The 144,179-nt window shown below is 46.4% G+C and overlaps 1 protein-coding gene across 1 annotated transcript; it reads right to left on the reverse strand.

Moving 5' to 3' along the window:
* Window positions 1-4,136: 4,136 nt before the first annotated feature.
* Window positions 4,137-101,272, reverse strand: LOC311236624 (long-chain fatty acid transport protein 6). Its single transcript, XM_084324330.1, has 10 exons — window positions 100,654-101,272; window positions 97,254-97,457; window positions 75,874-76,032; window positions 65,230-65,354; window positions 44,710-44,904; window positions 43,940-44,030; window positions 38,629-38,827; window positions 17,869-17,966; window positions 11,846-11,976; window positions 4,137-4,792 (listed from the first exon to the last, which is right to left on the reverse strand). Exons 1-10 carry the CDS (start codon window positions 101,138-101,140, stop codon window positions 4,616-4,618), a joined length of 1,866 nt encoding a protein of 621 aa, XP_084180456.1. The 5' UTR covers window positions 101,141-101,272; the 3' UTR covers window positions 4,137-4,615.
* Window positions 101,273-144,179: the final 42,907 nt, after the last annotated feature.

The following is a 144,179-nucleotide window of genomic DNA, read 5'->3' on the forward strand; positions in this document are numbered from 1 at the left end:
GTACTCGGTGGAGAGCAGAGCTCCTAGAAGGTACTCAGTGGAGAGCAGAGCTCCTAGAAGGTACTCAGTGGAGAGCAGAGCTCCTAGAAGGTACTCAGTGGAGCGCAGAGCTCCTAGAAGGTACTCAGTGGAGAGCAGAGCTCCTAGAAGAAGGTCCTCTGGAGCACAGAGCTCCCCACCTTGCTGTTAACCTTCACATGCAACATACTGGATAGATGTCGGTCTCAACAGACCGCCTGCACGGTGGCTCTAGAGGAAAGGTCACAGGGTCATCACCTCTACGGCTCATGAATGTTCACAGCATATTTTGTGACTGTACAACATGTCAGGCACACAGGTGTTGCCCGATGGAGGTTTGTTCGTCTAGGGGTCATGAACGTTCACAGCAAATGGACCAGGATATGATCTAAATTGAATATTTTGCCCTGATGGGCACTAAAGGCTGTGGGGTCAAACTTATGTCTGTAGAAGCTGACTGAGGACATCTCAGAGATAGTGCAGAGAGCAGACAGAGTAGATATCTCAGAGATAGTGCAGAGAGCAGACAGAGTAGATATCTCAGAGATACTGCAGAGAGCAGACAGAGTAGATAACTCAGAGATAGTGCAGAGAGCAGACAGAGTAGATATCTCAGAGATACTGCAGAGAGCAGACAGAGTAGATAACTCAGAGATACTGCAGAGAGCAGACAGAGTAGATATCTCAGAGATACTGCAGAGAGCAGACAGAGTAGATAACTCAGAGAGTGCAGAGAGCAGACAGAGTAGATATCTCAGAGATAGTGCAGAGAGCAGACAGAGTAGATATCTCAGAGATACTGCAGAGAGCAGACAGAGTAGAGATATCTCAGAGATACTGCAGAGAGCAGACAGAGTAGATATCTCAGAGATACTGCAGAGAGCAGACAGAGTAGATATCTCAGAGATACTGCAGAGAGCAGACAGAGTAGATAACTCAGAGATAGTGCAGAGAGCAGACAGAGTAGATATCTCAGAGATACTGCAGAGAGCAGACAGAGTAGATATCTCAGAGATACTGCAGAGAGCAGACAGAGTAGATATCTCAGAGATACTGCAGAGAGCAGACAGAGTAGATAACTCAGAGATAGTGCAGAGAGCAGACAGAGTAGATATCTCAGAGATACTGCAGAGAGCAGACAGAGTAGATAACTCAGAGATACTGCAGAGAGCAGACAGAGTAGATATCTCAGAGATAGTGCACAGAGCAGACAGAGTAGAGATATCTCAGAGATACTGCAGAGAGCAGACAGAGTAGATATCTCAGAGATACTGCAGAGAGCAGACAGAGTAGATAACTCAGAGATAGTGCAGAGAGCAGACAGAGTAGATAACTCAGAGATACTGCAGAGAGCAGACAGAGTAGATATCTCAGAGATACTGCAGAGAGCAGACAGAGTAGATATCTCAGAGATAGTGCAGAGAGCAGACAGAGTAGATATCTCAGAGATACTGCAGAGAGCAGACAGAGTAGAGATATCTCAGAGATACTGCAGAGAGCAGACAGAGTAGATATCTCAGAGATACTGCAGAGAGCAGACAGAGTAGATAACTCAGAGATAGTGCAGAGAGCAGACAGAGTAGATATCTCAGAGATACTGCAGAGAGCAGACAGAGTAGATATATCAGAGATACTGCAGAGAGCAGACAGAGTAGATATCTCAGAGATAGTGCAGAGAGCAGACAGAGTAGAGATATCTCAGAGATACTGCAGAGAGCAGACAGAGTAGATATATCAGAGATACTGCAGAGAGCAGACAGAGTAGATAACTCAGAGATAGTGCAGAGAGCAGACAGAGTAGATATCTCAGAGATAGTGCAGAGAGCAGACAGAGTAGAGATATCTCAGAGATACTGCAGAGAGCAGACAGAGTAGATAACTCAGAGATACTGCAGAGAGCAGACAGAGTAGATATCTCAGAGATACTGCAGAGAGCAGACAGAGTAGATATCTCAGAGATACTGCAGAGAGCAGACAGAGTAGAGATATCTCAGAGATACTGCAGAGAGCAGACAGAGTAGAGATATCTCAGAGATAGTGCAGAGAGCAGACAGAGTAGAGATATCTCAGAGATACTGCAGAGAGCAGACAGAGTAGATATATCAGAGATACTGCAGAGAGCAGACAGAGTAGATATCTCAGAGATACTGCAGAGAGCAGACAGAGTAGATATCTCAGAGATACTGCAAAGAGCAGACAGAGTAGATAACTCAGAGATACTGCAGAGAGCAGACAGAGTAGATAACTCAGAGATACTGCAGAGAGCAGACAGAGTAGATATCTCAGAGATAGTGCAGAGAGCAGACAGAGTAGATAACTCAGAGATACTGCAGAGAGCAGACAGAGTAGATATCTCAGAGATAGTGCACAGAGCAGACAGAGTAGATAACTCAGAGATACTGCAGAGAGCAGACAGAGTAGATACTGCAGAGAGCAGACAGAGTAGATAACTCAGAGATACTGCAGAGAGCAGACAGAGTAGATATCTCAGAGATACTGCAGAGAGCAGACAGAGTAGAGATATCTCAGAGATACTGCAGAGAGCAGACAGAGTAGAGATATCTCAGAGATACTGCAGAGAGCAGACAGAGTAGATATCTCAGAGATACTGCAGAGAGCAGACAGAGTAGAGAGCAGACAGAGTAGATATCTCAGAGATACTGCAGAGAGCAGACAGAGTAGATAACTCAGAGATACTGCAGATAGCAGACAGAGTAGATATCTCAGAGATACTGCAGAGAGCAGACAGAGTAGATATATCAGAGATACTGCAGAGAGCAGACAGAGTAGATATATCAGAGATAGTGCACAGAGCAGACAGAGTAGATATCTCAGAGATACTGCAGAGCAGACAGAGTAGATATCTCAGAGATACTGCAGAGAGCAGACAGAGTAGATAACTCAGAGATACTGCACAGTATCTAAAACAGTGTTCATTACTGTTCCATTAAGTATTTTCATTAGGAAATGAAACAGTCCATTCTGCCCCAAGGTCCATTTGCAGCCAAACCAACACACGGTTACATAGAATTCAATAAAACTATTATCAAGACTATTTTAAATGATAAAATGCATTTGTTGATAACAACTGTACATGTTCTAAACAAAAAACATAATCAAAATCTCATCCCAGGGGACTTTACTTTAAAATGTACTAAAAGAGCAAAGATATACACACTGATAATACATTGTGTATATAAATAGGAATTAATGCGGCACTGTATCTTGTACATACTTTAGTATGAATGTCAACAAATCACATATCATTAAATAATACACAACAAAGTAATTTATGTAAGCTGTTAATAGTAAACATAGTCTTCTTTATCATCAAAACAAATCTGCCTATAAACTAAATATACAAAATATTTATAATCATAAACAGAGACTATATTGTTGTCGCCAGGGCCCTGAACTGGGAGAATCGTTAACCCTATCAGGATCGACAGGCGCTACATTCTGCCGTTGTATGGATAGGATTTATCATTCTGACTATTGAAAATGCAGAAAATGTGTCACTACTTCCTATTCACAATAGCTTGGATTCATATGCTGACCATGAAAAGCCCAAATATGAGAAATCAGCCGGGATACTGAGCCATGTAATCACCCGATACAGCTCACTGTGGAGTTCTGTAATCAATGCCGATTTAAATTTGATGGCATTCATGGGACATGAAGACGCATACACACAACAGAGACGATCCCTCGACGAGGGCATTTAAAAGAGGTTTCCACCAAACCAGTTCTGACTGGTAATGGTGACCGTTGGGGTCTCGCATAGACATAAGACGACTTTTAAAGGTCACACTCCATGAAACGAAAATATTTTTTTTGCTAAATTTCTGCTAGTCCCACCTCCTTAGTTAGAGTTGCTATGTATTAACACTACTACCCATAACAAATTACCAGAAAATAACACAGACACTCAAAACTGTGCGTCAGTATTCCCCAACAACAATTCTTAACCCTTTCACTGCCACACGACAGCCGGTTAACTTTCACTGTGACAATACAGAAGGTTAGCCCTTTACTATCACACAACCGACGGCGATGCTCCATCATTAGCATCAAATGCGGAGCTAATGATGCTAATGATGGAGCATCGCCGTCGGTTGTGTGATAGTAAAGGGCTAACCTTCTGTCGTGTGGCAGTGAAAGGGTTAACAGTGTTTTTCTTAATTTACTTCCCGTTTCAAGTACTAATGTGTTAACAAAACCCTGCTCTCCATTCGAGAGGAACATCGTGTTCTGTGGCGTCAGAACACCGGTGTCGGAGGAAGCAGCGACAGAATACGGCTGGATTGGTGGATCACCATGTCAATCATTCTTTTGCAAACCGTCAATTTGACCCCCCCCGTGCCCGCTAAAAGGGATACACCAGTCATACCCTCCATCTGAAATGCATATCTCTTGCATCTCTCATCACCCTTACCAAACGTCTGACCAGATTTATAGTTGAGGGTTTGGGGCAGGGCCACAGACCATCCCCACCTCTTCCGTAGGGCCATTGAGAGTATACCCACCTACGGGTCCAGTTACTAATGAAATACAGAGGAAGGCGGGGGCACAGAATACCACTACACCACCATATCGTCTACAGACGGATCTTTCCAGAAACAATGTTGTCGTAGAGTGATGAGGTGAGGGGGACGTAGGCGCGTTGAGAGACGTCCAGGAAGTAGAGGGGATCGCGGACGGTGTCGGGTCCGAACCCCTCTTGGACCAGCTTGCTCTTCTGCTGCTTGAAGGTCTCCGTCATGTCCATGCTGGTCTGAGAGGGAGACAGGTCGCCGTCATGTCCTCACTTATCTTACTTACATTCAACTTCTCATATACAAAAGTATGCATTATATACTGGGTTATATACATTCTATACCACTGGCCATGCTAAGAGGTGGAGATTACATTTCTACATGGTAGAAATATAAAGTTATTAACACTTTAAGCTCGCCGGCGGGTCCAGTAGAATAGCTGACTTTTGTGGGCTCTAGTGCACTCTTTTTAAGCTAGTGTGAAGGTAGAGATATCATATGAAACTAGAGAACCTTAGGAACCCATAGCTAGTGTGAAGGTAGAGATATCATATGAAACTAGAGAACCTTAGGAACCCATAGCTAGTGTGAAGGTAGAGATATCATATGAAACTAGAGAACCTTAGGAACCCATAGCTAGTGTGAAGGTAGAGATATCATATGAAACTAGAGAACCTTAGGAACCCATAGCTAGTGTGAAGGTAGAGATATCATATGAAACTAGAGAACCTTAGGAACCCATAGCTAGCGTGAAGGTAGTGATATCATATGAAACTAGAGAACCTTAGGAACCCATAGCTAGCGTGAAGGTAGTGATATCATATGAAACTAGAGAACCTTAGGAACCCATAGCTAGTGTGAAGGTAGAGATATCATATGAAACTAGAGAACCTTAGGAACCCATAGCTAGTGTGAAGGTAGACATATATGAAACTAGAGAACCTTAGGAACCCATAGCTAGTGTGAAGGTAGAGATATCATATGAAACTAGAGAACCTTAGGAACCCATAGCTAGCGTGAAGGTAGACATATATGAAACTAGAGAACCTTAGGAACCCATAGCTAGCGTGAAGGTAGTGATATCATATGAAACTAGAGAACCTTAGGAACCCATAGCTAGAGTGAAGGTAGTGATATCATATGAAACTAGAGAACCTTAGGAACCCATAGCTAGCGTGAAGGTAGAGATATAATATGAAACTAGAGAACCTTAGGAACCCATAGCTAGCGTGAAGGTAGTGATATCATATGAAACTAGAGAACTTTAGGAACCCATAGCTAGCGTGAAGGTAGAGATATCATATGAAACTAGAGAACTTTAGGAACCCATAGCTAGCGTGAAGGTAGACATATGAAACTAGAGAACCTTAAGAACCCATAGCTAGCGTGAAGGTAGTGATATCATATGAAACTAGAGAACTTTAGGAACCCATAGCTAGCGTGAAGGTAGTGATATCATATGAAACTAGAGAACCTTAGGAACCCATAGCTAGCGTGAAGGTAGAGATATAATATGAAACTAGAGAACTTTAGGAACCCATAGCTAGCGTGAAGGTAGTGATATCATATGAAACTAGAGAACTTTAGGAACCCATAGCTAGCGTGAAGGTAGTGATATCATATGAAACTAGAGAACCTTAGGAACCCATAGCTAGCGTGAAGGTAGACATATGAAACTAGAGAACCTTAGGAACCCATAGCTAGGGTGAAGGTAGACATATATGAAACTAGAGAACCTTAGGAACCCATAGCTAGCGTGAAGGTAGTGATATCATATGAAACTAGAGAACCTTAGGAACCCATAGCTAGCGTGAAGGTAGAGATATAATATGAAACTAGAGAACCTTAGGAACCCATAGCTAGCGTGAAGGTAGTGATATCATATGAAACTAGAGAACCTTAGGAACACATAGCTAGCGTGAAGGTAGTGATATCATATGAAACTAGAGAACCTTAGGAACCCATAGCTAGAGTGAAGGTAGACATATATGAAACTAGAGAACCTTAGGAACCCATAGCTAGCGTGAAGGTAGAGATATCATATGAAACTAGAGAACCTTAGGAACCCATAGCTAGCGTGAAGGTAGTGATATCATATGAAACTAGAGAACCTTAGGAACCCATAGCTAGCGTGAAGGTAGACATATATAAAACTAGAGAACCTTAGGAACCCATAGCTAGTGTGAAGGTAGACATATATGAAACTAGAGAACCTTAGGAACCCATAGCTAGCGTGAAGGTAGAGATATCATATGAAACTAGAGAACCTTAGGAACCCATAGCTAGCGTGAAGGTAGTGATATCATATGAAACTAGAGAACCTTAGGAACCCATAGCTAGCGTGAAGGTAGAGATATCATATGAAACTAGAGAACCTTAGGAACCCATAGCTAGCGTGAAGGTAGAGATATCATATGAAACTAGAGAACCTTAGGAACCCATAGCTAGCATGAAGGTAGAGATATCATATGAAACTAGAGAACCTTAGGAACCCATAGCTAGCGTGAAGGTAGTGACAATCTAACAGTCTGATTCGGCACGGTGCATTTCTTACTACATCGGGACAACATATCTTTTATTTTTTTTATATATTCTTTTGTTCTCACTTTTTTCTGTATTTTTGCTCCCATCCCAATTTATTCACTATGCCAATTCCCTTCCTGGTCGTTGCGCGCATTGTCCCACTGTCGGCCTAGGGAGGGTGTAGAACTACCACATGCCTCCTCCGATACATGTGGAGTCAGCCAGCCGCTTATTTTCACCTGACAGTGAGGAGACTCACTGGGGGAATGTAACATGTGTGGAGGTTCACGCTATCTCCCCCCGATCCCCTCCCTGCTGAACAGGCGCCCGACGACCAGTAGGAGTCGCTGTTTACAACGACCAGGACACATACCCCACCGGCTTCCCACCCGCTAACACTGCCAATTGTGTTAGTAGGGACGACCGACCAAGCCGGAGGTACCGCTGACAGCTGGATTTGATCCCAGAGTCTCTGCGGTGGTAGGCGAGTGCATTCTCCACTGCGCTACCCAGCCGCCGGGGACAACATATCTTTGTGTTTGTGTCAGGTTTGTGTTTGTATAGACCACATTGCTTAACAGAGTTCAGTGATGTGAATGCAAATGAATGGAAACTGTCAAGTTGATCAACAGATTTTTACTGTAAGAGCATTAATGGGAGCAATATATATATATTTTTTAAAGTAACTAAAAAGTTACTTTCACAGTAACGCGTTACTTTTTGGTGTAAGTAACTGCATTACTAACGGAGTTACTTTTGAAATGAAGTAACTAGTAATGGTAACTAGTAGGGCTGGACGGTATGGTCTAAAATTTATATCACGGTATAATTTGAAGGATAGACGGTAACGGTATATATCACGGTATATTCATTTATCTTAAAATTTCTATATAAATTCTTCTGAAGGGGTAACACACTGGTATGGCAGCTATTACTGTACTGTTGTATTACTAGGACATATTTCACATAGTACAGAGGTATTTTAAGAACATTTATTGTGCAAAACTGCAATAGAAAAATGCAAAACCTTTTCTCAAGTGTCTGCTGGCAGGTAACGCATATCTTGGATCGTGTTTTGTCTTTAAAGCACTTTCTATCGACAGTTTGAAAAGGAACCATGTCCTTACACAAGTAAACAGTGACAGCGTTTGTTATGTCGGCCCACCGCTGGCTTTTTTTGTCGTTGAAACATGTAAAAACATATTTTTTTAATGATTCTGTTACAGTTGCTGACCTATATACTATAGTCCATCAATATATTCCTTTGGAATGAAATAGGTTCAAGAATCGAATCAGGATTGTTAGCAGAGAGAGAGAGATAGAGAGAGAGATAGAGAGGGAGGGGGAGAGAGAGGGGGCTGCTAGGAGTTTAGCCAACGTTAGCTTTCTGAGGCTACATCAACAGGCTGCTAGGAGTTTAGCCAACGTTAGCTTTCTGAGGCTACATCAACAGGCTGCTAGGAGTTTAGCCAACGTTAGCTTTCTGAGGCTACATCAACAGGCTGCTAGGAGTTTAGCCAACGTTAGCTTTCTGAGGCTACATCAACAGGCTGCTAGGAGTTTAGCCAACGTTAGTTTTCTGAGGCTACATCAACAGTTAACATTACATAAGGTTTTAGCGCGATGTGGGCGTTCCAGAATGGCGAGGATGCAAAGCATGTTAGACCATTGGATCCGTCGCAGAGTTTACATTACACATAGAAACTGCGTGACTCGCAAGAGAAGTTGCCACACAGCTGTGTGCAACGCAGAGCTGAAGAGCTAGTTCGATCTGGTCCGCTCTGTTCCGTGTCTATTATGAAATGACAATTGCGCATTGACACGCCCACTACGCGTGCTACTTTAGAGTTGCTCTACCGGTCACAAGGTATAGTCAAAATCCATACCGTAGCGCAAATTCATACCGTATATACCGTCCACCCCTAGTAACTAGTTACTATTTCAGTAACTAGCACAACACTGAATATAACCTATTGTGACCTCTAGGATAATTACACCCTAATGGAGCTCGAAAGCCACAACCTAGAGACCTGGGCCGTTCAGATGATGTATGGCTTGCCAAGGTACAATGACAATAGGTACAATGACATCAGACATCTGATACCAAATCACAGCATGCACTTTTCTATGGTGTTCCTCAAGGTCTTTGTGTCTTGATGTGGTATTTTGGGGGGACTTGAGAGGTGCAGAGTAGTGATGTTAAGATTCACAGATTCTGCGGTTGGGTGGCGTAACAGAGATTGCGCTCGTCACCAATGCAAGAGACTCCGGTATCGAATCCCAGTCTCAGCATTGCCTTCGGCTTGGGCCGGCCGTCGTACTGGCTCATTGGCAGAGTCAGCGGGTGGAAGTCGATGGGTGGGGATTGGACGTTGTGGACAGCGACCCCTACAGGTCGGTTGGGAGACGCCTGCACAGCAGAGACAGGAAGTGGCGAGGGTAGTGTGAGCCTCCCATGCGTTACACCTCGCCAATGAGAGTCCGCGCTGGCAGGCGAACAGATGCGACAGGCTGCCTCCTCGTGTGCCGGAGGAAACACGTGATGCAAGGCTTCTATCCTCTCTACAACCGACCAGTGGGGGGCATAGTTGAGCAACGTTCAGGACAGGGAGGGGAGAATTGGAGACACGAAAATTGGGATGGGAGAAAAATTGAAAATAAGGAGAAAAAGTGGATACAAAAAAAAAAAAAGTATTCACCGATTCGCATCGGTGCACCGGCATAAACGTTCAAAATGCAAGTGCACCGGTGGATAAAGTGCACATCGGCTACAATTCAGGTTGAACTCTATTGTAGAGTCTTTGCATCGGTAAAACCCGATTCATTCATATAATTTCCTCTCATCCACTTCTGTCAGCACTCAGCAGAGACTATCTTTGCTTCGCTACTACGGAAGGCGAGAGCCGCGTCACAGTTATCAACAAACAGGGAAGTCGTATCGAGATGCGCATCGCATCGGCCTCAGTGATGGAGATGCACATCCCTAGTGCAGAGAGGCTCTTTTCCTTCAAAAATCAGTGTGTATGTTTACCCATAATGCATTCTGAAAATAAAGAGAGATAGATATTGTGCTTTAAAGTAATTAACACTTTAATCGCCGATGACGTGTTTAGACGTAACTCGTCTTTGATATCAATATTTCAAAAATCTGTGATCGAAATCATATTTCTCCTCCGGGGACCTGGGATATACTGCAAAGCTCCACTCAACTCTCTAGCGGTTCAAGAGCGCCATCTGGTGGCCGATCGGCAGATCGCCAACAGGAAGCGACTCGTCAAACCGGACGTGCTCATCCATATGTCGTCTGGGCACTCGCTATCGTTAGAGAGACTCCGTCTTGACACAGTGAACATCGATCGGTGCAAATAACTCGAAAAAACTACATGATTTGGACGTATATACTATTATACAACCTGGAAATGGATCGGGCATTTCTCCATCCCATAATAGAAAAAATTCTGTTCCACGCTCATCATCTGCCAGTGGCGCGAGGAAGCCACGGTGAGTTGCAGCGTTATATTCTAACGTGTTCCATATAAACTGCTATGATGATCATATGACCCACACTGGATGAATCATCTAACGCTGCCCACGGAATTATAAACGACCCCCCGCCCATCCGGTCATCATCAGATGATACGTAGTAACTTCTAGAAGTACCTCCAGTTGAAATTTATTATCTGGCACAGATCGCTATCAAACTGTATTTCATCATGCATAAATTATAATGCATTTGGGGCTATAAATCACGTTCTGAAGAAAGCTGCAGAAAACGATAAAAACATACTTATACTTTAGACCGTATTTTAGTATGAATATGTGAATGAAAAAGTATAACGTTGCTACACACTGCACAATATATATAGGACCTTGAATGGGCCATGATAATGTCAATTTAGCAATACAATTTAAAAAGTTATAGCCCTGCAAAGAAGGGGAACGTCTCCATAGACAAATAGAGATGGCGAGCAGGCCATGTGAGCAGATCGGAGCGTGAGCGGCGCGGGGCGCGGAGCGGGCGGTTTTGACGTGAGCGAGGAGTGGGTTTTAAAATGGGTCGGCGCGACGTCCGGAGCGAGAGTTCTCCTCCGCTCCAATCCACTCCAGGTCGCTCACAGTGGTTTAACACTGTTGATGTAATATATACATGCAGTACAATGTCAAAGCAACAGATGGCGATGTACAAACATGAAGGCCATTTTCAACCAATGAGAAGGGTGAACCTGTGATATCCTCTTCAGGCTTTGTCACTGTAGAGACGCCCACACTCACTCCTGTTAGAAAAAGTATCGACGCCATTGTTGTTGACGTTAGCTTACATGCTAACGTTAATGGCAGCGACCATAGCATTGTGGCTCGGCTAGCCTATCATCGCTTAATAGAGCTAGTGAATGGATAAACAACGTTATTTAACATTGCAGAATGGGTACAATTACAATGCGGCTCAATACAAACAATTGTTAAGGGGCCCAGGGGGTGTAGACTGTTGTAGTTTGAGCTAATTTACACCATGCTCCAAAAATAAAAAATAAAAACTGCCGAGCGATCTGGTGCGGGGAGCGGGGAGCGCTTGATTCAAGGTGAGCGGGGAGCGAGCGGAGAGCGACTTGGGGGCAGGGTCAACATGATCGATTAGCGGAGCGGACCAAGCTTTAAAGAGCGAAGAGCGGATTTCTCGGCCGCGCCGATCCGCTCACGTGGCCTGATGGCGAGGGATGGTAAATTATGAATTTAACCATGGCGATCAAAGTGTTAAGTGTCAACATTACCTGCACTCTGAGGAAGCAGGGGCAGGAGTATGAAGGGAGTCTTTTGACCAAATGGTTGTAGAGTCTTGAACCATCTAATTCATGGTCTTTTTTTAGGATGATCGCTGCCATACCCACTCTGCCTTCATATCCTGTAAAGACAGTAAGAAAATTACTCAGATCTTTTATGACTGTTACACGCAACAACAACAACAACAACAACAACAACAGTGTACACAATACATGTTTTCAAACTCTCTTTGGGTGTTTGCAATTCATGGGGAGTGTGTATATGTCTCTGATATCTTGGTACAGTGGGCACACTGGGCAGGTTGTTAGAAAGTGTAGCTTATTTTCCACCTCTGCTCTTGAAACACTACTATCTTCAAAGAGTCCAAACTTCCACTCCTCTCGTAGCTTTATTTTGTTATCTGCTCGCACTGCCGCGGTGGGTTTTCTTTTTAGCGGTCGGCTTACTCCTTCCATAGTTTCACATATTTGTAACTTATTTAACGTCATTAAGCTAACGTTAGCTAATCGTCGGACATAACGTTAGCTCCCTAACGTTAGCAAGCGCAGTCAGGAGGACAGAAGAGAAGAGTATTGGATGTGACGTCGGTAAACAAGCCACAGGCTGTTATGTAAGACCAAACACACCGCGGCAGAGCGGGTCTTCTCCAAAGACTGAGTGTGGACCGAAAATAACTGCTAGAATACTCAATCAGCAGCAGAGAAGTTCATTGCTGCTAGATTGTTTGTTTGTTTAATCAGTTGTAAAATGAATAATTTCATTTATTTGTTATTTAAATATATAGATGTGTATTTGACAATTTTTTTTATCAGCAGAATAGTTAATTGCTGCTAGAGTGGTTTGTTTACCCTTGTTTTATACTTGTTATTTTGTAAAATACAATACCTTTATTTATTTTGTATTTAAATATATAGATGTGTACCTTTTTTACTTAATTTGTTAAATATTTTTAAATAAACATAACATTTATTTAAAGATATGTGTGGGACTGTGTATATATATATATATATGTTGTTCTAAATAAATAATAATAACTATTTGTATAGCACCTTTCATACAGGGGATTGCAGTTCAAAGTGCTTTACATCAGTAAGATGTAAATAATAATAATAAATTATTTATTTATTAAATATGAAGTTTTGATTTTTTTTAATACAACTGAGGTAGGTAGATTACATTTTTAGAGACTAAAGTACCGAAAAAAGTACCGTTGGGTACCGGTATCGATTCACAGGTGTAGTCGTGACAGACCTGGTTCAGTGACAGAGTGTAGTGACAGAGTGTAGTGACAGAGTGTAGTGACAGAGTGTAGTGACAGAGTGTCGTGACAGAGTGTAGTGACAGACCTGGGACAGTGACAGAGTGTAGTGACAGAGTGTCGTGACAGAGTGTAGTGACAGACCTGGGACAGTGACAGAGTGTCGTGACAGAGTGTAGTGACAGACCTGGGACAGTGACAGAGTGTAGTGACAGAGTGTCGTGACAGAGTGTCGTGACAGAGTGTAGTGACAGAGTGTCGTGACAGAGTGTAGTGACAGACCTGGTTCAGTGACAGAGTGTAGTGACAGAGTGTCGTGACAGACCTGGTTCAGTGACAGAGTGTAGTGACAGAGTGTCGTGACAGAGTGTAGTGACAGACCTGGTTCAGTGACAGAGTGTAGTGACAGACCTGGTTCAGTGACAGAGTGTAGTGACAGAGTGCAGTGACAGACCTGGGACAGTGACAGAGTGTAGTGACAGAGTGTCGTGACAGAGTGTAGTGACAGAGTGTCGTGACAGAGTGTAGTGACAGAGTGCAGTGACAGACCTGGGACAGTGACAGTGTCGTGACAGAGTGCAGTGACAGACCTGGGACAGTGACAGTGTCGTGACAGAGTGCAGTGACAGACCTGGGACAGTGACAGTGTCGTGACAGAGTGTAGTGACAGAGTGTAGTGACAGAGTGTAGTGACAGAGTGTAGTGACAGAGTGTAGTGACAGAGTGTAGTGACAGACCTGGGACAGTGACAGTGTGTAGTGACAGAGTGTAGTGACAGAGTGTAGTGACAGAGTGTCGTGACAGACCTGTGACAGAGTGTAGTGACAGAGTGTCGTGACAGACCTGGGACAGTGACAGTGTAGTGTGACAGAGTGTAGTGACAGAGTGTAGTGACAGAGTGTAGTGACAGACCTGTGACAGAGTGTAGTGACAGAGTGTAGTGACAGAGTGTAGTGACAGAGTGTAGTGACAGAGTGTAGTGACAGACCTGTGACAGAGTGTAGTGACAGAGTGTCGTGACAGAGTGTAGTGACAGAGTGTAGTGACAGAGTGTAGTGACAGAGTGTAGTGACAGTGTAGTGACAGACCTGGGACAGTGACAGAGTGTCGTGACAGAGTGTCGTGACAGAGTGTAGTGACAGAGTGTCGTGACAGAGTGTAGTGACAGAGTGTCGTGACAGAGTGTAGTGACAGAGTGTAGTGACAGACCTGATTTGATTTTTATTTAGTACATACAATTTATACAATAGTATAAAAACAAGGAGTACAAGGATAACATGTGAAAGTCTGTCGACTTGTTTCCAACATGGTCCCAAGAAAAATACAATAAATCACAAAGAAAGAGTTAAGATAAAATAGATACAACAAGTAGATAAAATAGACAACACAATTTTCTAAGAGCCTCATTACAGCATGTCATGTTCCTGTTCTTCAAGAGTGGTGGCCAAGCACCCTCTGCAACCTATTGTTGCAGATGTCGCTTCACACCCCTCTTGAAGACAGCAATAGTGGGGGAGTTTTGGATGGCCCTGGGCAGAGAGTTCCACAGCCGGCAGGCTGTAGACAGAAAGCCATTCTGTGAATAGGAACCCTTTCTAGGCTCATAAACTGAGAGCTGTCCAGACCGTAACTGTCGTCCGTGGACCTGGCCACGCAGGACAATACGAGAGCATAAATATCTGGGGGCAGATCCATTTAACATTTTATACATATGTCCCAGTTTCAGAAAGGAGACCCTCTGCTCCACAGGGAGCCATCCCACCTCATTGAAGTGACATGGCTCAATATGGGTTCGAGGTGGCAGATTTAGGACCAATCGTATGGTCTTATTTTGGCTGGTTTGTAGCCTGTGTTTACATTCCACTGTAACACCACTATACCAGTACGTACTTGCATAGTCATATTGGCTGAGGATCATGCAGTTGGCAAGCAGTTTCATAGTTTCCAGTGATAAGAACCTCTTTTTTCTGTGCAAAAATTTCACCCTTGTGTTAACTTTTTTGATCACCTTCAGGGCCATTGTTTTCCCTGAGAGTGTTTGGTCGAGGTCTGCACCTAGGTATTTAACACAGTCTCTAGACTCGACACTGAAGCCATTACAGCTTATCTCAAGTCGGGAACATTCCTTTAATTTATGTTTTGAGCTGAATAGAATTGACTCAGTTTTTCCAAGGTGAATAGATAATCTGTTGTCAACTAACCATTTGTGAAGGCTTTCCAGCTCCCTACTGAGACCGGCTTGTATTTCTGCCGTGTCGTCTCCAGACACCAGAAGTGCCGAGTCGTCAGCATACAGTAGGAGTCTGCAGGATACTGCAGACACCATGTCATTAACATATAGTGAAAATAGCACTGGAGCAAGGATGCTGCCTTGCGGCACCCCACATATTATTTCATTATATGAAGATGCGACACCATTTATGTTCACAACCTGGGTCCTCCCAGTCAAGTACGACCTGAACCATCTCACCGACCCATCGTCCATCCCACAGGCTTTGAGCTTCTCAAGCAGGATCTGATGGTCAACAGTATCAAACGCTTTCTGCAGGTCAATCAGAACCATGCCAGTTCGTTTGCCACAGTCCATCTGGGTTCGAATATGGTCAGTGAGATCAATCAGGCAAGCATCCGTAGAATACCCAGGGCGAAAGCCAGACTGGAATTGATAAAGGAGATCTGTCCGTTTAAGAAAATCTGATATTTGATTAAATATGACCTTCTCAAGAACTTTGGAGATGACGCTGAGGATAGAAACTGGACGATAGTTTCCCTCGTTTGTCCTATCTCCTTTTTTGTGTAGTGGAACCACTCTGGCACATTTTAAGTCATCGGGTACGATACCCTGTTTCAGTGATAGGTTGATGATATGTGTTAGAGGTTCACTAATCTGGTTTGCTCCGTCTTTGATAAACCTCACTGGTAAGCCATCTATTCCAGTAGCTTTATCCTTGCCTAGGGTATTGATCGTTTTTTCTACCAGGGCCATGTCCACTGGTTGTAATTTGAAGGAATCCTGTGCAACCTTATCTGAATAATAATTAAATACATGACTACTACCAAACTGTCCAGTGGGTTCGGGTAACTTCTTCACAAGTGTTGATGCCACTGTAGTGAAAAAATCATTGAATTTTTGGGCCACCCTTGCACTGTCAAAGCAAATTTCATTATCAATATCCAACCCAATCTTTGAAGAAGCTGAACAATTGTTTCTAATGGGAGCCCCCAGATTTTTTAGAGTTTGCCAAAGTTCTTTGGGGGAGTTTTTCACTTCTTGGAATTTTGTTTTGTAGTATTCTATTTTGGCCTTTTTTACCAGGCTGGTTACTCTATTTCGCATGTGTCGATACTCATCGAATAGAGCGCTATCGCCGCATTTTCTAAATGTTGCCAGCCTGGGACAGTGACAGAGTCGTGACAGAGTGTCGTGACAGACCTGGTTCAGTGACAGAGTGTCGTGACAGAGTGTAGTGACAGAGTGTAGTGACAGAGTGTAGTGACAGAGTGTAGTGACAGAGTGTCGTGACAGACCTGGTTCAGTGACAGGGTGTAGTGACAGACCTGGTTCAGTGACAGAGTGTAGTGACAGACCTGGTTCAGTGACAGAGTGTCGTGACAGAGTGTAGTGACAGAGTGTAGTGACAGACCTGGTTCAGTGACAGAGTGTCGTGACAGAGTGTAGTGACAGAGTGTAGTGACAGACCTGGTTCAGTGACAGAGTGTCGTGACAGAGTGTCGTGACAGAGTGTCGTGACAGACCTGGTTCAGTGACAGAGTGTCGTGACAGAGTGTCGTGACAGACCTGGTTCAGTGACAGAGTCGTGACAGAGTGTAGTGACAGACCTGGTTCAGTGACAGAGTGTCGTGACAGAGTGTCGTGACAGAGTGTCGTGACAGACCTGGGACAGTGACAGAGTGTAGTGACAGAGTGTAGTGACAGACCTGGGACAGTGACAGAGTGTCGTGACAGAGTGTCGTGACAGAGTGTAGTGACAGAGTGTAGTGACAGAGTGTAGTGACAGACCTGGGACAGTGACAGTGTCGTGACAGAGTGTAGTGACAGAGTGTAGTGACAGAGTGTAGTGACAGAGTGTAGTGACAGAGTGTAGTGACAGACCTGGGACAGTGACAGAGTGTAGTGACAGAGTGTAGTGACAGAGTGTAGTGACAGAGTGTCGTGACAGAGTGTCGTGACAGAGTGTAGTGACAGAGTGTCGTGACAGAGTGTCGTGACAGAGTGTCGTGACAGAGTGTCGTGACAGACCTGGGACAGTGACAGAGTGTAGTGACAGAGTGTAGTGACAGAGTGTAGTGACAGACCTGGTTCAGTGAGAGTGTAGTGACAGAGTGTAGTGACAGAGTGTCGTGACAGACCTGGTTCAGTGAGAGTGTAGTGACAGAGTGTAGTGACAGAGTGTGGTGACAGACCTGGTTCAGTGACAGAGTGTAGTGACAGAGTGTAGTGACAGAGTGTCGTGACAGAGTGTAGTGACAGACCTGGGACAGTGACAGTGTCGTGACAGAGTGTCGTGACAGACCTGGGACAGTGACAGAGTGTAGTGACAGAGTGTAGTGACAGAGTGTAGTGACAGACCTGGGACAGTGACAGTGTCGTGACAGAGTGTCGTGACAGACCTGGGACAGTGACAGAGTCGTGACAGAGTGCAGTGACAGACATGGGACAGTGTCGTGACAGTGACAGAGTGTAGTGACAGACATGGGACAGTGTCGTGACAGTGACAGAGTGTAGTGACATACCTGGGACAGTGACTCCGTAAACGTTGACCTCCTGCAGGAACTCCACACTGGAGAGAATCTCAGACACCTCTGTCGTGGCAACGTTCTCTCCTTTCCACCTGCAGGACAGAAGGAAGGACACAGGACATCAGGAAAATACTACTACCGTCTGTGATCCTACTCTACGAGTGGTAATCTGAAGCAGAACACTGTGTGGTTGCAGTATATACCACAGAAGAAGAACACTGTGTGGTTGCAGTATATACCACAGAGGAAGAAGACTGTGTGGTTGCAGTATATACCACAGACGAAGACTGTGTGGTTGCAGTATATACCACAGACGAAGACTGTGTGGTTGCAGTATATACCACAGACGAAGACTGTGTGGTTGCAGTATATACCACAGACGAAGACTGTGTGGTTGCAGTATATACCACAGAAGAAGACTGTGTGGTTGCAGTATATACCACAGAAGAAGGCTGTGTGGTTGCAGTATATACCACAGAAGAAGACTGTGTGGTTGCAGTATATACCACAGAAGAAGACTGTGTGGTTGCAGTATATACCACAGAAGAAGACTGTGTGGTTGCAGTATATACCACAGAAGAAGACTGTGTGGTTGCAGTATATACCACAGAAGAAGAAGACTGACATCTCATTCACAATAACAAATGGCTGTTGAGTTTGTTCGCAAATGTTTCATACAACACTGATGCAGACTTGAATTTTACTCTGTAAAGTATATTGTATATATATATGTCAATTCTCATATTAGCAAAGTAACGAAAACATCGTTCTTCCATCTCAGAAATATAGCAAAAGTACGAACATTTATTAATCAGAACGATGCTGAGAAGCTAATTCATGCATTCATATCTAGCCGGTTAGACTACTGTAATGCACTTTTCACAGGTCTCCCTAAGAAAACCACAGAGAGGCTTCAGCTAATCCAAAACTCCGCAGCCCGACTGCTAACTAGAACCAAAAGGAGAGAGCACATTAGTCCAGTCTTAGCTGCTTTACACTGGCTTCCTGTAACATTTAGAATTGACTTTAAGGTCCTTCTCCTTACATACAAAGCTCTAAATGGACAGGGACCTAGCTACATCACCAACACTCTAATAAATTACACGCCAGCAAGAACACTGCGATCATCAGCTGCTGGACTACTAGAGGCTCCCAGAAACAGTCAAAAGAGGATCGGTAATGCAGCCTTTATCAACTATGCCCCAAAACTGTGGAACAAACTACCCCAAAACATCAGGGAAGCCAACTCGCTAGACATCTTCAAAAGACAGCTTAAAACCTATCTCTTTGCTCTTTGACTTACCTGCACTCTTCTTACCCTGCCTACTTTTCTATGCTAATTTTATCTTATTTTACACTGCCTATCAAATTCATGTGTCGGTTATCACACTTTTTACTTCTTACTGATGACTATTTTAAACTGAATCATTTTAAACTATTTTTCACACTTTTTACTGTAACCTTGCTATTTACATTTTTTACTGTTGTATGTCCGTTCTATTTTATAATTTTTAGACTATTTTTAAACTTAATCATTTTAAACTACTTTATTGTACTGTATTAACTGTCTGCTGCCTTCCTTTTCCTCTTTCACATCGTGCCACAAGGTACACACACACACACACACACACACACACACACACACACACACTGTTTGTATAGTATTTTATGTTTCTCTTTTATTACTTTTTTATATTTATATTTGCTTCCACTACTACACCTTAAGTTTGAGTCCCAAATCTTGTTATATGCAAATATGATGACAATAAAGTACAATCTAATCTAATCTACCCCCCCTCCAGCCTGCACGCCCCTGCACCCCCCTCTCCAGCCTGCACGCCCCTGCACCCCCCCCCCTCCAGCCTGCACCCCCCTGGAGCCCCCCCCCCCCTCCAGTCTGCACCCCCCTGCACCCCCCCCCCCCTCCAGCCTGCACCCCCCTGCACCTCACCTCACCCCCCTGGACCTCACCTCACCCCCCTGGACCTCACCTCACCCCCCTGGACCTCACCTCACCCCCCTGGACCTCACCTCACCCCCCTGGACCTCACCTCACCCCCCTGGACCTCACCTCACCCCCCTGCACCTCACCTCACCCCCCTGGACCTCACCTCACCCCCCTGCACCTCACCTCACCCCCCTGCACCCCCCTGGACCTCACCTCACCCCCCTGCACCTCACCTCACCCCCCTGGACCTCACCTCACCCCCCTGGACCTCACCTCACCCCCCTGGACCTCACCCCCCTGCCCCCTGGACCTCACCTCACCCCCCTGGACCTCACCCCCCTGCCCCCTGGACCTCACCTCACCCCCCTGGACCTCACCTCACCCCCCTGGACCTCACCTCACCCCCCTGGACCTCACCTGCCCACACCAGCCTGTCTCTCCTACACTCCTTGTTCCCTGTCGCCAGCTCCTCTCCCCCCTCCTGCTTAATTAATCATTCTAAACCCTCCCCCCCCCTCCTGCTTAATTAATCATTCTAAACCCTCTCCCCCCTCCTGCTTAATTAATCATTCTAAACCCTCCCCCCCCCTCCTGCTTAATTAATCATTCTAAACCCTCCCCCCCCTCCTGCTTAATTAATCATTCTAAACCCTCTCCCCCCCCCTCCTGCTTAATTAATCATTCTAAACCCTCCCCCCCCCCTCCTGCTTAATTAATCATTCTAAACCCTCTCCCCCCTCCTGCTTAATTAATCATTCTAAACCCTCTCCCCCCCTCCTGCTTAATTAATCATTCTAAACCCTCTCCCCCCCCTCCTGCTTAATTAATCATTCTAAACCCTCCCCCCCCCTCCTGCTTAATTAATCATTCTAAACCCTCTCCCCCCCTCCTGCTTAATTAATCATTCTAAACCCTCCCCCCCCTCCTGCTTAATTAATCATTCTAAACCCTCCCCCCCCCTCCTGCTTAATTAATCATTCTAAACCCTCCCCCCCCCCTCCTGCTTAATGAATCATTCTAAACCCTCCCCCCCCCCTCCTGCTTAATTAATCATTCTAAACCCTCTCCCCCCCCCTCCTGCTTAATTAATCATTCTAAACCCTCCCCCCCCTCCTGCTTAATGAATCATTCTAAACCCTCTCCCCCCCCTCCTGCTTAATTAATCATTCTAAACCCTCCCCCCCTCCTGCTTAATTAATCATTCTAAACCCTCCCCCCCCCCTCCTGCTTAATTAATCATTCTAAACCCTCCCCCCCCTCCTGCTTAATTAATCATTCTAAACCCTCCCCCCTCCTGCTTAATTAATCATTCTAAACCCTCCCCCCCCTCCTGCTTAATTAATCATTCTAAACCCTCCCCCCCTCCTGCTTAATTAATCATTCTAACCCCCCCCCCTCCTGCTTAATTAATCATTCTAAACCCTCCCCCCCTCCTGCTTAATTAATCATTCTAAACCCTCTCCCCCCCCTCCTGCTTAATTAATCATTCTAAACCCTCCCCCCCCCCTCCTGCTTAATTAATCATTCTAACCCCCCCCCCCTCCTGCTTAATTAATCATTCTAAACCCTCCCCCCCCCTCCTGCTTAATTAATCATTCTAAACCCTCTCCCCCCCCTCCTGCTTAATTAATCATTCTAAACCCTCACCCCCTCCTCCTGCTTAATTAATCATTCTAAACCCTCTCCCCCCCCTCCTGCTTAATTAATCATTCTAAACCCTCACCCCCTCCTCCTGCTTAATTAATCATTCTAAACCCTCTCCCCCCCTCCTGCTTAATTAATCATTCTAAACCCTCACCCCCTCCTGCTTAATTAATCATTCTAAACCCTCCCCCCCTCCTGCTTAATTAATCATTCTAAACCCCCCCCCCCCCCCCCCCTGCTTAATTAATCATTTTACCCCCCCCCCCCCCCTCCTGCTTATTACTTATTACTTTCCTCCAGTGTATTTGTCCCCCGGCACCACCCAATGGCCCCATGCACACACACACACACACACCGAAGTAAAAATAAAAATAAAATAAAAAAAATTTGATTTTTCTTTTTTTTTGAAAAACATTTATTTATTTTATTTTGTATTTTTTTTAAACTTCGATTTTTTTTTAATGTTCGAAGCTTGTGCCATCGAACGAAGCTTCGAAGTATTTAAGACAGCCCTACTAGCGTTAGCTGACTAACGTTATCAAATGTCAATGCGGGGAGACGAGCTAGTTCAGCTAGCTTAGCTTGATAACGTTACCGTGGCTAAAGTTGGTGCTATTCATAATCCAGCAATAATGGCTGCAGACCTGCACGCAAAGTACAGCAAGTTCCAAGTGCCAAAGGATAAGAGTCTGAGGCGGAGTCTCAAAAGAGAATGTTGAATATTTATTTTGCATCGAAAATCACAACATGAACGTTACTACTAGCCAGAGCCTCTGCTACTGCTACTAGCTTACAGACTGGGTAGCGAGTGCAACACCGTCTAACGTCCGTGCGGATCATTGGAGTAGGGTATATCTGCAGTGCCGCAGCCCCATAATCCAACTCTTGCGCAACGACTCTGCAAACTACAGCCTGCTAGCTAACAGTGAAGTCTACCTGAACAACAAGCTACAGCCTGCTAGCTAACAGTGAAGTCTACCTGAACAACAAACTACAGCCTGCTAGCTAACAGTGAAGTCTACCTGAACAACAAGCTACAGCCTGCTAGCTAACAGTGAAGTCTACCTGAACAACAAGCTACAGCCTGCTAGCTAACAGTGAAGTCTACCTGAACAACAAGCTACAGCCTGCTAGCTAACAGTGAAGTCTACCTGAACAACAAGCTACAGCCTGCTAGCTAACAGTGAAGTCTACCTGAACAACAAGCTACAGCCTGCTAGCTAACAGTGAAGTCTACCTGAACAACAAGCTACAGCCTGCTAGCTAACAGTGAAGTCTACCTGAACAACAAGCTACAGCCTGCTAGCTAACAGTGAAGTCTACCTGAACAACAAGCTACAGCCTGCTAGCTAACAGTGAAGTCTACCTGAACAACAAACTACAGCCTGCTAGCTAACAGTGAAGTCTACCTGAACAACAAGCTACAGCCTGCTAGCTAACAGTGAAGTCTACCTGAACAACAAGCTACAGCCTGCTAGCTAACAGTGAAGTCTACCTGAACAACAAGCTACAGCCTGCTAGCTAACAGTGAAGTCTACCTGAACAACAAACTACAGCCTGCTAGCTAACAGTGAAGTCTACCTGAACAACAAACTACAGCCTGCTAGCTAACAGTGAAGTCTACCTGAACAACAAACTACAGCCTGCTAGCTAACAGTGAAGTCTACCTGAACAACAAGCTACAGCCTGCTAGCTAACAGTGAAGTCTACCTGAACAACAAGCTACAGCCTGCTAGCTAACAGTGAAGTCTACCTGAACAACAAACTACAGCCTGCTAGCTAACAGTGAAGTCTACCTGAACAACAAGCTACAGCCTGCTAGCTAACAGTGAAGTCTACCTGAACAACAAGCTACAGCCTGCTAGCTAACAGTGAAGTCTACCTGAACAACAAGCTACAGCCTGCTAGCTAACAGTGAAATCTACCTGAACAACAAGCTACAGCCTGCTAGCTAACAGTGAAGTCTACCTGAACAACAAGCTACAGCCTGCTAGCTAACAGTGAAGTCTACCTGAACAACAAGCTACAGCCTGCTAGCTAACAGTGAAGTCTACCTGAACAACAAACTACAGCCTGCTAGCTAACAGTGAAGTCTACCTGAACAACAAGCTACAGCCTGCTAGCTAACAGTGAAGTCTACCTGAACAACAAACTACAGCCTGCTAGCTAACAGTGAAGTCTACCTGAACAACAAACTACAGCCTGCTAGCTAACAGTGAAGTCTACCTAAACAACAAGCTACAGCCTGCTAGCTAACAGTGAAGTCTACCTGAACAACAAACTACAGCCTGCTAGCTAACAGTGAAGTCTACCTGAACAACAAGCTACAGCCTGCTAGCTAACAGTGAAGTCTACCTGAACAACAAGCTACAGCCTGCTAGCTAACAGTGAAGTCTACCTGAACAACAAACTACAGCCTGCTAGCTAACAGTGAAGTCTACCTGAACAACAAGCTACAGCCTGCTAGCTAACAGTGAAGTCTACCTGAACAACAAGCTACAGCCTGCTAGCTAACAGTGAAGTCTACCTGAACAACAAGCTACAGCCTGCTAGCTAACAGTGAAGTCTACCTGAACAACAAGCTACAGCCTGCTAGCTAACAGTGAAGTCTACCTGAACAACAAGCTACAGCCTGCTAGCTAACAGTGAAGTCTACCTGAACAACAAGCTACAGCCTGCTAGCTAACAGTGAAGTCTACCTGAACAACAAGCTACAGCCTGCTAGCTAACAGTGAAGTCTACCTGAACAACAAGCTACAGCCTGCTAGCTAACAGTGAAGTCTACCTGAACAACAAGCTACAGCCTGCTAGCTAACAGTGAAGTCTACCTGAACAACAAGCTACAGCCTGCTAGCTAACAGTGAAGTCTACCTGAACAACAAGCTACAGCCTGCTAGCTAACAGTGAAGTCTACCTGAACAACAAGCTACAGCCTGCTAGCTAACAGTGAAGTCTACCTGAACAACAAGCTACAGCCTGCTAGCTAACAGTGAAGTCTACCTGAACAACAAACTACAGCCTGCTAGCTAACAGTGAAGTCTACCTGAACAACAAGCTACAGCCTGCTAGCTAACAGTGAAGTCTACCTGAACAACAAGCTACAGCCTGCTAGCTAACAGTGAAGTCTACCTGAACAACAAACTACAGCCTGCTAGCTAACAGTGAAGTCTACCTGAACAACAAACTACAGCCTGCTAGCTAACAGTGAAGTCTACCTGAACAACAAGCTACAGCCTGCTAGCTAACAGTGAAGTCTACCTGAACAACAAGCTACAGCCTGCTAGCTAACAGTGAAGTCTACCTGAACAACAAGCTACAGCCTGCTAGCTAACAGTGAAGTCTACCTGAACAACAAACTACAGCCTGCTAGCTAACAGTGAAGTCTACCTGAACAACAAGCTACAGCCTGCTAGCTAACAGTGAAGTCTACCTGAACAACAAACTACAGCCTGCTAGCTAACAGTGAAGTCTACCTGAACAACAAACTACAGCCTGCTAGCTAACAGTGAAGTCTACCTGAACAACAAGCTACAGCCTGCTAGCTAACAGTGAAGTCTACCTGAACAACAAACTACAGCCTGCTAGCTAACAGTGAAGTCTACCTGAACAACAAGCTACAGCCTGCTAGCTAACAGTGAAGTCTACCTGAACAACAAGCTACAGCCTGCTAGCTAACAGTGAAGTCTACCTGAACAACAAACTACAGCCTGCTAGCTAACAGTGAAGTCTACCTGAACAACAAACTACAGCCTGCTAGCTAACAGTGAAGTCTACCTGAACAACAAACTACAGCCTGCTAGCTAACAGTGAAGTCTACCTGAACAACAAGCTACAGCCTGCTAGCTAACAGTGAAGTCTACCTGAACAACAAGCTACAGCCTGCTAGCTAACAGTGAAGTCTACCTGAACAACAAACTACAGCCTGCTAGCTAACAGTGAAGTCTACCTGAACAACAAGCTACAGCCTGCTAGCTAACAGTGAAGTCTACCTGAACAACAAGCTACAGCCTGCTAGCTAACAGTGAAGTCTACCTGAACAACAAGCTACAGCCTGCTAGCTAACAGTGAAGTCTACCTGAACAACAAGCTACAGCCTGCTAGCTAACAGTGAAGTCTACCTGAACAACAAGCTACAGCCTGCTAGCTAACAGTGAAGTCTACCTGAACAACAAACTACAGCCTGCTAGCTAACAGTGAAGTCTACCTGAACAACAAGCTACAGCCTGCTAGCTAACAGTGAAGTCTACCTGAACAACAAGCTACAGCCTGCTAGCTAACAGTGAAGTCTACCTGAACAACAAGCTACAGCCTGCTAGCTAACAGTGAAGTCTACCTGAACAACAAGCTACAGCCTGCTAGCTAACAGTGAAGTCTACCTGAACAACAAGCTACAGCCTGCTAGCTAACAGTGAAGTCTACCTGAACAACAAACTACAGCCTGCTAGCTAACAGTGAAGTCTACCTGAACAACAAGCTACAGCCTGCTAGCTAACAGTGAAGTCTACCTGAACAACAAACTACAGCCTGCTAGCTAACAGTGAAGTCTACCTGAACAACAAACTACAGCCTGCTAGCTAACAGTGAAGTCTACCTGAACAACAAGCTACAGCCTGCTAGCTAACAGTGAAGTCTACCTGAACAACAAGCTACAGCCTGCTAGCTAACAGTGAAGTCTACCTGAACAACAAACCACAGCCTGCTAGCTAACAGTGAAGTCTACCTGAACAACAAGCTACAGCCTGCTAGCTAACAGTGAAGTCTACCTGAACAACAAACTACAGCCTGCTAGCTAACAGTGAAGTCTACCTGAACAACAAGCTACAGCCTGCTAGCTAACAGTGAAGTCTACCTGAACAACAAGCTACAGCCTGCTAGCTAACAGTGAAGTCTACCTGAACAACAAGCTACAGCCTGCTAGCTAACAGTGAAGTCTACCTGAACAACAAGCTACAGCCTGCTAGCTAACAGTGAAGTCTACCTGAACAACAAGCTACAGCCTGCTAGCTAACAGTGAAGTCTACCTGAACAACAAGCTACAGCCTGCTAGCTAACAGTGAAGTCTACCTGAACAACAAACTACAGCCTGCTAGCTAACAGTGAAGTCTACCTGAACAACAAACTACAGCCTGCTAGCTAACAGTGAAGTCTACCTGAACAACAAGCTACAGCCTGCTAGCTAACAGTGAAGTCTACCTGAACAACAAGCTACAGCCTGCTAGCTAACAGTGAAGTCTACCTGAACAACAAGCTACAGCCTGCTAGCTAACAGTGAAGTCTACCTGAACAACAAACTACAGCCTGCTAGCTAACAGTGAAGTCTACCTAAACAACAAACTACAGCCTGCTAGCTAACAGTGAAGTCTACCTGAACAACAAGCTACAGCCTGCTAGCTAACAGTGAAGTCTACCTGAACAACAAGCTACAGCCTGCTAGCTAACAGTGAAGTCTACCTGAACAACAAACTACAGCCTGCTAGCTAACAGTGAAGTCTACCTGAACAACAAGCTACAGCCTGCTAGCTAACAGTGAAGTCTACCTGAACAACAAACTACAGCCTGCTAGCTAACAGTGAAGTCTACCTGAACAACAAGCTACAGCCTGCTAGCTAACAGTGAAGTCTACCTGAACAACAAACTACAGCCTGCTAGCTAACAGTGAAGTCTACCTGAACAACAAGCTACAGCCTGCTAGCTAACAGTGAAGTCTACCTGAACAACAAACTACAGCCTGCTAGCTAACAGTGAAGTCTACCTGAACAACAAGCTACAGCCTGCTAGCTAACAGTGAAGTCTACCTGAACAACAAGCTACAGCCTGCTAGCTAACAGTGAAGTCTACCTGAACAACAAGCTACAGCCTGCTAGCTAACAGTGAAGTCTACCTGAACAACAAACTACAGCCTGCTAGCTAACAGTGAAGTCTACCTGAACAACAAGCTACAGCCTGCTAGCTAACAGTGAAGTCTACCTGAACAACAAACTACAGCCTGCTAGCTAACAGTGAAGTCTACCTGAACAACAAACTACAGCCTGCTAGCTAACAGTGAAGTCTACCTGAACAACAAGCTACAGCCTGCTAGCTAACAGTGAAGTCTACCTGAACAACAAGCTACAGCCTGCTAGCTAACAGTGAAGTCTACCTGAACAACAAGCTACAGCCTGCTAGCTAACAGTGAAGTCTACCTGAACAACAAGCTACAGCCTGCTAGCTAACAGTGAAGTCTACCTGAACAACAAACTACAGCCTGCTAGCTAACAGTGAAGTCTACCTGAACAACAAACTACAGCCTGCTAGCTAACAGTGAAGTCTACCTGAACAACAAGCTACAGCCTGCTAGCTAACAGTGAAGTCTACCTGAACAACAAACTACAGCCTGCTAGCTAACAGTGAAGTCTACCTGAACAACAAACTACAGCCTGCTAGCTAACAGTGAAGTCTACCTGAACAACAAGCTACAGCCTGCTAGCTAACAGTGAAGTCTACCTGAACAACAAACTACAGCCTGCTAGCTAACAGTGAAGTCTACCTGAACAACAAGCTACAGCCTGCTAGCTAACAGTGAAGTCTACCTGAACAACAAGCTACAGCCTGCTAGCTAACAGTGAAGTCTACCTGAACAACAAGCTACAGCCTGCTAGCTAACAGTGAAGTCTACCTGAACAACAAACTACAGCCTGCTAGCTAACAGTGAAGTCTACCTGAACAACAAACTACAGCCTGCTAGCTAACAGTGAAGTCTACCTGAACAACAAGCTACAGCCTGCTAGCTAACAGTGAAGTCTACCTGAACAACAAGCTACAGCCTGCTAGCTAACAGTGAAGTCTACCTGAACAACAAGCTACAGCCTGCTAGCTAACAGTGAAGTCTACCTGAACAACAAACTACAGCCTGCTAGCTAACAGTGAAGTCTACCTGAACAACAAGCTACAGCCTGCTAGCTAACAGTGAAGTCTACCTGAACAACAAGCTACAGCCTGCTAGCTAACAGTGAAGTCTACCTGAACAACAAGCTACAGCCTGCTAGCTAACAGTGAAGTCTACCTGAACAACAAGCTACAGCCTGCTAGCTAACAGTGAAGTCTACCTGAACAACAAGCTACAGCCTGCTAGCTAACAGTGAAGTCTACCTGAACAACAAACTACAGCCTGCTAGCTAACAGTGAAGTCTACCTGAACAACAAGCTACAGCCTGCTAGCTAAGAGTGAAGTCTACCTGAACAACAAGCTACAGCCTGCTAGCTAACAGTGAAGTCTACCTGAACAACAAGCTACAGCCTGCTAGCTAACAGTGAAGTCTACCTGAACAACAAGCTACAGCCTGCTAGCTAACAGTGAAGTCTACCTGAACAACAAGCTACAGCCTGCTAGCTAACAGTGAAGTCTACCTGAACAACAAGCTACAGCCTGCTAGCTAACAGTGAAGTCTACCTGAACAACAAACTACAGCCTGCTAGCTAACAGTGAAGTCTACCTGAACAACAAACTACAGCCTGCTAGCTAACAGTGAAGTCTACCTGAACAACAAGCTACAGCCTGCTAGCTAACAGTGAAGTCTACCTGAACAACAAGCTACAGCCTGCTAGCTAACAGTGAAGTCTACCTGAACAACAAGCTACAGCCTGCTAGCTAACAGTGAAGTCTACCTGAACAACAAACTACAGCCTGCTAGCTAACAGTGAAGTCTACCTGAACAACAAGCTACAGCCTGCTAGCTAACAGTGAAGTCTACCTGAACAACAAGCTACAGCCTGCTAGCTAACAGTGAAGTCTACCTGAACAACAAGCTACAGCCTGCTAGCTAACAGTGAAGTCTACCTGAACAACAAGCTACAGCCTGCTAGCTAACAGTGAAGTCTACCTGAACAACAAGCTACAGCCTGCTAGCTAACAGTGAAGTCTACCTGAACAACAAACTACAGCCTGCTAGCTAACAGTGAAGTCTACCTGAACAACAAGCTACAGCCTGCTAGCTAACAGTGAAGTCTACCTGAACAACAAGCTACAGCCTGCTAGCTAACAGTGAAGTCTACCTGAACAACAAGCTACAGCCTGCTAGCTAACAGTGAAGTCTACCTGAACAACAAGCTACAGCCTGCTAGCTAACAGTGAAGTCTACCTGAACAACAAGCTACAGCCTGCTAGCTAACAGTGAAGTCTACCTGAACAACAAACTACAGCCTGCTAGCTAACAGTGAAGTCTACCTGAACAACAAGCTACAGCCTGCTAGCTAACAGTGAAGTCTACCTGAACAACAAGCTACAGCCTGCTAGCTAACAGTGAAGTCTACCTGAACAACAAGCTACAGCCTGCTAGCTAACAGTGAAGTCTACCTGAACAACAAGCTACAGCCTGCTAGCTAACAGTGAAGTCTACCTGAACAACAAACTACAGCCTGCTAGCTAACGTATAATAGAGGATAAGAAATACATTTAAAGCGCTTGTGTCCTCTGGGGCGAAGCCCGTTTTAACTTTCTACACTAACACCGGTTCTCACCATGCGGCCGTTCCCTGGACCTTCTGGTCTGTCTCTCACCAGGCGGCCGCTCCCTGGACCTTCTGGTCTGTCTGTCTCTCACCAGGTGGCCGCTCCCTGGACCTTCTGGTCTGTCTCACCAGGCGGCCGCTCCCTGGACCTTCTGGTCTGTCTGTCTCTCACCAGGCGGCCGCTCCCTGGACCTTCTGGTCTGTCTGTCTCTCACCAGGCGGCCGTTCCCTGGACCTTCTGGTCTGTCTGTCTCTCACCAGGCGGCCGCTCCCTGGACCTTCTGGTCTGTCTGTCTCTCACCAGGCGGCCGCTCCCTGGACCTTCTGGTCTGTCTCACCAGGCGGCCGCTCCCTGGACCTTCTGGTCTGTCTCACCAGGCCGCGGGACGGGGAGACAAACGCTGGCATTGTGACCCGGGACGCTCCCCCACCCCCCCCCCCCCCTCTGACCCCCAGGGGGAGCTCTTGACCCGCGGCCTGACGACCGAGCACCTTTTGGTGGCCAATCGGTCCTCGTCATGGTAACGACATTGCATTAAAAAAGCAGCCCTGGAAACGGGAGAGCCGTCAGAGAGAGCGTGTCATCAGGGGGCTGAGGTGGGGGGGAGGGGGGAGGGGATGGGGGGAGGGAGGGGCTCCCCTCACTCTCATTAGGAATGTGGAGGAGCACTAGAGGTGGACAGGCATTCCAGCAGCCAGAGAGACTTGCATCACTCCTTTTTATCAATGGAAGGGGGACGGGGTGAGGGGGGCCTGCCAAATTGGATCAGACTCAAACCGGACTTGGGCCAAAATGCCCAGAGAAAGAGAGAGAGCGATAGAAAGAGAGGGATGCAGAGAGAGAGAGGGAGCTGGTAACAAAGGGATGGTTCTTTGTGGAGACTCCAAGCTGAGTGAGCGCTGGGAAGGAGCAGCAGACAACAGGGTGATGGATGGGCCTGTAATCAGTCACTAGGAGCGCCGTCAGATAAGACACCCCCCCCCCCCCCCCCCCCCCGATTTGGCGACAAAGACAAATTGTAAACAGACTCCTTTTGAATTCCACCACTGATGCTCAGGAAGTGGCTGGCTGACTGACTGACTGACTGACTGGCTGACTGGCTGACTGGCTGACTGACTGACTGACTGACTGACTGACTGACTGACTGACTGACTGACTGACTGACTGACTGACTGACTGGCTGACTGGCTGACTGGCTGACTGGCTGACTGGCTGACTGGCTGACTGACTGACTGACTGACTGACTGACTGACTGACTGACTGACTGACTGACTGACTGACTGACTGACTGACTGACTGACTGACTGACTGACTGACTGACTGGCTGGCTGACTGGCTGGCTGGCTGGCTGGCTGGCTGGCTGGCTGACTGGCTGACTGGCTGGCTGGCTGGCTGGCTGGCTGGCTGACTGACTGACTGACTGACTGACTGACTGACTGACTGACTGACTGACTGACTGACTGACTGACTGACTGACTGACTGACTGACTGACTGGCTGACTGGCTGACTGGCTGACTGGCTGACTGGCTGACTTGTGTTCTGGTGCTGAGCTTGGGTGCAAAGCGGACGCCCTCTTTCCAGTGTGCTGGTTTTCCCAGAACCTGGACTGAATTGTTGATAAACACCGATACGATCTGGTTAATCGGGATAACGTGTAGCCGTGGCACCTGCTGGCCGCGAGCAGTACTGCCTCTGTTTTTTAGCTGAACGCTTTTATCCAGAGTGACTTACAGGCAGGGGTGCAGTCGTAATATCAGAACTGCCTGGACGCCATGTGCACGCGCATACATGTTCCCTCGCGTGTGCACAGACCAGCTCAAGCAGCGGTACCACCACTGCATCACTGCTTACAGGTTCTGTAGGACAAGTGAGCAGGAAGGAAGGATACGACTCTTTCGGCTGAGTAACAATGATCATTAACTTTTGCCAAGTTCATTTTCCGTTTCATTTTGATTGACCGCTGCATCCATTCCAACGTTAATTTCCTGATTCCCCACGTTACTCATGTTTATAATGTCAAGCAATAGGCGGAGGCTTTACTTAGAATTCTTATTGGGATTTGCCTATATCCCATTGCGTGAGGCCACTCCTTCCACAACTTTATTTCATTCATTCATGAATCCGTCTCACCGTAGCTTCTTTGATGTGTTGTTCCGCGTTGCGCTGCGTGCATGTTGATATCGTGGTTTGAATCGGCAGAAACGTCAATGAAAGGGGCGCTGTTCCTTGACTCCTTCCGTGTCTGTCGGTCTTCAAAACAATCTTGTTTGGAAGCTGAGTTTTTTTAACTTGTGTACTGGCAACCGAACAAGAAAAGATGCCAGTGAGGGAATATGGTGTGAAGCTCTTTCCAACGCGTGGTGCTTGTTGATAATAAATGATGTCTTCTCCTTGAGTACGTTTGAGAGTTTTTATTGTTACTTGCAGAGTGAACAAAATAAGCATAACGTAAACTCTGTGTTTAAACTGGAACTTAAACAAAGGATAAGTGCTACAAAGTAAACCTGAAAAGTGACTCAATATAACTGAAAACAAAACAAACGCGCACGGTTAAAAAACTATGTGGCTTCCCTGTGATAATTACCCAATTCCCTCCCGTTGCACACCTGTGAATGCTTACCTATATGCTGTGCCTGACAACACCAGAGCCCCGCCTCCTGTGCCCACTGCCAGCTAATTGGTCAACACCTTCATGATAACACAGTGCCTTCATTCAATGAAGTAACTGCAGAAAATCATTAAATTGGCTACAACATACAATATACTATGAAATATACTAATATACAATACTATATAGTGCAAAGCAGAAATGGGATGAGGTACAATTTAGGTACAATTTACAGTAAGGTGTACTGAGGTATGGGTTGTAGTGCAAATCCTTTACCAATAAATATAAAGTGTGTTTAGGTGTCTAAAGTGTGGAGAGTGGGTGCTGCTGTGTGTTGTTTGTTTAAAGTGAGTGTGTGCGTGTGGATGTGTGTGTTGTGAGTGCATTTGATGGTTGTTGCATAGTGTTTATTGTTCGTTGAGCAACCTGATGGCCTGGGGATAGAAGCTTCTTCTGAGTCTTTCTGTGCCTCTTAGCCTTACCCCTGCACCGCTTGTTGTAAATGTTCTGGAGAGTGGGAAGCCCCCCTCCAATTGTGCGTTCGGCTGAACGTGCCACTCTCTGTAGTCTGCTTCGGTCTTGTGTGTTGCTATTCCCAAACCAGGAGGTGATATTGCCAGTCAGGATGCATTCTATTGTACATGAGTAGAAGTTCTTAAGGATCTTCTGACTGACTTGGAAGTTCCTTAGGCGCCTGAGGAAGTAGAGGCGTTGTCGTGCCTTCTTCACAACACTGTCAATGTGTGTGGTCCATGTCAAGTCCTCGGATATGTGGGCTCCAAGGTACTTAAAACTGTTCACTCTCTCAACCGGTGCCCCGTCGATGCTGAGGGGGCTGTAGTCCCTGACCCCCGACCTCCTAAAGTCCACAATCATCTCCTTTGTTTTGCTGACGTTCAGTGAGAGGCTGTTCTCCTGGCACCATCCCGCCAGGACCTTGACCTCTTCCAGGTAGGCCCTCTCGTTGTTTGCGGAGATCAGGCCCACCACTACTGTGTCGTCAGCAAATTTTATGATTGTGTTGTTGTTCCGCTGAGCCACACAGTCATGTGTGTACAGGGAGTAGAGGAGGGGACTCAGAACACAGCCCTGGGGGGCCCCTATGTTGAGGGTGATGGATGAGGAGGTGCAGTTGCCTGCTCTCACCACCTGGGGTCTGCCCGTCAGGAAGTCTAAGACCCACTGGCAGAGGTCATAGTTCAAGCCCAGGTCCCTGAGCTTGGCTATGAGTTTGGAGGGGACTATGGTATTGAATGCTGAGCTGTAGTCGATGAATAGCATTCTCACATAGTTCCCCTCGCATAGTTCTTAAGTCTGCACGTTTACATTGCACTACTTTTATTGTATTTTATACCTATTCTTATGTCTGAAATGTATGCTGTCAATTTGTGTGCTGATTTTGTGCCTATGTTCATTTTATACTAATTGCTGTGGTGCACTAGTGAAGAGTACTATATGGATAGTTATTGACACAAAATACCCTGCATTCTGTTCACGAAGAAACAACAAGGTCTCTTTGGTTCTAGGCGTCCGTCTGGCACCACCATCTGGTCACACCAGCCCAGTACCAGCTGGTCACACCAGCCCAGTACCAGCTGGTCACACCAGCCCAGTACCATCTGGTCACACCAGACCAGTACCATCTGGTCACACCAGCCCAGTACCAGCTGGTCACACCAGCCCAGTACCAGCTGGTCACACCAGCCCAGTACCATCTGGTCACACCAGCCCAGTACCAGCTGGTCACACCAGCCCAGTACCAGCTGGTCACACCAGCCCAGTACCAGCTGGTCACACCAGCCCAGTACCAGCTGGTCACACCAGACCAGTACCAGCTGGTCACACCAGCCCAGTACCAGCTGGTCACACCAGACTAGTACCACCTGGTCACACCAGCCCAGTACCAGCTGGTCCTGTGTGTCTCCATCACATGTGTGTGTTCCTGTGTGTGTTCCTGTGTGTCTCCATCACATGCGTGTGTTCCTGTGTGTGTTCCTGTGTGTGTTCCTGTGTGTCTGCATCACATGTGTGTGTTCCTATGTGTCTCCATCACATGTGTGTGTTCCTGTGTGTGTTCCTGTGTGTCTCCATCACATGTGTGTGTTCCTGTGTGTGTTCCTGTGTGTCTGCATCACATGTGTGTGTTCCTGTGTGTCTGCATCACATGTGTGTGTTCCTGTGTGTCTCCATCACATGTGTGTGTTCCTATGTGTGTTCCTGTGTGTCTCCATCAAATGTGTGTGTTCCCAGGGCCGCCTCAAGGAGAAAAAAAAAAAAAAAAAAAAAAAAAAAAGTTTTTTTATTTTTTATTTTTTTTGTGCGAGGCTCCCCTTCCCGCGAGGCCCTGTGCGACCGCACTGCTCGCACAAGAAAAAATAAAAAATAAAAAAACGTTTTTTTATTTATTATTTTTTTAATTTTTTTTTAATTTCTTTTTAATTTTTTTGCGAGGCCCCCCTTCCCGCGAGGCCCTTTTTCATCACAGACCTAAAATCTAGTTTTGCTTATATATTTCACATTAGACACGCTCCTGTAAGAAGCATTTTGTACAAAAGTATTCTGTACTTCTGTATGACAACTATTAAAGAAACTTGAAACTTGAAACCTGGCTCTGAGGCTCTGCAGGCAGCAGAATTGGTTTCAATGAGGGGAGGGGTTACAGCCAGGAGCATCTGTTGAGTTCATTGTGTGCGTCTGTGTGCGTGCCGGGGGGGGGGGGGGGGGGGGGGCGTGAACCGACTCATTGCCAGACGTGAGCGATTCGACTCACGCTCACGGCAATGAATCGGCTCTTATGAACGAGTCGCTCATGACCGACCCATCACTAGCGTCTGACTATTTCGCGCGTGCAGCATTGGAGCTTATGCCAGCCAAGATGAAGAGGACATCGTTCGGCAGATGGACTGAAGATGAAAGTTGTTGCATGTTAGACAGTTCAGTCAGGCTAACCATCCCGGCTAAAGACAGGGACAGCTAGTTAGCTTTAGCTACGTTATAATATTAAGTGTGGTTCAGTCGGGATATAGCCATGATGATGTCGGCTAGTAGCTAGCTAGCGTTAGCTAACCTAGAGACAGCGCGTGCAGCCAAGATGAAGAGGATGGTCGTTCGGCAGATGAACTTCGTCAACTCCACGCGGTTGTCTCCATCCTCTTGGACGTTTGGTGAGTTTTTAATGCACTCTATTCTATTCCCGCCGTGGATCTCTCTCTCTCTCTCTCTCTCTCTGGAGCCAAACTGGCCGACTAGCTGTTGTAGTACTAGTAGCTAACGGTGTGTGGCCTGGTGTCAGCACCTGTATTGCTTTTCTCATGTTGTACAGTTTTTCAGTGGTAGCCGCATAGCTTGCTTCTGCGTTAGCTAATGGTTAGCGATAGCCGGGTTGAGCTAACTGTTAGCCAGTTAGCTGTTTAGCTACGACGTTAGCTGCCGGCTGCGCACGTTAGTTTGATGCTATCAGTTAGCCTAGAGTTAGCCGTTAGCTTGTGCTACGACCATTGACATTAGCCGTGAGAATAGCAGGGGGTTCTGGCACTCTGACTACGACATCATCTTTGACAGAAGATGTAGTCGGGCCTGCACCATGACAAGGCTCCGGCCATAGCTTCTTTTTGTCCCGCCAGCGAGAGGCCTTTCGTCAACGTGGAGACCTGTGTTGCGGCCTTTCGCCCTGCGTTCCTTGGTGCAGGTAAGATGAATGAAAATGTAATGACATTACCCCACTCTTCCTTCCTTCCCCTCCCGAATGTTTTGTTAATAACGATGTTTTTTTCCAGGCAAAACATATCGCTGCTGTCGGGACAAAACCTCATAACTCCAAAAACCCAACTTTTCAGCAGATGAAAAAAACGAACACAGATTTGAGGGTGAATAGAGTTAGGAGGTTTAGACAGATGATCGGTTTAATGCTTTCCCATTGTTTAAACTTTGTAAAACCCACACACACATATGGAGGATGATCTACGGAGTTGATTTATATAATAAAAAAAAAATTCAAAAAATGGAGTAATGAGGTTTTGTCCCGACAGCAGCGATATGATACTTCACAACATTTGGAGATACGACATGTGCTGTGTGTGAATTGTCTTGGTCGTTTGTGTAGCTTGGGTAGCGTTGGGCCGTTGGCCAAAGCTGTGTGTGGCCTGGTGTCAGTACCTGGCTAGCCTATTTAGCTGATGTCGGCCATTGGCTCCTTGCTGCTTTGTTTTCTCTGGTATAGACCCTCTTCTCTTTGGATTTAAGTGTTGATCTTTGTCCTTTTGGATCTATGTATATTCATGTTGCCTTTGTGAAGTTATCTTTTCCTTCTGTTTTGTTCTTCCATTAAAAGTTGAATATCTTTGCTTATCTCTCTCATACATGCTCTCTCTCTAACACACACACACACGACAAACACACATGCTCTCTCTCTCTCTTTCTAACACACACAGTCTGCCTATGGCGGCCTTTCTCGATGGCTAGGCTGTGCTCGCTGAGTCTGTACCTAGTCAAGGATCTTCAGTCACAGTGCTCAGGTATTCTGCCACCGTGTACTCTCTGTTTAGGGCCAAATAGCATTTCAATTTCTTTCCAATGTGTCTCTCTCTCTCTCTCTCTCTCTCTCTGTACACTGTATATTGACTGTAGAACGGGAGCTCTCTCTCGCTCTCTCTCTTGCTATATGTTGACTGTATCATGCCCAGCCTCGGGCAGCGCTATTATTTAAGAATATGTTGACTGTATGAAAAAAAAAAAAAAAAATTATATATATATATATATATATATTTTTTTTAACCTTTGGGGGGGGGGGGGGGGGGGGGCTCGCGTTTAAATCTCGCACAGGGCCTCGCATTTCTCCCAGGCGGCCCTGTGTGTTCCTGTGTGTCTCCATCACATGTGTGTGTTCCTATGTGTGTTCCTGTGTGTCTCCATCACATGTGTGTGTTCCTGTGTGTCTGCATCACATGTGTGTGTTCCTGTGTGTCTCCATCACATGTGTGTGTTTCTGTGTGTCTCCATCACATGTGTGTGTTTCTGTGTGTTCCTGAAGGACTACGTTGCAATGTGTGCTACGAATAAAGACTGATTCAAAAGTCCAGTTTAACCAATGGTTGCTTTTGTCAAAGTATATATATTTTTTATAAATAATTATATTTTCACGTTAGGTATGTCTAATCTTGTGGTGCCTTTTTATGCCCCCTCAGAGAACTCGTTTAAAAAACAACTAAAATCACATTTGTTTAGACAGGCCTTTGGTCATACATAGGCACATACATTGTCCTCACTGTTCATATAGTTTTGTTTTTTAATTAGTGACTGATGATTTTATTTAAATTCTTTTATTCTATTATTTTATTTGGTTTCACTGTTTTTAACTGCTGTCTGTTGTAATTTATTTCAGATTTTTGTTTTTGTTTTTATATACGAGCTGTAGTGTAAAGCACCCTGTGCATGCATGCTGTGAAGGGCTCTTAACGGCATGACCAGTGTGTGGAAATCCAACCTCCCCCGTCAAATCAAGCTCAACTTCTTTCATGCAACAGTTGAGTCTGTCCTTTTGTATGGCAGTGAATGCTGGATCTTGAAGCCCACCCTGCAGAAGTCCCTGGATGGGTGCTACACCAGAATGATGCGTGTGGTGCTCAACATCAACAGGGATGAGCATGTCACTAATGCAAACTTGTATGGGGGGGGGGGGGGGGGGTGCTAAGGGTGAGCGAGAAAGTGGCAGTCAGGAGAATGAGGCTGGCAGGTCACTGCCAGAGACACCATGAGCTGCCAACCAGCAAACTTGTGCTGTGGGAACCAACACACGGGCATCGATCACGAGGACGTCCCACATTAACCTACGTGGACGTACTCAGGAGAGATGCGGGAACAGAAAGCACCGGCGAGCTAGCCAGATGCATGGAGGATCGGGATGACTGGAAGCACCGATGGAGGGCCCGTCCGAGGACGACCTAGATAGATGGTCATGTATAGAGTACTGGAAGACCTACTGAAATACAGATAACTTTAGCCAGATAAACATAATCTGTGCAAACACAGCTCTACCTGAAGGTGTCTCCATGCAATACCCGGCTCTACCTGAAGGTGTCTCCAATGCGGTCTCGGAAGTAGAGGAAGTCTCTGTGGTCGTGCAGCATGAGGTCTCCGGTGTTGAAGTAGACGTCGCCCTCCTGGAACACGTTCCTGAGGAGCTTGTTCTCCGACTGCAGCTTGTTTCCAGCGTAGCCCAGGAACTGGTTCCTCACAGAGAGCGGGGCCACCAGGAGACCGGTCTCACCTGCACCACAACATTAAGTAAGGGATAATGTACAGCTACGAGGTCATTGTCGCAAAATAATTGACCGACGCGGAGTTTAGAACCGAGGTGTTCTAAACGTAGTGAAGGTCAATTATTTTGCGACAATGACCGAGTATAGGCTATACATTATCCCGCTTATTACAGGGCTAACTTACTAACAATATACCCAATTCATTTTACAACATCGACAAGACGAGATCAAATGCAGACGCAGTTGTTCTGTGGCTCAGTCAGCCCAAATAAAGTTATTATTATTATCGCCGGCAGCCGGCAGGTGTGTCTGATTGCACTGATGCAGTGTGTGTCAGTGGGCTTGATTGCTCCAGCTGCGAACAGCGGTCATTATTGCTCGGTTGCCCCTGGCAGCGGTCCATTATCGAGTAATAACGGACCGCTGCTATGGGCAACCGAGCGCTATTGACCAATCACAATCAAGCATTTCGGCGAATGTTAAATAAATTAAATAAAAATAAAATAATAAATAAAATGTTAATAAAACATAGTTTCTACACATTGGGCCTCGTGCAAGTATGTGAACTATGCTGATAGATGGCACAATATAGTGATTAATGGCCTTAGATTCATAATGCAAAGCAGGGGCGGGAATAGAGGGTGGCTACTTGGGCTCAAGCCCTGAATGTTTACTTGCTGGTTTGCTAACTTTAGCTGGCTATCAGTAACCTTATGTTTGGTAAGAATCCAAACAAGCCAGGATAGAACAAATAAAGTGAATTACAGGCTAATGGTCTTTGATATCTGTACTCTTGGCTTGAACAGTTCTGGCTCTGCTCGTTTCTTTTCTATCTTTTGGCGCTTTATTTTTGGTGGACTGGAGTCTAGTGACACACATAGCCTACTGTGTACAGACGGTTTCAAACTGTATTTTAAATTAGAAAGCAAACTAAATAAACGGACAAGAGAAAAATAAATCTCAATTTGGTCAGTATTGTCATTTGGACAAGCAAAGCCATTACTTTAAGTTGCAGGCAAGAAAGACAAGTCTGTCCACTGTTTCTGGTTTTAAAACTGCCCTGTTGCAGATCACACAATTTGTTTTTATTATTATTATTATTTTTTGTATTGCTATTTTTTTAATTATCGATTGATATCGATTATTAAAATATATCGCGATAATTATCGTTATGGTTTTATCGCCCAGCCCTACTCTGGCTGACTAACAAGTGAAACAGACTGATAGCTAGTAAACATGGAGTCTTAAGTGACCACACCAAGCCCTTATATGTTAGTATGCATGTATACAGAACATGACTCAAATCTATCCTAAGATAGGTTTCTCTAACTTTAATTAAGTATAGGCTACTGTAAGTTTGTTTAATGTCCCAGGGGGGATTTGTTTTCACAGTACTGTACACAGGCCAACAATACATTTAATATATCATCACATTTAGCAGGAGTCAGACAAGACTGTAAATACAATATAAAGTGTGAGCAGTCTGCCCTGATATACATAACGTTACTAGCCTCAGCCCATCAATGATGCAGTTCTATACAAATATATATGATGGTGACTGACGTGCGTTTACTGTAATACAGGCCAGCTGCTATCCTGAAGCACTTTGAGCTGCAATTCTTAGGCCTTGGTTACACTAAAGGAAAACAACAACGTTTCATTTTCGAATTATTTCGTTTGCATGTCCAAGTTAAAAGGCAACGCCGTTTTAGCTGGCTTTTTTTTTCTCCTAGCGGCAACGCTCAAAGGGGGTTTTCGTTGTCAAAACTCCCTTGGAACGGTGGCATGTAAACAAAGCAAGCTGGATACGGAGCCGTTCACGTCCAACGCCCATGCGCACCGACGCATGGTGATCGAGTGTTCGTTCGGACGTCTGAAGGCGCGCTGTCTGAAGGAGCGGGGCTCTGCTTTTACACACACTGCGACGCAAGGCGCACACACATCATGCACACGCGCGCGCTGGGTGCTCTCTCTCTCTCTCTCTCTCTCTCTGTCTGGCTTGTGCACAAAATACCTCCCGCACGTGCTCAGTGTTGAATTCAGTGACGCGATCCGTTGCAGTCTGATCACGCCTGCTTCTGACAACGAAAAGAGTACAGGAGACAAACGACATCTAACCTGACTGCTTAAACGCAACGTTCAGAAAAGTGACAATGAAACGTTGTTGTTTCCCTTTAACTCATTCAGTGCCGGAGCGATATGCCCGATATAGGTCTAGTATGCCACCGCTTTAATCGATGGGGGGGGGACTGCGAGATTTGAGAGTGCTTAAAATATATCTTAAATTAGAGCTATAATACACCCGTCGATCATCAGTGAGTTGCTTCCAGTCAACATGTACAAAACGGATTGTTTTTTCATCTGTACATTTCCGTTTTATACCGTTTTGAATATGAATATAGTTTGGGTGCTTCTGAGTAATTCCAGAGAAAGACACGATAATAGCGTTTTAGTGGAATACACTAAACACGTTGTAATTTTTCGCCTGATTATTGAATCTTCCTGAAATCAACGCTAGATCATCATTATTATCCTTCCTCGTGCAAGAATGAAAAGTGCCTCGTAGTGTGAGGCTCCCCAAGTCCCCTCCTGCACTCAACGGCACACAGCCACACACACAGAGACAGTAGTGTGAGGCTCCCCAGTCCCATCCTGCACTCAACGGCACACAGCCACACACACAGAGACAGTAGTGTGAGGCTCCCCAGTCCCATCCTGCACTCAACGGCACACAGCCACACACACAGAGACAGTAGTGTGAGGCTCCCCAGTCCCATCCTGCACTCAACGGCACACAGCCACACACACAGAGACAGTAGTGTGAGGCTCCCCAGTCCCATCCTGCACTCAACGGCACACAGCCACACACACAGAGACAGCGTCGATCGGGGTAGAAATAAATATCAGATCAACGATCAAATTTATATAGTGTTCTTACCTTGTATCTGATGTAATGCAAAAGAAATAATCCAATTATCTGATAGCCATTCCAAATACTGCTCGTGGAGGGCCGTACCACATTACCGACCGTTACACACTGACGGGCGGGCGGGGTTACTGTTCCATGCCATCGTTGTTGAGGCCTACCTCGCCTGAGTATTTAAACCCTGTCCGCACGGCTCGGATCTTCCCAGAAAAGAAACTACACCATTCCCAATGGAGTGCAATACCAGCTGGAAGGCGTAGGCGGCGGCATTTGCCCTTTTGCGAGCTCAGACCCATTCCCAACGATAACATCAGGCTGGATGGATGAAAATGAATGGATATCGCTAATAAAATAAATAACGATTAAAACCCGACTATACTCGTGATTGGCGCTCAAGCGATGGCGAGTTAACCCGACTATCATCGTGACTGGCGCTGAATGAGTTAATGTAACCGCAGCCTTAAATGAAAGGTGCTATACAAATACAGTGTATTATTATTATTATTATTATTATTATTATTATTATTATTATTAAGGCATTTGTTTGCTTCATTAAAGGGTGTGAATTTAAGTGTTCTCTAGTGCCTTTTTCCGCTTTAAGGTGGTGGTAAGTTAAAGGTTGAGGTGTCAAAGCAAAATGTTTCCCATCTGGGCTAAGCCCCGGATCTCCTACAATCCTAAACCCGCCCCTGATGGAAAGGCAGGGAGAACCCATGCATGTGTTGAATGTGTACTTTATTAGGTAGCCTATACCTTTGGGGACTTTAGAATAGATGACCATCAGAGGTGTGACCAGCTTCCATCACTGTCCAGTCCACTGTATTTATATTATATAGCCTGTTGCCAATTCTTAAACTCAGTTAAAGGGGCACTTCACCAAAAAACAAAGCCGATATATTTTGCACATGATCTCACACACATTCATTTAGTTTACAGTTATTTAGTTTAGTTATTTAGGGAACTGCTACCTTATAATTTCATTGAACTGTAATTAACACAACACAAGGATTCAATGTCCCCGATGACATCACTGGTGGCCCTATTCTATAACTAATTTACTCTCAATAACTGTCAAAGTAAATGCAAAACGCCCCTTTAAGATATAGCGACGGCAGTAAGTCCTGTGATGTGGCCGCTGAGGCTCTTGGTTTCTGCATTCCTTCACATCACTCCGTGCTGAGATGACGTGGGTTACTTACTGTATCAAGAGGAATTCCTCTTCTGTGGGCTTTTCATACAACATGACAGCTGGCCTTATATGGCATGTTTTGGGCGAGTCATGCTAATTGCAGAAACATGGCCACTCGTGTTGGTTTTTTAAGAGCGGGTGGCCGTTCGTGTGCCTGACAACAGTTCTGCATGAGCAGTTAAGAAACACTTGTGAATCTGATGTTAAATTCGCACACGCAATTCTCTAAGCTAATTTAAGAGAAATACGACAGCGTTCTTGCATGAGGCCCATTGTTTATTTAACAATAAGACGTTTTTTCCCCTGGCCTTAAAAGGGCAGTTCACCCAGAATTCAACAAATTTTCCGCCTTACCCAGTGTGCCATCCATCCATCCCCGGTGTGCCATCCATCCATCGAGATACTTCACTGTAGGGCTGCAACTAATGACTATTTTGGTAGTCGACTAATCTGTCGATTATTTTTTCGATTAGTCGACTAATAAAACATTTTTGCACTACCTATCTTTGTGAAAGTGGCTTCTCAGCTCTGGTCCAGCTGAAGACAGAGCAGAGGAACAGATTGGACATTGAGCATGACCTCAGAGTTGCTTTGAGACTCTTGTCAGGACCAAACAACATCCCCAGTTATCCCATTAGTTCCCCCAAACTTACTGTCGGTCTGTTATGTTAAGCTAAGAAGTTTTCAGCTGGCTGGACCAGAGCTGAGAAGCCACTTTCACAAAGATAGGTAGTGCAAAAGAAATATTATAATAATATTTTTTTTTTAATGACTAATCGACGCAACAATTCCTCGTCGACGATTTTTTATAATCGACGTCGTCGATTATGTCGACTAATCGTTGCAGCCCTACTTCACTGTAATAATTACCTACCTCAAACTATAGCCTACCCATATAACTCTGTATGATAGCCATGTACAATAATACTGTTTATATACCATATTTATATTTACTGTATGTTCACAAACATGAGGTGAATCTTGAGCATGTTGTGTTCATCTTACCGGTTTGTGCTTTTATACACCTTCCAGATTCTGTTCTGATTGGCTCGTATGTCTGGGAGTCACATCTCAAGAGGTCAAAGGGCATGTTTCGCTGAAGGACAAAACCAAAGAAATTGTTAAACTCACACTTAAATACACAAAGTTAAAGCGCTCCGTGTCTGACCGTGTAAGCGTTCCGTGTCTGACCGTGTAAACGCTCCGTGTCTGACCATGTAAACGCTCCGTGTCTGACCATGTAAACGCTCCGTGTCTGACCGTGTAAACGCTCCGTGTCTGACCGTGTAAACGCTCCGTGTCTGACCGTGTAAACGCTCCGTGTCTGACCGTGTAAACGCTCCGTGTCTGACCGTGTAAGCGCTCCGTGTCTGACCGTGTAAACGCTCCGTGTCTGACCGTGTAAACGCTCCGTGTCTGACCGTGTAAGCGATCCGTGTCTGACTGTGTAAACGCTCCGTGTCTGACCGTGTAAACGCTCCGTGTCTGACCGTGTAAGCGCTCCGTGTCTGACCGTGTAAACGCTCCGTGTCTGACCGTGTAAACGCTCCGTGTCTGACCGTGTAAACGCTCCGTGTCTGACCGTGTAAACGCTCCGTGTCTGACCGTGTAAACGCTCCGTGTCTGACCGTGTAAACGCTCCGTGTCTGACCGTGTAAACGCTCCGTGTCTGACCGTGTAAACGCTCCGTGTCTGACCGTGTAAACGCTCCGTGTCTGACCGTGTAAGCGCTCCGTGTTTGAAGCGTTCCGTGTTTGAAACGCTCCGTGTCTGACCTTGTACAGATAGCTGGCCCGCCCGACCGGTCCGATCTCATTGGTGTAGTTGAGGAGGCCCACGCTGGCCTCGGTCAGACCGTAACCCTCCCGGATGTTGATCTTCCCGAAGCGCCTGGCAAACTCCCTCCACACGTCCGTACGGAGCCCGCTGCCAGCCGCCAGCCGCACGCTGTGAGCCGTCTCCTCTGGAACCTGCGGCGCGAGAGAAAGAGAAGTCACATGAACCTACAGCCTACAGCCATCAGGTCTACATAAAGAGAGAGAGAAGTCACATGAACCTACAGCCATCAGGTCTACATAAAGAGAGAGAGAAGTCACATGAACCTACAGCCATCAGGTCTACATGAAGAGAGAGAGAAGTCACATGAACCTACAACCTACATCCATCAGGTCTACATGAAGAGAGAGAGAAGTCACATGAACCTACAGCCATCAGGTCTACATGAAGAGAGAGAGAAGTCACATGAACCTACAGCCATCAGGTCTACATGAAGAGAGAGAGAAGTCACATGAACCTACAGCCATCAGGTCTACATGAAGAGAGAGAGAAGTCACATGAACCTACAGCCATCAGGTCTACATAAAGAGAGAGAAGTCACATGAACCTACAGCCATCAGGTCTACATAAAGAGAGAGAGAAGTCACATGAACCTACAGCCATCAGGTCTACATAAAGAGAGAGAAGTCACATGAACCTACAGCCATCAGGTCTACATAAAGAGAGAGAAGTCACATGAACCTACAACCATCAGGTCTACATAAAGAGAGAGAGAAGTCACATGAACCTACAGCCATCAGGTCTACATGAAGAGAGAGAAGTCACATGAACCTACAACCATCAGGTCTACATGAAGAGAGAGAAGTCACATGAACCTACAGCCATCAAGTCTACATAAAGAGAGAGAAGTCACATGAACCTACAACCATCAGGTCTACATGAAGAGAGAGAAGTCACATGAACCTACAGCCATCAGGTCTACATAAAGAGAGAGAAGTCACATGAACCTACAACCATCAGGTCTACATAAAGAGAGAGAGAAGTCACATGAACCTACAACCATCAGGTCTACATAAAGAGAGAGAAGTCACATGAACCTACAGCCATCAGGTCTACATAAAGAGAGAGAGAAGTCACATGAACCTACAACCATCAGGTCTACATAAAGAGAGAGAGAAGTCACATGAACCTACAACCATCAGGTCTACATGAAGAGAGAGAGAAGTCACATGAACCTACAACCATCAGGTCTACATGAAGAGAGAGAGAAGTCACATGAACCTACAACCATCAGGTCTACATGAAGAGAGAGAGAAGTCACATGAACCTACAGCCATCAGGTCTACATGAAGAGAGAGAGAAGTCACATGAACCTACAACCTACAGCCATCAGGTCTACATGAAGAGAGAGAGAAGTCACATGAACCTACAACCATCAGGTCTACATAAAGAGAGAGAAGTCACATGAACCTACAGCCATCAGGTCTACATAAAGAGAGAGAAGTCACATGAACCTACAACCATCAGGTCTACATGAAGAGAGAGAAGTCACATGAACCTACAGCCATCAGGTATACATAAAGAGAGAGAGAAGTCACATGAACCTACAACCTACAGCCATCAGGTCTACATAAAGAGAGAGAGAAGTCACATGAACCTACAACCTACAACCATCAGGTCTACATAAAGAGAGAGAGAAGTCACATGAACCTACAGCCATCAGGTCTACATAAAGAGAGAGAAGTCACATGAACCTACAGCCATCAGGTCTACATAAAGAGAGAGAAGTCACATGAACCTACAACCATCAGGTCTACATAAAGAGAGAGAAGTCACATGAACCTACAGCCATCAGGTCTACATGAAGAGAGAGAGAAGTCACATGAACCTACAACCATCAGGTCTACATGAAGAGAGAGAGAAGTCACATGAACCTACAGCCATCAGGTCTACATAAAGAGAGAGAAGTCACATGAACCTACAACCATCAGGTCTACATAAAGAGAGAGAGAAGTCACATGAACCTACAGCCATCAGGTCTACATGAAGAGAGAGAGAAGTCACATGAACCTACAGCCATCAGGTCTACATAAAGAGAGAGAAGTCACATGAACCTACAGCCATCAGGTCTACATAAAGAGAGAGAGAAGTCACATGAACCTACAGCCATCAGGTCTACATAAAGAGAGAGAGAAGTCACATGAACCTACAGCCATCAGGTCTACATAAAGAGAGAGAGAAGTCACATGAACCTACAGCCATCAGGTCTACATAAAGAGAGAGAGAAGTCACATGAACCTACAGCCATCAGGTCTACATAAAGAGAGAGAAGTCACATGAACCTACAGCCATCAGGTCTACATAAAGAGAGAGAGAAGTCACATGAACCTACAGCCATCAGGTCTACATAAAGAGAGAGAGAAGTCACATGAACCTACAGCCATCAGGTCTACACACCCTCAAGACCCCTACGCTCTGCATCTTCTGGCCGCCTCAGACCTACTCCTATCCAAGCTCCGGGAGGGTCATCAAAGAGAAGTCGCCTATTCTCAGTCCTTGCCCCACAATGGTGGAATGAACTACCCACCCCAGTTAGGACAGCCGAATCACGTCCAATCTTTCGCCGTCGACTAAAGACGCACTTCTTCAACCATTATCTGAATTAAAAAAAAAGAAAAAAAAAAAAAGAAAAAAAAAAAAAAAAAATCTAACCCTAACTAACCGTACTGTCATGCACTTGTCCTAATAAACTAACCTACACTGTAGCACTCAACACTTTGATGAACATTGTTACTCAGCTGATAGAGTTGTGCCCTTCCTGATGGCTTGTCGTAGAGAACTTGTAAGTCGCTTTGGATAAAAGCGTCAGCTAAATGACTAAATGTAAATGTAAATGTACATGAAGAGAGAGAGAAGTCACATGAACCTACAGCCATCAGGTCTACATGAAGAGAGAGAGAAGTCACATGAACCTACAACCATCAGGTCTACATGAAGAGAGAGAGAAGTCACATGAACCTACAACCATCAGGTCTACATAAAGAGAGAGAGAAGTCACATGAACCTACAGCCATCAGGTCTACATGAAGAGAGAGAAGTCACATGAACCTACAACCATCAGGTCTACATAAAGAGAGAGAGAAGTCACATGAACCTACAACCATCAGGTCTACATGAAGAGAGAGAGAAGTCACATGAACCTACAACCATCAGGTCTACATGAAGAGAGAGAGAAGTCACATGAACCTACAGCCATCAGGTCTACATAAAGAGAGAGAGAAGTCACATGAACCTACAGCCATCAGGTCTACATGAAGAGAGAGAGAAGTCACATGAACCTACAGCCATCAGGTCTACATGAAGAGAGAGAAGTCACATGAACCTACAGCCATCAGGTCTACATGAAGAGAGAGAGAAGTCACATGAACCTACAGCCATCAGGTCTACATAAAGAGAGAGAAGTCACATGAACCTACAGCCATCAGGTCTACATAAAGAGAGAGAGAAGTCACATGAACCTACAGCCATCAGGTCTACATGAAGAGAGAGAGAAGTCACATGAACCTACAACCATCAGGTCTACATAAAGAGAGAGAGAAGTCACATGAACCTACAGCCATCAGGTCTACATAAAGAGAGAGAGAAGTCACATGAACCTACAACCATCAGGTCTACATGAAGAGAGAGAGAAGTCACATGAACCTACAGCCATCAGGTCTACATAAAGAGAGAGAGAAGTCACATGAACCTACAGCCATCAGGTCTACATAAAGAGAGAGAAGTCACATGAACCTACAGCCATCAGGTCTACATAAAGAGAGAGAGAAGTCACATGAACCTACAGCCATCAGGTCTACATAAAGAGAGAGAAGTCACATGAACCTACAGCCATCAGGTCTACATGAAGAGAGAGAAGTCACATGAACCTACAACCATCAGGTCTACATAAAGAGAGAGAAGTCACATGAACCTACAACCATCAGGTCTACATAAAGAGAGAGAAGTCACATGAACCTACAACCATCAGGTCTACATGAAGAGAGAGAGAAGTCACATGAACCTACAGCCATCAGGTCTACATAAAGAGAGAGAAGTCACATGAACCTACAACCATCAGGTCTACATAAAGAGAGAGAGAAGTCACATGAACCTACAACCATCAGGTCTACATAAAGAGAGAGAGAGAAGTCACATGAACCTACAGCCATCAGGTCTACATAAAGAGAGAGAAGTCACATGAACCTACAACCATCAGGTCTACATGAAGAGAGAGAAGTCACATGAACCTACAGCCATCAGGTCTACATAAAGAGAGAGAAGTCACATGAACCTACAACCATCAGGTCTACATGAAGAGAGAGAAGTCACATGAACCTACAGCCATCAGGTCTACATAAAGAGAGAGAGAAGTCACATGAACCTACAGCCATCAGGTCTACATAAAGAGAGAGAGAAGTCACATGAACCTACAGCCATCAGGTCTACATAAAGAGAGAGAGAAGTCACATGAACCTACAGCCATCAGGTCTACATGAAGAGAGAGAGAAGTCACATGAACTTACAGCCATCAGGTCTACATAAAGAGAGAGAAGTCACATGAACCTACAGCCATCAGGTCTACATAAAGAGAGAGAGAAGTCACATGAACCTACAGCCATCAGGTCTACATAAAGAGAGAGAAGTCACATGAACCTACAGCCATCAGGTCTACATAAAGAGAGAGAAGTCACATGAACCTACAACCATCAGGTCTACATAAAGAGAGAGAGAAGTCACATGAACCTACAGCCATCAGGTCTACATGAAGAGAGAGAAGTCACATGAACCTACAGCCATCAGGTCTACATAAAGAGAGAGAAGTCACATGAACCTACAACCATCAGGTCTACATAAAGAGAGAGAGAAGTCACATGAACCTACAACCATCAGGTCTACATAAAGAGAGAGAGAAGTCACATGAACCTACAGCCATCAGGTCTACATAAAGAGAGAGAGAAGTCACATGAACCTACAACCATCAGGTCTACATAAAGAGAGAGAGAAGTCACATGAACCTACAGCCATCAGGTCTACATAAAGAGAGAGAAGTCACATGAACCTACAACCATCAGGTCTACATAAAGAGAGAGAGAAGTCACATGAACCTACAACCATCAGGTCTACATGAAGAGAGAGAGAAGTCACATGAACCTACAGCCATCAGGTCTACATAAAGAGAGAGAAGTCACATGAACCTACAGCCATCAGGTCTACATAAAGAGAGAGAGAAGTCACATGAACCTACAGCCATCAGGTCTACATGAAGAGAGAGAGAAGTCACATGAACCTACAACCATCAGGTCTACATGAAGAGAGAGAGAAGTCACATGAACCTACAACCATCAGGTCTACATAAAGAGAGAGAGAAGTCACATGAACCTACAACCATCAGGTCTACATGAAGAGAGAGAGAAGTCACATGAACCTACAACCATCAGGTCTACATAAAGAGAGAGAAGTCACATGAACCTACAGCCATCAGGTCTACATAAAGAGAGAGAGAAGTCACATGAACCTACAACCATCAGGTCTACATGAAGAGAGAGAGAAGTCACATGAACCTACAACCATCAGGTCTACATGAAGAGAGAGAGAAGTCACATGAACCTACAACCATCAGGTCTACATGAAGAGAGAGAGAAGTCACATGAACCTACAACCATCAGGTCTACATGAAGAGAGAGAGAAGTCACATGAACCTACAGCCATCAGGTCTACATGAAGAGAGAGAGAAGTCACATGAACCTACAACCTACAGCCATCAGGTCTACATAAAGAGAGAGAGAAGTCACATGAACCTACAGCCATCAGGTCTACATAAAGAGAGAGAGAAGTCACATGAACCTACAACCATCAGGTCTACATAAAGAGAGAGAAGTCACATGAACCTACAGCCATCAGGTCTACATAAAGAGAGAGAAGTCACATGAACCTACAACCATCAGGTCTACATGAAGAGAGAGAAGTCACATGAACCTACAGCCATCAGGTCTACATAAAGAGAGAGAGAAGTCACATGAACCTACAACCTACAGCCATCAGGTCTACATAAAGAGAGAGAGAAGTCACATGAACCTACAACCTACAACCATCAGGTCTACATAAAGAGAGAGAGAAGTCACATGAACCTACAGCCATCAGGTCTACATAAAGAGAGAGAAGTCACATGAACCTACAGCCATCAGGTCTACATAAAGAGAGAGAAGTCACATGAACCTACAACCATCAGGTCTACATAAAGAGAGAGAAGTCACATGAACCTACAGCCATCAGGTCTACATGAAGAGAGAGAGAAGTCACATGAACCTACAACCATCAGGTCTACATGAAGAGAGAGAGAAGTCACATGAACCTACAGCCATCAGGTCTACATAAAGAGAGAGAAGTCACATGAACCTACAACCATCAGGTCTACATAAAGAGAGAGAGAAGTCACATGAACCTACAGCCATCAGGTCTACATAAAGAGAGAGAGAAGTCACATGAACCTACAGCCATCAGGTCTACATGAAGAGAGAGAGAAGTCACATGAACCTACAGCCATCAGGTCTACATAAAGAGAGAGAAGTCACATGAACCTACAGCCATCAGGTCTACATAAATAGAGAGAGAAGTCACATGAACCTACAGCCATCAGGTCTACATGAAGAGAGAGAGAAGTCACATGAACCTACAGCCATCAGGTCTACATGAAGAGAGAGAGAAGTCACATGAACCTACAACCATCAGGTCTACATGAAGAGAGAGAGAAGTCACATGAACCTACAACCATCAGGTCTACATAAAGAGAGAGAGAAGTCACATGAACCTACAGCCATCAGGTCTACATGAAGAGAGAGAAGTCACATGAACCTACAACCATCAGGTCTACATGAAGAGAGAGAGAAGTCACATGAACCTACAACCATCAGGTCTACATGAAGAGAGAGAGAAGTCACATGAACCTACAGCCATCAGGTCTACATAAAGAGAGAGAGAAGTCACATGAACCTACAGCCATCAGGTCTACATAAAGAGAGAGAGAAGTCACATGAACCTACAGCCATCAGGTCTACATAAAGAGAGAGAGAAGTCACATGAACCTACAACCATCAGGTCTACATGAAGAGAGAGAGAAGTCACATGAACCTACAGCCATCAGGTCTACATAAAGAGAGAGAGAAGTCACATGAACCTACAGCCATCAGGTCTACATAAAGAGAGAGAGAAGTCACATGAACCTACAGCCATCAGGTCTACATAAAGAGAGAGAGAAGTCACATGAACCTACAACCTACAGCCATCAGGTCTACATAAAGAGAGAGAGAAGTCACATGAACCTACAACCTACAACCATCAGGTCTACATGAAGAGAGAGAAGTCACATGAACCTACAGCCATCAGGTCTACATGAAGAGAGAGAAGTCACATGAACCTACAACCATCAGGTCTACATGAAGAGAGAGAGAAGTCACATGAACCTACAACCATCAGGTCTACATGAAGAGAGAGAGAAGTCACATGAACCTACAACCATCAGGTCTACATAAAGAGAGAGAGAAGTCACATGAACCTACAACCATCAGGTCTACATGAAGAGAGAGAGAAGTCACATGAACCTACAGCCATCAGGTCTACATAAAGAGAGAGAAGTCACATGAACCTACAGCCATCAGGTCTACATGAAGAGAGAGAGAAGTCACATGAACCTACAGCCATCAGGTCTACATAAAGAGAGAGAAGTCACATGAACCTACAGCCATCAGGTCTACATAAAGAGAGAGAGAAGTCACATGAACCTACAGCCATCAGGTCTACATAAAGAGAGAGAGAAGTCACATGAACCTACAGCCATCAGGTCTACATGAAGAGAGAGAAGTCACATGAACCTACAGCCATCAGGTCTACATAAAGAGAGAGAGAAGTCACATGAACCTACAACCATCAGGTCTACATAAAGAGAGAGAAGTCACATGAACCTACAGCCATCAGGTCTACATAAAGAGAGAGAAGTCACATGAACCTACAACCATCAGGTCTACATAAAGAGAGAGAGAAGTCACATGAACCTACAGCCATCAGGTCTACATAAAGAGAGAGAAGTCACATGAACCTACAACCATCAGGTCTACATAAAGAGAGAGAGAAGTCACATGAACCTACAGCCATCAGGTCTACATAAAGAGAGAGAGAAGTCACATGAACCTACAGCCATCAGGTCTACATAAAGAGAGAGAGAAGTCACATGAACCTACAGCCATCAGGTCTACATAAAGAGAGAGAGAAGTCACATGAACCTACAGCCATCAGGTCTACATGAAGAGAGAGAGAAGTCACATGAACCTACAGCCATCAGGTCTACATAAAGAGAGAGAAGTCACATGAACCTACAACCATCAGGTCTACATAAAGAGAGAGAGAAGTCACATGAACCTACAACCATCAGGTCTACATAAAGAGAGAGAGAAGTCACATGAACCTACAGCCATCAGGTCTACATGAAGAGAGAGAGAAGTCACATGAACCTACAACCATCAGGTCTACATAAAGAGAGAGAAGTCACATGAACCTACAACCATCAGGTCTACATAAAGAGAGAGAAGTCACATGAACCTACAGCCATCAGGTCTACATGAAGAGAGAGAAGTCACATGAACCTACAACCATCAGGTCTACATAAAGAGAGAGAGAAGTCACATGAACCTACAGCCATCAGGTCTACATAAAGAGAGAGAGAAGTCACATGAACCTACAGCCATCAGGTCTACATGAAGAGAGAGAAGTCACATGAACCTACAACCATCAGGTCTACATAAAGAGAGAGAAGTCACATGAACCTACATCCATCAGGTCTACATAAAGAGAGAGAAGTCACATGAACCTACAGCCATCAGGTCTACATGAAGAGAGAGAAGTCACATGAACCTACATCCATCAGGTCTACATGAAGAGAGAGAGAAGTCACATGAACCTACATCCATCAGGTCTACATGAAGAGAGAGAGAAGTCACATGAACCTACAGCCATCAGGTCTACATAAAGAGAGAGAGAAGTCACATGAACCTACAGCCATCAGGTCTACATAAAGAGAGAGAGAAGTCACATGAACCTACAGCCATCAGGTCTACATGAAGAGAGAGAGAAGTCACATGAACCTACAGCCATCAGGTCTACATGAAGAGAGAGAAGTCACATGAACCTACAACCATCAGGTCTACATAAAGAGAGAGAAGTCACATGAACCTACAACCATCAGGTCTACATGAAGAGAGAGAGAAGTCACATGAACCTACAGCCATCAGGTCTACATAAAGAGAGAGAAGTCACATGAACCTACAGCCATCAGGTCTACATAAAGAGAGAGAAGTCACATGAACCTACAACCATCAGGTCTACATAAAGAGAGAGAAGTCACATGAACCTACAGCCATCAGGTCTACATGAAGAGAGAGAGAAGTCACATGAACCTACAGCCATCAGGTCTACATGAAGAGAGAGAGAAGTCACATGAACTTACAGCCATCAGGTCTACATGAAGAGAGAGAGAAGTCACATGAACCTACAGCCATCAGGTCTACATGAAGAGAGAGAGAAGTCACATGAACCTACAGCCATCAGGTCTACATGAAGAGAGAGAGAAGTCACATGAACTTACAGCCATCAGGTCTACATGAAGAGAGAGAGAAGTCACATGAACCTACAGCCATCAGGTCTACATAAAGAGAGAGAGAAGTCACATGAACCTACAGCCATCAGGTCTACATAAAGAGAGAGAGAAGTCACATGAACCTACAACCATCAGGTCTACATAAAGAGAGAGAGAAGTCACATGAACCTACAGCCATCAGGTCTACATAAAGAGAGAGAAGTCACATGAACCTACAGCCATCAGGTCTACATAAAGAGAGAGAGAAGTCACATGAACCTACAACCATCAGGTCTACATAAAGAGAGAGAGAAGTCACATGAACCTACAACCATCAGGTCTACATGAAGAGAGAGAGAAGTCACATGAACCTACAGCCATCAGGTCTACATAAAGAGAGAGAGAAGTCACATGAACCTACAGCCATCAGGTCTACATGAAGAGAGAGAGAAGTCACATGAACCTACAGCCATCAGGTCTACATAAAGAGAGAGAAGTCACATGAACCTACAACCATCAGGTCTACATGAAGAGAGAGAGAAGTCACATGAACCTACAGCCATCAGGTCTACATAAAGAGAGAGAAGTCACATGAACCTACAGCCATCAGGTCTACATGAAGAGAGAGAAGTCACATGAACCTACAGCCATCAGGTCTACATGAAGAGAGAGAAGTCACATGAACCTACAACCATCAGGTCTACATAAAGAGAGAGAGAAGTCACATGAACCTACAGCCATCAGGTCTACATAAAGAGAGAGAGAAGTCACATGAACCTACAACCATCAGGTCTACATGAAGAGAGAGAGAAGTCACATGAACCTACAGCCATCAGGTCTACATAAAGAGAGAGAAGTCACATGAACCTACAGCCATCAGGTCTACATAAAGAGAGAGAAGTCACATGAACCTACAGCCATCAGGTCTACATGAAGAGAGAGAGAAGTCACATGAACCTACATCCATCAGGTCTACATAAAGAGAGAGAGAAGTCACATGAACCTACAGCCATCAGGTCTACATGAAGAGAGAGAGAAGTCACATGAACCTACAGCCATCAGGTCTACATAAAGAGAGAGAAGTCACATGAACCTACAGCCATCAGGTCTACATAAAGAGAGAGAGAAGTCACATGAACCTACAGCCATCAGGTCTACATGAAGAGAGAGAGAAGTCACATGAACCTACAGCCATCAGGTCTACATAAAGAGAGAGAGAAGTCACATGAACCTACAGCCATCAGGTCTACATGAAGAGAGAGAGAAGTCACATGAACCTACAGCCATCAGGTCTACATAAAGAGAGAGAAGTCACATGAACCTACAGCCATCAGGTCTACATAAAGAGAGAGAGAAGTCACATGAACCTACAACCATCAGGTCTACATGAAGAGAGAGAGAAGTCACATGAACCTACAGCCATCAGGTCTACATAAAGAGAGAGAGAAGTCACATGAACCTACAGCCATCAGGTCTACATAAAGAGAGAGAGAAGTCACATGAACCTACAGCCATCAGGTCTACATAAAGAGAGAGAGAAGTCACATGAACCTACAGCCATCAGGTCTACATGAAGAGAGAGAGAAGTCACATGAACTTACAGCCATCAGGTCTACATAAAGAGAGAGAAGTCACATGAACCTACAGCCATCAGGTCTACATAAAGAGAGAGAGAAGTCACATGAACCTACAGCCATCAGGTCTACATAAAGAGAGAGAAGTCACATGAACCTACAGCCATCAGGTCTACATAAAGAGAGAGAAGTCACATGAACCTACAACCATCAGGTCTACATAAAGAGAGAGAGAAGTCACATGAACCTACAGCCATCAGGTCTACATGAAGAGAGAGAAGTCACATGAACCTACAGCCATCAGGTCTACATAAAGAGAGAGAAGTCACATGAACCTACAACCATCAGGTCTACATAAAGAGAGAGAGAAGTCACATGAACCTACAACCATCAGGTCTACATAAAGAGAGAGAGAAGTCACATGAACCTACAGCCATCAGGTCTACATAAAGAGAGAGAGAAGTCACATGAACCTACAGCCATCAGGTCTACATGAAGAGAGAGAGAAGTCACATGAACCTACAACCATCAGGTCTACATAAAGAGAGAGAGAAGTCACATGAACCTACAACCATCAGGTCTACATAAAGAGAGAGAAGTCACATGAACCTACAACCATCAGGTCTACATAAAGAGAGAGAAGTCACATGAACCTACAGCCATCAGGTCTACAGAAAGAGAGAGAAGTCACATGAACCTACAGCCATCAGGTCTACATGAAGAGAGAGAAGTCACATGAACCTACAACCATCAGGTCTACATAAAGAGAGAGAGAAGTCACATGAACCTACAGCCATCAGGTCTACATAAAGAGAGAGAGAAGTCACATGAACCTACAGCCATCAGGTCTACATGAAGAGAGAGAAGTCACATGAACCTACAACCATCAGGTCTACATAAAGAGAGAGAAGTCACATGAACCTACATCCATCAGGTCTACATAAAGAGAGAGAAGTCACATGAACCTACAGCCATCAGGTCTACATGAAGAGAGAGAAGTCACATGAACCTACATCCATCAGGTCTACATGAAGAGAGAGAGAAGTCACATGAACCTACAGCCATCAGGTCTACATAAAGAGAGAGAGAAGTCACATGAACCTACAGCCATCAGGTCTACATAAAGAGAGAGAAGTCACATGAACCTACAACCATCAGGTCTACATGAAGAGAGAGAGAAGTCACATGAACCTACAGCCATCAGGTCTACATAAAGAGAGAGAAGTCACATGAACCTACAGCCATCAGGTCTACATAAAGAGAGAGAGAAGTCACATGAACCTACAACCATCAGGTCTACATGAAGAGAGAGAAGTCACATGAACCTACAACCTACAGCCATCAGGTCTACATAAAGAGAGAGAGAAGTCACATGAACCTACAACCATCAGGTCTACATAAAGAGAGAGAGAAGTCACATGAACCTACAGCCATCAGGTCTACATGAAGAGAGAGAGAAGTCACATGAACCTACAACCATCAGGTCTACATAAAGAGAGAGAGAAGTCACATGAACCTACAACCATCAGGTCTACATGAAGAGAGAGAAGTCACATGAACCTACAGCCATCAGGTCTACATAAAGAGAGAGAGAAGTCACATGAACCTACAACCATCAGGTCTACATAAAGAGAGAGAAGTCACATGAACCTACAACCATCAGGTCTACATAAAGAGAGAGAGAGAGAAGTCACATGAACCTACAGCCATCAGGTCTACATGAAGAGAGAGAGAAGTCACATGAACCTACAGCCATCAGGTCTACATAAAGAGAGAGAGAAGTCACATGAACCTACAACCATCAGGTCTACATGAAGAGAGAGAGAAGTCACATGAACTTACAGCCATCAGGTCTACATAAAGAGAGAGAGAAGTCACATGAACCTACAGCCATCAGGTCTACATGAAGAGAGAGAGAAGTCACATGAACCTACAGCCATCAGGTCTACATAAAGAGAGAGAGAAGTCACATGAACCTACAGCCATCAGGTCTACATGAAGAGAGAGAGAAGTCACATGAACCTACAGCCATCAGGTCTACATGAAGAGAGAGAAGTCACATGAACCTACAACCATCAGGTCTACATAAAGAGAGAGAAGTCACATGAACCTACAGCCATCAGGTCTACATAAAGAGAGAGAGAAGTCACATGAACCTACAGCCATCAGGTCTACATAAAGAGAGAGAGAAGTCACATGAACCTACAGCCATCAGGTCTACATGAAGAGAGAGAGAAGTCACATGAACCTACAGCCATCAGGTCTACATGAAGAGAGAGAGAAGTCACATGAACCTACAGCCATCAGGTCTACATAAAGAGAGAGAGAAGTCACATGAACCTACAGCCATCAGGTCTACATAAAGAGAGAGAGAAGTCACATGAACCTACAACCATCAGGTCTACATAAAGAGAGAGAGAAGTCACATGAACCTACAACCATCAGGTCTACATGAAGAGAGAGAGAAGTCACATGAACCTACAACCATCAGGTCTACATGAAGAGAGAGAGAAGTCACATGAACCTACAGCCATCAGGTCTACATAAAGAGAGAGAGAAGTCACATGAACCTACAGCCATCGGGTCTACATGAAGAGAGAGAGAAGTCACATGAACCTACAGCCATCAGGTCTACATGAAGAGAGAGAAGTCACATGAACCTACAACCATCAGGTCTACATAAAGAGAGAGAAGTCACATGAACCTACAACCATCAGGTCTACATGAAGAGAGAGAGAAGTCACATGAACCTACAGCCATCAGGTCTACATGAAGAGAGAGAGAAGTCACATGAACCTACAGCCATCAGGTCTACATGAAGAGAGAGAGAAGTCACATGAACCTACAGCCATCAGGTCTACATAAAGAGAGAGAAGTCACATGAACCTACAGCCATCAGGTCTACATGAAGAGAGAGAAGTCACATGAACCTACAGCCATCAGGTCTACATGAAGAGAGAGAAGTCACATGAACCTACAACCATCAGGTCTACATAAAGAGAGAGAGAAGTCACATGAACCTACAGCCATCAGGTCTACATGAAGAGAGAGAGAAGTCACATGAACCTACAACCTACATCCATCAGGTCTACATGAAGAGAGAGAGAAGTCACATGAACCTACAGCCATCAGGTCTACATAAAGAGAGAGAGAAGTCACATGAACCTACAGCCATCAGGTCTACATAAAGAGAGAGAAGTCACATGAACCTACAGCCATCAGGTCTACATGAAGAGAGAGAGAAGTCACATGAACCTACAGCCATCAGGTCTACATGAAGAGAGAGAAGTCACATGAACCTACAACCTACAGCCATCAGGTCTACATGAAGAGAGAGAGAAGTCACATGAACCTACAGCCATCAGGTCTACATAAAGAGAGAGAGAAGTCACATGAACCTACAGCCATCAGGTCTACATAAAGAGAGAGAGAAGTCACATGAACCTACAGCCATCAGGTCTACATGAAGAGAGAGAGAAGTCACATGAACCTACAGCCATCAGGTCTACATGAAGAGAGAGAGAAGTCACATGAACCTACAGCCATCAGGTCTACATAAAGAGAGAGAAGTCACATGAACCTACAACCATCAGGTCTACATAAAGAGAGAGAGAAGTCACATGAACCTACAACCATCAGGTCTACATGAAGAGAGAGAGAAGTCACATGAACCTACAGCCATCAGGTCTACATGAAGAGAGAGAAGTCACATGAACCTACAGCCATCAGGTCTACATGAAGAGAGAGAGAAGTCACATGAACCTACAGCCATCAGGTCTACATGAAGAGAGAGAGAAGTCACATGAACCTACAACCATCAGGTCTACATGAAGAGAGAGAGAAGTCACATGAACCTACAGCCATCAGGTCTACATAAAGAGAGAGAAGTCACATGAACCTACAACCATCAGGTCTACATGAAGAGAGAGAGAAGTCACATGAACCTACAGCCATCAGGTCTACATAAAGAGAGAGAGAAGTCACATGAACCTACAGCCATCAGGTCTACATAAAGAGAGAGAGAAGTCACATGAACCTACAGCCATCAGGTCTACATGAAGAGAGAGAGAAGTCACATGAACCTACAACCATCAGGTCTACATAAAGAGAGAGAGAAGTCACATGAACCTACAACCATCAGGTCTACATAAAGAGAGAGAGAAGTCACATGAACCTACAACCATCAGGTCTACATAAAGAGAGAGAGAAGTCACATGAACCTACAACCATCAGGTCTACATAAAGAGAGAGAGAAGTCACATGAACCTACAGCCATCAGGTCTACATAAAGAGAGAGAGAAGTCACATGAACCTACAACCATCAGGTCTACATAAAGAGAGAGAGAAGTCACATGAACCTACAACCATCAGGTCTACATGAAGAGAGAGAAGTCACATGAACCTACAGCCATCAGGTCTACATAAAGAGAGAGAGAAGTCACATGAACCTACAGCCATCAGGTCTACATAAAGAGAGAGAGAAGTCACATGAACCTACAGCCATCAGGTCTACATAAAGAGAGAGAGAAGTCACATGAACCTACAGCCATCAGGTCTACATAAAGAGAGAGAGAAGTCACATGAACCTACAGCCATCAGGTCTACATGAAGAGAGAGAAGTCACATGAACCTACAGCCATCAGGTCTACATAAAGAGAGAGAGAAGTCACATGAACCTACAACCATCAGGTCTACATGAAGAGAGAGAGAAGTCACATGAACCTACAGCCATCAGGTCTACATGAAGAGAGAGAGAAGTCACATGAACCTACAGCCATCAGGTCTACATAAAGAGAGAGAGAAGTCACATGAACCTACAGCCATCAGGTCTACATGAAGAGAGAGAGAAGTCACATGAACCTACAGCCATCAGGTCTACATGAAGAGAGAGAGAAGTCACATGAACCTACAGCCATCAGGTCTACATGAAGAGAGAGAGAAGTCACATGAACCTACAGCCATCAGGTCTACATAAAGAGAGAGAGAAGTCACATGAACCTACAGCCATCAGGTCTACATAAAGAGAGAGAAGTCACATGAACCTACAGCCATCAGGTCTACATAAAGAGAGAGAGAAGTCACATGAACCTACAGCCATCAGGTCTACATGAAGAGAGAGAGAAGTCACATGAACCTACAGCCATCAGGTCTACATGAAGAGAGAGAGAAGTCACATGAACCTACAACCATCAGGTCTACATAAAGAGAGAGAGAAGTCACATGAACCTACAGCCATCAGGTCTACATAAAGAGAGAGAGAAGTCACATGAACCTACAGCCATCAGGTCTACATGAAGAGAGAGAAGTCACATGAACCTACAACCATCAGGTCTACATAAAGAGAGAGAAGTCACATGAACCTACAGCCATCAGGTCTACATGAAGAGAGAGAGAAGTCACATGAACCTACAGCCATCAGGTCTACATGAAGAGAGAGAGAAGTCACATGAACCTACAACCATCAGGTCTACATGAAGAGAGAGAGAAGTCACATGAACCTACAGCCATCAGGTCTACATAAAGAGAGAGAGAAGTCACATGAACCTACAGCCATCAGGTCTACATGAAGAGAGAGAGAAGTCACATGAACCTACAGCCATCAGGTCTACATAAAGAGAGAGAGAAGTCACATGAACCTACAGCCATCAGGTCTACATAAAGAGAGAGAAGTCACATGAACCTACAGCCATCAGGTCTACATAAAGAGAGAGAAGTCACATGAACCTACAACCATCAGGTCTACATAAAGAGAGAGAAGTCACATGAACCTACAGCCATCAGGTCTACATGAAGAGAGAGAGAAGTCACATGAACCTACAGCCATCAGGTCTACATGAAGAGAGAGAGAAGTCACATGAACCTACAACCATCAGGTCTACATAAAGAGAGAGAAGTCACATGAACCTACAACCATCAGGTCTACATAAAGAGAGAGAGAAGTCACATGAACCTACAGCCATCAGGTCTACATAAAGAGAGAGAGAAGTCACATGAACCTACAGCCATCAGGTCTACATGAAGAGAGAGAAGTCACATGAACCTACAGCCATCAGGTCTACATGAAGAGAGAGAGAAGTCACATGAACCTACAACCATCAGGTCTACATAAAGAGAGAGAGAAGTCACATGAACCTACAGCCATCAGGTCTACATGAAGAGAGAGAGAAGTCACATGAACCTACAACCATCAGGTCTACATAAAGAGAGAGAGAAGTCACATGAACCTACAGCCATCAGGTCTACATAAAGAGAGAGAGAAGTCACATGAACCTACAGCCATCAGGTCTACATAAAGAGAGAGAGAAGTCACATGAACCTACAGCCATCAGGTCTACATGAAGAGAGAGAGAAGTCACATGAACCTACAGCCATCAGGTCTACATGAAGAGAGAGAGAAGTCACATGAACCTACAGCCATCAGGTCTACATAAAGAGAGAGAGAAGTCACATGAACCTACAGCCATCAGGTCTACATGAAGAGAGAGAGAAGTCACATGAACCTACAGCCATCAGGTCTACATGAAGAGAGAGAGAAGTCACATGAACCTACAGCCATCAGGTCTACATGAAGAGAGAGAGAAGTCACATGAACCTACAGCCATCAGGTCTACATAAAGAGAGAGAGAAGTCACATGAACCTACAGCCATCAGGTCTACATGAAGAGAGAGAAGTCACATGAACCTACAGCCATTAGGTCTACATAAAGAGAGAGAGAGAGAGAGAACTCCTTGTAGTGGAGCAGATTACACAAACTCCTTGTAGTCAAGCAGATTACACAAGCTCCTTGTAGTGGAGCAGATTACACAAACTCCTTATAGTGGAGCCGATTACACAAGATCCTTGTAGTGGAGCAGATTACACAAACTCCTTATAGTGGAGCAGATTACACAAGATCCTTGTAGTGGAGCAGATTACACAAACTCCTTATAGTGGAGCAGATTACACAAACTCCTTATAGTGGAGCAGATTACACAAACTCCTTGTACTGGAGCAGATTACACAAACTCCTTGTAGTGGAGCAGATTACACAAACTCCTAGTAGTCGAGCAGATTACACAAGTTCCTTGTAGTCGAGCAGATTACACAAACTCCTTGTAGTGGAGCAGATTACACAAACTCCTTGTAGTCGAGCAGATTACACAAACTCCTTATAGTGGAGCAGATTACACAAACTCCTTATAGTGGAGCAGATTACACAAACTCCTTATAGTCGAGCAGATTACACAAACTCCTTGTAGTGGAGCAGATTACACAAACTCCTTATAGTCGAGCAGATTACACAAACTCCTTGTAGTCGAGCAGATTACACAAGCTCCTTGTAGTGGAGCAGATTACACAAACTCCTTGTAGTGGAGCAGATTACACAAACTCCTTATAGTGGAGCAGATTACACAAGCTCCTTATAGTGGAGCAGATTACACAAGCTCCTTGTAGTCGAGCAGATTACACAAGCTCCTTGTAGTGGAGCAGATTACACAAACTCCTTGTAGTCGAGCAGATTACACAAACTCCTTGTAGTGGAGCAGATTACACAAGCTCCTTGTAGTGGAGCAGATTACACAAACTCCTTATAGTGGAGCAGATTACACAAGCTCCTTATAGTGGAGCAGATTACACAAGCTCCTTATAGTCGAGCAGATTACACAAGCTCCTTGTAGTGGAGCAGATTACACAAACTCCTTATAGTGGAGCAGATTACACAAACTCCTTATAGTGGAGCAGATTACACAAGCTCCTTATAGTGGAGCAGATTACACAAACTCCTTGTAGTGGAGCAGATTACACAAACTCCTTGTAGTCGAGCAGATTACACAAGCTCCTTGTAGTGGAGCAGATTACACAAACTCCTTGTAGTCGAGCAGATTACACAAGCTCCTTATAGTGGAGCAGATTACACAAACTCCTTGTAGTGGAGCAGATTACACAAACTCCTTGTAGTCGAGCAGATTACACAAACTCCTTATAGTGGAGCAGATTACACAAACTCCTTGTAGTGGAGCAGATTACACAAGCTCCTTATAGTGGAGCAGATTACACAAACTCCTTATAGTGGAGCAGATTACACAAGCTCCTTGTAGTCAAGCAGATTACACAAGCTCCTTGTAGTGGAGCAGATTACACAAACTCCTTGTAGTGGAGCAGATTACACAAACTCCTTGTAGTGGAGCAGATTACACAAACTCCTTGTAGTGGAGCAGATTACACAAACTCCCTGTAGTGGAGCAGATTACACAAGCTCCTTGTAGTCGAGCAGATTACACAAACTCCCTGTAGTGGAGCAGATTACACAAACTCCTTGTAGTGGAGCAGATTACACAAGCTCCTTGTAGTGGAGCAGATACGAGAGAAGTCTTCCACATGTGGCTCTGAGTACCGTGACGGTTCCAACGGGTTTACTTTGCTGAAAAACAACATTAGCCACATGAAGATCCAACATGGTGAACGATTCTGCCAAATCCTGTAGTTTAGCTTCTTAACTATTGGTGGAGGTAATGAAAGCCATATAAGGGGTGGGTGGGGGGCAGCCTTCAACCCTACACCAATGTCAATCATTCTGTATGTTTAGTTTAGTTTATTAGGATTAGAGAGCAAAGAGCGCCAACCGGTCTACCTGGGGTCCAACATACACAGTATAGGTTCAGAGCAAAACAACTAATTTAAACAAGCAGGAATTCCAATCAGACAAATAAAAACGAGCAAGAATTCTAAATCAGACAGAACAAGATAGATGTGAACATAAACACACAAATAATAAGTAATAAGTCGTTGCAAATTCCCACAAAGCAAAACTAAGCACCTCTGGACATTTAAGATGAAAAACTTATAATAAAAGATTATAAGATGCCTCCTGATTAGTACTGGATCAGGTCTTTTCAAGTTTTTATTTTTAAGTGTAGGAAGGCTAGGTTGAGAGTAGATGTGTGATGTTGTTCCAATATGAGGTGATTCTCTGTACATTACTTTAGAAGATTGGATCTTGGGAGTGGAAGGTCAACATGATGTCAGCTAGCTCTTAGGGTTATAGGGTTAGAAGGTCAACATGATGTCAGCTAGCTCTTCTGTTCTGGGTTAGGGTTATAGGGTTAGAAGGTCAACATGATGTCAGCTAGCTCTTCTGTTCTGGGTTAGGGTTATAGGGTTAGAAGGTCAACATGATGTCAGCTAGCTCTTCTGTTCTGGGTTAGGGTTATAGGGTTAGAAGGTCAACATGATGTCAGCTAGCTCTTCTGTTCTGGGTTAGGGTTATAGGGTTAGAAGCAGGAAGCGGTGCTGCTCTCACCACAGGCTGGTGGACCAGGTATCGACACAGCTCTCCGATGTACTGGAACACGGTGACGTTATATTTCACACAGTCCTTCCAGAACTGGCTGGCGGAGAACTTCTTCTTCAACACACAGGTCGCCCCTGAGATGAGAAACAATGTTAAGAAACTTGAGAGCAATTATGAAATGCAGTGTTAAATTTGAATTTTTGAAATTTATTGGAAGGATAAACCCCTTGAGATATGCTATCTCGTTTTCGAGGGGGTCCTTAACATAGGATACAAAACATACAATACAATACATAACAAAACAAAAAACAGGTCAACAAATGCACTTCTACACTGACACTGACGCTCTCCCAAGCTCACCCCCACAGTCCACACTGATTCCTCCCAAGAGGATCACCAATATATATATATATATATATGTTCCCTTATAAAAACACGTAAAAAATTACAATTTGATCTGTAAACGACATGTAAGCCCTAACACAGTAAATCAATAACAGGTGCAAGTAGTCTGTAGATGAGTGAACAAAGATATCTTGAATAACCGGTAAGAAGTAAGAGATCTGAGTGAACTAGGCAGTTTGTTCCAATCAGCTGGTGCTTTATATTTAAAGGCAAGTCGACCGATAGCTTTGATGGTTCGAGGTATACTAAAGAAAGGAAGATCCGTGTGTCTTAAATTATAAGTTGAACTATATGGTGTTAAGAACTGCTTTAGATAGGGGGGATAATTAAAGTAAATACATTTGTAAACAAAAAGCAACCAATGAAAATGTCTTCTGAATTTGGGAGAAAGCCAGTTTAACGACTCAAACATAAGACAGTGATGGGTTCTATAAGGACACCTCAATATAAATCTGCAAACACTATTATAAGTAACATTTAAAGGACAGAGATTTGTTAGTGTGGTGTTTTGATAGACTATGTCTGCGTAATCCATTATTGGAAGTACCAGCTGTATAATGATTATTTTCCTAACCTGAAGAGAAAAACAGTTAATAGAACGATACAATATTCCCAGGCTACAATTTGTGTTCTTCATCACAGCATCAATATGTGACTTGAAAGTGAGTTGAGAATCAAGCCAAAGACCCAGGTACTTATATTCATCGACATTATCAAGAGGAGCATCATCTAAAAACTTAAATCGACAACTGATTTGATATTTGCACCAGATTTGATCTAGTACCAAAAAGCATACTATAGGACTTCTTCTTATTTAATAAAAGTTTGTTAACACTTTCACTGCCACTCACGAGTATTCTCGTAATTATTAATATCTCGTTGAAAGCCACTCACGAGATTTCTCTGATTATTTTTTTTTTTTTAGCGATCTGAAATCATATTGCATCACGCGAGCCTACCCTAGTATACCGGAGTGCCGCCGGCGATCAGATGTGGAAAAAAGCGCCCCCCCTATCGTCTCCCAGATGACATAAGGGATTTTGGAATGGACTCAATGAAAATGGATGGGGAAATAAATCCTGTACTCCACATTTTCCAGTCCACCCATGCAGCCGGAGTACCAGGGTTCATTCAGGGGGCTCTCAGCCCCGCGGAATCATGTGTTCTACTGTACACACATTGGATCTATACACTTATCGATTTTTTCGAATGGTGATCAGGAATTGGAATATACCAGTTGGATACCATCTGATGTCAGGTAAGGAATCTATGTTATCAGTGTTAGGATAATCACTCATTTTGATGAAGATATAAGCTGTTTTGTGAAATGTCCTCTATCGGTTTTACTGAAAAAATCCAAGAGGAAATGAACACGGCTATTATCAGCGCGCGCCTCGAATGGGCGTGCGTGTACGTATAATATTGATCATCTAGCGTTTATTTGAAAACGATTCATAAATAGGCCGACAAATATCAACGTTCTGGAATATTCCAGTAAAGGACGATTATTACAGAATGCCCCAGAATGGACTGTTTTTTACCTCAAAACGGGTGCTTTTCAAAATGTTCTCAAACGGAAATGAAGCGATAAAAAACCAATCTGCCTTGACCGCACTGACTGGAAAAGGATTCTTTGATAAGCGACGGGCAGATTAGACACATAGCCATAATTTAAAACATAGATTAGGCGATATTAACGATAACATTAAAGTGGATGGTGGCATTGAAGCGCTAACTCTGGCGCCACCTCGTGGCATAGAAAGTGTTAATAGCTAACCATTTCTGGACAGCATCAAAATGAGTCTGTAGAGAGTACTGAATTTGTTGAATATCAGACTTAGAGGAATAAATCACTTTGTTGTCAGCGTACAATTGAGTAAGACAGTCAGATGGTATCAGGGTGAGATCATTAACAAATATAGAAAATAATAATGGTCCTAAAGATGAACCTTGAGGAACACCTTTATCCATAATCAAAAAATCAGACTGTTTACCCTGATATGATACACACTGGCGTCTATGGTGGAGATATGAATTGAACCAAAGTAAAGAATTATTAGAGACACCAATAGCACACAGTTTGTCAAGAAGAAGATAATGGTCAACCAAATCAAAAGCCTTTGTGAGATCTATAAATATTGCACCAGTAACCATGTTATTGTCCATTGCTGAGTGAACATCATTGGTCAACTTCAGAAGGGCTGTAGTTGTGGAGTAGTATGGCCTGAAACCAGATTGGCATGGTGATAAAATATGATTCATTAACATAATGGGATAATTGATTAAAAATTAGTTTTTCAAAGACTTTTGCTATACTATTAATAATTGAAATTGGTCTATAATTATTGAGATCAGAAGGATCACCACCTTTATGCAATGGAATTACTTTTGCACATTTCCAGCTTAAAGGAGTTTCATTAGTTGTTAAAGATAAATTAAATAAATCAGACAAAGGATATGATAATACATGAGATGCAAGTTTGATGAATTTGATCTCCATACCATCTGAACCACAGCTAGTACCCAATCTTAATTAATCAATGACCTTCTGAACATCAAGCGGACGGATACTTCTAAAGGAAAAATAGCTGTTGCATCTGGTGTCATTAAGAGGCACATCGGAATATGAGGGGTCATTAAATTTGAGTTTGCAGACAGAATTAAAGTGCTGATTAAAGGCAAGTGCAATTGAGTGCATTATTAATTCTAATATGAGTGGGATTTATAGATGACTTCTTAGTAAATAGTAATACTGTTGATTCTCTTCCAAAACTGTTTTGGATTGCTAAAATCATTGCTTAAACAATCTTTGAAATAGTTGGATTTAGCATTTCTTGTTTTAGTTGTACATACGTTCCGTATTTGTTTATATGCAATGAAGTCGGCAGAATCCTTTGTCAGACTATGCTTTTCCCAAGCCTTAGCTCTTTGTTTATACAGATTTATAAGTTCACTATTAATCCAGGGCAAGTGTCTACTAGGGGTGGAAGGTATGGTCTAAAATTTATATCACGGTATAATTTGAAGCATAGACGGTAACGGTATATATCACGGTATCAGTGTTTCTGTTAGAATATTTTTTTTTGCCTGATAGGCAGGCTATATAAAGAATGACATCCTCAAGGCATGTAGATTTATAATATTTTAACTTAAAACTAGGCTACTTTTGCGTATAAAGTCATTATATTCCAAATAAAATAAGTCCCGAGTCGAGACTCCTGCTCCCATTGCAAACAGCGGGGCTGGATGCTGGATTTTGCTAGAAGCATATGTAGCTGCAGAGCCGCAGAGCCAGGGGCTCTTTCAGGTCTGGTCACAGGCCCGCTCAACAGCGCCCCCCCACCCAACGGCTGAATTGCCAATGGCTGAATTGGAGTATTGCACAGTGCAATATTGCACAGTGCAATACTCCAATTCAGCCATTGGCAATTCAGCCATTGGGTGGGGGGGGCGCTGTTTGACGGGCCTGTGACCAGACCTGAAAGAGCCCCTGGCTCTGCGGCTCTGCAGCTGCATGCTATTCGCAAATCCACTGCTGCAGCCGTCCTCCCGGCTCCCGCTGCAGCCGTCGTTATCATAACACTACACACATATCGTAATGTTTACAGCAAACTGTAGTTGATCACCAGGTATGTTTTATTAACGTAGAATAATTCATATAAGAAAAACGATAGGGAAATCTCTTACCTTTCTCCACTGGTTAAAAATGCCAGGAACTGAAATTGAAACTTGCTGTGCGCCGCGGTGATATGTGTTTATTATGAAATGACAATTGCGTGTTGACACGCCCACTGCGCGAAGCCTCCTAAATAACTTTTTCCAGTTTGCACATATCTATTATCTATGACTAATTCTATCTATTTTTAGGGGCAAATGCGATTGAAATAGTCGCGCTGTGGTTACATGACGTCATTGCTATTTTAGAGCTGCTCTACCGGTTACACGGTATAGTCAAAATCCATACCGTAGAGCAAATTAATACCGTTTACACTGTATACCGTTTATACCGTCCACCCCTAGTGTCTACCCTTGACTTTGAGCGTCTTCCAGGGAGCATGATGGTCAATAACATTAGTAAGCTCAGTGTAGAAGAAATGCCATGCATCTTCAACAAATGGAATTAATTTAACCATGTCCCAATTTATAGATGTTATATCTTGAATAAAGTGCTCCATATTCAAATTCCTACATTGTCTTATCCTGATAGATTTTGGTGGTAGACGTGGTAACTTTATCTTCCAAATGCAGAAGATAATAGAATGGTCGCTGAAACTATCAGGTAACACACCAGAGTTTGAAATTCTGTCGGGGTGTGAGACGAGAATCCAATCTAGCAGGGACTTGGATCTAGTATCAACTCCAGTAGGCTCACTAATGAGTTGGGTTAAGTTGACACTGCCAAATAGGTTATGAGCATTACTAGATCGATCTAGCCAGTTGATGTTAAAGTCACCCAAGATAATAATTTCATTTGGACGATCTAAAGAGTTAATGGTGGATCATATCATTTGTAGATTCAGAGGGGGAATCAGGAGGTCTATAAATATTTCCTATGGTCAACTGTTTATTTTCATGAAAAGAAATTTTAATAAAAAGACACTCAAAATGTATAGGGTTTACCCTTGGCCTGAGGATCTCAGATGTCAGGTTTGATTTGACATATCCTCCACCTCTAGTACCCCCATCAGCTCTGTACAGAACATAGTTGTCAAGTTCAACCTCATTGTCAGAGATTGCACTATGCAACCACGTCTCAGACACAGTAATTACACTGGGATTATTGTAGACAAGCCAAGCTCTAAGTAGATCAATTTTGGGGTACAGACTCCTTATATTCAGGTGGATAACATTTAAACCTTTAGAAGTATTCATCATACCAGAGTTGTATTTAAAAAAAAAAAAAAAAAAAATATATATATATATATATATAATCTTGTGCAAGGAGGAACAATGGATAATGAGCAGGGAGCAGGAGAGCGACATACATTCAAGTACACACACACACAACATAACATAAATACATAACACAAAACGAAATCCCAGCATGTCCCAGCAGTACCTGGCATGTCTATGGGAATTCACTATAAACTCAAAGCTCTGTCTGTATTCTAGAGAAAGAAAAAGAAAAAGAAAAGTTTGTAACCTGAAATTTACAGGCGGCACCGAAGGCTTTAAATCTTTAATTCTGATAAATCTCTACTATGAATTAGTCACGGTATTAACATGACGTACGCACGTAGGCGCCACCGGAAGTGACGCATTTCTTCTGCGCCGTTCAGAATGTAAACACAACAGCATGGAACATTAATGAAGCCATGTAGTAGGCCGACGCCAACATTGAGCACATATTTCCAAATCATAAACATGGCACAAATAAAACAAAGCGCATAATGCAGAGGCATCACTTAATATGAAGGAACAAAGGAGAATTAAGACAAAGAGAGGGCACGGCCGATTAATTAAAGGCCCAATCCAAACTTTAAATAAATAGAGAACCACAAAAACAAAAGAAAAAACAACAACACGGAGACTTGTTTTTGCTCCCTTTAAAGACACGGCAGGTAAACACAAGGTTTTAAATTCTACCCGCTGTATTTTGTGGACGTGAGAGGTTTCTTTATATCGGTCATGTTTGCCAAACATTGGGGAGGAAAAACGGAGCTATATTCTAATTAGGTTAAGAAGCTTATTTTTCATCCACAAATCCCAACTCTTTTGAGGCTGTATGTGAAAGTAGCGCCCTGTTTATGTATGTGGTCAAAATACCTGTAATGGAGCTTAAATACAATATATTTACAGCTGGATCTGCGATTAGCTGCTTCAAGCTCTGCTTTAGGTTCCAGGCGGGCCGTGTTCACGGTGTTCAGTTGAGACAACAAGCAGGACAGAGAGGAGACCCAGGGGGGGGGGGGGGGGGGGGGGGGGCCGGGCAGAGAGGAGGGGGGGGCCTCCTAATGCACAGCACATGGGGACGGGGAACACTACCAGGGAGCACATGGGGACGGGGAACACTACCAGGGAGCACATGGGGACGGGGAACACTACCAGGAACTGTGTGGCATTTGTCGGCTTCCCTCTGTGGGAAAACCCTGCTGGCTGGAAGCCTCGTCACGCGAGAGGAGCCAGAGAGAGGGGCCTCATCACACCAGAGGAGCCAGAGAGAGGGGCCTCATCACACCAGAGGAGCCAGAGAGAGGGTCACACCAGAGGAGCCAGAGAGAGGGGCCTCATCACACCAGAGGAGCCAGAGAGAGGGGCCTCATCACACCAGAGGAGCCAGAGAGAGGGGCCTCATCACACCAGAGGAGCCAGAGAGAGGGGCCTCATCACACCAGAGGAGCCAGAGAGAGGGGCCTCATCACACCAGAGGAGCCAGAGAGAGGGGCCTCATCACACCAGAGGAGCCAGAGAGAGGGGCCTCATCACACCAGAGGAGCCAGAGAGAGGGGCCTCATCACACCAGAGGAGCCAGAGAGAGGGGCCTCATCACACCAGAGGAGCCAGAGAGAGGGGCCTCGTCACGCGAGAGGAGCCAGAGAGAGGGGCCTCATCACACCAGAGGAGCCAGAGAGAGGGTCACACCAGAGGAGCCAGAGAGAGGGGCCTCATCACACCAGAGGAGCCAGAGAGAGGGGCCTCATCACACCAGAGGAGCCAGAGAGAGGGTCACACCAGAGGAGCCAGAGAGAGGGGCCTCATCACACCAGAGGAGCCAGAGAGAGGGGCCTCATCACACCAGAGGAGCCAGAGAGAAGGGCCTCGTCACACCAGAGGAGCCAGAGAGAGGGGCCTCGTCACACCAGAGGAGCCAGAGAGAGGGGCCTCATCACACCAGAGGAGCCAGAGAGAAGGTCACACCAGAGGAGCCAGAGAGAGGGGCCTCATCACACCAGAGGAGCCAGAGAGAGGGGCCTCATCACACCAGAGGAGCCAGAGAGAGGGGCCTCATCACACCAGAGGAGCCAGAGAGAGGGGCCTCATCACACCAGAGGAGCCAGAGAGAAGGGCCTCATCACACCAGAGGAGCCAGAGAGAGGGGCCTCATCACACCAGAGGAGCCAGAGAGAAGGGCCTCATCACACCAGAGGAGCCAGAGAGAAGGGCCTCGTCACACCAGAGGAGCCAGAGAGAAGGGCCTCATCACACCAGAGGAGCCAGAGAGAGGGTCACACCAGAGGAGCCAGAGAGAGGGGCCTCATCACACCAGAGGAGCCAGAGAGAGGGGCCTCATCACACCAGAGGAGCCAGAGAGAAGGGCCTCATCACACCAGAGGAGCCAGAGAGAGGGGCCTCATCACACCAGAGGAGCCAGAGAGAGGGGCCTCGTCACACCAGAGGAGCCAGAGAGAGGGTCACACCAGAGGAGCCAGAGAGAGGGGCCTCATCACACCAGAGGAGCCAGAGAGAGGGGCCTCGTCACACCAGAGGAGCCAGAGAGAGGGGCCTCATCACACCAGAGGAGCCAGAGAGAGGGGCCTCATCACACCAGAGGAGCCAGAGAGAGGGGCCTCATCACACCAGAGGAGCCAGAGAGAAGGGCCTCATCACACCAGAGGAGCCAGAGAGAGGGGCCTCGTCACGCGAGAGGAGCCAGAGAGAGGGGCCTCATCACACCAGAGGAGCCAGAGAGAGGGGCCTCATCACACCAGAGGAGCCAGAGAGAGGGGCCTCATCACACCAGAGGAGCCAGAGAGAGGGGCCTCGTCACACCAGAGGAGCCAGAGAGAGGGGCCTCATCACACCAGAGGAGCCAGAGAGAGGGGCCTCGTCACACCAGAGGAGCCAGAGAGAGGGGCCTCGTCACACCAGAGGAGCCAGAGAGAGGGGCCTCATCACACCAGAGGAGCCAGAGAGAGGGGCCTCGTCACACCAGAGGAGCCAGAGAGAGGGGCCTCATCACACCAGAGGAGCCAGAGAGAGGGGCCTCATCACACCAGAGGAGCCAGAGAGAGGGGCCTCATCACACCAGAGGAGCCAGAGAGAGGGGCCTCATCACACCAGAGGAGCCAGAGAGAGGGGCCTCATCACACCAGAGGAGCCAGAGAGAGGGGCCTCATCACACCAGATGAGCCAGAGAGAGGGGCCTCATCACACCAGAGGAGCCAGAGAGAGGGGCCTCATCACACCAGAGGAGCCAGAGAGAGGGGCCTCATCACACCAGAGGAGCCAGAGAGAGGGGCCTCATCACACCAGATGAGCCAGAGAGAGGGGCCTCATCACACCAGAGGAGCCAGAGAGAAGGGCCTCGTCACACCAGAGGAGCCAAAGAGAAGGGCCTCATCACACCAGAGGAGCCAGAGAGAGGGGCCTCATCACACCAGAGGAGCCAGAGAGAGGGTCACACCAGAGGAGCCAGAGAGAGGGGCCTCATCACACCAGAGGAGCCAGAGAGAAGGGCCTCGTCACACCAGAGGAGCCAGAGAGAAGGGCCTCATCACACCAGAGGAGCCAGAGAGAAGGGCCTCGTCACACCAGAGGAGCCAGAGAGAGGGGCCTCATCACACCAGAGGAGCCAGAGAGAGGGGCCTCATCACACCAGAGGAGCCAGAGAGAGGGGCCTCGTCACACCAGAGGAGCCAGAGAGAGGGGCCTCGTCACACCAGAGGAGCCAGAGAGAGGGTCACACCAGAGGAGCCAGAGAGAGGGTCACACCAGAGGAGCCAGAGAGAGGGGCCTCATCACACCAGAGGAGCCAGAGAGAGGGGCCTCATCACACCAGAGGAGCCAGAGAGAGGGGCCTCATCACACCAGAGGAGCCAGAGAGAGGGGCCTCATCACACCAGAGGAGCCAGAGAGAGGGGCCTCATCACACCAGAGGAGCCAGAGAGAGGGTCACACCAGAGGAGCCAGAGAGAGGGGCCTCATCACACCAGAGGAGCCAGAGAGAGGGGCCTCATCACACCAGAGGAGCCAGAGAGAGGGGCCTCGTCACACCAGAGGAGCCAGAGAGAGGGGCCTCATCACACCAGAGGAGCCAGAGAGAGGGGCCTCGTCACACCAGAGGAGCCAGAGAGAGGGGCCTCATCACACCAGAGGAGCCAGAGAGAGGGGCCTCATCACACCAGAGGAGCCAGAGAGAGGGTCACACCAGAGGAGCCAGAGAGAAGGGCCTCGTCACACCAGAGGAGCCAGAGAGAGGGGCCTCATCACACCAGAGGAGCCAGAGAGAGGGGCCTCGTCACACCAGAGGAGCCAGAGAGAGGGGCCTCATCACACCAGAGGAGCCAGAGAGAGGGGCCTCATCACACCAGAGGAGCCAGAGAGAGGGGCCTCATCACACCAGAGGAGCCAGAGAGAAGGGCCTCGTCACACCAGAGGAGCCAGAGAGAGGGGCCTCATCACACCAGAGGAGCCAGAGAGAAGGGCCTCGTCACACCAGAGGAGCCAGAGAGAAGGGCCTCGTCACACCAGAGGAGCCAGAGAGAAGGGCCTCGTCACACTGCAGAGACGGTGGTTCTCTGAACTCACTATAAACACTCACCTTTAGACACTTTAAACACTACACCATATTTTATATATTTATTACTAAAGGATTTGCACTACATCCCTACCTAATTTTTGCATTTTGTACTTAGTAGTCTGTATATTGTATATTTTGTATAGTGTTTGGTCTTTATTCTCTTTACTGTATGAAGCACAATCTCAGGGGGCTCGTACAGAACCAAGCATTTCACTGTAATAATGTACATGTACCTCATATGTGACAAATAAAACTTGAACTTGAACCTTGAACCGTTGCCGTGACTCACTGTCCCCGGTCGCCGCCCCGCCAGGCGAAACAAAGAACAACGTTCCAGAGGAAGTATCAAAAGGGCGGCGCTGGAATGGACTGGGCCGGCAGCAGGAAGTGGGTGAGGAAGTATTTTGGAAGCGCTGCTCCATAATGGCACCGTGTGGACTACGGTGAGGGTGAGGTGTGGCCTCCTCTGCCCTCTGACCTCAGAGACCCAACCGCCTGCGATCCAGCCGTGGAGGTCAGAGGTCAGCTCAAATACAAGGTAGTGAAATTGTTGCGTTTCTTCTGCATCACGTATACACGAAACAGCGTCTGTTACTCTTGTGCAAAGAGCTCCACGATGGATTTTTAGAGATCATTCAAAAGTGGAATTCTATAGGTCAAGTATGGATTAAGTTTAGTCCAAGATTTAACATTTCTCTCAATCTGGATTCAATAAAGCACTGACAACAAGAACTTTAGTCCAAAGGCTACATAGTGGTAAGTTGTATATGCCCTGAAGGGGGTATTACCCAGGTGGATGCATCCTCCGACCCCCAGCAGGGAGGCAGACATGTGGTAGAGCGGCAGCGTGATGTAGAGCGTGTCCCCGGACGTGGCTCCACAGAGCTGCAGGAAGGCCATGCTCATGATGGCTTTGAGATGACCCACGCGGGCCGCCTTAGGAAGACCTGGAAAACATTAGGATTGGTTACTGAAAGGAGGCAGTTCTCCAGTGAAAGGTTGCCAACCTGCTCATCGGGAGCAATTAAGGGTTAAACCTAGGGCTGTCTTAAATACTTCGAAGCTTCGTTCGATGGGCATGGGCTTCAAATATGAAAAAAAAATTTGATTATGTAAAAAAAAAAAATATGATATCTTTTATTAAAAATGTTTGCCTCTCTTTGTTAACTACAACAAGCAATGCTGTTTGTTATTCAAGATGAGGTCGGACTCGGCACTGACAGATGTGTTCATTGTGCTGCTTTTATAAAGCCTCAAATGACGGCTTACAATATTTCATGGAAGCAAAGTGTTTAGTTTGTCTAAGATTTAAAAAGGTTTAAACTTTACAGCACTGACCAAATTAACAAAGTGCTGTACAAGTCCCACAAAGTTTTTTTTTATTTCAAAGCTTCGAATTAAAATCGAATCTCGGCCCCGAAGCTTCGAATTCCAAAAAAAATATCGAAGGTCAGCCCTAGTTAAACTTTATTTATTATAATTTTTTTTTCTGCTGTGAAGCACCTTGAGATCTCACTGAGTTTAAAGTGTGCTATATAAATGAAATCCATTATTATTATTATTATTATTATTATTATTATTATTATTATTATTATTATTATTATTATTATTATTATTATTATTATTATTATTATTATTAAGTGTCTTGCTCAAGGACACTTCGACACACAGCCCGGGAATCGAACCGGGAACCTTCCGATTACCAGACGAGCGCTCTACCTCCGGAGCCACTGTCGTCCCGCAGAGGGCTTCTGGTGAAGTTTATTTGTTTATTTGTTTATTAGCAAAGGATCCCCATTAGCTGACGCCAAGACGTCAACTAGTCTTCCTGGGGTCCGAGACAACATTAAAACATTACAACATATACAGTACAATTAAAACATAATACAATTAAAACATAATACAATTAAAACATAGCAAGACGTACCAACCGAGGAACCACAACAACATTAACACACAAACAAATTATATCTAAATATATACAAATCAAAGGTAACATATTGCATTACTCAACATTATCAATATTGGCTCACATGTAAGATTTTAATTTATTTTTTAAGCTTGCTACACCTCGTATGTCACGTATGTCACTTGGAAGATAATTCCATGCCCTGATAGCCCTATATAAAACTGTTCTTTGCATACTGTTAGTATTTGCATGGGGTAGAATAATCTGCCCTCTACTTGCCCCTCTGGTAAAATGCATGTGCAGATTTGAGCTGTAAATTATTTTATCCGTGATATATTTAGGACTGTGGGTTGTGATCACTTTATGAAAACAAATTAATAAATTGGCAGAAAGTCTTTTCTCAACACTCCGCCAACTAAGGGCCCGTCCACCTATCTCATATTTTTTCAATGTATCCCAATGGGGAGGGAGCGTGTGCGGCCGCATGCGCCGCCTATAGGAAATGCACTGCAGTCGGCTTCTTTTTTCAGCTATTTTGTGCGGCCGCACACAGCGTTTAAAGTTGAAACTTTCTGAACTTCAGAGCGATGCGCTGAGCTCATTTTCAGACAACCAATCATATCTACCACTCTGTTTGTAACCTGACACCGGAGCTGCCTGCCTGTCTTGGCTGTCTCCCACAAGAGACGGGCCATTGAGATTCGCGACAAAGCACAAATACACTAATAATAATAATAACTACACGAATACACTACTAAAAAGCTAATAAAAAGCAAAGAGCGAACTGTGGTGTCAGGCAATAACTATATAATTAATATACAATAAAGTGTATTAAAATATGCTATATGTGGAAAACCGCGGCAGGAAAAAACAATAAAAAGATGGCTGTAGATTTCTTTCTGTCATCTACAAGATGCGCTTCATGCCAGCACTACCGGCGCACTGCCAGCGTTTTTGTGAGATAGGTGGACGCATGCCCTTAGACGTTCATGCATTTGAACAACACTAGTCCTATATGAGCAACCAAGAACGAGTCTTGCTGCCTAGGTTTGGACCACTTGTAACCTATTTAGCAACTGTTTTGAAGCAGAAGCCCACACTACAGAACAGTAATCCAAGTGGCACAAAACCAAAGCACAAACAATCTGATTAAACAATGCAAATGGAAGGAATGGTACACATTTCCTGGCAGTAGCAACAGCTCTACCCATTTTAAAAACAGTTTTGTTTATGTGATCAGACCATGATAAAGTACTATCAAGCCAAAGGCCTAGAAGCTTAGTTTTTTCAACCTGCTGTATAGGTTGACCTGCAATTTGTAGAACCAATGTAGGTTTACGTGCCAATCTTCGATTGGTCCCAAAAAACTGTTTTTGATATGTTAAGCACCAGCTTATTTGTTTTTATCCAGTCATATAAAATGTCCAATTCACCAGCCAAAACCTGATTAAACTCAGAGTCTGTAGCTGCAGCATAATAAAGGGTTGAATCATCAGCATATAAAGTCAGACTAGCCTGATGAATAGAAAAAAGCATATCATTAGTAAAAATAGAGAATAAGAGGGGCCCCAGGCAACTCCCCTGTGGGACACCGCATTCTAACCCTCTACTGCCTGACAAAGCACCATTAAAATAGACCCTCTGAGACCTCGAGGACAAATAACGCCTGAAAAATAAAATTGCTGTTTTATTAAAACCATAGCAGATGAGTTTTTGTATTAAAAGATTGTGATCGATCACATCAAATGCGGCACTGACGTCTAACATAATAGCACCCACCAGCATTGAACTGTCGATAGCTGAAAGCCAACTATCAGACATTTGTGTCAAAGCAGTACTGGTCGAATGACCGGCCCTGTATGCATGTTGGTGTACAGTTGTTACGTCATTAGCTGAAAAGTAGGCCTAGACTTGCTCAGACAATCTTTTCCAGTAATTTACTGAGAACAGGTAAAATGCTAATATGCCTACTGTTGGGACCTCCAAAAGGTAATTTAGCATCTTTAGGAAGTGGAATGATCTTTCCCTCCTTCCATAACAAAGGACACATGCCACTGATTAAACACCTATTAAAAATGTGACAGATAGGCGGCCGGGTAGCGCAGCGGACTAAGCGTCTGTCTACCACGACAGAGACAGTGGGATCGAATCCAGCTGTGGTGCTTCCGGCTTGGCCGAACCGTCCATACTGACACAATTGGCAGCGTTAACGGGTGGGAAAGCCGGCGAGGGCGGGTCCTGGTCGTTGTAAACAGCGACTCCTACAGTTCGGTCGGGGCGCCTGCACAGCGAGGGAAGGATCTGGAGGGAGGTAGTGTGATCCTTCCACACGTTACACTCTCCCAGTGAGAGTCCGCGCTGCCAGGTGAAAAGAAGCGGTGGGCTGGCTACACATGTGTCGGAGGAAGCATGTGATAGTCTCCGCCCTCCCGGACCGACGGTAGGGGGAAGAGTGCGCAGCGACCAGGAAGGGGATTGGGAATTGGCATAACGACAAACATTGGGATGGGAGAAAAACGGAAAAAGAAGGGGGGAAACATAATAATTTTTTTTTCCTTTTTTTACAGATTGGTGCAGAGATATGAGACACAGCCATTCTCAACAATTTGCTATCCAGGTGGTCCATTGCCAAATGACCACAGCAAACGGCACTGTGTCACAGCAAACGGCATCAGCCTTGACAAACCGACTCCGATGAAAAACCCATTTCAAACTAGCCAAATACTTTACACAACAGAAAGGCAGGCAGACATTAATATAGTTACATTTGACTATCCTGTTTCAAAGTGAGTTCACATGAAAGGGGTGAGCAAAGTGGGGGAGAAAGAAAAAGGACAAAAACGAAAACAAAGAAATGATACCAGAGACGTTTCACACGCAAAGCGTAGATAATAGTATCACTCTGCTTTCAGCCCCAAAATGCTCCAAGCTGTGTTGCTTGTGTTGTGTGGTTATGTCATACAGTCAATGAAGAGAAATGGCTGAATTAGTTACAGGCAGAAAGAGACGTCGATATGAAGAAGACCAGGAGCGCTGCTCCACGAGGAGAACCAGAATAAAATAAATTAAAACTAGATAAAAATCAACAAAAGGCTCTATTTAACCCTTTCACTGTGACAATACAGAAGGTTAGCCCTTTACTATCACACAACCGATGGCGATGCTCCATCATTAGCATCATTAGCTCCGCAAATAATGATGCTAATGATGGAGCATCGCCGTCGGTTGTGTGATAGTAAAGGGCTAACCTTCTGTCGTGTGGCAGTGAAAGGGTTAAAAGATGAGATACAGTAACAGAGAAACACGTCCTGTAGGGGCTGGATGTAGAGAGAGATAGCAGAAGGGGCTGGATGTAGAGAGAGAGCAGGGAGACCCCTGACCTCTGACCTGAGAGGAGAGAAGCGAACTAAAACGAAAACACAAAAAAAAGGCAAAAAAATTAACGAACTAAAACGAAAACGCAAAAAAATTAATGAACTAAAACGCAAAAAACGAACGAACTAAAACGAAAACGCAAAAAAAAGGCAAAAAAATTAACAAACTAAAACGAAAACGCAAAAAAATGAACGAACTAAAACGAAAACGCAAAAAAACGAACGAACTAAAATGAAAACGCAAAAAAAAGAAACGCAAAAAAACGAACGAACTAAAACGCAAAAAAAACAACGAACTAAAACGAAAACGCAAAAAACAAACGAACTAAAACGAAAACGTTCAGAAGACCAGGAGCTGCTGCTCCACCAGGAGACAGGTGGCCCGTTCAGAAGGACACACACACAGCTGTCTCTAACACACACACACACACACACACACACACACACACACACAGCTGTCTCTAACACTAACACACACACAGCTGTCTCTAACACTAACACACACACACAGCTGTCTCTAACACTAACACACACACACAGCTGTCTCTAACACTAACACACACACAGCTGTCTCTAACACTAACACACACACAGCTGTCTCTAACACTAACACACACACACAGCTGTCTCTAACACTAACACACACACACAGCTGTCTCTAACACTAACACACACACACAGCTGTCTCTAACACTAACACACACACAGCTGTCTCTAACACTAACACACACACAGCTGTCTCTAACACTAACACACACACAGCTGTCTCTAACACTAACACACACACAGCTGTCTCTAACACTAACACACACACAGCTGTCTCTAACACTAACACACACACACAGCTGTCTCTAACACTAACACACACACAGCTGTCTCTAACACTAACACACACACACAGCTGTCTCTAACACTAACACACACACAGCTGTCTCTAACACTAACACACACACAGCTGTCTCTAACACTAACACACACACAGCTGTCTCTAACACTAACACACACACACAGCTGTCTCTAACACTAACACACACACAGCTGTCTCTAACACTAACACACACACACACAGCTGTCTCTAACACTAACACACACACAGCTGTCTCTAACACTAACACACACACACAGCTGTCTCTAACACTAACACACACACACAGCTGTCTCTAACACTAACACACACGGCTGTCTCTAACACTAACACACACACAGCTGTCTCTAACACTAACACACACACACAGCTGTCTCTAACACTAACACACACGGCTGTCTCTAACACTAACACACACACAGCTGTCTCTAACACTAACACACACACAGCTGTCTCTAACACTAACACACACACACAGCTGTCTCTAACACTAACACACACACAGCTGTCTCTAACACTAACACACACACACAGCTGTCTCTAACACTAACACACACACAGCTGTCTCTAACACTAACACTAACACACACACACAGCTGTCTCTAACACTAACACACACACAGCTGTCTCTAACACTAACACACACACACAGCTGTCTCTAACACTAACACACACACAGCTGTCTCTAACACTAACACTAACACACACACACAGCTGTCTCTAACACTAACACACACACAGCTGTCTCTAACACTAACACACACACAGCTGTCTCTAACACTAACACACACACAGCTGTCTCTAACACTAACACACACACACAGCTGTCTCTAACACTAACACACACACACAGCTGTCTCTAACACTAACACACACACACAGCTGTCTCTAACACTAACACACACACAGCTGTCTCTAACACTAACACACACACAGCTGTCTCTAACACTAACACACACACACAGCTGTCTCTAACACTAACACACACACAGCTGTCTCTAACACTAACACACACACACAGCTGTCTCTAACACTAACACACACACAGCTGTCTCTAACACTAACACACACACAGCTGTCTCTAACACTAACACACACACACAGCTGTCTCTAACACTAACACACACACACACACAGCTGTCTCTAACACTAACACACACACAGCTGTCTCTAACACTAACACACACACAGCTGTCTCTAACACTAACACACACACACAGCTGTCTCTAACACTAACACACACACACAGCTGTCTCTAACACTAACACACACACACAGCTGTCTCTAACACTAACACACACACAGCTGTCTCTAACACTAACACACACACAGCTGTCTCTAACACTAACACACACACAGCTGTCTCTAACACTAACACACACACAGCTGTCTCTAACACTAACACACACACACAGCTGTCTCTAACACTAACACACACACACAGCTGTCTCTAACACTAACACACACACAGCTGTCTCTAACACTAACACACACACACAGCTGTCTCTAACACTAACACACACACAGCTGTCTCTAACACTAACACACACACAGCTGTCTCTAACACTAACACACACACACAGCTGTCTCTAACACTAACACACACACAGCTGTCTCTAACACTAACACACACACACAGCTGTCTCTAACACTAACACACACACACAGCTGTCTCTAACACTAACACACACACACAGCTGTCTCTAACACTAACACACACACACAGCTGTCTCTAACACTAACACACACACAGCTGTCTCTAACACTAACACACACACACAGCTGTCTCTAACACTAACACACACACAGCTGTCTCTAACACTAACACACACACACAGCTGTCTCTAACACTAACACACACACACAGCTGTCTCTAACACTAACACACACACAGCTGTCTCTAACACTAACACACACACACAGCTGTCTCTAACACTAACACACACACACAGCTGTCTCTAACACTAACACACACACAGCTGTCTCTAACACTAACACACACACACAGCTGTCTCTAACACTAACACACACACACAGCTGTCTCTAACACTAACACACACAGCTGTCTCTAACACTAACACACACACAGCTGTCTCTAACACTAACACACACACACAGCTGTCTCTAACACTAACACACACACAGCTGTCTCTAACACTAACACACACACACAGCTGTCTCTAACACTAACACACACACAGCTGTCTCTAACACTAACACACACACAGCTGTCTCTAACACTAACACACACACAGCTGTCTCTAACACTAACACACACACAGCTGTCTCTAACACTAACACACACACACAGCTGTCTCTAACACTAACACACACACAGCTGTCTCTAACACTAACACACACACAGCTGTCTCTAACACACACACACACAGCTGTCTCTAACACTAACACACACACAGCTGTCTCTAACACTAACACACACACACAGCTGTCTCTAACACTAATAACACTAACACACACACACAGCTGTCTCTAACACTAACACACACACAGCTGTCTCTAACACTAACACACACACAGCTGTCTCTAACACTAACACACACACAGCTGTCTCTAACACTAACACACACACACAGCTGTCTCTAACACTAACACACACACACAGCTGTCTCTAACACTAACACACACACACAGCTGTCTCTAACACTAACACACACACACAGCTGTCTCTAACACTAACACACACACACAGCTGTCTCTAACACTAACACACACACAGCTGTCTCTAACACTAACACACACACAGCTGTCTCTAACACTAACACACACACACAGCTGTCTCTAACACTAACACACACACAGCTGTCTCTAACACTAACACACACACACAGCTGTCTCTAACACTAACACACACACACAGCTGTCTCTAACACTAACACACACACAGCTGTCTCTAACACTAACACACACACACAGCTGTCTCTAACACTAACACACACACAGCTGTCTCTAACACTAACACACACACACAGCTGTCTCTAACACTAACACACACACAGCTGTCTCTAACACTAACACACACACAGCTGTCTCTAACACTAACACACACACACAGCTGTCTCTAACACTAACACACACACACAGCTGTCTCTAACACTAACACACACACACAGCTGTCTCTAACACTAACACACACACACAGCTGTCTCTAACACAACACACACACAGCTGTCTCTAACACTAACACACACACAGCTGTCTCTAACACTAACACACACACAGCTGTCTCTAACACTAACACACACACAGCTGTCTCTAACACTAACACACACACAGCTGTCTCTAACACTAACACACACACAGCTGTCTCTAACACTAACACACACACACACAGCTGTCTCTAACACTAACACACACACAGCTGTCTCTAACACTAACACACACACAGCTGTCTCTAACACTAACACACACACAGCTGTCTCTAACACTAACACACACACAGCTGTCTCTAACACTAACACACACACAGCTGTCTCTAACACTAACACACACACACAGCTGTCTCTAACACTAACACACACACAGCTGTCTCTAACACTAACACACACACACACAGCTGTCTCTAACACCAACACACACACAGCTGTCTCTAACACTAACACACACACACAGCTGTCTCTAACACTAACACACACACACAGCTGTCTCTAACACTAACACACACAGCTGTCTCTAACACTAACACACACACAGCTGTCTCTAACACTAACACACACACAGCTGTCTCTAACACTAACACACACACACAGCTGTCTCTAACACTAACACACACACACAGCTGTCTCTAACACTAACACACACACAGCTGTCTCTAACACTAACACACACACAGCTGTCTCTAACACTAACACACACACGGCTGTCTCTAACACTGAGCCTCCAGCCAGCTCGAGGTTCAGCAAATTCTTGCAGAGAAGTGGTCTGTATCTTTTTACAGGGTGTGGGTCCCGCTCTACTGCTGCAGAGAGAGGAGGAGGAGGAGGGGGGGGGGGGGGCAGGCAGTCCTGCACACAGAGCGGTGGAGGGGAGGCTAGTTTGATATTAATTTGAAACACTCCCCTCCTGTGTAAAATGAGGTTGATTGTTTCAGACACTCACTGGGACCAGTGTCCCCTGGAGAAACACCTCACTGGGACCAGTGTCCCCTGGAGAAACACCTCACTGGGACCAGTGTCACCTGGAGAAACACCTCACTGGGACCAGTGTCCCCTGGAGAAACACCTCACTGGGACCAGTGTCACCTGGAGAAACACCTCACTGGGACCAGTGTCACCTGGAGAAACACCTCACTGGGACCAGTGTCACCTGGAGAAACACCTCACTGGGACCAGTGTCACCTGGAGAAACACCTCACTGGGACCAGTGTCACCTGGAGAAACACCTCACTGGGACCAGTGTCACCTGGAGAAACACCTCACTGGGACCAGTGTCACCTGGAGAAACACCTCACTGGGACCAGTGTCCCCTGGAGAAACACCTCACTGGGACCAGTGTCACCTGGAGAAACACCTCACTGGGACCAGTGTCACCTGGAGAAACACCTCACTGGGACCAGTGTCACCTGGAGAAACACCTCACTGGGACCAGTGTCACCTGGAGAAACACCTCACTGGGACCAGTGTCACCTGGAGAAACACCTCACTGGGACCAGTGTCACCTGGAGAAACACCTCACTGGGACCAGTGTCACCTGGAGAAACAGTGTTAAAGCAGCTCACTTCAGTGTTAAAGCAGCTCGCGTCAGTGTTAAAGCAGCTCGCTTCAGTGTTAAAGCAGCTCACTTAAAGCTGTTAAAGCAGCTCGCTTCAGTGTTAAAGCAGCTCACTTCAGTGTTAAAGCAGCTCACTTCAGTGTTAAAGCAGCTCACTTAAAGCTGTTAAAGCAGCTCGCTTCAGTGTTAAAGCAGCTCACTTCAGTGTTAAAGCAGCTCGCTTCAGTGTTAAAGCAGCTCACTTCAGTGTTAAAGCAGCTCGCTTCAGTGTTAAAGCAGCTCACTTCAGTGTTAAAGCAGCTCGCTTCAGTGTTAAAGCAGCTCACTTAAAGCTGTTAAAGCAGCTCACTTCAGTGTTAAAGCAGCTCACTTCAGTGTTAAAGCAGCTCACTTCAGTGTTAAAGCAGCTCGCTTCAGTGTTAAAGCAGCTCACTTCAGCGTTAAAGCAGCTCACTTCAGCGTTAAAGCAGCTCACTTCAGTGTTAAAGCAGCTCACTTCAGCGTTAAAGCAGCTCACTTCAGTGTTAAAGCAGCTCACTTCAGTGTTAAAGCAGCTCGCTTCAGTGTTAAAGCAGCTCACTTCAGTGTTAAAGCAGCTCACTTCAGTGTTAAAGCAGCTCACTTCAGCGTTAAAGCAGCTCACTTCAGCGTTAAAGCAGCTCACTTCAGTGTTAAAGCAGCTCACTTAAAGCTGTTAAAGCAGCTCACTTCAGTGTTAAAGCAGCTCACTTCAGTGTTAAAGCAGCTCACTTCAGCGTTAAAGCAGCTCACTTCAGCGTTAATGCAGCTCACTTCAGTGTTAAAGCAGCTCACTTAAAGCTGTTAAAGCAGCTCACTTCAGTGTTAAAGCAGCTCACTTCAGTGTTAAAGCAGCTCACTTAAAGCTGATAAAGCAGCTCACTTAAAGCCGTTAAAGCAGCTCACTTCAGTGTTAAAGCAGCTCGCTTCAGTGTTAAAGCAGCTCACTTCAGTGTTAAAGCAGCTCACTTCAGTGTTAAAGCAGCTCGCGTCAGTGTTAAAGCAGCTCGCTTCAGTGTTAAAGCAGCTCACTTCAGTGTTAAAGCAGCTCACTTCAGTGTTAAAGCAGCTCGCTTCAGTGTTAAAGCAGCTCACTTCAGTGTTAAAGCAGCTCACTTCAGTGTTAAAGCAGCTCACTTCAGTGTTAAAGCAGCTCGCTTCAGTGTTAAAGCAGCTCGCTTCAGTGTTAAAGCAGCTCACTTAAAGCTGTTAAAGCAGCTCACTTCAGTGTTAAAGCAGCTCACTTCAGTGTTAAAGCAGCTCACTTCAGTGTTAAAGCAGCTCACTTCAGTGTTAAAGCAGCTCACTTCAGTGTTAAAGCAGCTCGCTTCAGTGTTAAAGCAGCTCGCTTCAGTGTTAAAGCAGCTCACTTCAGTGTTAAAGCAGCTCACTTCAGCGTTAAAGCAGCTCACTTCAGTGTTAAAGCAGCTCGCTTCAGTGTTAAAGCAGCTCGCTTCAGTGTTAAAGCAGCTCGCTTCAGTGTTAAAGCAGCTCACTTCAGTGTTAAAGCAGCTGACTTCAGTGTTAAAGCAGCTTGCTTCAGTGTTAAAGCAGCTCGCTTCAGTGTTAAAGCAGCTCACTTCAGTGTTAAAGCAGCTCACTTAAAGCTGTTAAAGCAGCTCACTTCAGTGTTAAAGCAGCTCGCTTCAGTGTTAAAGCAGCTCGCTTCAGTGTTAAAGCAGCTCACTTCAGTGTTAAAGCAGCTCACTTCAGTGTTAAAGCAGCTCACTTCAGTGTTAAAGCAGCTCACTTCAGTGTTAAAGCAGCTCGCTTCAGTGTTAAAGCAGCTCACTTCAGTGTTAAAGCAGCTCACTTCAGTGTTAAAGCAGCTCACTTCAGTGTTAAAGCAGCTCGCTTCAGTGTTAAAGCAGCTCGCTTCAGTGTTAAAGCAGCTCGCTTCAGTGTTAAAGCAGCTCACTTAAAGCCGTTAAAGCAGCTCACTTCAGTGTTAAAGCAGCTCGCTTCAGTGTTAAAGCAGCTCACTTCAGTGTTAAAGCAGCTCACTTCAGTGTTAAAGCAGCTTGCTTCAGTGTTAAAGCAGCTCGCTTCAGTGTTAAAGCAGCTCGCTTCAGTGTTAAAGCAGCTCGCTTCAGTGTTAAAGCAGCTCACTTCAGTGTTAAAGCAGCTCGCTTCAGTGTTAAAGCAGCTCACTTAAAGCTGTTAAAGCAGCTCACTTCAGTGTTAAAGCAGCTCACTTCAGTGTTAAAGCAGCTCACTTAAAGCTGTTAAAGCAGCTCACTTCAGTGTTAAAGCAGCTCACTTAAAGCTGTTAAAGCAGCTCACTTCAGTGTTAAAGCAGCCCACTTAAAGCTGTTAAAGCAGCTCACTTCAGTGTTAAAGCAGCTCACTTCAGTGTTAAAGCAGCTCACTTCAGTGTTAAAGCAGCTCACTTAAAGCTGTTAAAGCAGCTCACTTAAAGCTGTTAAAGCAGCTCACTTCAGTGTTAAAGCAGCTCACTTCAGTGTGAAAGCAGCTCACTTCAGTGTTAAAGCAGCTCACTTCAGTGTTAAAGCAGCTCACTTCAGTGTTAAAGCAGCTCACTTCAGCGTTAAAGCAGCTCACTTCAGTGTTAAAGCAGCTCACTTAAAGCAGCTCACTTCAGTGTTAAAGCAGCTCACTTCAGTGTTAAAGCAGCTCACTTCAGTGTTAAAGCAGCTCACTTAAAGCTGATAAAGCAGCTCACTTCAGTGTTAAAGCAGCTCACTTCAGTGTTAAAGCAGCTCGCTTCAGTGTTAAAGCAGCTCGCTTCAGTGTTAAAGCAGCTCACTTCAGTGTTAAAGCAGCTCGCTTCAGTGTTAAAGCAGCTCGCTTCAGTGTTAAAGCAGCTCGCTTCAGTGTTAAAGCAGCTCACTTCAGTGTTAAAGCAGCTCGCTTCAGTGTTAAAGCAGCTCGCTTCAGTGTTAAAGCAGCTCGCTTCAGTGTTAAAGCAGCTCACTTCAGTGTTAAAGCAGCTCGCTTCAGTGTTAAAGCAGCTCACTTCAGTGTTAAAGCAGCTCGCTTCAGCGTTAAAGCAGCTCGCTTCAGTGTTAAAGCAGCTCACTTCAGTGTTAAAGCAGCTCACTTCAGTGTTAAAGCAGCTCACTTAAAGCTGTTAAAGCAGCTCGCTTCAGTGTTAAAGCAGCTCGCTTCAGTGTTAAAGCAGCTCACTTCAGTGTTAAAGCAGCTCGCTTCAGTGTTAAAGCAGCTCGCTTCAGTGTTAAAGCAGCTCGCTTCAGTGTTAAAGCAGCTCACTTCAGTGTTAAAGCAGCTCACTTCAGTGTTAAAGCAGCTCACTTCAGTGTTAAAGCAGCTCACTTCAGTGTTAAAGCAGCTCGCTTCGCTCGCTTCAGTGTTAAAGCAGCTCACTTCAGTGTTAAAGCAGCTCGCTTCAGTGTTAAAGCAGCTCACTTCAGTGTTAAAGCAGCTCACTTCAGTGTTAAAGCAGCTCGCTTCAGTGTTAAAGCAGCTCACTTCAGTGTTAAAGCAGCTCGCTTCAGTGTTAAAGCAGCTCACTTCAGTGTTAAAGCAGCTCACTTCAGTGTTAAAGCAGCTCACTTAAAGCCGTTAAAGCAGCTCGCTTCAGTGTTAAAGCAGCTCACTTCAGTGTTAAAGCAGCTCACTTCAGTGTTAAAGCAGCTCACTTAAAGCTGTTAAAGCAGCTCGCTTCAGTGTTAAAGCAGCTCACTTCAGTGTTAAAGCAGCTCACTTCAGTGTTAAAGCAGCTCACTTCAGTGTTAAAGCAGCTCACTTCAGTGTTAAAGCAGCTCACTTAAAGCCGTTAAAGCAGCTCGCTTCAGTGTTAAAGCAGCTCACTTCAGTGTTAAAGCAGCTCACTTCAGTGTTAAAGCAGCTCACTTCAGTGTTAAAGCAGCTCACTTCAGTGTTAAAGCAGCTCGCTTCAGTGTTAAAGCAGCTCGCTTCAGTGTTAAAGCAGCTCACTTAAAGCTGTTAAAGCAGCTCACTTCAGTGTTAAAGCAGCTCACTTCAGTGTTAAAGCAGCTCACTTCAGTGTTAAAGCAGCTCGCTTCAGTGTTAAAGCAGCTCGCTTCAGTGTTAAAGCAGCTCGCTTCAGTGTTAAAGCAGCTCACTTCAGTGTTAAAGCAGCTCGCTTCAGTGTTAAAGCAGCTCGCTTCAGTGTTAAAGCAGCTCACTTCAGTGTTAAAGCAGCTCACTTCAGTGTTAAAGCAGCTCGCTTCAGTGTTAAAGCAGCTCGCTTCAGTGTTAAAGCAGCTTGCTTCAGTGTTAAAGCAGCTCGCTTCAGTGTTAAAGCAGCTCACTTCAGTGTTAAAGCAGCTCACTTAAAGCTGTTAAAGCAGCTCACTTCAGTGTTAAAGCAGCTCGCTTCAGTGTTAAAGCAGCTCGCTTCAGTGTTAAAGCAGCTCACTTCAGTGTTAAAGCAGCTCACTTCAGTGTTAAAGCAGCTCACTTCAGTGTTAAAGCAGCTCACTTCAGTGTTAAAGCAGCTCGCTTCAGTGTTAAAGCAGCTCGCTTCAGTGTTAAAGCAGCTCGCTTCAGTGTTAAAGCAGCTCACTTCAGTGTTAAAGCAGCTCACTTCAGCGTTAAAGCAGCTCACTTAAAGCTGTTAAAGCAGCTCACTTCAGTGTTAAAGCAGCTCACTTCAGTGTTAAAGCAGCTCACTTCAGTGTTAAAGCAGCTCACTTCAGTGTTAAAGCAGCTCGCTTCAGTGTTAAAGCAGCTCGCTTCAGTGTTAAAGCAGCTCACTTCAGTGTTAAAGCAGCTCGCTTCAGTGTTAAAGCAGCTCGCTTCAGTGTTAAAGCAGCTCACTTCAGTGTTAAAGCAGCTCGCTTCAGTGTTAAAGCAGCTTGCTTCAGTGTTAAAGCAGCTCGCTTCAGTGTTAAAGCAGCTCGCTTCAGTGTTAAAGCAGCTCGCTTCAGTGTTAAAGCAGCTCGCTTCAGTGTTAAAGCAGCTCACTTCAGTGTTAAAGCAGCTCACTTCAGCGTTAAAGCAGCTCACTTCAGTGTTAAAGCAGCTCACTTCAGTGTTAAAGCAGCTCACTTCAGTGTTAAAGCAGCTCACTTAAAGCTGTTAAAGCAGCTCGCTTCAGTGTTAAAGCAGCTCACTTCAGTGTTAAAGCAGCTCCAGTGTTAAAGCAGCTCACTTCAGTGTTAAAGCAGCTCACTTCAGTGTTAAAGCAGCTCACTTCAGTGTTAAAGCAGCTCGCTTCAGTGTTAAAGCAGCTCACTTCAGTGTTAAAGCAGCTCACTTCAGTGTTAAAGCAGCTCACTTCAGTGTTAAAGCAGCTCCAGTGTTAAAGCAGCTCACTTCAGTGTTAAAGCAGCTCACTTCAGTGTTAAAGCAGCTCACTTCAGTGTTAAAGCAGCTCGCCGGGCGCTGGTTCTTCACTGAGGTCCAAGACTCGAGTTACAGCGCAAAGACCTGTTTTAATGGAACGGTGGGAAAAAGGCCTCTATGTTGAATATTTATATTCTATGTTTTTTTCGATATTATTTGAAAATGTCTCAAGTGTTTTTGGAAAGACTAGCAGCTGCTACAGTGCGAGAGATGAGGGTTGAACGGTGAAACACTGCGTTTGCCAACTTTACTGCGTTTCTTACACTAACCCTTTCATCCTGTCCTCTCCCCCGTTTCTTACACTAACCCTTTCATCCTGTCCTCTCCCCCGTTTCTTACACCAACCCTTTCATCCTGTCCTCTCCCCCGTTTCTTACCCTAACCCTTTCATCCTGTCCTCTCCCCCGTTTCTTACACTAACCCTTTCATCCTGTCCTCTGCCCCGTTTCTTACACTAACCCTTTCATCCTGTCCTCTCCCCCGTTTCTTACACTAACCCTTTCATCCTGTCCTCTCCCCCGTTTCTTACCCTAACCCTTTCATCCTGTCCTCTCCCCCGTTTCTTACACTAACCCTTTCATCCTGTCCTCTCCCCCGTTTCTTACACTAACCCTTTCATCGTGTCCTCTCCCCCGTTTCTTACACTAACCCTTTCATCGTGTCCTCTGCCCCGTTTCTTACACTAACCCTTTCATCGTGTCCTCTCCCCTGTTTCTTACACTAACCCTTTCATCCTGTCCTCTCCCCCGTTTCTTACCCTAACCCTTTCATCCTGTCCTCTCCCCCGTTTCTTACCCTAACCCTTTCATCGTGTCCCCTCCCCCGTTTCTTACACTAACCCTTTCATCGTGTCCCCTCCCCCGTTTCTTACACTAACCCTTTCATCGTGTCCCCTCCCCCGTGTCTTACCCTAACCCTTTCATCGTGTCCCCTCCCCCGTGTCTTACCCTAACCCTTTCATCGTGTCCTCTCCCCGTGTCTTACCCTAACCCTTTCATCCTGTCCCCTCCCCCGTGTCTTACCCTAACCCTTTCATCCTGTCCCCTCCCCCGTTTCTTGAGGCAGCAGAGACACGTGTCTCGATCACATCGCTTTTATCCAAGCGGCTAACAGACTGAACAAGTCAGCAGGAGGGTACATGTCTGGCAGCTATGGGTCAGCAGGAGGGGGGGTACATGTCTGGCAGCTATGGGTCAGCAGGAGGGTACATGTCTGGCAGCTATGGGTCAGCAGGAGGGTACATGTCTGGCAGCTATGGGTCAGCAGGAGGGGGGGTACATGTCTGGCAGCTATGGGTCAGCAGGAGGGGGGTACATGTCTGGCAGCTATGGGTCAGCAGGAGGAGGGTACATGTCTGGCAGCTATGGGTCAGCAGGAGGGTACATGTCTGGCAGCTATGGGTCAGCAGGAGGAGGGTACATGTCTGGCAGCTATGGGTCAGCAGGAGGGGGGTACATGTCTGGCAGCTATGGGTCAGCAGGAGGGGGGTACATGTCTGGCAGCTATGGGTCAGCAGGGGGGTACATGTCTGGCAGCTATGGGTCAGCAGGAGGGTACATGTTTGGCAGCTATGGGTCAGCAGGAGGGTACATGTCTGGCAGCTATGGGTCAGCAGGAGGGTACATGTCTGGCAGCTATGGGTCAGCAGGGGGGTACATGTCTGGCAGCTATGGGTCAGCAGGAGGGTACATGTCTGGCAGCTATGGGTCAGCAGGAGGGTACATGTCTGGCAGCTATGGGTCAGCAGGAGGGTACATGTCAGGCAGCTATGGGTCAGCAGGAGGGTACATGTCTGGCAGCTATGGGTCAGCAGGAGGGGGGTACATGTCTGGCAGCTATGGGTCAGCAGGAGGGGGGTACATGTCTGGCAGCTATGGGTCAGCAGGAGGGGGGTACATGTCTGGCAGCTATGGGTCAGCAGGAGGGTACATGTCTGGCAGCTATGGGTCAGCAGGAGGGTACATGTCTGGCAGCTATGGGTCAGCAGGAGGGTACATGTCTGGCAGCTATGGGTCAGCAGGAGGGTACATGTCTGGCAGCTATGGGTCAGCAGGAGGGTACATGTCTGGCAGCTATGGGTCAGCAGGAGGGTACATGTCTGGCAGCTATGGGTCAGCAGGGGGGTACATGTCTGGCAGCTATGGGTCAGCAGGAGGGTACATGTCTGGCAGCTATGGGTCAGCAGGAGGGTACATGTCTGGCAGCTATGGGTCAGCAGGAGGGTACATGTCTGGCAGCTATGGGTCAGCAGGAGGGGGGTACATGTCTGGCAGCTATGGGTCAGCAGGAGGGTACATGTCTGGCAGCTATGGGTCAGCAGGAGGGTACATGTCTGGCAGCTATGGGTCAGCAGGAGGGTACATGTCTGGCAGCTATGGGTCAGCAGGGGGGGTACATGTCTGGCAGCTATGGGTCAGTGGCGTTAGTATTGAGCTTGAGTGTTGCACTGCATAGTGATATAGACATATTAGCAAGATAGGTAGTAGCATAAGACTTTAATTTTATTATTATTTCAGATATCGTTTGAAGGGGTGTGTTTTTAGTCAACGGTGAAAGATTGGCTGGGTTTCAGCTGTCCTGACTCACTCGCGACTGTAGTTAGAAGATGTGTCCTGACTCACTCGCGACTGTAGTTAGAAGATGTGTCCTGACTCACTCGCGACTGTAGTTAGAAGATGTGTCCTGACTCACTCGCGACTGTAGTTAGAAGATGTGTCCTGACTCACTCGCGACTGTAGTTAGAAGATGTAGAGCGGAGGGGTCTTGAGGGTGTGTAGTTAGAAGATGCAGAGTGTAGGGGTCTTGAGGGTGTGTAGTTAGAAGATGCAGAGTGTAGGGGTCTTGAGGGTGTGTAGTTAGAAGATGCAGAGCGTAGGGGTCTTGAGGGTGTGTAGTTAGAAGATGTAGAGCGTAGGGGTCTTGAGGGTGTGTAGTTAGAAGATGCAGAGTGTAGGGGTCTTGAGGGTGTGTAGTTAGAAGATGCAGAGTGTAGGGGTCTTGAGGGTGTGTAGTTAGAAGATGTAGAGCGGAGGGGTCTTGAGGGTGTGTAGTTAGAAGATGCAGAGTGTAGGGGTCTTGAGGGTGTGTAGTTAGAAGATGTAGAGCGGAGGGGTCTTGAGGGTGTGTGGTTAAAAGATGCAGAGCGTAGGGGTCTTGAGGGTGTGTAGTTAGAAGATGCAGAGTGTAGGGGTCTTGAGGGTGTGTAGTTAGAAGATGCAGAGCGGAGGGGTCTTGAGGGTGTGTAGTTAGAAGATGCAGAGCGGAGGGGTCTTGAGGGTGTGTAGTTAGAAGATGTAGAGTGTAGGGGTCTTGAGGGTGTGTAGTTAGAAGATGTAGAGTGTAGGGGTCTTGAGGGTGTGTAGTTAGAAGATGCAGAGCGGAGGGGTCTTGAGGGTGTGTAGTTAGAAGATGTAGAGCGGAGGGGTCTTGAGGGTGTGTAGTTAGAAGATGCAGAGTGTAGGGGTCTTGAGGGTGTGTAGTTAGAAGATGTAGAGCGGAGGGGTCTTGAGGGTGTGTAGTTAGAAGATGCAGAGTGTAGGGGTCTTGAGGGTGTGTAGTTAGAAGATGTAGAGTGTAGGGGTCTTGAGGGTGTGTAGTTAGAAGATGTAGAGTGTAGGGGTCTTGAGGGTGTGTAGTTAGAAGATGTAGAGTGTAGGGGTCTTGAGGGTGTGTAGTTAGAAGATGTAGAGTGTAGGGGTCTTGAGGGTGTGTAGTTAGAAGATGTAGAGCGGAGGGGTCTTGAGGGTGTGTAGTTAGAAGATGCAGAGTGTAGGGGTCTTGAGGGTGTGTAGTTAGAAGATGCAGAGCGTAGGGGTCTTGAGGGTGTGTAGTTAGAAGATGCAGAGCGTAGGGGTCTTGAGGGTGTGTAGTTAGAAGATGCAGAGTGTAGGGGTCTTGAGGGTGTGTAGTTAGAAGAGGCAGAGCGTAGGGGTCTTGAGGGTGTGTAGTTAGAAGATGTAGAGTGTAGGGGTCTTGAGGGTGTGTAGTTAGAAGATGTAGAGTGTAGGGGTCTTGAGGGTGTGTAGTTAGAGGATGTAGAGTGTAGGTCTTGAGAGTGTGTAGTTAGAAGATGTAGAGCGCAGGGGTCTTGGGGGTGTGCAGTTAGAAGATGCAGAGTGTAGGGGTCTTGAGGGTGTGTAGTTAGAAGATGTAGAGCGGAGGGGTCTTGAGGGTGTGTAGTTAGAAGATGCAGAGTGTAGGGGTCTTGAGGGTGTGTAGTTAGAAGATGCAGAGCGGAGGGGTCTTGAGGGTGTGTAGTTAGAAGATGTAGAGTGTAGGGGTCTTGAGGGTGTGTAGTTAGAAGATGCAGAGCGGAGGGGTCTTGAGGGTGTGTAGTTAGAAGATGTAGAGCGGAGGGGTCTTGAGGGTGTGTAGTTAGAAGATGCAGAGTGTAGGGGTCTTGAGGGTGTGTAGTTAGAAGATGTAGAGCGGAGGGGTCTTGAGGGTGTGTAGTTAGAAGATGCAGAGTGTAGGGGTCTTGAGGGTGTGTAGTTAGAAGATGCAGAGTGTAGGGGTCTTGAGGGTGTGTAGTTAGAAGATGCAGAGCATAGGGGTCTTGAGGGTGTGTAGTTAGAAGATGCAGAGTGTAGGGGTCTTGAGGGTGTGTAGTTAGAAGATGCAGAGTGTATGGGTCTTGAGGGTGTGTAGTTAGAAGATGTAGAGTGTAGGGGTCTTGAGGGTGTGTAGTTAGAAGATGTAGAGTGTAGGGGTCTTGAGGGTGTGTAGTTAGAGGATGTAGAGTGTAGGTCTTGAGAGTGTGTAGTTAGAAGATGTAGAGCGTAGGGGTCTTGGGGGTGTGCAGTTAGAAGATGCAGAGTGTAGGGGTCTTGAGGGTGTGTAGTTAGAAGATGTAGAGGGGAGGGGTCTTGAGGGTGTGTAGTTAGAAGATGTAGAGCGTAGGGGTCTTGAGGGTGTGTAGTTAGAAGATGTAGAGCGTAGGGGTCTTGAGGGTGTGTAGTTAGAAGATGCAGAGCGTAGGGGTCTTGAGGGTGTGTAGTTAGAAGATGCAGAGCGTAGGGGTCTTGAGGGTGTGTAGTTAGAAGATGCAGAGTGTAGGGTCTTGAGGGTGTGTAGTTAGAAGATGCAGAGCGTAGGGGTCTTGAGGGTGTGTAGTTAGAAGATGCAGAGCGTAGGGGTCTTGAGGGTGTGTAGTTAGAAGATGCAGAGCGTAGGGTCTTGAGGGTGTGTAGTTAGAAGATGTAGAGCGGAGGGGTCTTGAGGGTGTGTAGTTAGAAGATGCAGAGCGTAGGGGTCTTGAGGGTGTGTAGTTAGAAGATGTAGAGTGTAGGGGTCTTGAGGGTGTGTAGTTAGAAGATGTAGAGTGTAGGGGTCTTGAGGGTGTGTAGTTAGAAGATGTAGAGGGGAGGGGTCTTGAGGGTGTGTAGTTAGAAGATGCAGAGCGTAGGGGTCTTGAGGGTGTGTAGTTAGAAGATGCAGAGTGTATGGGTCTTGAGGGTGTGTAGTTAGAAGATGTAGAGTGTAGGGGTCTTGAGGGTGTGTAGTTAGAAGATGTAGAGTGTAGGGGTCTTGAGGGTGTGTAGTTAGAGGATGTAGAGTGTAGGTCTTGAGAGTGTGTAGTTAGAAGATGTAGAGCGTAGGGGTCTTGGGGGTGTGCAGTTAGAAGATGCAGAGTGTAGGGGTCTTGAGGGTGTGTAGTTAGAAGATGTAGAGGGGAGGGGTCTTGAGGGTGTGTAGTTAGAAGATGTAGAGCGGAGGGGTCTTGAGGGTGTGTAGTTAGAAGATGCAGAGCGTAGGGGTCTTGAGGGTGTGTAGTTAGAAGATGCAGAGTGTTGGGGTCTTGAGGGTGTGTAGTTAGAAGATGCAGAGCGGAGGGGTCTTGAGGGTGTGTAGTTAGAAGATGCAGAGCGGAGGGGTCTTGTACCTCCCCTCCCCCCATGCTGCTATGACATCCAAATTTCCCCCAAGGGGATCAATAAAGGAATATCTCATCTCATCAAAACAAGATACATAATAGCACCTTACCGGTGGTTCCTGACGTGAAGATGAAGAGGAAGTTGGACATGACGTCGACCTGCGGCCGCTCGGGTAAAGGCTCCCCGGAGACCAGCTCCAGCCGGTCCAGCAGAGAGCGGACCCCCTCGCGAGGAGAGCGGTGCTGGGAGACCCACACAGCGATGCCTTGGTCCTCCAGCTCAGACAGCACGTCGTCCAGAGAGCTCAGCAGATCTACACAGGGAGACAAAACATTATTGGTTAAGACAAAGATATTCCTTTATTGATCCCCTTAGGGAGATCCGGGGGCGCCATAGCAGCGTGGGGGAGGGGAGGTAGAGATATGGGCAGGGTAATAGTAGAAAGACATAAATATATAGGCAATAAAATGTCATCTGAATATAAAATATAGGAGAAAAATAGACTGTAAACAATATGAGTATGAATATATATAGGTCCTCTTCATTCCAACGCAGACGTGGGGCTGGTACCAGCCCAGCTGCTTGGTTATTAGCAGGACTGTAAAATAACTGATGAATCATGTTACATCAGTGTGAATGTGGAAAATGAATTGCTTCCATCTATACAACTATATAAACATAGAGTATATTGACTAATGACTGTCTCGTTGCCAACTGTTCAGTTCTCTCACATTTGTACTTCTATAACTATAATATAGGGAAAACAATACTAATAATGAAAAAGCATGAAAAGGGAACAAAGTGCATTTAAAAAGTCGCAGTCTCTTTAAAATGTTCTTATGTACGCTAGTTGCTATTGCATGTGTACATATTTGTGTTTTATTACACGTATGTTCATGCATACCAACTCGTATGTAGAACATTATGATTTGACCTCTAGGTGGTAGGGTTAGGTCGTATGTAGAACATTATGATTGACCTCTAGGAGGTATAGATGGTTAGGTTATATAACTTTATGTAGAACATTATGATTGACCTCTAGGAGGTATAGATGGTTAGGTTATATAACTTTATGTAGAACATTATGATTGACCTCTAGGAGGTATAGCTGGTTAGGTTATATAACTTTATGTAGAACATTATGATTGACCTCTAGGAGGTATAGCTGGTTAGGTTATATAACTTTATGTAGAACATTATGATTGACCTCTAGGAGGTATAGATGGTTAGGTTATATAACTTTATGTAGAACATTATGATTGACCTCTAGGAGGTATAGATGGTTAGGTTATATAACTTTATGTAGAACATTATGATTGACCTCTAGGAGGTATAGATGGTTAGGTTATATAACTTTATGTAGAACATTATGATTGACCTCTAGGAGGTATAGCTGGTTAGGTTATATAACTTTATGTAGAACATTATGATTGACCTCTAGGAGGTATAGATGGTTAGGTTATATAACTTTATGTAGAACATTATGATTGACCTCTAGGAGGTATAGATGGTTAGGTTATATAACTTTATGTAGAACATTATGATTGACCTCTAGGAGGTATAGATGGTTAGGTTATATAACTTTATGTAGAACATTATGATTGACCTCTAGGAGGTATAGGTTATATACCAACTCGTAGAACATTATGGCCAAAAAAAAAGGGCTTTCCTTTTCTTTTCTTTACATGAAGGAATCTGGGTGAACGGTCAACTGTAACTGTAATCATATCTTACAAAACCAGGGTTGCACACCATGTAATTACTGTATGAGGGTGTGTGTGTGTGTGTGTGTGTTAGGAGGAACTTTGCTCCCTGACAATCGTGGCAGTGATGGATAAGCATCATAAGATTGATGTAATCATAATACTAGCTGTGTGATAACAGGCCTAGTTCCTTCACTGTGAGGAGAGTGGGTCTACAGTCTAAACACCCACTCTGTGGTAGAATCAGGTAACGTCTAGCCCAGGGACTACAACCGAAAAAACTATAGCAACCCTGCTAATGTTGGCATATTTACAGTTTTGTATTCATTCATAAATGATAACTGTGTTGATTGATATGCACTGTCCCTGATCAAATAAACTGAGTCAACTAAACACTTTACATCGTGTGGAACCTTGCACCTCATGGTACCAAAGCACCTCAAAGGCACTAAAAAACAAATTACAAACATCTCAAAACAAGCTAGTCAGACTACTACTTGACCTGACTCCTAGAACCCACCTCACCCCTGCCCACTTTGACAACCTAGGATGGCTTAGAGTAGACGACAGAGTACAGCAACTTGTAATGGGCCTGGTCTACAAGATACACTACGCGACCAAGGTACCCATGTACATGTCAAAATACTTCCCAAAGGTCAGTGAATACCACGATCACAACACCAGAGGGAGCTCCACAAATCATGTAAAACCCAGATTCGGCTCAAACAAGGGACTAAACACGTTTCGCAATTATGCCACATCAATGTGGAACGCCCTGCCTAAAGCTGTAAAGGAATGTGAATCACTACCCACCTTCAAAAACACTCTCAAAAAACACCTATGTGAGACTGCAATTCGAAACTGGCCCCTACAAATGTCCTAACCTAGTTGTACAGTAAATGACCAAGTAAGGCTTTGTCAATATTCCAATGTACAGTGTAAAATGTGTGTGTGTCCCCTTCCCAACCCCCCCCCCCCCCCACCTCCAATGTACAGCCCTCACCCAACCCACCCAACCCAACCAACCTCCTCCAATGTACAGTTTCTACGCCAAATGTATATACACTCCTTTTCTGGACACTTTTGTATCACAAACAGTACTGTATTTGCAAATCTGGTATGTCATAAATGTATAGATGTAGCAGTACTGTCTATCTGTATGTCATGTATGTCATATATGTTATGATGAATTGAAAATGGGGGACCCTGGTGTAAACAAGACGAAAGTCTTTCTCTGGTCTGCACCCCCTTAACAATTGTATGTATTGAGCTGTACTGTACTGTACCCATTCTGCAATCTGTTAATAAACTTTTCAATCAATCAATCAAAACCTCATAACAGAAGGCATAATATAGGCTTATATGATGTGTGTTATATATGGGTGGAATATTACAGTTAAACACAGATCTGTGGTTGTTATTGACATTTACAGTATACAGTCATGCAGAGAGAATGGAAACCGAGCCACAAGGAAAACGTGGAGCTATTATGGTTATGCAATGTAGATATCTTTAAGGAGTAAGAACGGTGTGGCCGTGACTCGTACCATGATTGATTGAAAACTTTATTAACAGATTGCAGAATGGGTACAATACAGTACGGCTCAATACACACAATTGTTAAGGGGATGCAGACCAGAGAAAGACTTTCGTCTTGTTTACATCAGGGTCCGGCAGCAGCAGAGGCGTAACGCTTCATGCAAATGTCGACAACGCGCGTCAAAAGTTGTAAACACAACATTTTATCTAATTAAATCACTTCTTTATATCATCGACATAACGGCTCATAAATAAAAGGTCCGATACCTGCGCCCACGACGAGCGCCGTGGCCCCGCAGCTCCGCACGCAGTGGCGCAGGGACGCGGACCGGGTGTGGGAGTTGAGGAACGCCGCCTCGCAGCCCAGCCGGCACAGACCCAGCCACACGCACACGAAGTCCGGCTCGTTGCTCATCAGGAGGGCCACCACGTCCCCCTCTCCCAGCCCCGCGTCTCCCCGGAACACGCGTGCGAACCGGCCGCTCCTGCGCTCCACGTCCCGGTAGGTGAGGCTCTGCTCCTCGGTGACGATGAAGCGCTTGTGCGGGGTGCGCTCGGCCTGCTGCAGGAAGCGGTCCAGCAGCGACACCTCCCCGCGCTGCATGCGGGCCCTCAGCGCCCTGCCGGCCCGCAGCAGCCGCAGCCAGTAGCCCAGGTCCTCCCAGAAGAAGGGATGCGACCACCGCTGGTACAGCAGCAGCAGCGCTGCGAGCAGGCCGGTCAGGGACACGGCGGGGAGCAGCCATGGTGCCATCTTTACGCGAAGTGCGCTCTTCTCCCAGAGGAGGTCTCTCTCTCTGCCAGCAGGTCTCTCTCTCTGCCAGCAGGTCTCTCTCTCTGCCAGCAGGTCTCTCTGCCAGCAGGTCTCTCTCTCTGCCAGCAGGTCTCTCTCTCTCTCCGCTTGTGAACTCTCTGAGATCTCTCGCTCCAAACGTTTGAACGCCTGCCCTGCCCTGTGGAGTAGCAGGGTATATCTGCAGTGCCGCAGCCCCACACATATAGGAGGGGCATGTACTGTGCGCTGCACTACTGCGCATGCGAGAAACAAAGTATATATAGGATAGGACACTAGAAACATAAAGTAACATACAGAACTTAAAGTAACATACGGAACATAAAGTAACTTACGGAACATAAAGTAACATACGGAACATAGGACCTAATGTCCAAAATATTTTTTGTCTTAAACTGAATATCAATTGGATTACCAGCCCTGACTGTTACTCCTCTTCTGGATGAGGGCCTAAACGTAAACCTTGGACTACGACTATGCTTGCACCGCATGGTACCAAAGCACCTCAAAGGCGCTAAAAACAAAATTACAAACATCTCAAAACAAACTGGTCAGACTACTGCTTGACCTTACTCCTAGAACCCACCTCACCCCTGCCCACTTTGACAACCTAGGATGGCTTAGAGTAGACGACAGAGTACAGCAACTTGCAATGGGCCTGGTCTACAAGATACACTACACCACTAAGATACCCATGTACATGTCAAAATACTTCCCAAAGGTCAGTGAATACCACGATCACAACACCAGAGGGAGCTCCACAAATCATGTTAAACCCAGATTCGGCTCAAACAAGGGACTAAACACGTTTCACAATTATGCCACATCAATGTGGAATGCCCTACCCACAGCCGTAAAGGAATGTGAATCCCTACCCACTTTCAAAAACACTCTCAAGGAACACCTACGGGAGACTGCAATTCGAAACTGGCCCCTGTAAATGTCCTAACACAACCCCCTCCAATGCACAGTAAATGACCTAACCCAAGAATACACGAGACCCTCCTCTTGGAACCAAGTATGGTTTCGTCAATATTCCAATGTACAGTTTTTCTTGTACAGTTGTACAGTTTCCCCCCCCACCCCTCCTACCCAACCCCCCCACCCTACCCACCCAACCACGTCCAATGTACAGTCCCCCCACAACCCCTCCCCCCCCCCCCCCCCCCACCTACCCAACCTCCTCCAATGTACAGTTTCTACGTCAAATGTATATACTCTCTTTTCTAGACTATTTTTGTATCACAAACAGTACTGTATTTGCAAATCTGGTATGTCATAAATGTATAGATGTAGCAGTACTGTCTATCTGTATGTCATGTGTGTCATATATGTTATGATGAATTGAAAATGGGGGACCCTGATGTAAACAAGACGAAAGTCTTTCTCTGGTCTGCATCCCCTTAACAATTGTATGTCTTGAGCCATATTGTATTGTACCCATTCTGCAATCTGTTAATAAAGTTTTCAATCAATCAATCAATTAGAATGACTTTACTTTGTTTCTCGCATGCGCAGTAGTGCACCGCACAGTACAGACCCCCAACGCACAGTACAGGCCCCCAACGCACAGTACAGGCCCCCAACACACAGTACAGGCCCCCAACGCACAGTACAGACCCCCAACGCACAGTACAGACCCCCAACGCACAGTACAGGCCCCCAACGCACAGTACAGGCCCCCAACGCACAGTACAGGCCCCCAACGCACAGTACAGGCCCCCAACGCACAGTACAGGCCCCCAACACACAGTACAGGCCCCCAACACACAGTACAGGCCCCCAACGCACAGTACAGGCCCCCAACGCACAGTACAGGCCCCCAACGCACAGTACAGGCCCCCAACGCACAGTACAGGCCCCCAACGCACAGTACAGGCCCCCAACACACAGTACAGGCCCCCAACGCACAGTACAGGCCCCCAACGCACAGTACATCATGTATGTTGTGTATGTCATAAATGCGCTATGAATTGAAAATGGGGGACCCTGATGTAAACAAGACAAACGTCTTCCTCTGGTCTGCATCCCCTTAACAATTGTGTGTATTGAGTCGTACTGTATGACTTTATGACATACCAGATTCACAAATACAGTACTGTTTGTGATACAAAAAGAGTCTAAAAAAGAGAGTATATACATTTGACGGTACAGTGTTATTTAGTAGTAGTAGTGATATGTCTGTAAGTAATGAAGCCACCTAGGCATGACCGGCAGGGGCACAACTGTGAAACTCGCAGATTTATTTTGACAATTATTTGTTTAGTATTTTTTTCTGTCTTAAAGTTTCATGAATATGAAGCTGCTCTGATCTGAATCATGAATATGAAGCTGATCTGATCTGAATCATGAATATGAAGCTGATCTGATCTGAATCATGAATATGAAGCTGATCTGATCTGAATCATGAATATGAAGCTGATCTGATCTGAATCATGAATATGAAGCTGATCTGATCTGAATCATGAATATGAAGCTGATCTGATCTGAATCATGAATATGAAGCTGATCTGATCTGAATCATGAATATGAAGCTGATCTGATCTGAATCATGAATATGAAGCTGGTCTGATCTGAATCATGAATATGTAGCTGATCTGATCTGAATCATGAATATGAAGCTGGTCTGATCTGAATCATGAATATGAAGCTGATCTGATCTGAATCATGAATATGAAGCTGATCTGATCTGAATCATGAATATGAAGCTGGTCTGATCTGATCTGAATCATGAATATGAAGCTGATCTGATCTGAATCATGAATATGAAGCTGCTCTGATCTGAATCATGAATATGAAGCTGATCTGATCTGAATCATGAATATGAAGCTGGTCTGATCTGAATCATGAATATGTAGCTGATCTGATCTGAATCATGAATATGAAGCTGATCTGATCTGAATCATGAATATGAAGCTGATCTGATCTGAATCATGAATATGAAGCTGGTCTGATCTGATCTGAATCATGAATATGAAGCTGATCTGATCTGAATCATGAATATGTAGCTGATCTGATCTGAATCATGAACATGAAGCTGATCTGATCTGAATCATGAATATGAAGCTGATCTGATCTGAATCATGAATATGAAGCTGATCTGATCTGAATCATGAATATGTAGCTGATCTGATCTGAATCATGAATATGAAGCTGATCTGATCTGAATCATGAATATGAAGCTGATCTGATCTGAATCATGAATATGAAGCTGCTCTGATCTGATCTGAATCACCTGCCCATACCTGTACCTCCCCTCCCCCCTCCCCCATGCTGCTATTACCCTGCCCATACCTGTACCTCCTCTCCCCCCTCCCCCATGCTGCTATTACCCTGCCCATACTTGTACCTCCCCTCCCCCATGCTGCTATTACCCTGCCCATACCTGTACCTCCCCTCCCTCATGCTGCTATTACCCTGCCCATACCTGTACCTCCCCTCCCCCCTGCTGCTATTACCCTGCCCATACCTGTACCTCCCCTCCCCCCTGCTGCTATTACCCTGCCCATACCTGTACCTCCCCTCCCCCCTGCTGCTATTACCCTGCCCAATCCTGTACCTCCCTTCCCCCCTCCCCCATGCTGCTATTACCCTGCCCATACCTGTACCTCCCCTCCCCCCTGCTGCTATTACCCTGCCCATACCTGTACCTCCCCTCCCCCCTGCTGCTATTACCCTGCCCAATCCTGTACCTCCCCTCCCCCCTCCCCCATGCTGCTATTACCCTGCCCATACCTGTACCTCCCCTCCCCATGCTGCTATTACCCTGCCCATACCTGTACCTCCCCTCCCCCATGCTGCTATTACCCTGCCCATACCTCCCCTCCCCCCTCCCCCATGCTGCTATTACCCTGCCCATACCTGTACCTCCCCTCCCCCCTGCTGCTATTACCCTGCCCATACCTGTACCTCCCCTCCCCCCTCCCCCATGCTGCTATTACCCTGCCCATACCTGTACCTCCCCTCCCCCCTCCCCATGCTGCTATTACCCTGCCCATACCTGTACCTCCCCTCCCCCCTCCCCCATGCTGCTATTACCCTGCCCATACCTGTACCTCCCCTCCCCCCTCCCCCATGCTGCTATTACCCTGCCCATACCTGTACCTCCCCTCCCCCCTGCTGCTGTTACCCTGCCCATACCTGTACCTCCCCTCCCCCATGCTGCTATTACCCTGCCCATACCTGTACCTCCCCTCCCCATGCTGCTATTACCCTGCCCATACCTGTACCTCCCCCTCCCCCATGCTGCTATTACCCTGCCCATACCTGTACCTCCCCCTCCCCCATACTGCTATTACCCTGCCCATACCTGTACCTCCCCCTCCCCCATGCTGCTATTACCCTGCCCATACCTGTACCTCCCCTCCCCCCTCCCCCATGCTGCTATTACCCTGCCCATACCTCCCCTCCCCCCTCCCCCCTGCTGCTATTACCCTGCCCATACCTGTACCTCCCCTCCCCCCTGCTGCTATTACCCTGCCCATACCTGTACCTCCCCTCCCCCCTCCCCCATGCTGCTATTACCCTGCCAATACCTGTACCTCCCCTCCCCCCTCCCCCATGCTGCTATTACCCTGCCCATACCTGTACCGCCCCTCCCCCCTCCCCCATGCTGCTATTACCCTGCCCATACCTGTACCCCCCCTCCCCCATGCTGCTATGAGCCTGCCCATACCTGTACCACCCCTCCCCCATGCTGCTATTACCCTGCCCATACCTGTACCCCCCCTCCCCCATGCTGCTATGAGCCTGCCCATACCTGTACCTCCCCTCCCCCCTCCCCATGCTGCTATTACCCTGCCCATACCTGTACCCCCCCTCCCCCATGCTGCTATGAGCCTGCCCATACCTGTACCTCCCCTCCCCCCTCCCCCATGCTGCTATTACCCTGCCCATACCTGTACCTCCCCTCCCCCATGCTGCTATGAGCCTGCCCATACCTGTACCTCCCCTCCCCCCTCCCCCATGCTGCTATTACCCTGCCCATACCTGTACCTCCCCTCCCCCCTCCCCCATGCTGCTATTACCCTGCCCATACCTGTACCACCCCTCCCCTCCCCCATGCTGCTATGAGCCTGCCCATACCTGTACCACCCCTCCCCCTCCCCCATGCTGCTATTACCCTGCCCATACCTGTACCCCCCCTCCCCCATGCTGCTATGAGCCTGCCCATACCTGTACCTCCCCTCCCCCTCCCCATGCTGCTATTACCATGCCCATACCTGTACCTCCCCTCCCCCATGCTGCTATGAGCCTGCCCATACCTGTACCTCCCCTCCCCCTCCCCCATGCTGCTATTACCCTGCCCATACCTGTACCACCCCTCCCCTCCCCCATGCTGCTATGAGCCTGCCCATACCTGTACCGCCCCTCCCCCTCCCCCATGCTGCTATCACCCTGCATTTCTCCAAGGGGATCAATAAAGGAATATCTTATCTTATCTTAAAATCGTGTTGAATGCATTTATAAAAAAAATTAAAAAATAACAGAAAGAAAACCCTGTATCTTTTAGATTTAAAAAAAAAAAAAGTACAAGACACAAGTTCTATATATATTATTATAAAGATATGAATGAATGGTATAGCCTAGTAGCCAATGTGACTGCTCCTGGGCCTTGCATTCCTCTAAGAAGACTAAGAAGTGATGTGGTAGTATTGACGTTGAATTTCATAATTAATAGGTGTGAATAATTAGGAAACCATAACATTATGGCTTGTATACTGTTTAGCAGAATGGGCTGCAGGGCTAAATGAGGAACGAGACTAGAGACAGTTGAACAGACAAAGGTCACACCTACTGTGACCAGATTACAATCACACCTACGGGGGCCACTAGCAAAACCCTGCTGTACTCAGCAAAATACCACACCAAAATCAGGCTCAACTGCCAGTGGAGAGCCATTCTCAACCCCCCACTACACCTTTTCAAACTGACTGTATGTAAATGCTGATCAGGGACACTAAAACACAAACAAAGTTATCTATTAATCAACTGTTTAGTATCAAAAGAGTAAACCATAATATTAGAAATAAGGTTTGAAGGGTGATTACACTCTTGTTATAGAATTCTGGTTAGTACTGTATGGTAATATGGCCCAAAGGAGGGGGCTATTCACACCACCCCACCAGATGACATCACACCAACCCCCACCCACGGACAAGAACCTGTTGGGGACAGACTCAACAGGAAGACAATGACGGGGGCCACTAGCGGCCCCCTCTGGGTATTGAGTCAAGATCCACACAGAAGATCAAGGAGGTGGGGGCAGCCGGCCCCCCCCCCCAGAGAAACCCAGAGGTGGGGGCTGCCAGCCCCCACAGGAGACCGCCCACAGAAGACGCCTGATTGGACAACTGTATTAGTAAAATGTGCTATTATTGGCCAGAAATTATAGTATATAAGAGCGAATATATTGGTAGTTCAGGAGCCCAGATCACCCAACCCCAGATCTGCGTGCTCCCCGCTCCCCACCACCAGAGAGACTACTGCTTTTTCATTTAAGTAAGCCGGATGGAACCACGATGTTTGGTTAGACTAGAATGTAACTTAGCTTAGAAACCAGGCTTACTTATATGCAAAAAAGGGCTTACAGTATTGTCAATGTATGTTCAAATTATGTTACCAAGTGACTGTTTCTGTACATATTGGGGTTTGAGAATGCAAACCTGATTGTGATTTATGTACACGACAGCCCTGTTAATGTTTTCTGATAATCTTTTGTCTTATTCACCTTGGCCTCTGGCTCAAATAAATGTTGAATTGGACTACAGTTCATGGTTTGTCTGGCTACACTTTTAATTCTTCATCTGCTTTAAGTCAGATGAAGAGACCAGCAATTCTATCAATATGATCCCTTTCTCCTCCTTCCAGATAAGCAATCTCATTGTACTGTACTACAATAACCTTAGATTATTGTAGGATTCTGTAGGAATTTACTACAGAAATGGTGCCGTTCTTCCCACCCTGTTGTATCCCCCCCTGAAGAGGTGCGGTGAGGTCTCTGGACCTTGCTGTGTGTTGGGGACGTGCGGGGAAAAGAGCTGGGGGTTGCTGCGTTTGAAGTTGCAGACAGGGGCTTGTGGTCTGGAATGGAGGACAGAGGGACAGGATGAAGGTTGGTTGTGTACGCCACTTGTTGGGACCCACGGTGAATATGGCCTTTTGCATACAAGAATGGGGGAGCGGTGGTTAGGTTAGCTTAGGTTAGGATGTCCGGAGGTATAGGGATCGCGCTTGTTGTGCAGTGAACATGCAAACGTGGGCTTTTTATGTTTGTGTGTTTGTTCAGACACAAGAGGCCGTTCCCGGCCTATGCGGGCCACGGGGGTTGAGTCTCGTATGGAATATACTTTATGAACTATACGAGGGGGGTTGCACCAAGATGAGGCATCCTGTAATATGAGGAGACATTGGGGGCACAAACTATCTGGTTATGGGAAATGGTCATAGCGTCGCATGGCGACAGATGAAAGGCTTTTCTGGCCAGGAAGCGCGGTAATCTGGTGGCGTGCGACAGGAGCGCGTCCTGAGTGTATAAGGATCCCTAAAATATATTCTCGGGAGAGGGCGCTGTAATGATTGATAATTTGATTGTTCTGAAGGGGGAAAGAGCCGTGTATAAGATGGGCTCTGTTGCTATTTAGAACATGCAAATCAGGTGTGGTAAAGATGATATAGGACCTGCGTAATTGGGGAAACGTGGTTTGTGCGGTTACAGGATTATCACGTAAATAATTGATATAAGCGGGGCCGGCGTGTTCAAGAGGCTCAATAATAGAATGGTTTGCTGTCTGAGCATGGATAGTCAGGACATGTGTCTGCGGGAAACTTTCGGCCGAATTAAATGAAGATATATGTTCGTCTTTAGGCATAATATTGAACGGGTCCGGAGATCCTTTTTGATCTTGAACATGACCGGCGTGTTGATTAATTGCGTGCGCTGTGATACAGGAGGACGATGTGCTTAAAAACATTTGGTTAAGATGACTGATAAAGTACTTAGTGGGAATTCGATTACAAAGCTATGGTAAGCTTAAACATTCGGTAATGATTGAATGTGGGAACGATGGCTATGATTAGGTATGATTGATGGTACGTAGGAGCTTATTGTTGTATTGTTATGATATTTTAATGACCAACGAACATGGGTCTGGGGCGAGTCATATTGGTGATTGGGGCTAACTAGCTTAGCTCGGTGGAAAAGTCCGCGGTGAAACTGGGGACGTTACGACGGCGTTATGAGAGAATTGATTAAACACTGTGGCGGCGATTGCAGGTAAGAAGCGAATCGAGGCGTAGGTTGGAGAGATTGTGGCCGTTTTGAGGGTTATTATTGATGCGGTAACGATTGTGTATGATATTGAGAAGTCGCTGCTTGATGACGTCATGGTGTTGAAGAGAGTGTGTAACGTTCACGGTACTATGGAGCCAGGCGGAGAGAAGGGTAGGAGAGATGATTCGTGTTGGACTATGTGTGCGGCGTTGGATGGTGTGAATGTTTTAAAAATAATTTTCTTTTGAGGTAGTTGGTTATTTTAAGCATGTGTGAATTGTTTATGGTTGGATTGGTACTGGGCGGATTACAGGGATGAACGGATCTTGAAAGGCACGGCTCCCGTGAGGGCATTGAACGTTGCATTAGGGTTGGCTAGCGGGTTAGCTGGTATGAGAGTTTGGGCGATAGCGCCGTGGAAAGGGTTCGTGCAATTTTATGTTTGGAAGCGGCGGGTGGCGTTGAGTGAGCGATGCTTATGTGTGAAGCAATTGTGTGGTAATGACGTTGTTTGGGAGTTATTTGCGAAAGTTGGTCGCTTCTGACGTCATAATTGTGGGACCTAGGGCTTGGGAGGCGCTGGGGCTGGCTGGCTAGTTAGCTTGCGTGCCGTTGTTTTGTGGAGTTGGCGAGCGACATATGTTACGTTTCGAGTTTTGAAGGTGATGTTTAGGAAGGGTTAACAGCGGCGGTGGATGTCGTGGCAGTGTGTTAGGGTGAGACAAGGCGTTTATGATATTAGTTATGCTTTGCCGTAATACATCGTCCGGGGTGCGCCGTTGGCTACTGCGCATGCGCGGTACAACGTGGATCAATGCATTCGTGGTAATTCGCTCAGGGGACAGGAATAACGGGTAAGGGTATACTCTGCATTATATGAGATGGTTGTGTTTGTATATTGTGCATTCTAGTGAATATTCTGCATTTTGTAAAGTGGTTGTGAGGATGTACAAATGTGATTTGATTATTTTAAAATGTTTGTATGAGGTAGATCTTTAGTACACTGTTATTATGTGGACACAGGTCTCAGATTTATGGGGGATTATAATTTGTTGGTGGGGCCTTGTTGTCTGTGTGAGAAAGCAGTTTTATTAGTACATTGGCGATTTAATACAAGTGCACGGGTTAAGAGATGTAACATTGTTAGTGGTTGGTTTACATACGCACGTTTGACACAGGAATATTTTTATCCAAGGGGGGATGAGTAGTTGATTGATTAAAAATAGTACAGTTAAATACATACAAAAGTAAGATACAGTAGAGGAACATTCCTAAACCTGTTTACAACAATTGAGGCTTGGTGCACATTTATGACTAACCACTATAATGTTATGTTGAAATGAAGCATGCTTACATGTATAATAATTAGAGTTGATGGGGTATTTCCAGTTTTTTTAATTTATGTAACGTGTACAATTGTAAGCTTGGAATAATGATGTTGTGTTTTATGTAGCTTGAAAAGATACTTGTATAGAATGCATTGATGTTAAAATGTCAGATATTGATACTTGGTATAGCTTTGAGGCCATTGATTTAAATAGGCTGATGTTTATATTAAGATCTATTGCGAGTCCGGGGGTCACAATAGGATAACTTAGTGGCGGGGGACCTGTTTGAGTGCTGTAACTTTAATGATATGATTGTGTTTACAGTAGTTGAGATAAAATGTGTGTATTATAGATGATTTGTGTGCAATGATTAACCCTTTGTTGATTGCAGGAAATAATGGGGCTTTGTAGGCCCGGGGGCCAACAAGGCCGCAGGGGGCCTGCATATAGACAAGGGGCGTGTGAGGAGCTTGCACCAGGTGCCAGTAGCAAAAGGGACAGAAGTGGAGAAGGGTTATATTGCCCAGGGGGGTAGGAATCCTTTTGTAACAGGTCTCAAGGCCAGAGGGGGGTCGAGATGTACAGCTGTTACAATGGCTGTTGTTTTTTACGACAGGAAGACGGAGCGGAGCTAATCAGAGAGATGCAGGGGAAGTAGAGGTCAGAGGTGAAGATTTCAGAAAGTGAGATAACAGTTGACAGTTGTTTTTTACGACAAGGGACATGGAAGGTGTGACAGGAAGCGTGCTAATACAGAACACAGCTGGATGAGTGAGTGAGACAATCAGGGAGGTAGTCGTTCAATGGGGTTATGACTTTTGGAGGGCTAGCTTTTTGGTTAGGGGGAATAGCGGTAGACTCTCAAGGTACTAGGAATGCTTTGAGGTTCTGTCGTTGAGGGAGAGTTCCTAGACTCTTTCTGGCAGTAGGTAGGAGTGTAGAAATTAAGTGTGGATTGTATTAGCCGGAGATGAGTGTAGCCTGAGGTTGAGAGCAGAAAAATTGAGAGCAGGAAAGTTGAGAGCGGAAGAGCTAACATTGTTTGTCGGTTTGTGGTTGATTAACGAGTTGTATGAGAGAGAGTTTGAAAGTATTTGTTTAGGTTCAAATGATAAGTGTAACTGTGAATGAATTGAGTGGCGTGAGAGTGTGTGTCAGGATGTGTTAATTTCAGGGGGTGAATGAAACTGTGATGTGAGCGATGGACACATAGGAAGACAGGTTAGAATTAGAGACACATAGTCATTTGCAGAGCGATAAGAGTTAAGAGTTAAAGTGATTTTATTTTGTTTTATTGCTTTCATTTGGTATTGTTTCTTTTAGAGGGGGTAGTCACTCAGTACATATGTTTATTTAAATTTTTGAGTGTGTGGCCTGAATGGGTTTGAATGGGACCTGTTGGGGTGACTGTGCTGGCTTGAGAGGTGTTAAAATCACAATGACAGGTGTGATGAGGTTTAGATGTAGGGTTTTAAATTTCTTTTCTTTTCTTTCTAAATAACCATTGAGGTGGTCTAAGTTTGGAGCTTGTTGATTTCATTGATTTGCTATTTTTGGGTATGAATGGTAATTTACTTTCACATGTGAGGTCTGTTGGAATGTTTTTTTGATTATTTGCCTTTTGTTTCTTATTTCTCATCTGTTATGGTCTGGGTGAGTGGAGAAAGCTGGAGGCTGGAGGAAGTGGCGTCAAAACGTCAACAGAGTGTCGACAAGAGCTAAGTGGTCCCATCACGTTTGCATAATGATTACCATTTGGTTTCTCTTGGAAATATATTTCATATTATGTGAAAAGAAATTTGTTTTGTGTATTCCCTTGCAGGTTTCAGTGGAGGGGGGAAGACGGACCATCACAGGTAGAGGAATCATGGAGGATGTGTAGGAATACATTTCATTAGATTACGACACAATGGTGTGAACCCGTTCAGTCATTTCCTGTGGGAGATTGTTGGATTGTGAAAAGAGGTCGCTTGTGGACGCTGGCCCCTCCTTCAACATAGCCCCGAGAACAGCGGCCAAAGGTTTGGGAAAAACCGCCAGGCTGACAGAGTCGTCTGTAGATCCAAGGAAATACAGTCATGGGTCAGAATGTGACGAGATCACAGGCCTACAAACGGGGTGAAGGGGGTGGCAAAAACGGTCAGAGACTGTGCAAAAAAGATGAGCGAGGGCCTCTGGGATGTGGTGGTTGATTAGTATGTTGAACGGGAGGTGACTGAACGGTAACAACTGGTATAGATTATGACACAACGCAGGGGTACTAAACACATTCACATAGGTAGAATATTAGGCGTAGATTATGGCCAAAGTGAGGTGGTGAAAAAAAAATTTCCTTGAGTGGTGCTCCGCCTTCCCTGCCCGACTGATGCACCGTGGTGGTAGGTATTATGTCCATGATATGTTCATAAAGGGGGAGGATAGGTGAGAAGACCAACTGATTTGATTATGCAAATGTGATTGTGCTGTCTTGGAAAAGGAATTAACAAGAGAAAAAAGCTAAATGTATGTAAAAATGAATACTAATTTTTGTATCTCCCCCAGATCTTATGAAAGAATGTGGAATCAAAAGTGCTGTAACTTAAGAAAAATGGGTTTTTAAAAATTGTGTTTTATTTAAAGGTATAATGATTAGATTAAATTGTTTTATTGTTTTCAACAAGCCCAAAAGTTGTTGTTTAAAAAGTAGGCCTCTGGCTAGGAGCCTTGAGGAGCAAAAGCTAATTGATGATATGTACCAAAGAAAAATGGAAAAAGAAAAAACAATTGAGAAATTTGAAGAAATTAATTTTAATTTTGGAAAAAATGAATTTTATTATTTAAATGTATGGTTAGTATGTATAGAAAATCAAGTCAATATATCATATGTGACGATAAGAATCGTCAAAGTGGGGAAATGTGGTAGTATTGACGTTGAATTTCATAATTAATAGGTGTGAATAATTAGGAAACCATAACATTATGGCTTGTATACTGTTTAGCAGAATGGGCTGCAGGGCTAAATGAGGAACGAGACTAGAGACAGTTGAACAGACAAAGGTCACACCTACTGTGACCAGATTACAATCACACCTACGGGGGCCACTAGCAAAACCCTGCTGTACTCAGCAAAATACCACACCAAAATCAGGCTCAACTGCCAGTGGAGAGCCATTCTCAACCCCCCACTACACCTTTTCAAACTGACTGTATGTAAATGCTGATCAGGGACACTAAAACACAAACAAAGTTATCTATTAATCAACTGTTTAGTATCAAAAGAGTAAACCATAATATTAGAAATAAGGTTTGAAGGGTGATTACACTCTTGTTATAGAATTCTGGTTAGTACTGTATGGTAATATGGCCCAAAGGAGGGGGCTATTCACACCACCCCACCAGATGACATCACACCAACCCCCACCCACGGACAAGAACCTGTTGGGGACAGACTCAACAGGAAGACAATGACGGGGGCCACTAGCGGCCCCCTCTGGGTATTGAGTCAAGATCCACACAGAAGATCAAGGAGGTGGGGGCAGCCGGCCCCCCCCCCCAGAGAAACCCAGAGGTGGGGGCTGCCAGCCCCCACAGGAGACCGCCCACAGAAGACGCCTGATTGGACCAACTGTATTAGTAAAATGTGCTATTATTGGCCAGAAATTATAGTATATAAGAGCGAATATATTGGTAGTTCAGGAGCCCAGATCACCCAACCCCAGATCTGCGTGCTCCCCGCTCCCCACCACCAGAGTGACTACTGCTTTTTCATGTAAGTAAGCCGGATGGAACCACGATGTTTGGTTAGACTAGAATGTAACTTAGCTTAGAAACCAGGCTTACTTATATGCAAAAAAGGGCTTACAGTATTGTCAATGTATGTTCAAATTATGTTACCAAGTGACTGTTTCTGTACATATTGGGGTTTGAGAATGCAAACCTGATTGTGATTTATGTACACGACAGCCCTGTTAATGTTTTCTGATAATCTTTTGTCTTATTCACCTTGGCCTCTGGCTCAAATAAATGTTGAATTGGACTACAGTTCATGGTTTGTCTGGCTACACTTTTAATTCTTCATCTGCTTTAAGTCAGATGAAGAGACCAGCAATTCTATCAATATGATCCCTTTCTCCTCCTTCCAGATAAGCAATCTCATTGTACTGTACTACAATAACCTTAGATTATTGTAGGATTCTGTAGGAATTTACTACAGTGACTCTAAGAGTCACTTGAGGGGCGGGGCCAGTAGCATCTGCTCTCCTAACCTTTACAAACCGATACTTTTATTACCTCACTAGTCTTTAAAAAAATGTATTACTTTTGTGACAAATATGGCGAGCAAACAGACTAATAGGCGCGGTGCTGCATCCTCGGTGGCCGACAGGGTACAGCCTCGACGCCCGTAGCCGCGCTGAGTGATACTAGCCTGGCTGCTATCAGGCTGTTTCTCACCGAGCTGCTGGAGAGGCAGTTAGAGAAGCTGTTCCAGAAGCTGTTCCAGAAGCACTTTGAGACCTATCGCCTGGCGCTAACAGTTAGAGAAGCTGCTCCAGAAGCACTTTGAGACCTATCGCCTGGCCCTAACAGTTAGAGAAGCTGTTCCAGAAGCACTTTGAGACCTATCGCCTGGCGCTAACAGTTAGAGAAGCTGTTCCAGAAGCACTTTGAGACCTATCGCCTGGCGCTAACAGTTAGAGAAGCTGTTCCAGAAGCACTTTGAGACCTATCGCCTGGCGCTAACAGTTAGAGAAGCTGTTCCAGAAGCACTTTGAGACCTATCGCCTGGCGCTAACAGTTAGAGAAGCTGCTCCAGAAGCACTTTGAGACCTATCGCCTGGCGGTAACAGTTAGAGAAGCTGTTCCAGAAGCACTTTGAGACCTATCGCCTGGCGCTAACAGTTAGAGAAGCTGTTCCAGAAGCACTTTGAGACATATCGCCTGGCGCTAACAGTTAGAGAAGCTGTTCCAGAAGCACTTTGAGACCTATCGCCTGGCGCTAACAGTTAGAGAAGCTGTTCCAGAAGCACTTTGAGACTTATCGCCTGGCGCTAACAGTTAGAGAAGCTGTTCCAGAAGCACTTTGAGACCTATCGCCTGGCGCTGACAGTTAGAGAAGCTGCTCCAGAAGCACTTTGAGACCTATCGCCTGGCGCTAACAGTTAGAGAAGCTGTTCCAGAAGCACTTTGAGACCTATCGCCTGGCGCTAACAGTTAGAGAAGCTGTTCCAGAAGCACTTTGAGACCTATCGCCTGGCGCTGACAGTTAGAGAAGCTGTTCCAGAAGCAATTTGAGACCTATCGCCTGGCGCTAACAGTTAGAGAAGCTGTTCCAGAAGCACTTTGAGACCTATCGCCTGGCGCTAACAGTTAGAGAAGCTGTTCCAGAAGCACTTTGAGACCTATCGCCTGGCGCTAACAGTTAGAGAAGCTGTTCCAGAAGCACTTTGAGACCTATCGCCTGGCGCTAACAGTTAGAGAAGCTGTTCCAGAAGCACTTTGAGACCTATCGCCTGGCGCTAACAGTTAGAGAAGCTGATCCAGAAGCACTTTGAGACCTATCGCCTGGCGCTAACAGTTAGAGAAGCTGTTCCAGAAGCACTTTCAGACCTATCGCCTGGCGCTAACAGTTAGAGAAGCTGTTCCAGAAGCACTTTGAGACCTATCGCCTGGCGCTAACAGTTAGAGAAGCTGTTCCAGAAGCACTTTGAGACCTATCGCCTGGCGCTGACAGTTAGAGAAGCTGCTCCAGAAGAACTTTGAGACCTATCGCCTGGCGCTAACAGTTAGAGAAGCTGTTCCAGAAGCACTTTGAGACCTATCGCCTGGCGCTAACAGTTAGAGAAGCTGTTCCAGAAGCACTTTGAGACCTATCGCCTGGCGCTAACAGTTAGAGAAGCTGTTCCAGAAGCACTTTGAGACCTATCGCCTGGCGCTAACAGTTAGAGAAGCTGTTCCAGAGGCACTTTGAGACCTATCGCCTGGCGCTAACAGTTAGAGACGCTGTTCCAGAAGCACGTTGAGACCTATCGCCTGGCGCTAACAGTTAGAGAAGCTGCTCCAGAAGCACTTTGAGACCTATCGCCTGGCGCTAACAGTTAGAGAAGCTGTTCCAGAAGCACTTTGAGACCTATCGCCTGGCGCTAACAGTTAGAGAAGCTGTTCCAGAAGCACTTTGAGACCTATCGCCTGGCGCTAACAGTTAGAGAAGCTGTTCCAGAAGCACTTTGAGACCTATCGCCTGGCGCTAACAGTTAGAGAAGCTGTTCCAGAAGCACTTTGAGACCTATCGCCTGGCGCTAACAGTTAGAGAAGCTGTTCCAGAAGCACTTTGAGACCTATCGCCTGGCGCTAACAGTTAGAGCAGGGGTTCCCAAACTTTTCAGGCCGGGGCCCAGAAAATAAGGCGTCAGAGAGCCGCGGCCCAATGCACATCGTCTGGCTTTTTTTTTTTTTTTTTTTTTGTCAGGCGACCGATTTTTTAAGCCAAATATCACTTCAATCCTATTAAGTTAGTTCAAGTTAGTTATTCATTTATATGTGCTATTTATGAGAGGGCTAACTTGTTGCAAAATAATAATAATAATAGCCTCATTAAAATACTATTGTTGCTTCGGTTGTTTTCAGTGTTTTATGTGCATAATCTGTTATTTAGTTTGAAATGTTCGTTGAAATAAGTAGATTTTTCGTTTTTGTTTATTTATTAAGTTAATATAAAACCATATAGTCACATTTTAGAATACAATAGAATAGAATTTTAGAATACAACTAGAAACACTGTCCTGGCCTGCTTCTAAGTTCAGTGGCCTGACAAAAAAAAGAAAAAAAAAAAAAAATTATTTTTTTTTAATTTTATTTTTATTTTTTTTAAATCATCTCGCGGCCCATCCGTGGCTGCTCGCGGCCCACTTTTGGGTCGCGACCCCGACTTTGGGAACCACTGAGTTAGAGAAGCTGTTCCAGAAGCACTTTGAGACCTATCGCCTGGCACTAACAGTTAGAGAAGCTGTTCCAGAAGCACTTTGAGACCTATCGCCTGGCGCTAACAGTTAGAGAAGCTGTTCCAGAAGCACTTTGAGACCTATCGCCTGGCGCTAACAGTTAGAGAAGCTGTTCCAGAAGCACTTTGAGACCTATCGCCTGGCGCTAACAGTTAGAGAAGCTGTTCCAGAAGCACTTTGAGACCTATCGCCTGGCGCTAACAGTTAGAGAAGCTGTTCCAGAAGCACTTTGAGACCTATCGCCTGGCGCTAACAGTTAGAGAAGCTGTTCCAGAAGCACTTTGAGACCTATCGCCTGGCGCTAAAAGTTAGAGAAGCTGCTCCAGAAGCACTTTGAGACCTATCGCCTGGCGCTAACAGTTAGAGAAGCTGTTCCAGAAGCACTTTGAGACCTATCGCCTGGCGCTAACAGTTAGAGAAGCTGTTCCAGAAGCACTTTGAGACCTATCGCCTGGCGCTAACAGTTAGAGAAGCTGCTCCAGAAGCACTTTGAGACCTATCGCCTGGCACTAACAGTTAGAGAAGCTGTTCCAGAAGCACTTTGAGACCTATCGCCTGGCGCTAACAGTTAGAGAAGCTGCTCCAGAAGCACTTTGAGACCTATCGCCTGGCGCTAACAGTTAGAGAAGCTGCTCCAGAAGCACTTTGAGACCTATCGCCTGGCGCTAACAGTTAGAGAAGCTGTTCCAGAAGCACTTTGAGACCTATCGCCTGGCGCTAACAGTTAGAGAAGCTGTTCCAGAAGCACTTTGAGACCTATCGCCTGGCGCTGACAGTTAGAGAAGCTGTTCCAGAAGCACTTTGAGACCTATCGCCTGGCGCTGACAGTTAGAGAAGCTGTTCCAGAAGCACTTTGAGACCTATCGCCTGGCGCTAACAGTTAGAGAAGCTGCTCCAGAAGCACTTTGAGACCTATCGCCTGGCGCTAACAGTTAGAGAAGCTGTTCCAGAAGCACTTTGAGACCTATCGCCTGGCGCTAACAGTTAGAGAAGCTGTTCCAGAAGCACTTTGAGACCTATCGCCTGGCGCTAACAGTTAGAGAAGCTGTTCCAGAAGCACTTTGAGACCTATCGCCTGGCGGTAACAGTTAGAGAAGCTGTTCCAGAAGCACTTTGAGACCTATCGCCTGGCGCTGACAGTTAGAGAAGCTGTTCCAGAAGCACTTTGAGACCTATCGCCTGGCGCTAACAGTTAGAGAAGCTGTTCCAGAGGCACGTTGAGACCTATCGCCTGGCGCTAACAGTTAGAGAAGCTGTTCCAGAAGCACTTTGAGACCTATCGCCTGGCGCTAACAGTTAGAGAAGCTGCTCCAGAAGCACTTTGAGACCTATCGCCTAGCACTAACAGTTAGAGAAGCTGTTCCAGAAGCACTTTGAGACCTATCGCCTGGCGCTAACAGTTAGAGAAGCTACTCCAGAAGCACTTTGAGACCTATCGCCTGGCGCTAACAGTTAGAGAAGCTGCTCCAGAAGCACTTTGAGACCTATCGCCTGGCGCTAACAGTTAGAGAAGCTGTTCCAGAAGCACTTTGAGACCTATCGCCTGGCGCTAACAGTTAGAGAAGCTGTTCCAGAAGCACTTTGAGACCTATCGCCTGGCGCTGACAGTTAGAGAAGCTGTTCCAGAAGCACTTTGAGACCTATCGCCTGGCGCTGACAGTTAGAGAAGATGTTCCAGAAGCACTTTGAGACCTATCGCCTGGCGCTAACAGTTAGAGAAGCTGCTCCAGAAGCACTTTGAGACCTATCGCCTGGCGCTAACAGTTAGAGAAGCTGTTCCAGAAGCACTTTGAGACCTATCGCCTGGCGCTAACAGTTAGAGAAGCTGTTCCAGAAGCACTTTGAGACCTATCGCCTGGCACTAACAGTTAGAGAAGCTGTTCCAGAAGCACTTTGAGACCTATCGCCTGGCGCTAACAGTTAGAGAAGCTGTTCCAGAAGCACTTTGAGACCTATCGCCTGGCGCTAACAGTTAGAGAAGCTGTTCCAGAAGCACTTTGAGACCTATCGCCTGGCGCTGACAGTTAGAGAAGCTGTTCCAGAAGCACTTTGAGACCTATCGCCTGGCGCTGACAGTTAGAGAAGATGTTCCAGAAGCACTTTGAGACCTATCGCCTGGCGCTAACAGTTAGAGAAGCTGCTCCAGAAGCACTTTGAGACCTATCGCCTGGCGCTAACAGTTAGAGAAGCTGTTCCAGAAGCACTTTGAGACCTATCGCCTGGCGCTAACAGTTAGAGAAGCTGTTCCAGAAGCACTTTGAGACCTATCGCCTGGCGCTAACAGTTAGAGAAGCTGTTCCAGAAGCACTTTGAGACCTATCGCCTGGCGCTAACAGTTAGAGAAGCTGTTCCAGAAGCACTTTGAGACCTATCGCCTGGCGGTAACAGTTAGAGAAGCTGTTCCAGAAGCACTTTGAGACCTATCACCTGGCGCTAACAGTTAGAGAAGCTGTTCCAGAAGCACTTTGAGACCTATCGCCTGGCGCTAACAGTTAGAGAAGCTGTTCCAGAAGCACTTTGAGACCTATCGCCTGGCGCTAACAGTTAGAGAAGCTGTTCCAGAAGCACTTTGAGACCTATCGCCTGGCGCTAACAGTTAGAGAAGCTGTTCCAGAAGCACTTTGAGACCTATCGCCTGGCGCTAACAGTTAGAGAAGCTGTTCCAGAAGCACTTTGAGACCTATCGCCTGGCGCTAACAGTTAGAGAAGCTGTTCCAGAAGCACTTTGAGACCTATCGCCTGGCGCTAACAGTTAGAGAAGCTGCTCCAGAAGCACTTTGAGACCTATCGCCTGGCGCTAAAAGTTAGAGAAGCTGTTCCAGAAGCACTTTGAGACCTATCGCCTGGCGCTAACAGTTAGAGAAGCTGCTCCAGAAGCACTTTGAGACCTATCGCCTGGCACTAACAGTTAGAGAAGCTGTTCCAGAAGCACTTTGAGACCTATCGCCTGGCGCTAACAGTTAGAGAAGCTGTTCCAGAAGCACTTTGAGACCTATCGCCTGGCGCTAACAGTTAGAGAAGCTGCTCCAGAAGCACTTTGAGACCTATCGCCTAGCACTAACAGTTAGAGAAGCTGTTCCAGAAGCACTTTGAGACCTATCGCCTGGCGCTAACAGTTAGAGAAGCTACTCCAGAAGCACTTTGAGACCTATCGCCTGGCGCTAACAGTTAGAGAAGCTGCTCCAGAAGCACTTTGAGACCTATCGCCTGGCGCTAACAGTTAGAGAAGCTGTTCCAGAAGCACTTTGAGACCTATCGCCTGGCGCTAACAGTTAGAGAAGCTGTTCCAGAAGCACTTTGAGACCTATCGCCTGGCGCTGACAGTTAGAGAAGCTGTTCCAGAAGCACTTTGAGACCTATCGCCTGGCGCTGACAGTTAGAGAAGATGTTCCAGAAGCACTTTGAGACCTATCGCCTGGCGCTAACAGTTAGAGAAGCTGCTCCAGAAGCACTTTGAGACCTATCGCCTGGCGCTAACAGTTAGAGAAGCTGTTCCAGAAGCACTTTGAGACCTATCGCCTGGCGCTAACAGTTAGAGAAGCTGTTCCAGAAGCACTTTGAGACCTATCGCCTGGCACTAACAGTTAGAGAAGCTGTTCCAGAAGCACTTTGAGACCTATCGCCTGGCGCTAACAGTTAGAGAAGCTGTTCCAGAAGCACTTTGAGACCTATCGCCTGGCGCTAACAGTTAGAGAAGCTGTTCCAGAAGCACTTTGAGACCTATCGCCTGGCGCTGACAGTTAGAGAAGCTGTTCCAGAAGCACTTTGAGACCTATCGCCTGGCGCTGACAGTTAGAGAAGATGTTCCAGAAGCACTTTGAGACCTATCGCCTGGCGCTAACAGTTAGAGAAGCTGCTCCAGAAGCACTTTGAGACCTATCGCCTGGCGCTAACAGTTAGAGAAGCTGTTCCAGAAGCACTTTGAGACCTATCGCCTGGCGCTAACAGTTAGAGAAGCTGTTCCAGAAGCACTTTGAGACCTATCGCCTGGCGCTAACAGTTAGAGAAGCTGTTCCAGAAGCACTTTGAGACCTATCGCCTGGCGCTAACAGTTAGAGAAGCTGTTCCAGAAGCACTTTGAGACCTATCGCCTGGCGGTAACAGTTAGAGAAGCTGTTCCAGAAGCACTTTGAGACCTATCACCTGGCGCTAACAGTTAGAGAAGCTGTTCCAGAAGCACTTTGAGACCTATCGCCTGGCGCTAACAGTTAGAGAAGCTGTTCCAGAAGCACTTTGAGACCTATCGCCTGGCGCTAACAGTTAGAGAAGCTGTTCCAGAAGCACTTTGAGACCTATCGCCTGGCGCTAACAGTTAGAGAAGCTGTTCCAGAAGCACTTTGAGACCTATCGCCTGGCGCTAACAGTTAGAGAAGCTGTTCCAGAAGCACTTTGAGACCTATCGCCTGGCGCTAACAGTTAGAGAAGCTGTTCCAGAAGCACTTTGAGACCTATCGCCTGGCGCTAACAGTTAGAGAAGCTGCTCCAGAAGCACTTTGAGACCTATCGCCTGGCGCTAAAAGTTAGAGAAGCTGTTCCAGAAGCACTTTGAGACCTATCGCCTGGCGCTAACAGTTAGAGAAGCTGCTCCAGAAGCACTTTGAGACCTATCGCCTGGCACTAACAGTTAGAGAAGCTGTTCCAGAAGCACTTTGAGACCTATCGCCTGGCGCTAACAGTTAGAGAAGCTGCTCCAGAAGCACTTTGAGACCTATCGCCTGGCGCTAACAGTTAGAGAAGCTGCTCCAGAAGCACTTTGAGACCTATCGCCTGGCGCTAACAGTTAGAGAAGCTGTTCCAGAAGCACTTTGAGACCTATCGCCTGGCGCTAACAGTTAGAGAAGCTGTTCCAGAAGCACTTTGAGACCTATCGCCTGGCGCTGACAGTTAGAGAAGCTGTTCCAGAAGCACTTTGAGACCTATCGCCTGGCGCTAACAGTTAGAGAAGCTGCTCCAGAAGCACTTTGAGACCTATCGCCTGGCGCTAACAGTTAGAGAAGCTGCTCCAGAAGCACTTTGAGACCTATCGCCTGGCGCTAACAGTTAGAGAAGCTGTTCCAGAAGCACTTTGAGACCTATCGCCTGGCGCTAACAGTTAGAGAAGCTGTTCCAGAAGCACTTTGAGACCTATCGCCTGGCGCTGACAGTTAGAGAAGCTGTTCCAGAAGCACTTTGAGACCTATCGCCTGGCGCTGACAGTTAGAGAAGCTGTTCCAGAAGCACTTTGAGACCTATCGCCTGGCGCTAACAGTTAGAGAAGCTGCTCCAGAAGCACTTTGAGACCTATCGCCTGGCGCTAACAGTTAGAGAAGCTGTTCCAGAAGCACTTTGAGACCTATCGCCTGGCGCTAACAGTTAGAGAAGCTGTTCCAGAAGCACTTTGAGACCTATCGCCTGGCGCTAACAGTTAGAGAAGCTGTTCCAGAAGCACTTTGAGACCTATCGCCTGGCGCTAACAGTTAGAGAAGCTGTTCCAGAAGCACTTTGAGACCTATCGCCTGGCGGTAACAGTTAGAGAAGCTGTTCCAGAAGCACTTTGAGACCTATCACCTGGCGCTAACAGTTAGAGAAGCTGTTCCAGAAGCACTTTGAGACCTATCGCCTGGCGCTAACAGTTAGAGAAGCTGTTCCAGCAGCACTTTGAGACCTATCGCCTGGCGCTAACAGTTAGAGAAGCTGTTCCAGAAGCACTTTGAGACCTATCGTCTGGCGCTAACAGTTAGAGAAGCTGTTCCAGAAGCACTTTGAGACCTATCGCCTGGCGCTAACAGTTAGAGAAGCTGCTCCAGAAGCACTTTGAGACCTATCGCCTGGCGCTAACAGTTAGAGAAGCTGCTCCAGAAGCACTTTGAGACCTATCGCCTGGCGCTAACAGTTAGAGAAGCTGTTCCAGAAGCACTTTGAGACCTATCGCCTGGCGCTAACAGTTAGAGAAGCTGTTCCAGAGGCACGTTGAGACCTATCGCCTGGCGCTAACAGTTAGAGAAGCTGTTCCAGAAGCACTTTGAGACCTATCGCCTGGCGCTAACAGTTAGAGAAGCTGCTCCAGAAGCACTTTGAGACCTATCGCCTGGCACTAACAGTTAGAGAAGCTGTTCCAGAAGCACTTTGAGACCTATCGCCTGGCGCTAACAGTTAGAGAAGCTGCTCCAGAAGCACTTTGAGACCTATCGCCTGGCGCTAACAGTTAGAGAAGCTGTTCCAGAAGCACTTTGAGACCTATCGCCTGGCGCTAACAGTTAGAGAAGCTGTTCCAGAAGCACTTTGAGACCTATCGCCTGGCGCTGACAGTTAGAGAAGCTGTTCCAGAAGCAATTTGAGACCTATCGCCTGGCGCTAACAGTTAGAGAAGCTGTTCCAGAAGCACTTTGAGACCTATCGCCTGGCGCTAACAGTTAGAGAAGCTGTTCCAGAAGCACTTTGAGACCTATCGCCTGGCGCTAACAGTTAGAGAAGCTGTTCCAGAAGCACTTTGAGACCTATCGCCTGGCGCTAACAGTTAGAGAAGCTGTTCCAGAAGCACTTTGAGACCTATCGCCTGGCGCTAACAGTTAGAGAAGCTGATCCAGAAGCACTTTGAGACCTATCGCCTGGCGCTAACAGTTAGAGAAGCTGTTCCAGAAGCACTTTCAGACCTATCGCCTGGCGCTAACAGTTAGAGAAGCTGTTCCAGAAGCACTTTGAGACCTATCGCCTGGCGCTAACAGTTAGAGAAGCTGTTCCAGAAGCACTTTGAGACCTATCGCCTGGCGCTGACAGTTAGAGAAGCTGCTCCAGAAGAACTTTGAGACCTATCGCCTGGTGCTAACAGTTAGAGAAGCTGTTCCAGAAGCACTTTGAGACCTATCGCCTGGCGCTAACAGTTAGAGAAGCTGTTCCAGAAGCACTTTGAGACCTATCGCCTGGCGCTAACAGTTAGAGAAGCTGTTCCAGAAGCACTTTGAGACCTATCGCCTGGCGCTAACAGTTAGAGAAGCTGTTCCAGAGGCACTTTGAGACCTATCGCCTGGCGCTAACAGTTAGAGACGCTGTTCCAGAAGCACGTTGAGACCTATCGCCTGGCGCTAACAGTTAGAGAAGCTGCTCCAGAAGCACTTTGAGACCTATCGCCTGGCGCTAACAGTTAGAGAAGCTGTTCCAGAAGCACTTTGAGACCTATCGCCTGGCGCTAACAGTTAGAGAAGCTGTTCCAGAAGCACTTTGAGACCTATCGCCTGGCGCTAACAGTTAGAGAAGCTGTTCCAGAAGCACTTTGAGACCTATCGCCTGGCGCTAACAGTTAGAGAAGCTGTTCCAGAAGCACTTTGAGACCTATCGCCTGGCGCTAACAGTTAGAGAAGCTGTTCCAGAAGCACTTTGAGACCTATCGCCTGGCGCTAACAGTTAGAGAAGCTGTTCCAGAAGCACTTTGAGACCTATCGCCTGGCGCTAACAGTTAGAGAAGCTGTTCCAGAAGCACTTTGAGACCTATCGCCTGGCGCTAACAGTTAGAGAAGCTGTTCCAGAAGCACTTTGAGACCTATCGCCTGGCGCTAACAGTTAGAGAAGCTGCTCCAGAAGCACTTTGAGACCTATCGCCTGGCGCTAACAGTTAGAGAAGCTGTTCCAGAAGCACTTTGAGACCTATCGCCTGGCGCTAACAGTTAGAGAAGCTGTTCCAGAAGCACTTTGAGACCTATCGCCTGGCGCTAACAGTTAGAGAAGCTGCTCCAGAAGCACTTTGAGACCTATCGCCTGGCACTAACAGTTAGAGAAGCTGTTCCAGAAGCACTTTGAGACCTATCGCCTGGCGCTAACAGTTAGAGAAGCTGCTCCAGAAGCACTTTGAGACCTATCGCCTGGCGCTAACAGTTAGAGAAGCTGCTCCAGAAGCACTTTGAGACCTATCGCCTGGCGCTAACAGTTAGAGAAGCTGTTCCAGAAGCACTTTGAGACCTATCGCCTGGCGCTAACAGTTAGAGAAGCTGTTCCAGAAGCACTTTGAGACCTATCGCCTGGCGCTGACAGTTAGAGAAGCTGTTCCAGAAGCACTTTGAGACCTATCGCCTGGCGCTGACAGTTAGAGAAGCTGTTCCAGAAGCACTTTGAGACCTATCGCCTGGCGCTAACAGTTAGAGAAGCTGCTCCAGAAGCACTTTGAGACCTATCGCCTGGCGCTAACAGTTAGAGAAGCTGTTCCAGAAGCACTTTGAGACCTATCGCCTGGCGCTAACAGTTAGAGAAGCTGTTCCAGAAGCACTTTGAGACCTATCGCCTGGCGCTAACAGTTAGAGAAGCTGTTCCAGAAGCACTTTGAGACCTATCGCCTGGCGCTAACAGTTAGAGAAGCTGTTCCAGAAGCACTTTGAGACCTATCGCCTGGCGGTAACAGTTAGAGAAGCTGTTCCAGAAGCACTTTGAGACCTATCACCTGGCGCTAACAGTTAGAGAAGCTGTTCCAGAAGCACTTTGAGACCTATCGCCTGGCGCTAACAGTTAGAGAAGCTGTTCCAGCAGCACTTTGAGACCTATCGCCTGGCGCTAACAGTTAGAGAAGCTGTTCCAGAAGCACTTTGAGACCTATCGCCTGGCGCTAACAGTTAGAGAAGCTGTTCCAGAAGCACTTTGAGACCTATCGCCTGGCGCTAACAGTTAGAGAAGCTGTTCCAGAAGCACTTTGAGACCTATCGCCTGGCGCTAACAGTTAGAGAAGCTGCTCCAGAAGCACTTTGAGACCTATCGCCTGGCGCTAACAGTTAGAGAAGCTGCTCCAGAAGCACTTTGAGACCTATCGCCTGGCGCTAACAGTTAGAGAAGCTGTTCCAGAAGCACTTTGAGACCTATCGCCTGGCGCTAACAGTTAGAGAAGCTGTTCCAGAGGCACGTTGAGACCTATCGCCTGGCGCTAACAGTTAGAGAAGCTGTTCCAGAAGCACTTTGAGACCTATCGCCTGGCGCTAACAGTTAGAGAAGCTGCTCCAGAAGCACTTTGAGACCTATCGCCTAGCACTAACAGTTAGAGAAGCTGTTCCAGAAGCACTTTGAGACCTATCGCCTGGCGCTAACAGTTAGAGAAGCTGCTCCAGAAGCACTTTGAGACCTATCGCCTGGCGCTAACAGTTAGAGAAGCTGCTCCAGAAGCACTTTGAGACCTATCGCCTGGCGCTAACAGTTAGAGAAGCTGTTCCAGAAGCACTTTGAGACCTATCGCCTGGCGCTAACAGTTAGAGAAGCTGTTCCAGAAGCACTTTGAGACCTATCGCCTGGCGCTGACAGTTAGAGAAGCTGTTCCAGAAGCACTTTGAGACCTATCGCCTGGCGCTGACAGTTAGAGAAGATGTTCCAGAAGCACTTTGAGACCTATCGCCTGGCGCTAACAGTTAGAGAAGCTGCTCCAGAAGCACTTTGAGACCTATCGCCTGGCGCTAACAGTTAGAGAAGCTGTTCCAGAAGCACTTTGAGACCTATCGCCTGGCGCTAACAGTTAGAGAAGCTGTTCCAGAAGCACTTTGAGACCTATCGCCTGGCGCTAACAGTTAGAGAAGCTGTTCCAGAAGCACTTTGAGACCTATCGCCTGGCGCTAACAGTTAGAGAAGCTGTTCCAGAAGCACTTTGAGACCTATCGCCTGGCGCTAACAGTTAGAGAAGCTGTTCCAGAAGCACTTTGAGACCTATCGCCTGGCGCTGACAGTTAGAGAAGCTGTTCCAGAAGCACTTTGAGACCTATCGCCTGGCGCTGACAGTTAGAGAAGATGTTCCAGAAGCACTTTGAGACCTATCGCCTGGCGCTAACAGTTAGAGAAGCTGCTCCAGAAGCACTTTGAGACCTATCGCCTGGCGCTAACAGTTAGAGAAGCTGTTCCAGAAGCACTTTGAGACCTATCGCCTGGCGCTAACAGTTAGAGAAGCTGTTCCAGAAGCACTTTGAGACCTATCGCCTGGCGCTAACAGTTAGAGAAGCTGTTCCAGAAGCACTTTGAGACCTATCGCCTGGCGCTAACAGTTAGAGAAGCTGTTCCAGAAGCACTTTGAGACCTATCGCCTGGCGGTAACAGTTAGAGAAGCTGTTCCAGAAGCACTTTGAGACCTATCACCTGGCGCTAACAGTTAGAGAAGCTGTTCCAGAAGCACTTTGAGACCTATCGCCTGGCGCTAACAGTTAGAGAAGCTGTTCCAGAAGCACTTTGAGACCTATCGCCTGGCGCTAACAGTTAGAGAAGCTGTTCCAGAAGCACTTTGAGACCTATCGCCTGGCGCTAACAGTTAGAGAAGCTGTTCCAGAAGCACTTTGAGACCTATCGCCTGGCGCTAACAGTTAGAGAAGCTGTTCCAGAAGCACTTTGAGACCTATCGCCTGGCGCTAACAGTTAGAGAAGCTGTTCCAGAAGCACTTTGAGACCTATCGCCTGGCGCTAACAGTTAGAGAAGCTGCTCCAGAAGCACTTTGAGACCTATCGCCTGGCGCTAAAAGTTAGAGAAGCTGTTCCAGAAGCACTTTGAGACCTATCGCCTGGCGCTAACAGTTAGAGAAGCTGCTCCAGAAGCACTTTGAGACCTATCGCCTGGCACTAACAGTTAGAGAAGCTGTTCCAGAAGCACTTTGAGACCTATCGCCTGGCGCTAACAGTTAGAGAAGCTGCTCCAGAAGCACTTTGAGACCTATCGCCTGGCGCTAACAGTTAGAGAAGCTGCTCCAGAAGCACTTTGAGACCTATCGCCTGGCGCTAACAGTTAGAGAAGCTGTTCCAGAAGCACTTTGAGACCTATCGCCTGGCGCTAACAGTTAGAGAAGCTGTTCCAGAAGCACTTTGAGACCTATCGCCTGGCGCTGACAGTTAGAGAAGCTGTTCCAGAAGCACTTTGAGACCTATCGCCTGGCGCTAACAGTTAGAGAAGCTGCTCCAGAAGCACTTTGAGACCTATCGCCTGGCGCTAACAGTTAGAGAAGCTGTTCCAGAAGCACTTTGAGACCTATCGCCTGGCGCTAACAGTTAGAGAAGCTGCTCCAGAAGCACTTTGAGACCTATCGCCTGGCGCTAACAGTTAGAGAAGCTGTTCCAGAAGCACTTTGAGACCTATCGCCTGGCGCTAACAGTTAGAGAAGCTGTTCCAGAAGCACTTTGAGACCTATCGCCTGGCGCTGACAGTTAGAGAAGCTGTTCCAGAAGCACTTTGAGACCTATCGCCTGGCGCTGACAGTTAGAGAAGCTGTTCCAGAAGCACTTTGAGACCTATCGCTGGCGCTAACAGTTAGAGAAGCTGCTCCAGAAGCACTTTGAGACCTATCGCCTGGCGCTAACAGTTAGAGAAGCTGTTCCAGAAGCACTTTCAGACCTATCGCCTGGCGCTAACAGTTAGAGAAGCTGTTCCAGAAGCACTTTGAGACCTATCGCCTGGCGCTAACAGTTAGAGAAGCTGTTCCAGAAGCACTTTGAGACCTATCGCCTGGCGCTAACAGTTAGAGAAGCTGTTCCAGAAGCACTTTGAGACCTATCGCCTGGCGGTAACAGTTAGAGAAGCTGTTCCAGAAGCACTTTGAGACCTATCACCTGGCGCTAACAGTTAGAGAAGCTGTTCCAGAAGCACTTTGAGACCTATCGCCTGGCGCTAACAGTTAGAGAAGCTGTTCCAGCAGCACTTTGAGACCTATCGCCTGGCGCTAACAGTTAGAGAAGCTGTTCCAGAAGCACTTTGAGACCTATCGTCTGGCGCTAACAGTTAGAGAAGCTGTTCCAGAAGCACTTTGAGACCTATCGCCTGGCGCTAACAGTTAGAGAAGCTGCTCCAGAAGCACTTTGAGACCTATCGCCTGGCGCTAACAGTTAGAGAAGCTGCTCCAGAAGCACTTTGAGACCTATCGCCTGGCGCTAACAGTTAGAGAAGCTGTTCCAGAAGCACTTTGAGACCTATCGCCTGGCGCTAACAGTTAGAGAAGCTGTTCCAGAGGCACGTTGAGACCTATCGCCTGGCGCTAACAGTTAGAGAAGCTGTTCCAGAAGCACTTTGAGACCTATCGCCTGGCGCTAACAGTTAGAGAAGCTGCTCCAGAAGCACTTTGAGACCTATCGCCTGGCGCTAACAGTTAGAGAAGCTGCTCCAGAAGCACTTTGAGACCTATCGCCTGGCGCTAACAGTTAGAGAAGCTGTTCCAGAAGCACTTTGAGACCTATCGCCTGGCGCTAACAGTTAGAGAAGCTGTTCCAGAAGCACTTTGAGACCTATCGCCTGGCGCTAACAGTTAGAGAAGCTGTTCCAGAAGCACTTTGAGACCTATCGCCTGGCGCTAACAGTTAGAGAAGCTGTTCCAGAAGCACTTTGAGACCTATCGCCTGGCGGTAACAGTTAGAGAAGCTGTTCCAGAAGCACTTTGAGACCTATCACCTGGCGCTAACAGTTAGAGAAGCTGTTCCAGAAGCACTTTGAGACCTATCGCCTGGCGCTAACAGTTAGAGAAGCTGTTCCAGCAGCACTTTGAGACCTATCGCCTGGCGCTAACAGTTAGAGAAGCTGTTCCAGAAGCACTTTGAGACCTATCGCCTGGCGCTAACAGTTAGAGAAGCTGTTCCAGAAGCACTTTGAGACCTATCGCCTGGCGCTAACAGTTAGAGAAGCTGTTCCAGAAGCACTTTGAGACCTATCGCCTGGCGCTAACAGTTAGAGAAGCTGCTCCAGAAGCACTTTGAGACCTATCGCCTGGCGCTAACAGTTAGAGAAGCTGCTCCAGAAGCACTTTGAGACCTATCGCCTGGCGCTAACAGTTAGAGAAGCTGTTCCAGAAGCACTTTGAGACCTATCGCCTGGCGCTAACAGTTAGAGAAGCTGTTCCAGAGGCACGTTGAGACCTATCGCCTGGCGCTAACAGTTAGAGAAGCTGTTCCAGAAGCACTTTGAGACCTATCGCCTGGCGCTAACAGTTAGAGAAGCTGCTCCAGAAGCACTTTGAGACCTATCGCCTAGCACTAACAGTTAGAGAAGCTGTTCCAGAAGCACTTTGAGACCTATCGCCTGGCGCTAACAGTTAGAGAAGCTGCTCCAGAAGCACTTTGAGACCTATCGCCTGGCGCTAACAGTTAGAGAAGCTGCTCCAGAAGCACTTTGAGACCTATCGCCTGGCGCTAACAGTTAGAGAAGCTGTTCCAGAAGCACTTTGAGACCTATCGCCTGGCGCTAACAGTTAGAGAAGCTGTTCCAGAAGCACTTTGAGACCTATCGCCTGGCGCTGACAGTTAGAGAAGCTGTTCCAGAAGCACTTTGAGACCTATCGCCTGGCGCTGACAGTTAGAGAAGATGTTCCAGAAGCACTTTGAGACCTATCGCCTGGCGCTAACAGTTAGAGAAGCTGCTCCAGAAGCACTTTGAGACCTATCGCCTGGCGCTAACAGTTAGAGAAGCTGTTCCAGAAGCACTTTGAGACCTATCGCCTGGCGCTAACAGTTAGAGAAGCTGTTCCAGAAGCACTTTGAGACCTATCGCCTGGCGCTAACAGTTAGAGAAGCTGTTCCAGAAGCACTTTGAGACCTATCGCCTGGCGCTAACAGTTAGAGAAGCTGTTCCAGAAGCACTTTGAGACCTATCGCCTGGCGCTAACAGTTAGAGAAGCTGTTCCAGAAGCACTTTGAGACCTATCGCCTGGCGCTGACAGTTAGAGAAGCTGTTCCAGAAGCACTTTGAGACCTATCGCCTGGCGCTGACAGTTAGAGAAGATGTTCCAGAAGCACTTTGAGACCTATCGCCTGGCGCTAACAGTTAGAGAAGCTGCTCCAGAAGCACTTTGAGACCTATCGCCTGGCGCTAACAGTTAGAGAAGCTGTTCCAGAAGCACTTTGAGACCTATCGCCTGGCGCTAACAGTTAGAGAAGCTGTTCCAGAAGCACTTTGAGACCTATCGCCTGGCGCTAACAGTTAGAGAAGCTGTTCCAGAAGCACTTTGAGACCTATCGCCTGGCGCTAACAGTTAGAGAAGCTGTTCCAGAAGCACTTTGAGACCTATCGCCTGGCGGTAACAGTTAGAGAAGCTGTTCCAGAAGCACTTTGAGACCTATCACCTGGCGCTAACAGTTAGAGAAGCTGTTCCAGAAGCACTTTGAGACCTATCGCCTGGCGCTAACAGTTAGAGAAGCTGTTCCAGAAGCACTTTGAGACCTATCGCCTGGCGCTAACAGTTAGAGAAGCTGTTCCAGAAGCACTTTGAGACCTATCGCCTGGCGCTAACAGTTAGAGAAGCTGTTCCAGAAGCACTTTGAGACCTATCGCCTGGCGCTAACAGTTAGAGAAGCTGTTCCAGAAGCACTTTGAGACCTATCGCCTGGCGCTAACAGTTAGAGAAGCTGTTCCAGAAGCACTTTGAGACCTATCGCCTGGCGCTAACAGTTAGAGAAGCTGCTCCAGAAGCACTTTGAGACCTATCGCCTGGCGCTAAAAGTTAGAGAAGCTGTTCCAGAAGCACTTTGAGACCTATCGCCTGGCGCTAACAGTTAGAGAAGCTGCTCCAGAAGCACTTTGAGACCTATCGCCTGGCACTAACAGTTAGAGAAGCTGTTCCAGAAGCACTTTGAGACCTATCGCCTGGCGCTAACAGTTAGAGAAGCTGCTCCAGAAGCACTTTGAGACCTATCGCCTGGCGCTAACAGTTAGAGAAGCTGCTCCAGAAGCACTTTGAGACCTATCGCCTGGCGCTAACAGTTAGAGAAGCTGTTCCAGAAGCACTTTGAGACCTATCGCCTGGCGCTAACAGTTAGAGAAGCTGTTCCAGAAGCACTTTGAGACCTATCGCCTGGCGCTGACAGTTAGAGAAGCTGTTCCAGAAGCACTTTGAGACCTATCGCCTGGCGCTAACAGTTAGAGAAGCTGCTCCAGAAGCACTTTGAGACCTATCGCCTGGCGCTAACAGTTAGAGAAGCTGTTCCAGAAGCACTTTGAGACCTATCGCCTGGCGCTAACAGTTAGAGAAGCTGCTCCAGAAGCACTTTGAGACCTATCGCCTGGCGCTAACAGTTAGAGAAGCTGTTCCAGAAGCACTTTGAGACCTATCGCCTGGCGCTAACAGTTAGAGAAGCTGTTCCAGAAGCACTTTGAGACCTATCGCCTGGCGCTGACAGTTAGAGAAGCTGTTCCAGAAGCACTTTGAGACCTATCGCCTGGCGCTGACAGTTAGAGAAGCTGTTCCAGAAGCACTTTGAGACCTATCGCTGGCGCTAACAGTTAGAGAAGCTGCTCCAGAAGCACTTTGAGACCTATCGCCTGGCGCTAACAGTTAGAGAAGCTGTTCCAGAAGCACTTTCAGACCTATCGCCTGGCGCTAACAGTTAGAGAAGCTGTTCCAGAAGCACTTTGAGACCTATCGCCTGGCGCTAACAGTTAGAGAAGCTGTTCCAGAAGCACTTTGAGACCTATCGCCTGGCGCTAACAGTTAGAGAAGCTGTTCCAGAAGCACTTTGAGACCTATCGCCTGGCGGTAACAGTTAGAGAAGCTGTTCCAGAAGCACTTTGAGACCTATCACCTGGCGCTAACAGTTAGAGAAGCTGTTCCAGAAGCACTTTGAGACCTATCGCCTGGCGCTAACAGTTAGAGAAGCTGTTCCAGCAGCACTTTGAGACCTATCGCCTGGCGCTAACAGTTAGAGAAGCTGTTCCAGAAGCACTTTGAGACCTATCGTCTGGCGCTAACAGTTAGAGAAGCTGTTCCAGAAGCACTTTGAGACCTATCGCCTGGCGCTAACAGTTAGAGAAGCTGCTCCAGAAGCACTTTGAGACCTATCGCCTGGCGCTAACAGTTAGAGAAGCTGCTCCAGAAGCACTTTGAGACCTATCGCCTGGCGCTAACAGTTAGAGAAGCTGTTCCAGAAGCACTTTGAGACCTATCGCCTGGCGCTAACAGTTAGAGAAGCTGTTCCAGAGGCACGTTGAGACCTATCGCCTGGCGCTAACAGTTAGAGAAGCTGTTCCAGAAGCACTTTGAGACCTATCGCCTGGCGCTAACAGTTAGAGAAGCTGCTCCAGAAGCACTTTGAGACCTATCGCCTGGCACTAACAGTTAGAGAAGCTGTTCCAGAAGCACTTTGAGACCTATCGCCTGGCGCTAACAGTTAGAGAAGCTGCTCCAGAAGCACTTTGAGACCTATCGCCTGGCGCTAACAGTTAGAGAAGCTGCTCCAGAAGCACTTTGAGACCTATCGCCTGGCGCTAACAGTTAGAGAAGCTGTTCCAGAAGCACTTTGAGACCTATCGCCTGGCGCTAACAGTTAGAGAAGCTGTTCCAGAAGCACTTTGAGACCTATCGCCTGGCGCTGACAGTTAGAGAAGCTGTTCCAGAAGCACTTTGAGACCTATCGCCTGGCGCTGACAGTTAGAGAAGATGTTCCAGAAGCACTTTGAGACCTATCGCCTGGCGCTAACAGTTAGAGAAGCTGCTCCAGAAGCACTTTGAGACCTATCGCCTGGCACTAACAGTTAGAGAAGCTGTTCCAGAAGCACTTTGAGACCTATCGCCTGGCGCTAACAGTTAGAGAAGCTGCTCCAGAAGCACTTTGAGACCTATCGCCTGGCGCTAACAGTTAGAGAAGCTGCTCCAGAAGCACTTTGAGACCTATCGCCTGGCGCTAACAGTTAGAGAAGCTGTTCCAGAAGCACTTTGAGACCTATCGCCTGGCGCTAACAGTTAGAGAAGCTGTTCCAGAAGCACTTTGAGACCTATCGCCTGGCGCTGACAGTTAGAGAAGCTGTTCCAGAAGCACTTTGAGACCTATCGCCTGGCGCTGACAGTTAGAGAAGCTGTTCCAGAAGCACTTTGAGACCTATCGCCTGGCGCTAACAGTTAGAGAAGCTGCTCCAGAAGCACTTTGAGACCTATCGCCTGGCGCTAACAGTTAGAGAAGCTGTTCCAGAAGCACTTTGAGACCTATCGCCTGGCGCTAACAGTTAGAGAAGCTGTTCCAGAAGCACTTTGAGACCTATCGCCTGGCGCTAACAGTTAGAGAAGCTGTTCCAGAAGCACTTTGAGACCTATCGCCTGGCGCTAACAGTTAGAGAAGCTGTTCCAGAAGCACTTTGAGACCTATCGCCTGGCGGTAACAGTTAGAGAAGCTGTTCCAGAAGCACTTTGAGACCTATCACCTGGCGCTAACAGTTAGAGAAGCTGTTCCAGAAGCACTTTGAGACCTATCGCCTGGCGCTAACAGTTAGAGAAGCTGTTCCAGCAGCACTTTGAGACCTATCGCCTGGCGCTAACAGTTAGAGAAGCTGTTCCAGAAGCACTTTGAGACCTATCGCCTGGCGCTAACAGTTAGAGAAGCTGTTCCAGAAGCACTTTGAGACCTATCGCCTGGCGCTAACAGTTAGAGAAGCTGTTCCAGAAGCACTTTGAGACCTATCGCCTGGCGCTAACAGTTAGAGAAGCTGCTCCAGAAGCACTTTGAGACCTATCGCCTGGCGCTAACAGTTAGAGAAGCTGCTCCAGAAGCACTTTGAGACCTATCGCCTGGCGCTAACAGTTAGAGAAGCTGTTCCAGAAGCACTTTGAGACCTATCGCCTGGCGCTAACAGTTAGAGAAGCTGTTCCAGAGGCACGTTGAGACCTATCGCCTGGCGCTAACAGTTAGAGAAGCTGTTCCAGAAGCACTTTGAGACCTATCGCCTGGCGCTAACAGTTAGAGAAGCTGCTCCAGAAGCACTTTGAGACCTATCGCCTAGCACTAACAGTTAGAGAAGCTGTTCCAGAAGCACTTTGAGACCTATCGCCTGGCGCTAACAGTTAGAGAAGCTGCTCCAGAAGCACTTTGAGACCTATCGCCTGGCGCTAACAGTTAGAGAAGCTGCTCCAGAAGCACTTTGAGACCTATCGCCTGGCGCTAACAGTTAGAGAAGCTGTTCCAGAAGCACTTTGAGACCTATCGCCTGGCGCTAACAGTTAGAGAAGCTGTTCCAGAAGCACTTTGAGACCTATCGCCTGGCGCTGACAGTTAGAGAAGCTGTTCCAGAAGCACTTTGAGACCTATCGCCTGGCGCTGACAGTTAGAGAAGATGTTCCAGAAGCACTTTGAGACCTATCGCCTGGCGCTAACAGTTAGAGAAGCTGCTCCAGAAGCACTTTGAGACCTATCGCCTGGCGCTAACAGTTAGAGAAGCTGTTCCAGAAGCACTTTGAGACCTATCGCCTGGCGCTAACAGTTAGAGAAGCTGTTCCAGAAGCACTTTGAGACCTATCGCCTGGCGCTAACAGTTAGAGAAGCTGTTCCAGAAGCACTTTGAGACCTATCGCCTGGCGCTAACAGTTAGAGAAGCTGTTCCAGAAGCACTTTGAGACCTATCGCCTGGCGCTAACAGTTAGAGAAGCTGTTCCAGAAGCACTTTGAGACCTATCGCCTGGCGCTGACAGTTAGAGAAGCTGTTCCAGAAGCACTTTGAGACCTATCGCCTGGCGCTGACAGTTAGAGAAGATGTTCCAGAAGCACTTTGAGACCTATCGCCTGGCGCTAACAGTTAGAGAAGCTGCTCCAGAAGCACTTTGAGACCTATCGCCTGGCGCTAACAGTTAGAGAAGCTGTTCCAGAAGCACTTTGAGACCTATCGCCTGGCGCTAACAGTTAGAGAAGCTGTTCCAGAAGCACTTTGAGACCTATCGCCTGGCGCTAACAGTTAGAGAAGCTGTTCCAGAAGCACTTTGAGACCTATCGCCTGGCGCTAACAGTTAGAGAAGCTGTTCCAGAAGCACTTTGAGACCTATCGCCTGGCGGTAACAGTTAGAGAAGCTGTTCCAGAAGCACTTTGAGACCTATCACCTGGCGCTAACAGTTAGAGAAGCTGTTCCAGAAGCACTTTGAGACCTATCGCCTGGCGCTAACAGTTAGAGAAGCTGTTCCAGAAGCACTTTGAGACCTATCGCCTGGCGCTAACAGTTAGAGAAGCTGTTCCAGAAGCACTTTGAGACCTATCGCCTGGCGCTAACAGTTAGAGAAGCTGTTCCAGAAGCACTTTGAGACCTATCGCCTGGCGCTAACAGTTAGAGAAGCTGTTCCAGAAGCACTTTGAGACCTATCGCCTGGCGCTAACAGTTAGAGAAGCTGTTCCAGAAGCACTTTGAGACCTATCGCCTGGCGCTAACAGTTAGAGAAGCTGCTCCAGAAGCACTTTGAGACCTATCGCCTGGCGCTAAAAGTTAGAGAAGCTGTTCCAGAAGCACTTTGAGACCTATCGCCTGGCGCTAACAGTTAGAGAAGCTGCTCCAGAAGCACTTTGAGACCTATCGCCTGGCACTAACAGTTAGAGAAGCTGTTCCAGAAGCACTTTGAGACCTATCGCCTGGCGCTAACAGTTAGAGAAGCTGCTCCAGAAGCACTTTGAGACCTATCGCCTGGCGCTAACAGTTAGAGAAGCTGCTCCAGAAGCACTTTGAGACCTATCGCCTGGCGCTAACAGTTAGAGAAGCTGTTCCAGAAGCACTTTGAGACCTATCGCCTGGCGCTAACAGTTAGAGAAGCTGTTCCAGAAGCACTTTGAGACCTATCGCCTGGCGCTGACAGTTAGAGAAGCTGTTCCAGAAGCACTTTGAGACCTATCGCCTGGCGCTAACAGTTAGAGAAGCTGCTCCAGAAGCACTTTGAGACCTATCGCCTGGCGCTAACAGTTAGAGAAGCTGTTCCAGAAGCACTTTGAGACCTATCGCCTGGCGCTAACAGTTAGAGAAGCTGCTCCAGAAGCACTTTGAGACCTATCGCCTGGCGCTAACAGTTAGAGAAGCTGTTCCAGAAGCACTTTGAGACCTATCGCCTGGCGCTAACAGTTAGAGAAGCTGTTCCAGAAGCACTTTGAGACCTATCGCCTGGCGCTGACAGTTAGAGAAGCTGTTCCAGAAGCACTTTGAGACCTATCGCCTGGCGCTGACAGTTAGAGAAGCTGTTCCAGAAGCACTTTGAGACCTATCGCTGGCGCTAACAGTTAGAGAAGCTGCTCCAGAAGCACTTTGAGACCTATCGCCTGGCGCTAACAGTTAGAGAAGCTGTTCCAGAAGCACTTTCAGACCTATCGCCTGGCGCTAACAGTTAGAGAAGCTGTTCCAGAAGCACTTTGAGACCTATCGCCTGGCGCTAACAGTTAGAGAAGCTGTTCCAGAAGCACTTTGAGACCTATCGCCTGGCGCTAACAGTTAGAGAAGCTGTTCCAGAAGCACTTTGAGACCTATCGCCTGGCGGTAACAGTTAGAGAAGCTGTTCCAGAAGCACTTTGAGACCTATCACCTGGCGCTAACAGTTAGAGAAGCTGTTCCAGAAGCACTTTGAGACCTATCGCCTGGCGCTAACAGTTAGAGAAGCTGTTCCAGCAGCACTTTGAGACCTATCGCCTGGCGCTAACAGTTAGAGAAGCTGTTCCAGAAGCACTTTGAGACCTATCGTCTGGCGCTAACAGTTAGAGAAGCTGTTCCAGAAGCACTTTGAGACCTATCGCCTGGCGCTAACAGTTAGAGAAGCTGCTCCAGAAGCACTTTGAGACCTATCGCCTGGCGCTAACAGTTAGAGAAGCTGCTCCAGAAGCACTTTGAGACCTATCGCCTGGCGCTAACAGTTAGAGAAGCTGTTCCAGAAGCACTTTGAGACCTATCGCCTGGCGCTAACAGTTAGAGAAGCTGTTCCAGAGGCACGTTGAGACCTATCGCCTGGCGCTAACAGTTAGAGAAGCTGTTCCAGAAGCACTTTGAGACCTATCGCCTGGCGCTAACAGTTAGAGAAGCTGCTCCAGAAGCACTTTGAGACCTATCGCCTGGCACTAACAGTTAGAGAAGCTGTTCCAGAAGCACTTTGAGACCTATCGCCTGGCGCTAACAGTTAGAGAAGCTGCTCCAGAAGCACTTTGAGACCTATCGCCTGGCGCTAACAGTTAGAGAAGCTGCTCCAGAAGCACTTTGAGACCTATCGCCTGGCGCTAACAGTTAGAGAAGCTGTTCCAGAAGCACTTTGAGACCTATCGCCTGGCGCTAACAGTTAGAGAAGCTGTTCCAGAAGCACTTTGAGACCTATCGCCTGGCGCTGACAGTTAGAGAAGCTGTTCCAGAAGCACTTTGAGACCTATCGCCTGGCGCTGACAGTTAGAGAAGATGTTCCAGAAGCACTTTGAGACCTATCGCCTGGCGCTAACAGTTAGAGAAGCTGCTCCAGAAGCACTTTGAGACCTATCGCCTGGCGCTAACAGTTAGAGAAGCTGTTCCAGAAGCACTTTGAGACCTATCGCCTGGCGCTAACAGTTAGAGAAGCTGTTCCAGAAGCACTTTGAGACCTATCGCCTGGCGCTAACAGTTAGAGAAGCTGTTCCAGAAGCACTTTGAGACCTATCGCCTGGCGCTAACAGTTAGAGAAGCTGTTCCAGAAGCACTTTGAGACCTATCGCCTGGCGGTAACAGTTAGAGAAGCTGTTCCAGAAGCACTTTGAGACCTATCACCTGGTGCTAACAGTTAGAGAAGCTGTTCCAGAAGCACTTTGAGACCTATCGCCTGGCGCTAACAGTTAGAGAAGCTGTTCCAGCAGCACTTTGAGACCTATCGCCTGGCGCTAACAGTTAGAGAAGCTGTTCCAGAAGCACTTTGAGACCTATCGCCTGGCGCTAACAGTTAGAGAAGCTGTTCCAGAAGCACTTTGAGACCTATCGCCTGGCGCTAACAGTTAGAGAAGCTGCTCCAGAAGCACTTTGAGACCTATCGCCTGGCGCTAACAGTTAGAGAAGCTGCTCCAGAAGCACTTTGAGACCTATCGCCTGGCGCTAACAGTTAGAGAAGCTGTTCCAGAAGCACTTTGAGACCTATCGCCTGGCGCTAACAGTTAGAGAAGCTGTTCCAGAAGCACTTTGAGACCTATCGCCTGGCGCTGACAGTTAGAGAAGCTGCTCCAGAAGCACTTTGAGACCTATCGCCTGGCGCTAACAGTTAGAGAAGCTGTTCCAGAAGCACTTTGAGACCTATCGCCTGGCGCTAACAGTTAGAGAAGCTGCTCCAGAAGCACTTTGAGACCTATCGCCTGGCGCTGACAGTTAGAGAAGCTGCTCCAGAAGCACTTTGAGACCTATCGCCTGGCGCTAACAGTTAGAGAAGCTGTTCCAGAAGCACTTTGAGACCTATCGCCTGGCGCTAACAGTTAGAGAAGCTGTTCCAGAAGCACTTTGAGACCTATCGCCTGGCGCTAACAGTTAGAGAAGCTGTTCCAGAAGCACTTTGAGACCTATCGCCTGGCGCTGACAGTTAGAGAAGCTGCTCCAGAAGCACTTTGAGACCTATCGCCTGGCGCTAACAGTTAGAGAAGCTGTTCCAGAAGCACTTTGAGACCTATCGCCTGGCGCTAACAGTTAGAGAAGCTGTTCCAGAAGCACTTTGAGACCTATCGCCTGGTGCTGACAGTTAGAGAAGCTGTTCCAGAAGCACTTTGAGACCTATCGCCTGGCGCTAACAGTTAGAGAAGCTGCTCCAGAAGCACTTTGAGACCTATCGCCTGGCGCTAACAGTTAGAGAAGCTGTTCCAGAAGCACTTTGAGACCTATCGCCTGGCGCTAACAGTTAGAGAAGCTGTTCCAGAAGCACTTTGAGACCTATCGCCTGGCGCTAACAGTTAGAGAAGCTGTTCCAGAAGCACTTTGAGACCTATCGCCTGGCGCTAACAGTTAGAGAAGCTGTTCCAGAAGCACTTTGAGACCTATCGCCTGGCGCTAACAGTTAGAGAAGCTGCTCCAGAAGCACTTTGAGACCTATCGCCTGGCGCTAACAGTTAGAGAAGCTGCTCCAGAAGCACGTTGAGACCTATCGCCTGGCGCTAACAGTTAGAGAAGCTGTTCCAGAAGCACTTTGAGACCTATCGCCTGGCGCTAACAGTTAGAGAAGCTGTTCCAGAAGCACTTTGAGACCTATCGCCTGGCGCTAACAGTTAGAGAAGCTGCTCCAGAAGCACTTTGAGACCTATCGCCTGGCGCTAACAGTTAGAGAAGCTGTTCCAGAAGCACTTTGAGACCTATCGCCTGGCGCTAACAGTTAGAGAAGCTGCTCCAGAAGCACTTTGAGACCTATCGCCTGGCGCTAACAGTTAGAGAAGCTGCTCCAGAAGCACTTTGAGACCTATCGCCTGGCGCTAACAGTTAGAGAAGCTGTTCCAGAAGCACTTTGAGACCTATCGCCTGGCGCTAACAGTTAGAGAAGCTGTTCCAGAAGCACTTTGAGACCTATCGCCTGGCGCTGACAGTTAGAGAAGCTGCTCCAGAAGCACTTTGAGACCTATCGCCTGGCGCTAACAGTTAGAGAAGCTGTTCCAGAAGCACTTTGAGACCTATCGCCTGGCGCTAACAGTTAGAGAAGCTGCTCCAGAAGCACTTTGAGACCTATCGCCTGGCGCTGACAGTTAGAGAAGCTGCTCCAGAAGCACTTTGAGACCTATCGCCTGGCGCTAACAGTTAGAGAAGCTGTTCCAGAAGCACTTTGAGACCTATCGCCTGGCGCTGACAGTTAGAGAAGCTGTTCCAGAAGCACTTTGAGACCTATCGCCTGGTGCTGACAGTTAGAGAAGCTGCTCCAGAAGCACTTTGAGACCTATCGCCTGGCGCTAACAGTTAGAGAAGCTGTTCCAGAAGCACTTTGAGACCTATCGCCTGGCGCTAACAGTTAGAGAAGCTGTTCCAGAAGCACTTTGAGACCTATCGCCTGGTGCTGACAGTTAGAGAAGCTGTTCCAGAAGCACTTTGAGACCTATCGCCTGGCGCTAACAGTTAGAGAAGCTGCTCCAGAAGCACTTTGAGACCTATCGCCTGGCGCTAACAGTTAGAGAAGCTGTTCCAGAAGCACTTTGAGACCTATCGCCTGGCGCTAACAGTTAGAGAAGCTGTTCCAGAAGCACTTTGAGACCTATCGCCTGGCGCTAACAGTTAGAGAAGCTGTTCCAGAAGCACTTTGAGACCTATCGCCTGGCGCTAACAGTTAGAGAAGCTGTTCCAGAAGCACTTTGAGACCTATCGCCTGGCGCTAACAGTTAGAGAAGCTGCTCCAGAAGCACTTTGAGACCTATCGCCTGGCGCTAACAGTTAGAGAAGCTGCTCCAGAAGCACGTTGAGACCTATCGCCTGGCGCTAACAGTTAGAGAAGCTGCTCCAGAAGCACTTTGAGACCTATCGCCTGGCGCTAACAGTTAGAGAAGCTGTTCCAGAAGCACTTTGAGACCTATCGCCTGGCGCTAACAGTTAGAGAAGCTGCTCCAGAAGCACTTTGAGACCTATCGCCTGGCGCTAACAGTTAGAGAAGCTGTTCCAGAAGCACTTTGAGACCTATCGCCTGGCGCTGACAGTTAGAGAAGCTGTTCCAGAAGCACTTTGAGACCTATCGCCTGGCGCTAACAGTTAGAGAAGCTGTTCCAGAAGCACTTTGAGACCTATCACCTGGCGCTAACAGTTAGAGAAGCTGTTCCAGAAGCACTTTGAGACCTATCGCCTGGCGCTAACAGTTAGAGAAGCTGTTCCAGAAGCACTTTGAGACCTATCGCCTGGCGCTAACAGTTAGAGAAGCTGTTCCAGAAGCACTTTGAGACCTATCGCCTGGCGCTAACAGTTAGAGAAGCTGTTCCAGAAGCACTTTGAGACCTATCGCCTGGCGCTAACAGTTAGAGAAGCTGCTCCAGAAGCACTTTGAGACCTATCGCCTGGCGCTAACAGTTAGAGAAGCTGTTCCAGAAGCACTTTGAGACCTATCGCCTGGCGCTAACAGTTAGAGAAGCTGTTCCAGAAGCACTTTGAGACCTATCGCCTGGCGCTAACAGTTAGAGAAGCTGCTCCAGAAGCACTTTGAGACCTATCGCCTGGCACTAACAGTTAGAGAAGCTGTTCCAGAAGCACTTTGAGACCTATCGCCTCGCGCTAACAGTTAGAGAAGCTGCTCCAGAAGCACTTTGAGACCTATCGCCTGGCGCTAACAGTTAGAGAAGCTGCTCCAGAAGCACTTTGAGACCTATCGCCTGGCGCTAACAGTTAGAGAAGCTGTTCCAGAAGCACTTTGAGACCTATCGCCTGGCGCTAACAGTTAGAGAAGCTGTTCCAGAATCACTTTGAGACCTATCGCCTGGCGCTGACAGTTAGAGAAGCTGTTCCAGAAGCACTTTGAGACCTATCGCCTGGCGCTGACAGTTAGAGAAGCTGTTCCAGAAGCACTTTGAGACCTATCGCCTGGCGCTAACAGTTAGAGAAGCTGCTCCAGAAGCACTTTGAGACCTATCGCCTGGCGCTAACAGTTAGAGAAGCTGTTCCAGAAGCACTTTGAGACCTATCGCCTGGCGCTAACAGTTAGAGAAGCTGTTCCAGAAGCACTTTGAGACCTATCGCCTGGCGCTGACAGTTAGAGAAGCTGCTCCAGAAGCACTTTGAGACCTATCGCCTGGCGCTAACAGTTAGAGAAGCTGTTCCAGAAGCACTTTGAGACCTATCGCCTGGCGCTAACAGTTAGAGAAGCTGCTCCAGAAGCACTTTGAGACCTATCGCCTGGCGCTGACAGTTAGAGAAGCTGCTCCAGAAGCACTTTGAGACCTATCGCCTGGCGCTAACAGTTAGAGAAGCTGTTCCAGAAGCACTTTGAGACCTATCGCCTGGCGCTAACAGTTAGAGAAGCTGTTCCAGAAGCACTTTGAGACCTATCGCCTGGCGCTAACAGTTAGAGAAGCTGTTCCAGAAGCACTTTGAGACCTATCGCCTGGCGCTGACAGTTAGAGAAGCTGCTCCAGAAGCACTTTGAGACCTATCGCCTGGCGCTAACAGTTAGAGAAGCTGTTCCAGAAGCACTTTGAGACCTATCGCCTGGCGCTAACAGTTAGAGAAGCTGTTCCAGAAGCACTTTGAGACCTATCGCCTGGTGCTGACAGTTAGAGAAGCTGTTCCAGAAGCACTTTGAGACCTATCGCCTGGCGCTAACAGTTAGAGAAGCTGCTCCAGAAGCACTTTGAGACCTATCGCCTGGCGCTAACAGTTAGAGAAGCTGTTCCAGAAGCACTTTGAGACCTATCGCCTGGCGCTAACAGTTAGAGAAGCTGTTCCAGAAGCACTTTGAGACCTATCGCCTGGCGCTAACAGTTAGAGAAGCTGTTCCAGAAGCACTTTGAGACCTATCGCCTGGCGCTAACAGTTAGAGAAGCTGTTCCAGAAGCACTTTGAGACCTATCGCCTGGCGCTAACAGTTAGAGAAGCTGCTCCAGAAGCACTTTGAGACCTATCGCCTGGCGCTAACAGTTAGAGAAGCTGCTCCAGAAGCACGTTGAGACCTATCGCCTGGCGCTAACAGTTAGAGAAGCTGCTCCAGAAGCACTTTGAGACCTATCGCCTGGCGCTAACAGTTAGAGAAGCTGTTCCAGAAGCACTTTGAGACCTATCGCCTGGCGCTAACAGTTAGAGAAGCTGTTCCAGCAGCACTTTGAGACCTATCGCCTGGCGCTAACAGTTAGAGAAGCTGTT

Source organism: Notolepis coatsorum, assembly GCF_963971535.1.
Source record: "Notolepis coatsorum genome assembly, chromosome: 11".
NCBI classification, from domain to species: Eukaryota; Metazoa; Chordata; class Actinopteri; order Aulopiformes; family Paralepididae; genus Notolepis; species Notolepis coatsorum.

Bases quoted from the DNA above. Each gene is read 5' to 3' on its own strand.
- LOC311236624 (XM_084324330.1), bottom strand. From the start codon at position 101,140: ATGGCACCATGGCTGCTCCCCGCCGTGTCCCTGACCGGCCTGCTCGCA. The intron at 44,905-65,229 runs GTGAGAGCAGCA...CTCGCGCCGCAG, and splicing joins ACCTGGTCCACCAGCCTGTG to GTTCCAGAGGAGACGGCTCA. The intron at 44,031-44,709 runs GTCAGACACGGA...TTTGTCCTTCAG, and splicing joins GGGCCAGCTATCTGTACAAG to CGAAACATGCCCTTTGACCT.